This window comes from Schistocerca americana, chromosome X (genome assembly GCF_021461395.2).
Source record: "Schistocerca americana isolate TAMUIC-IGC-003095 chromosome X, iqSchAmer2.1, whole genome shotgun sequence".
NCBI classification, from domain to species: domain Eukaryota; kingdom Metazoa; phylum Arthropoda; class Insecta; order Orthoptera; family Acrididae; genus Schistocerca; species Schistocerca americana.
The window spans coordinates 70,912,356-71,056,534 of NC_060130.1; positions in this window are offsets into that span (position 1 = coordinate 70,912,356).

A 144,179-nucleotide genomic window follows, 5' to 3' on the forward strand; every position below is an offset into this window, starting at 1 on the left:
CGATTTAAGTACAAGAGGAATGACACTCATACTTTCTATGTTTGAACCTGTCCTGTGAGTCCAGTTTTAGATTCCGGTGGTTTACTTCAGGTTTACTGTATGCCTTGGAAATTCTTATTTACGTAGAAACACATAAATTACATCGGAATTAAATTCAACAGGCACAATGCCGACTTAGGTACAAGAGGACTGACACTCTAACTTTCAATGTTTTGAAACTCTCCTATGAGTTCAGTTTTAGATTCCGATGCTTCACTTCAGGTTTACTGTATCCCTTGGACCTCCTTATTGACGATGAAACACAGAAATTGCATCCGAATTTAATTTAAAAGGCACAATGCGGACTTAAGTACAAGAGGAGTGACACTCTAAATTTCTATGATTTGAACCTCTCCTGTGAGTCCAGTTTTAGATTCCGATGCCTCTATTCAGGTTTACTGTATCCCTTGGACCTTCTTATTGACGATGAAGCACAGAAATTGCATCCGAATTTAATACAAGAGGCACAATGCCGACTTAAGTACGAGAGGACAGACACTCTAACTTTCTATGATTTGAACCTCTCCTGTGAGTCCAGTTTTAGATTCCGATGCTTCACTTCAGGTTTACTGTATCCCTTGGACCTTCTTATTGACGATGAAACACTGATATTGCATCCGAATTTAATACAAAAAGCACAATGCCGACTTAAGTCCAAGAGGACTGACACTCTAACTTTCAATGTTTTGAAACTCTCCTATGAGTCCAGTTTTAGATTCCGATGCTTCACTTCAGGTTTACTGTATCCCTTGGACCTCCTTATTGACGATGAAACACAGAAATTGCATCCGAATTTAATTCAAAAGGCACAATGCGGACTTAAGTACAAGAGGAGTGACACTCTAAATTTCTATGATTTGAACCTCTCCTGTGAGTCCAATTTTAGATTCCGATGCCTCTATTCAGGTTTACTGTATCCCTTGGACCTCCTTATTGACGATGAAACACAGAAATTGCATCCGAATTTAATTCAAAAGGCACAATGCCGACTTAAGTACAAGAGAACTGACACCCTAACTCTGTATGATATGAACCTCTCCTGTGAGTCCAGTTTTAGATTCCGATGCTTCACTTCAATATTAGTGTATACCTTGGAACTTCTTATTGACGATGAAACACAGAAATTGCATCGGAATTAAATTCGGTAGGCACAATGCAGACTTAAGTACAAGAGGACTGACACTCTAAATTTTCCATGATTTGAACCACTCCTGTGAGTCCAGTTTTAGATTCCGATGCTCCACTTCAGGTTTACTGTATCCCTTGGACCTACGTATTGACGATGAAAGACAGAAATTGCATCCGAATTTAATACAAAAGGCACAATGCCGACATAAGTACAAGAGGACTTGCGCTCTAACTTTCTATGATTTGAAACTCTCCTGTGGTTCCAGTTTTAGATGACGATGCTACACTTAAAATTTACAGTATACCATGGACCTTCTTATTGATGATGAAGCACAGAAATTGCATCGCAATTAAATTCAAAAGGCACAATGCCGACATATGTACATGAGGACAGGCACTCTAACTTTCTATGATTTGAATCTCTCCTGTGAGTCCAGTTTTAGATTCCGATGCTTCACTTCATGTATACTGTACACCTTGGACCCTCTTATTCATCATGAAACATAGAAATTGCATCGGAATTAAATTCAAAAGGCACAATGCCGACTTAAGTACAAGAGGACTGACACTCTAACTTTCTATGATTTGAGCCTCTCCTGTGAGTCCACCTTTGGATTCCGAAGCTTCACTTCTGGTTTACTGTATCCCTCGGACCTTCTTTTTGACGATGAAGCACAGATATTGCATCGGAATTAAATGCAAACGGCACAATGCCGGTTTAAGTACAAGTGGACTGACACTCTAACTTTCTATGATTTGAACCTCTCCTGTGAGTCCAGTTTTAGATTCCGATGCTTCACTTAGGGTTTACTGTATCCCTTGAACCTTCTTATTGACGATGAAGCACAGAAATTGCATCCGAATTTAATACAAAAAACACAATGTCGATTTAAGTACAAGAAGACTGACACTCTAACTTTCTATGATTTGAACCTGTCCTGTGAGTTAAGTTTTCGATTCCGGTGCTTCACATCAGGTTTACTGTATACCTTGGAACTTCTAATTGACGATGAAACACAGAAATTGCATCGGAAGTAAATTCAAAATGCACAATGCCGACTTATGTACAAGAGGACTGACACTCTAACTTTCTATGATTTGAAACTCTCCTATGAGTCCAGTTATAGATTCCAATGCTTCACTTCAGGTGTACTGTATCCCTAGGACCTTCTTATTGACGATGAAACACAGAAATTGCATCCGAATTTAATACAAAAGGCACAATGCCGACTTAAGTAGAAGAGGACTGACACTCTAACTTTCTATGATTTGAACCTGTCCTGTGAGTCCAGTTTTAGTTTCCGTGCTTCACTTCAGGTTTACTGTATACCTTGTAACTTCTTATTGACGATGAAACACAGAAATTGCATTTTAATTAAATTCAAAAGGCACAATGCCGACTTAGGTACAAGAGGACTGACACTCCTTCTATGATTTGAACCTCTCCTGTGAGTCCAGTTTTAGATTCCGATGCTTCACTTCAGGTTTACTGTATACCTTGGAACTTCTTATTGACGATGAGACACAGAAATTGCATCGGAATTAAATTCAAAAGGCACAATGCCGATTTAAGTACAAGAGGAATGACACACTTACTTTCTATGTTTGAACCTGTCCTGTGAGTCCAGTTTTAGATTCCGGTGGTTCACTTCAGGTTTACTGTATGCCTTGGAATTTCATATTGACGTAGAAACACATAAATTACGTCGGAATTAAATTCAAAAGGCACAATGTCGACTTTAGTACAAGAGGACTGACACTCTAACTTTCTATGATTTGAACCTCTCCTGTGAGTCCAGTTTTGAATTCCGATGTTTCACTTCTATTTTACTGTATCCATTGGACCATCTTATTGACGATGAAATACAGAAATTGCATCCGAATTTAATACAAAAGGCACAATGCCGATTTAAGTACAAGAGGAATGACACTCTAACTTTCAATGTTTTGAAACTCTCCTATGAGTTCAGTTTTAGATTCCGATGCTTCACTTCAGGTTTACTGTATCCCTTGGACCTCCTTATTGACGATGAAACACAGAAATTGCATCCGAATTTAATTTAAAAGGCACAATGCGGACTTAAGTACAAGAGGAGTGACACTCTAAATTTCTATGATTTGAACCTCTCCTGTGAGTCCAGTTTTAGATTCCGATGCCTCTATTCAGGTTTACTGTATCCCTTGGACCTTCTTATTGACGATGAAACACAGAAATTGCATCCGAATTTAATACAAGAGGCACAATGCCGACTTAAGTACGAGAGGACAGACACTCTAACTTTCTATGATTTGAACCTCTCCTGTGAGTCCAGTTTTAGATTCCGATGCTTCACTTCAGGTTTACTGTATCCCTTGGACCTTCTTATTGACGATGAAACACTGAAATTGCATCCGAATTTAATACAAAAAGCACAATGCCGACTTAAGTCCAAGAGGACTGACACTCTAACTTTCAATGTTTTGAAACTCTCCTATGAGTCCAGTTTTAGATTCCGATGCTTCACTTCAGGTTTACTGTATCCCTTGGACCTCCTTATTGACGATGAAACACAGAAATTGCATCCGAATTTAATTCAAAAGGCACAATGCGGACTTAAGTACAAGAGGAGTGACACTCTAAATTTCTATGATTTGAACCTCTCCTGTGAGTCCAATTTTAGATTCCGATGCCTCTATTCAGGTTTACTGTATCCCTTGGACCTTCTTATTGACGATGAAACACAGAAATTGCATCCGAATTTAATACAAAAGGCAAAATGCCGACTTAAGTACAAGAGAACTGACACCCAAATTCTGTATGATATGAACCTCTCCTGTGAGTCCAGTTTTAGATTCCGATGCTTCACTTCAGGATTAGTGTATAACTTGGAACTTCTTATTGACGATGAAACACAGAAATTGCATCGGAATTAAATTCGGTAGGCACAATGCAGACTTAAGTACAAGAGGACTGACACTCTAAATTTTCCATGATTTGAACCACTCCTGTGAGTCCAGTTTTAGATTCCGATGCTCCACTTCAGGTTTACTGTATCCCTTGGACCTACGTATTGACGATGAAACACAGAAATTGCATCCGAATTTAATACAAAAGGCACAATGCCGACATAAGTACAAGAGGACTGGCGCTCTAACTTTCTATGATTTGAAACTCTCCTGTGGTTCCAGTTTTAGATGACGATGCTACTCTTAAAATTTACAGTATACCATGGACCTTCTTATTGATGATGAAGCACAGAAATTGCATCGCAAATAAATTCAAAAGGCACAATGCCGACATATGTACATGAGGACAGGCACTCTAACTTTCTATGATTTGAATCTCTCCTGTGAGTCCAGTTTTAGATTCCGATGCTTCACTTCATGTATACTGTACACCTTGGACCCTCTTATTCACGATGAAACATAGAAATTGCATCGGAATTAAATTCAAAAGGCACAATGCCGACTTAAGTACAAGAGGACTGACACTCTAACTTTCTATGATTTTAGCCTCTCCTGTGAGTCCACCTTTGGATTCCGAAGCTTCACTTCTGGTTTACTGTATCCCTCGGACCTTCTTTTTGACGATGAAGCACAGATATTGCATCGGAATTAAATGCAAACGGCACAATGCCGGTTTAAGTACAAGTGGACTGACACTCTAACTTTCTATGATTTGAACCTCTCCTGTGAGTCCAGTTTTAGATTCCGATGCTTCACTTAGCGTTTACTGTATCCCTTGAACCTTCTTATTGACGATGAAACACAGAAATTGCATCCGAATTTAATACGAAAAACACAATGTCGATTTAAGTACAAGAAGACTGACACTCTAACTTTCTATGATTTGAACCTGTCCTGTGAGGTAAGTTTTCGATTCCGGTGCTTCACATCAGGTTTACTGTATACCTTGGAACTTCTAATTGACGATGAAACACAGAAATTGCATCGGAAGTAAATTCAAAATGCACAATGCCGACTTATGTACAAGAGGACTGACACTCTAACTTGCTATGATTTGAAACTCTCCTATGAGTCCAGTTATAGATTCCGATGCTTCACTTCAGGTGTACTGTATCCCTAGGACCTTCTTATTGACGATGAAACACAGAAATTGCATCCGAATTTAATACAAAAGGCACAATGCCGACTTAAGTAGAAGAGGACTGACACTCTAACTTTCTATGATTTGAACCTGTCCTGTGAGTCCAGTTTTAGTTTCCGTGCTTCACTTCAGGTTTACTGTATACCTTGTAACTTCTTATTGACGATGAAACACAGAAATTGCATTTTAATTAAATTCAAAAGGCACAATGCCGACTTAGGTACAAGAGGACTGACTCTCCTTCTCTGATTTGAACCTCTCCTGTGAGTCCAGTTTTAGATTCCGATGCTTCACTTCAGGTTTACTGTATACCTTGGAACTTCTTATTGACGATGAGACACAGAAATTGCATCGGAATTAAATTCAAAAGGCACCATGCCGATTTAAGTACAAGAGGAATGACACACTTACTTTCTATGTTTGAACCTGTCCTGTGAGTCCAGTCTTAGATTCCGGTGGTTCACTTCAGGTTTACTGTATGCCTTGGAATCTCATATTGACGTAGAAACACATAAATTACGTCGGAATTAAATTCAAAAGGCACAATGTCGACTTTAGTACAAGAGGACTGACACTCTAACTTTCTATGATTTGAACCTCTCCTGTGAGTCCAGTTTTGGATTCCGATGTTTCACTTCTATTTTACTGTATCCATTGGACCATCTTATTGACGATGAAATACAGAAATTACATCCGAATTTAATACAAAAGGCACAATGTCGTCTTAAGTACAAAGGAGTGACACTCTAAATTTCTATTATTTGAACCTCTCCTGTGAGTCCAGTTTTAGATTCCCATGCCTCACGTCAGGTTTACTGTATCCCTTGGACCTTCTTATTGACGATGAAACACAGAAATTGCATCCGAATTTAATACAAAAGGCACAATGCCGACTTAAGTAGAAGGGGACTGACACTCTTTCTATGATTTGAACCTCTCCTGTGAGTCCAGTTTTAGATTCCGATGCTTCACTTCGGGTTTACTGTACACCTTGGACCGACAGAATGACGAAGAAACACAGAATTTGCATCGGAATTAAATTCAAAAGGCACAATGCCGACTTAAGTACAAGAGAACTGGCATTCTAACTTTCTATGATTTGAACCTCTCCTGTGGGTCCAGTTTTAGATGCCGATGCTACACTTCAGGTTTACTGAATGCCATGGACTTTCTTATTGACGATGAAGCACAGATATTGCATCGGAATTAAATTCAAAAGGCACAATGCGACTCAAGTACAAGATGACTGACTCTCTAACTTTCTATGATTTTAACCTCTCCTGTGAGTCCAGATTTAGATTCCGATGCTTCACTTCAATTTTACTGTATCCCTTGGACCTTCTTATTGTCGATGAAACACAGAAATTGCATCCGAATTCAATACAAAAGGCACATTGCCGACTTAAGTACAAGAGGACTGACACTCTAACTTTATATGATTTGAACCTCTACTGTTAGTCCAGTTTCCGATTCCGATGCTTCACTCCAGGTTTACTGTATCCCTTGGACCTTCTTATTGATGATGAAACAAAGAAATTGCATCCGGATTTAGTACAAAAGGCACAATACCGACTTAAGTACAAGAGGACTGACTTTCTAAATTTCTATGATATGAACCTCTCCTGTGATTCCAGTTTTAGAATCCGATGCTTCACTTCAGGTTTACTGTATACCTTGGACCTTCTTATTGATGATGAAACACAGAAATTGCATCGGAATGAATTCAAAAGGCACAATGCCGACTTAAGTACAAGGGGACTGGCACTGTAACTTTCTATGATTTATACCTCTCCGGCGGGTCCAGTTTAAAAATGCCAATGCTACACTTCAGGTTTACTGTATACCGTGGACCTTCTTAATGACGATGAAGCACAGAAATTGCGTCGGCATTAAATTGAAAATGCACAATGCCGGCTTAAGTACAAGAGGACTGGCACTCTAACTTTCTATGATTTGAATCCCTCCTGTGAGTCTAGTTTTAGATTCCGATGCTTCACTTCAGGTTAATTGTATACCTTGGACCTTCTTATTGACGATGAGACACAGAAATCGCATTCGAATTTAGTACAAAAGGCACAATGCCGACTTAAGTACAAGAGGACAGACACTCTAACATTCTATGATTTGAACCTCTCCTGTGAGTCCAGGTTTAGATTTCGATGCCACACTTCAGGTTTACTGTATCCCTTCGACCTCCTTATTGACGATGACACACAGAAATTGCTACCGAATTTAATACAAGAGGCACAATGCCGACGTAGGTACGTGAGGACTGACACTCTAACTTTCTATGATTTGAACCTCTCCTGTGTGTCCAGTTTTAGATTCCGATGCTGCACTTGAGGTTTACTGTATCCCTTGGACCTTCTTGTTGACGATGAAACACAGAAATTGCATCTGACTTTAATACAAAAGGCACAAAGCCGACTTAAGAACAAGAGGACTGACACCCTAACTATCTATGATTTGAACCTCTCCTGTGAGTCCAGTTTTAGATTACGATGCTTCACTTCAGGCTTACTGTATACCTTGGAACACCTAATTCACGATGGAACACAGAAATTGCATCGGAATTAAATTCAAAAGGCACAATGCCGACTTAAGTACAAGAGGACTGACACTCTAACTTTCTATGATTTGAACCTCTCTGGGAGTCCAGGTTTTGATTCTGATGCTTTACTTCAGGTTTACTGTATCCCCTGTACCTTCTTATTGACGATGAAACACAGAAATTGCATTTGAATTTAATACAAAATGCACAATGCCGACTTAAGTACAAGAGTACTGACACTCTAACTTTGTATGATTTGAACCTCTCCTGTGAGTCCAGTCTTAGATTCCGATGCTTCACTTCAGGTTTACTGTATCCCTTGGACCTTCTTATTGACGATGAAACACAGAAATTGCATCCGAATTTAATACAAAAAGCACAATGCCGACTTAAGTACAAGAGGACTGACACTCTCACTTTCTATGATTTGAACCTCTCCTGTGAGTCCAGTTTTAGACTCCGATGCTTCACTTCAGGTTTACTGTATATCTTGGACCTTCTTTTTGACGATGAAGCACAGAAATTGCATCGGAATTAAATTCAAACGGCACAATGCCGGTTTAAGTACAAGTGGACTGACACTCTAAATTTCTATGATTCGAACCTCTCCTGTGAATCCAGTTTTAGATTCCAATGCTTCACTTCAGGTTTACTGTATCCCTTGGACCTTCTTATTGACGATGGAACACAGATATTGCATTCGAATTTAATACAAGAGGCACAATGCCGACTTAAGTACGAGAGGACAGAAACTCTAACTTTCTATGATTTGAACCTCTCCTGTGAGTCCAGTTTTAGGTTCCGATGCTTCACTTCATATTTACTGTATAGCCTGGACCTTCTTATTGACGATGAAACACGGAAATTGCATCAAAATTTAATACAAAAGGCACAATGCCGACTTAGGTACAAGAGGACTGACACTCTAACTTTCTATGATTAGAACCTCTCCTGTGAGTCCAGTTTTAGATTACTATGCTTCACTTCAGGTTTACTGTATCCCTTGGACCTTCTTATTGACGATGAAACACAGAAACTGCATCCGAATCTAATACAAAAGGCACAATGCCGACTTAAGTACAAGAGGACTGACACTCTAACTTTCTATGATTTGAACCTCTCCTGTGAGTCCAGTTTTGGATTCCGATGCTTTACTTCAGGTTTACTGTATCCCTTGGACATTCTTATTGGCGAAGAAACACAGAAATTCCATCCGAATTTAATACAAAAGGCACAATGCCGACATAAGTACAAGAGGACTGCCACTCTAACTTTCTATAATTTGAACCTCTCCTGTGACTCCAGTTTTAGATTCCGATGCATCACTTCGGGTTTACTGTATACCTTGGACCGTCTGAATGACGATGAAACACAGAAATTGCATCGGAATTAAATTCAAAAGGCACAATGCCGACTTAAGTACAAGAGAACTGGCATTCTAACTTTCTATGATTTGAACCTCTCCTGTGGGTCCAGTTTTAGATGCCGATGCTACACTTCAGGTTTACTGAATGCCATGGACTATCCTATTGACGATGAAGCACAGAAATTGCATCGGAATTAAATTCAAAAGGCACAATGCCGACTCAATTACAAGAGGACTGACTCTCTAACTTTGTATGATTTTAACCTCTCTTGTGAGTCCAGATTTAGATTCCGATGCTTCACTTCAATTTTACTGTATAACTTGGACCTTCTTATTGACGATGAAACACAGAAATTCCATCCGAATTTAATACAAAAGGCACAATGCCGACATAAGTACAAGAGGACTGCCACTCTAACTTTCTATAATTTGAACCTCTCCTGTGACTCCAGTTTTAGATTCCGATGCTTCACTTCAGGTTTACAGTATCCCTTGGACCTTCTTTATGACGATGATGCACAGAAATTGCATCGGAATTAAATTGAAAAGGCACAATGCCGACTTTAGTACAAGAGGACTGGCACTCTAACTTTCTATGATTTGAACCTCTCCTGTGAGTCCAGTTTTGGATTCCGATGCTTCACTTCAGGTTTACTGTATCACATGGACCATCTTATTGACGATGAAATACAGATATTGCATCCGAATTTAATACAAAAGGCACAATGCCGACTTAAGTACAAGACGAGTGACACTCTAAATATATATGATTTGAACCTCTACTGTGAGTCCAGTTTTAGATTCCGATGCCTCACATCAGGTTTACTGCATCTCTTGGACCTTCTTATTGACGATGAAACACAGAAATTGCATCCGAAATTAATACAAGAGGCACAATGCCGACTTAGGTACAAGAGGACTGACACTCTAACTTTCTATGATTTGAACCACTCCTGTGAGTCCAGTTTTAGATTCCGATGCTTCATTTCAGGTTTACTGTATCCCTTTGACCGTCTTATTGAAGATGAAACACAGAAATTGCATCCGAATTTAATACAAAAAGCACAATGCCGACTTAAGTACAAGAGGACTGACACTCTCGCTTTCTATGATTTGAACCTGTCCTGCGAGTTCAGTTTTAGATTCCGGTGCTTCACTTCAGGTTTACTGTATACCTTGGAACTTCCTATTGACGATGAAGCACAGAAATTGAATCGGAATTAAATTCGGTAGGCACAATGCAGACTTAAGTACAAGAGGACTGACACTCTAACTTTGTATGATTTGAACCACTCCTGTGAGTCCAGTTTTAGATTCCGATGCTTTACTTCAGGTTTGCTGTATCCCTTGGCCCTTCTTATTGACGATGAAACACAGAAATTGCATCCGAATTTAATACAAAAGGCACAATGCCGACATAAGTACAAGAGGACTGACACTTTAACTTTCTATAATATGAACCTCTCCTGTGAGTCCACTTTTAGTTTTCGATGCTTCACTTCAGGTTTACTGAATACCTTGGACCTTATTATTGACGATGAAACACAGAAATTGCATCGGAATTAAATTCCAAAGGCACAATGCCGACTTAAGTACAAGAGGACTGGCGCTCTAACTTTCTATGATTTGAAACTCTCCTGTGGGTCCAGTTTTAGATGCCGATGCTACACTTAAGTTTTACTGTATACCATGGACCTTCTTATTGATGATGAAGCACAGAAATTGCATCGGAATTAAATTCAAAAGGCACAATGCCGACATAAGTACAAGAGGACGGACACTCTAACTTCCTATGCTTTGATACTCTCCCGTGAGTCCAGTTTTGGATTTTGATGCTTCACTTCAGGTTTACTGTATATCATGGTCCTTCTTATTGACGATGAAGCACAGAAATTGCATCGGAATGAAATTCAAACGGCACAATGCCGGTTTAAGTACAAGTAGACAGGCACTCTAACTTTCTATGATTTGAACCTCTCCTGTGAGCCCAGTTTTAGATTCCGATGCTTCACTTCAGGTTTACTGTATACCTTGGAACTTCCTATTGACGATGAAACACAGAAATTGCATCGGAATTAAATTCAAAATGCACAATGCATACTTAAGTACAAGAGGACTGACACTCTAACTTTCTATGATTTGAAACTCTCCTATGAGTCCAGATTTAAATTCCGATGCTTCACTTCAGGTGTACTGTATCTCTTGGATCTTCTTAGAATTGAACCTCTCCTATGAGTCCAGTTTTAGATTCCGATGCTTCACTTCAGGTTTACTGTATCCCTTGGACCATCTTATTGACGATCAAACACAGAAATTGCGTCCGAATTTAATACAAGAGGCACAATGCCGACTTAAGTGCAAGAGGACTGACACTCTAACTTTCTATGATTTGAACCTCTACTGTTAGTCCAGTTTTAGATTCCGATGCTTCACTCCAGGTTTACTGTATCCCTTGGACCTTCTTATTGACGATGAAACACAGAAATTGCATCCGACTTTAATACAGAAGGCACAATGCCGACTTAAGTACAAGAGGACTGACACCCTAACTATCTATGATTTGAACCTCTCCTGTGAGTCCAGTTTTAGATTACGATGCTTCACTTCAGGCTTACTGTATACCTTGGAACACCTAATTGACGATGAAACACAGAAATTGCATCGGAATTAAATTCAAAATGCGCAATGCAGACTTAAGTACAAGAGGTCTGACACTCTAACTTTCTATGATTTGAAACTCTCCTATGAGTCCAGTTTTAGATTCCGATGCTTCACTTCAGGTGTACTGTATCTCTTGGATCTTCTTATTGACGATGAAACACAGAAATTGCATCGGAATTAAATTCCAATGGCACAATGCCGACTTAAGTACAAGATTACTGACACTCTAACTTTCTATGATTTGAACCTGTCCTGTGAGTCCAGTTTTAGATTCCGATGCTTCACTTCAGGTTTACTGTATCCCTTGGACCTTCTTATTGACGTTGAGACACAGAATTTGCATCCGAATTTAATACAAAAGGCACAATGCCGACTTAAGTACAAGAGGACGGACACTCTAATTTTCTATGATTTGAACCTCTCCTGTTAGTCCAGTTTTAGATTCCGATGCTTCACCTCAGGTTTACTGTATCCCTTGGACCTTCCTATTGACAATGAAACACAGAAATTGCATCCGAATTTAATACAAGAGGCACAGTGCCGACGTAAGTACGAGAGGACTGACACTCTAACTTTCTATGATTTGAACCTCTCCTGAGAGTCCAGTTTTAGACTCCGATGCTTCACTTCAGGTTTACTGTACCCCTTGGACCCTCTTATTGAGGATGAAACACAGAAATTGCATCCAAATTTAATACAAAAGGCACAATGCCGACTTAAGTACAAGAGGACTGACACTCTAACTCTCTATGATATGAACCTTTCCTGTGAGTCCAGTTTTAGATTCCGATGCTTCACTTCAAGATTACTGTATACCTTGGAACTTCCTATTGACGATGAAACACAGAAATTGCATCGGAATTAAATTCGGTAGGCACAATGCAGACTTAAGTACAAGAGGACTGACACTCTAACTTTGTATGATTTGAACCCCTCCTGTGAGTCCAGTTTTAGATTCCGATGCTTTACTTCAGGTTTGCTGTATCCCTTGGACCTTCTTATTGACGATGAAACACAGAAATTGCATCCGAATTTGATACAAAAGGCACAATGCCGACATAAGTACCAGAGGACTGACACTCTAACTTTCTATAATTTGAACCTCTCCAGTGAGTCCACTTTTAGTTTCCGATGCTTCACTTCAGGTTTACTGAATACCTTGGACCTTATTATTGACGATGAAACACAGAAATTGCATCGGAATTAAATTCAAAAGGCACAATGCTGACTTAAGTACAAGAGGACAGACACTCTAACTTTCTATGATTTGAACCTCTCCTGTGAGTCCAGTTTTAGATTGCGATGCTTCACTTCAGGTTTACTGTATATCTTGGACCTTCTTCTTGACGATGAAGCAGAGAAATTGCATCTTAATTAAACTCAAACGGCACAATGCCGGTTTAAGTACAAGTGGACTGACACTCTAACTTTCTATGATTTGAACCTCTCCTGTGAGTTCAGTTTTAGATTCCGATGCTTCACTTCAGGTTTACTGTATCCCTTGAACCTTCTTATTGACGATGAAAGACAGAATTTGCATGCGAATTTAATACAAAAAACACAATGCCGATTTAAGTACAAGACGACTGTCACTCAAACTTTCTATGATTAGAACCCGTCCTGTGAGTTCAGTTTTAGATTCCGGTGCTTCACTTCAGGTTTACTGTATACCTTGGAACTTCCTATTGACGATGAAACACAGAAATTGCATCGGAATTAAATTCAAAATGCACAATGCAGACTTAAGTACAAGAGGACTGACACTCTAACTTTCTATGATTTGAAACTCTCCTTTGAGTCCAGTTTTAGATTCCGATGCTTCACTTCAGGTGTACTGTATATCTTGGAACTTCTTATTGACGATGAAATACAGAAATTGCATCCAAATTTAATACAAAAGGCACAATGCCGACATAAGTACAAGAGGACTGACACTCTAACTTTCTATGATTTGAACCTGTCCTGTGAGTCCAGTTTTAGTTTCCGGCGTTCACTTCAGGTTTACTGTATACCTTGTAACGTCTTATTGACGATGAAACACAGAAATTGCATTGGAATTTAATTCAAAAGGCACTATGCCGACTTAAGTACAAGAGGACTGACACTCTAACCTTCAATGATTTGAACCTCTCCTATGAGTCCAGCTTTAGATTCCGATGCTTCACTTCAGGTTTACTGTATCCCTTGGACCATCTTATTGACGATGAAACACAGAAATTGCGTCCGAATTTAATACAAGAGCCACAATGCCGACTTAAGTGCAAGAGGACTGACACTCTAACGTTCTATGATTTGAACCTCTACTGTTAGTCCAGTTTTAGATTCCGATCCATCACTCCAGGTTTACTGTATCCCTTGGACCTTCTTATTGACGATGAAACACTGAAATTGCATCCGACTTTAATACAAAAGGCACAATGCCGACTTAAGTACAAGAGGACTGACACCCTAACTATCTATGATTAGAACCTCTCCTGTGAGTCCAGTTTTAGATTACGATGCTTCACTTCAGGCTTACTGTATCCTTGGAACACCTAATTGACGATGAAAGACAGAAATTGCATCGCAAATAAATTCAAAAGGCACAATGGCGACTTAAGTACAAGGGACTGGCACTGTAACTTTCTATGATTTATACCTCTCCTGCCGGTCCAGTTTTAAATACCGATGCTACACCTCAGGTTTACTGTATACCATGGACCTTCTTATTGACGATGAAGCACAGAAATTGCATCGGCATTAAATTGAAAAAGCACAATGCCGGCTTAAGTACAAGAGGACTGGCACTCTAACTTTCTATGATTTGTATCCCTCCTGTGAGTCCAGTTTTAGATTCCGATGCTTCATTTCAGGTTAACTGTATACCTTGGATCTTCTTATTGACGATGAGACACAGAAATTGCATTCGATTTTAATACAAAAATCACAATGCCCACTTAAGTACGTGAGGACTGACACTCTAACTTTCTATGATTTGAACCTCTCCTGTGTGTCCAGTTTTAGATTCCGATGTTGCACTTCAGGATTACTGTATCCCTTGGACCTTCTTGTTGACGATGAAACACAGAAATTGCATCCGACTTTAATACAAAAGGCACAATGCCGACTTAAGTACAAGAGGACTGACACCCTAACTATCTATGATTTGAACCTCTCCTGTGAGTTCAGTTTTAGATTACGATGCTTCACTTCAGGCTTACTGTATAAATTGGAACACCTAATTCACGATGAAACACAGAAATTGCATCGGAATTAAATTCAAAAGGCACAATGCAGACTTAAGTACAAGAGGACTGACACTCTAACTTTCTATGATTTGAACCTGTCCTATAAGTCCAGTTTTAGATTCCGAAGCTTCACTTCATGTTTACTGTATCCCTTGGACCTTCTTTTTGACAATGAAGCACAGAAATTGCATCGGAGATAATTCAAAAGGCACAATGCTCAATTAAGTACAAGAGGACTGACACTCTAACTTTCTATGATTTGAACCTCTCCTGTGAGTCCAGTTTTAGATTCCGATGCTTCACTTCAGGTTTACTGTATCCCTTGGACCATCTTATTGACGATGAAACACAGAAATTGCATCCGAATTTAATACAAAAGGCACAATGCCGACTTAAGTACAAGAGGACTGACACTCTAACTTTCTGTGATTTGAACCTCTCCTATGAGTCCAGTTTTAGATTCCGTTGCTTCACTTTGGGTATTCTGTATACCTTCGACCTTCTTATTTACGATGAAACACAGAAATCGCATCCGAATTTAATACAAAAGGCTCAATGCCGACTTAATTACAGGAGGACAGACACTCTAACATTCTATGATTAGAACCTCTCCTGTGAGTCAAGTTTTAGATTCCGATGCATCACTTCAGGTTTACTGTATCCCTTCGACCTTCTTATTGACGATGACACACAGAAATTGCTTCCGAATTTAATACAAGAGGCACAGTGCCGACGTAAGTACGAGAGGACTGACACTCTAACTTTCTATGAATTGAACTTCTCCTGTGTCTCCAGTTTTAGATTCCGATGCTGCACTTCAGGTTTACTGTATCCCTTGGACCTTCTTAATGACGATGAAACACAGAAATTGCATCCGACTTTAATACAAAAGGCACCATGCCGACTTAAGTACAAGAGGACTGACACTCTAACTTTCTATGATTTGAACCTCTCTGGGAGTCCAGTTTTAGATTCCGATGCTTTACATCAGGTTTACTGTATCCCTTGGACCTTCTTATTGACGATGAAACACAGAAATTGCATCCGAATTGAATAGAAAAGGCACAATGCCGACCTAAGTACAAGAGGACTGACACTCTAACCTACTATGATTTGAACCTGACCTGTGAGTCCAGTTTTAGATTCCAATGCTTCACTTCAGGTTTACTGTATCCCTTGGACCTTCTTTTTGACGATGAAGCACAGAAATTGCATCGGAGATAATTCAAAAGGCGCAATGCTGAATTAAGTACAAGAGGACTGACACTCTAACTTTCTATAGTTTAAACCTCTCCTGTGAGTCCAGTTTTAGATTCCGATGCTTCACTTCAGGTTTACTGTATCCCCTGGACCTTCTTATTGACGATGAAACACAGAAATTGGATCCGCATTTAATACAAAAAGCACATTGCCGACTTAAGTTCAAGAGGACTGGCACTCTAACTTTCTATGATTTGAACCTCTCCTGTGTGTCCAATTTTAGATTCCGATGCTGCACTTCAGGTTTACTGTATCCCTTGGACCTTCGTATTGAGGATGAAAACACAGAAATTCCATCCGAATTTATTACAAAAGGCACGCTGCCGACTTAAGTACAAGAGGACTGGGACTCTAACTCTCTATGATTTGAACCTGTCCTGTGTGTCCAGTTTTAGATTCCGATGCTTCACTTCAAGTTTACTGTATCCCTTGGACCTTCTTATTGACGATGAAACACAGAAATTACATCGGAATTAAATTAAAAATGAACAATGCTGACTTAAGTACAAGAGGACTGACCCTCTAACTTTCTATGATTTGAAACTCTCCTGTGAGTCCAGTTTGAGATTCAGATGCTTCACTACAGGTTTACTGTATCACTGGACCTTCTTATTGACGATGGAACACAGAAATTGCATCCGAATTTAATACAAAAGGCACAATGTCGACTTAAGTACAAGAGGACTGACACTCTTACTTTCTATGATTTGAACGTCTCCGGTGAGTCCAGTTTTAGATTCCGATGCTTCACTTCAGGTTTACTGTATACCTTGGACCTTCTTATTGACGCTGAAACACAGAAATTGCATCCGAATTTAATACAAAAGGCACATTGCCGACTTAAGTACAAGAGGACTGGCACTCTAACTTACTATGATTTGAACCTCTCCTGTGTGTCAGTTTTAGATTCCGAAGCTGCACTTCAGGTTTACTGTATCCCTTGGACCTTCTTATTGACGATGAAAGACAGAAATTGCATCCGAATTTAATACAAAAGGCACAATGCCGACTTAAGTACAAGAGGACAGACACTCTAACACTCTATGATTTGAACGTCTCCTGTGAGTCCAGTTTTAGATTCTGATGCCTCATTTCAGGTTTACTGTATCCCTTCGACCTTCTTATTGACGATGACACACCGAAAATGCATCCGAATTTAATACAAGAGGCACAATGCCGACTTAAGTACGAGAGGACTGACACTCTAACTTTCTAAGATTTGAACCTCTCCTGTATGTCCAGTTTTAGATTCCGATGCTGCACTTCAGGTTTACTGTACCCCTTGGACCTTCTTATTGACGATGAAACACAGAAATTGCATCCGACTTTAATACAAAAGGCACCATGCCGACTTAAGTACAAGAGGACTGACACTCTAACTTTCTATGATTTGAACCTCTCTGGGAGTCCAGTTTTAGATTCCGATGCTTTACATCAGGTTTACTGTATCCCTTGGACCTTCTTATTGACGATGAAACACAGAAATTGCATCCGAATTGAATAGAAAAGGCACAATGCCGACCTAAGTACAAGAGGACTGACACTCTAACCTACTATGATTTGAACCTGACCTGTGAGTCCAGTTTTAGATTCCGATGCTTCACTTCAGGTTTACTGTATCCCTTGGACCTTCTTTTTGACGATAAAGCACAGAAATTGCATCGGAGATAATTCAAAAGGCACAATGCTGAATTAAGTACAAGAGGACTGACACTCTAACTTTCTATAGTTTAAACCTCTCCTGTGAGTCCAGTTTTAGATTCCGATGCTTCACTTCAGGTTTACTGTATCCCCTGGACCTTCTTATTGACGATGAAACACAGAAATTGGATCCGCATTTAATACAAAAAGCACATTGCCGACTTAAGTTCAAGAGGACTGGCACTCTAACTTTCTATGATTTGAACCTCTCCTGTGTGTCCAATTTTAGATTCCGATGCTGCACTTCAGGTTTACTGTATCCCTTGGACCTTCGTATTGACGATGAAACACAGAAATTCCATCCGAATTTATTACAAAAGGCACGCTGCCGACTTAAGTACAAGAGGACTGGGACTCTAACTCTCTATGATTTGAACCTGTCCTGTGTGTCCAGTTTTAGATTCCGATGCTTCACTTCAGGTTTACTGTATCCCTTGGACCTTCTTATTGACGATGAAACACAGAAATTACATCGGAATTAAATTAAAAATGAACAATGCTGACTTAAGTACAAGAGGACTGACCCTCTAACTTTCTATGATTTGAAACTCTCCTGTGAGTCCAGTTTGAGATTCCGATGCTTCACTACAGGTTTACTGTATCACTGGACCTTCTTATTGACGATGGAACACAGAAATTGCATCCGAATTTAATACAAAAGGCACAATGTCGACTTAAGTACAAGAGGACTGACACTCTCACTTTCTATGATTTGAACGTCTCCGGTGAGTCCAGTTTTAGATTCCGATGCTTCACTTCAGGTTTACTGTATACCTTGGACCTTCTTATTGACGCTGAAACACAGAAATTGCATCCGAATTTAATACAAAAGGCACATTGCCGACTTAAGTACAAGAGGACTGGCACTCTAACTTACTATGATTTGAACCTCTCCTGTGTGTCAGTTTTAGATTCCGAAGCTGCACTTCAGGTTTACTGTATCCCTTGGACCTTCTTATTGACGATGAAAGACAGAAATTGCATCCGAATTTAATACAAAAGGCACAATGCCGACTTAAGTACAAGAGGACAGACACTCTAACACTCTATGATTTGAACGTCTCCTGTGAGTCCAGTTTTAGATTCTGATGCCTCATTTCAGGTTTACTGTATCCCTTCGACCTTCTTATTGACGATGACACACCGAAAATGCATCCGAATTTAATACAAGAGGCACAATGCCGACTTAAGTACGAGAGGACTGACACTCTAACTTTCTAAGATTTGAACCTCTCCTGTATGTCCAGTTTTAGATTCCGATGCTGCACTTCAGGTTTACTGTACCCCTTGGACCTTCTTATTGACGATGAAACACAGAAATTGCATCCGAATTTAATACAAAAGGCACAATGCCGACTTAAGTACAAGAGGACTGACACTTTAAATTTCTATGATTTGAACCTCTCCGGTGAGTCCAGTTTTAGATTCCGATGCTTCACTTCAGGTTTACTGTATACCTTGAAACATCTTATTGACGATGAAACACAGAAATTGCATCGGAATTAAATTCAAAAGGCACAATGCCGTCTTAAGTACAAGAGGACTGACACTCTAACTTTCTATGATTTGAACCTCTCCGGGACTCCGGTTTTAGATTCCGATGCTTTACTTTAGGTTTACTGTATCCCTTGGACCTTCTTATTGACTAAGAAACACAGAAATTGCATCCGAATTCAATACAAAAGGCACAATGCCGACTTATGTACAAGAGGACCGGCACTATAGTTTTCTATGATGTGAACCTGTCCTGTGAGTCAAGTTTTAGAATCCGATGCTTCACTTCAGGTTTACTGTATACCTTGAACCTTCTTATTGACGATGAAACACAGAAATTGCATCGGAATTAAATTCATAAGGCACAATGCCGACTTAAGTACAAGAGGACTGACCCTCTAACTTTCTATGATTTGAGACTCTCCTGTGAGTCCAGTTTGAGATTCCGATGCTTCACTTCAGGTTTACTGTATCCCTTGGACCTTCCTATTGACGATGCAACACAGAAATTGCATTCGAATTTAATACAAAAGGCACAATGTCGACTTAAGTACATGAGGACTGACACTCTCACTTTCTGTGATTTGAACGTCTCCGGTGAGTCCAGATTTAGATTCCGATGCTTCACTTGAGGTTTACTGGATTCCTTGGAACTTCTCTTCGACGATGAAACACAGAAATTGCATCGGAATTAAATTCAAAAGCATTATGCCGACTTAGGTACAAGAGGACTGACACTCTGACTTTCTATGATTTAAACCTCTCCTGTGAGTCCAGATTTAGATTCCGATGCTTCACTTCAGGTTTACTGTATTCCTTGGACCTTCCTCTTGACGATGAAGCACAGAAATTGCATCGGAATGAAATTCAAAAGTCACAATGCCGACTTAAGTACAAGAGGACTGACAGTCTAACTTTCTATGATTTGGAACTCTCCTGTGGGTCCAGTTTTAGATTCCAATGCTACACTTCAGGTTTACTGTATCCCTTGGACCTTCTTATTGACGATGAAACACAGAAATTGCATCCGAATTTAATACAAAAGGCACAATGCCGACTTAAGTACAAGAGGACTGACAGTCTAACTTTCTATGATTTGAACCTCTCCTGTGAGTCGAGTTTTAGATTCCGATGCTCACACTTCAGGTTTAATGTATACCTTGCACTATCTAATTGACGATGAAACACAGGAATTGGATCCGCATTTAATACAAAAAGCACATTGCCGACTTAAGTACAAGAGGACTGGCACTCTAACTTTCTATGAATTGAACCTCTCCTGTGTGTCCAATTTTAGATTCCGATGCTGCACTTCAGGTTTACTGTATCCCTTGGACCTTCTTATTGACGATGAAACACAGAAATTCCATCCGAATTTAATACAAAAGGCACGATGCCGACTTAAGTACAAGAGGACTGGCACTCTAACTCTCTATGATTTGAACCTGTCCTGTGTGTCCAGTTTTAGATTCCGATGCTTCACTTCAGGTTTACTGTATCCCTTGGACCTTCTTATTGACGATGAAACACAGAAATTGCATCGGAATTAAATTAAAAAGGCGCAATGCCGACTTAAGTACAAGAGGACTGACCCTCTAACTTTCTATGATTTGAAACTCTCCTGTGAGTCCAGTTTGAGATTCCGATGCTTCACTACAGGTTTACTGTATCACTGGACCTTCTTATTGACGATGGAACACAGAAATTGCATCCGAATTTAGTACAAAAGGCAGAATGTCGACTTAAGTACAAGAGGACTGACACTCTCACTTTCTATGATTTGAACGTCTCCGGTGAGTCCAGTTTTAGATTCCGATGCTTCAATTCAGGTTAACTGTATACCTTGGACCTTCTTATTGACGCTGAAACACAGAAATTGCATCCGAATTTAATACAAGAGGCACATTGCCGACTTAAGTACAAGAGGACTGGCACTCTAACTTTCTATGATTTGAACCTCTCCTGTGTGTCAGTTTTAGATTCCGAAGCTGCAATTCAGGTTTACTGTATCCCTTGGACCTTCTTATTGACGATGAAACACAGAAATTGCATCCGATTTTAATACAAAAGGCACAATGCCGACTTAAGTATAAGAGGACAGACACTCTAACACTCTATGATTTGAACGTCTCCTGTGAGTCCAGTTTTAGATTCTGATGCCTCATTTCAGGTTTACTGTATCCCTTCGACCTTCTTATTGACGATGACACACCGAAAATGCATCCAAATTTAATACAAGAGGCACAATGCCGACTTAAGTACGAGAGGACTGAGACTCTAACTTTCTAAGATTTGAACCTCTCCTGTGTGTCCAGTTTTAGATTCCGATGCTGCACTTCAGGTTTACTGTACCCCTTGGACCTTCTTATTGACGATGAAACACAGAAATTGCATCCGAATTTAATACAAAAGGCACAATGCCGACTTAAGTTCAAAAGGACTGACACTCTAAATTTCTATGATTTGAACCTCTCCTGTGAGTCCAGTTTTAGATTCCGATGCTTCACTTCAGGTTTACTGTATACCTTGAAACATCTTATTGACGATGAAACACAGAAATTGCATCGGAATTAAATTCAAAAGGCACAATGCCGTCTTAAGTACAAGAGGACTGGCACTATAGTTTTCTATGATTTGAACCTGTCCTGTGAGCCCAGTTTTAGATTCCGATGCTTCACTTCAGGTTTATTGTATCCCTTGGACCTTCTTATTGACGATGAAACACAGAAATTGCATCGGAATTAAATTCATAAGGCACAATGCCGACTTAAGTACAAGAGGACTGACCCTCTAACTTTCTATGATTTGAAACTCTCCTGTGAGTCCAGTTTGAGATTCGGATGCTTCACTTCAGGTTTACTGTATTCCTTCGACCTTCTTATTGACGATGAAACACAGATATTGCATCCGAATTTAATACAAAAGGCACAATGCCGACTTAACTACAAGAGGACTGACCCTCTAACTTTCTATGATTTGAAACTCTCCTGTGAGTCCAGTTTGAGATTCCGATGCTTCACTTCAGGTTTACTGTATTCCTTCGACCTTCTTATTGACGATGAAACACAGAAATTGCATCCGAATTTAATACAAAAGGCACAATGCCGACTTAACTACAAGAGGTCTGACACACTAACTTTCTATGATTTGAACCTCTCCTGTGAGTCCAGATTTAGATTCCGATGCTTCACTTGAGGTTTACTGTATTCCTTGGTACTTCTTATCGACGATGAAACACAGAAATTGCATCGGAATTAAATTCAAAACGCATAATGCCGACTTAGGTACAAGAGGACTGACACACTAACTTTCTATGATTTGAACCTCTCCTGTGAGTCCAGATTTAGATTCCGATGCTTCACTTGAGGTTTACTGTATTCCTTGGTACTTCTTATCGACGATGAAACACAGAAATTGCATCGGAATTAAATTCAAAAGGCATAATGCCGTTTTAGTTACAAGAGGACTGACACTCCAACTTTCTATGATTTGAACCTCTCCTGTGAGTCCAGATTTAGATTCCAATGCTTCACTTCAGGTTTACTGTATCCCTTGGACCTTCCTCTTGACGATGAAGCACAGAAATTGCATCGGAATGAAATTCAAAAGTCACAATGCCGACCTAAGTACAAGAGGACTGACAGTCTAACTTTCTATGATTTGGAACTCTCCTGTGGGTCCAGTTTTAGATTCCGATGCTACACTTCAGGTTTACTGTATCCCTTGGACCTTCTTATTGACGATGAAACACAGAAATTGCATCCGAATTTAATACAAACGGCACAATGCCGACTTAAGTACAAGAGGACTGACAGTCTAACTTTTTTAGATTTGAACCTCTCCTGTGAGTCGAGTTTTACATTCCGATGCTCACACTTCAGGTTTAATGTATACCTTGCACTATCTAATTGACGATGAAACACAGGAATTGGAACGGAATTAAATTCAAAATGCACAATGACGACTTAAGTACAAGAGGACTGACTATCTTTCTATGTTATGATCCTCTCCGGTGAGTCCAGTTTTAGATTCGGATGCTTCACTTCGGTTTACTGTATCCCTTGGACCTTCCTATTGACGATGAAACACAGAAACTGCATCCGAATTTAATACAAAAGGCACAATACCGACTTAAGTACAAGAGGACTGACACTCTCACTTTCAATGATTTGAACCTCTCCTGTGAGTTCAGTTTTAGAATCCGATGCTTCACTTCAGGTTTACTGTATTCCTTCGACCTTCTTATTGACGATGAAACACAGAAATTGCATCCGAATTTATTACAAAAGGCACAATGCCGACTTAACTACAAGAGGTCTGACACACTAACTTTCTATGATTTGAACCTCTCCTGTGAGGCCAGATTTAGATTCCGATGCTTCACTTGAGGTTTACTCTATTCCTTGGAACTTCTTATCGACGATGAAACACAGAAATTGCATCGGAATTAAATTTAAAAGGCATAATGCCGACTTAGGTACAAGAGGACTGACACTCTAACTTTCTATGATTTGAACCTGTCCTGTGAGTCCAGTTTTAGATTCCGGTGCTTCACTTCTGGTTTACTGTATACCTTGGAACTTATTATTGAGGATGAAGTACAGAAATTGCATTGAAATTAAATTCAAAAGGCACAATGCCTTCTTAAGTACAAGAGGACTGACACTCTAACTTTCTATAATTTGAAACTTTCCTGTGAGTCCAGTTTTAGTTTCCGATGCTTCAATTCAGGTTTAGTGTATACCTTGGACCTTCTTATTAACGATGAGAAACCGAAATTGCATCCGAATTTAATACAGGAAGCACAATGCCGACTTAAGTACATGAGGACTGACACTCTAACTTTCTAAGATTTGATCCTCTCCTGTGTCCAGTTTTAGATTCCGATGCTGCACTTGAGGTTTACTGTATACCTTGGACCTTTTTATTGACGATGATACATAGAAATTGCATCCGAATTTAATACAAAAGGGACAATGCCGACTTAGGTACAAGAGGACTGACACTCTAACTTTCTATTATTTGAACCTCTCCTGTGAGTCCAGTTTTAGATTCCGATGCTTCACTTCAGGTTATTGTATCCCTTGGACCTTCTTATTGACGATGAAACACAGAAATTGCATCCGAATTTAATACGAAAGGCACAATGCCGACTTAAGTACAAGAGGACTACCACTCTAACGTCTCTATGTTTTGAACCTCTCCTATGAGTCCAGTTCTAGATTCCGATGTTTCACTTCACGTTTACTGTATACCTTGGATCATCTTATAGACGATGAAACACAGAAATTGCATCGGAATTAAATTCAAAAGGCACAATTCCGACTTAAGTACAAGAGGACTGACACTCTTACTTTCTATGATTTGAACCTCTCGTGTGAGTCCAGTTTCAGATTCCGATGCTTCACTTCATGTTAACTGTATACCTTGGACCTTCTTATTGACGATGAAACACAGAAATTGCATCCGAATTTAATACAAAAGGCACAATGCCGACATAAGTACAAGAGGACAGACACGCTAACTTCCTATGATTTGAACCTGTGCTGTGAGTCCAGTTTTAGATTCCGATGCATCACTTCAGGTTTACTGTATCCCTTGGACCTTCTTTTTGACGATGACGCACAGAAATTGCATCAGAGTTAATTCAAAAGGCACAATGCCGACTTAAGTACAAGAGGACTGAAACTCTAACTTTCTATGATTTGAAACTCTCCTGTGAGTCCAGTTTTAGATTCCGATGCTTCACTTCAGGGTTGCTGTATCCCTTGGACCTTCTTATTGACGATGAAAAACAGAAATTGCATCCGAATGTAATACAAAAGGCACAATGCCGACTTAAGTACAAGAGGACTGACACTCTCACTATCTATGATTTGAACCTCTCCTGTGAGTCCATTTTACGATTCCGATGCTTCACTTCACGTTTACTGTATCCCCTTGACCTTCTCATTGACGATGAAACACAGAAATTGCATCCGAATGTAATACAAAATTCAAAATGCCGACTTAAGTAGAAGAGGACTGACACTCTAACTTTCTATGATTTGAACCTCTCCTGTGATTCCAGTTTTAGATTCCGATGCTTCACTTCAGGTTTACTGTATCTCTTGGACCCTCTTATTGACGATGAAACACAGAAATTGCATCCGAATTTATTACAAAAGGCACAATACCGACTTAAGTACAAGAGGACTGACACTCTAACTTTCTATGATTTGAACCTCTCCTGTGATTCCAGTTTTAGATTCCGATGCTTCACATCAGGTTTACTGTATCCCTTGGACCATCTTTTTGACGATGAAGCACAGAAATTGCTTCGGAGATAATTCAAAAGGCACAATGCCGACTTAAGTACAAGAGGACGGACAATCTAACTTTCTATGATTTGAACCTCTCCTGTGAGTCCAGTTTTAGATTCCGATGCTTCACTTCAGGTTTACTGTATCCCTTGGACCTTCTTATTGACGATGAAACACAGAAATTGCATCCGAATTTAATACAAAAGGCACAATGATGACTCAAGTATAAGAGGACTGAAACTCTACCTTTCTATGATTTGAAACTCTCCTGTGAGTCCAGCTTTAGATTCCGATTCTTCACTTCACGTTTACTGTATCCCCTTGACCTTCTCATTGACGATGAAACACAGAAATTGCATCCGAATTCAATACAAAAGTCACAATGCCGACTTAAGTACAAGAGGACTGACACTCTAACTTTCTATGATTAGAACCTCTCCTTTGAGTCCAGTTTTAGATTCCGACTCTTCACTTCAGGTTTACTGTATCCCTTGGACCTTCTTATTGACGATGAAACACAGAAATTGCATCCGAATTTAATACAAAAGGCACAATGCCGACTTAAGTACAAGAGGTCGGACACTCTAAGTTTCTATGACTAGAACCTCTCCTGTGTGTCCAGTTTTAGATTCCGATGCTTCACTTCAGGTTAACTGTATACGTTGGAACTTCTTATCGACGATGAAACACAGAATTGCATCGGAATTAAATTCAAAAGGCACAATGCCGACTTAAGTACAAGAGGACTGACTCTCTAACTTTCTATGAATTGATACTCTCCTGTTACTCCAGTTTTGGAATCCGATGCTTCACTACAGGTTTACTGTATTCCTTGGACCTCCTTATTGACGATGAAACACAGAAATTGCATCCGAATTTAATACAAAAGGCACAATGCCGACTTAACTACAAGAGGTCTGACACTCTAACTTTCAATGATTTGAACCTCTCCTGTGAGTCCAGTTATAGATTCCGATGCTTCACTTCAGGTTTACTGTATACCTTGGAACTTCTTTTCGACGATGAAACACAGAAATTGCATCGGAATTAAATTCAAAAGGCACAATGCCGACTTAAGTACAAGAGGACTGGCACTCTAACTTTCTATGATTTGAACCTCTCGTGTGAGTCCAGTTTAAGTTTCCGATGCTTCACTTCAGGTTTACTGTATCCCTCGGACCTTCTTATTGTCGATGAAACACAGAAATTGCATCCAAATTTAATACTAAAGGCATAATGCCGACTTAAGTACAAGGGGACTGACACTCTAACTTTCTATGATTTGAACATCTCCTGTGAGTCCAGATTTAGATTCCGATGCCTCACTTCACGTTTACTGTATCCCTTGGACCTTCTTCTTGACGATGAAGCACAGAAATTGCATCGGAATGAAATTCAAATGTCAGAATGCCGACTTAAGTACAAGAGGACTGACACTCTAACTTTCTATGATTTGAAACTCTCCTGTGGGTCCAGTTATAGATTCCGATGCTTCACTTCAGGTTTACTGTATCCCTTGGACCTTCTTATTGACGATGAAACACAGAAATTGCATCCGAATTTAATACAAAAGGCACAATGCCGACTTAAGTACAAGAGGACTGACACTCTAACTTTCTATGATTTAAACCTCTCCTGTGAGTCGAGTTTTAGATTCCGATGCTTCACTTCAGGTTTAATGTATACCTTGGACCTTCTAATTGATGATGAAACACAAAAATTGAATCGGAATTAAATTCAAAAGCGCAATGACGACTTAAGTACAAGAGGACTGACTAACTTTCTATGATTTGATCCTCTCCTGTGAGTCCAGTTTTAGATTACGATGCTTCACTTCAGGTGTACTGTATCCCTCGGACCCTCTTATTGACGAGGAAACACAGAAATTGAATCCGAATTTAATACAAAAGGCACAATGCCGTTTTAAGTACAAGAGGACTGACACTCTAACCTTCTATGATTTGAACCTGTCCTGTGAGTCCAGTTTTAGATTCCGATGCTTCACTTCAGGTTTACTGTAACTCTTGGACCTTCTTATTGACGATGACACACAGAAATTGCATCCGCATTTAATACAAGAAACACAATGCCGACTTAAGTACGAGAGGACTGACACTCTAACTTTCTACGATTTGAACCTCTCCTGTGTGTCCAGTTTTAGATTCCGATGCTGCACTTCAGGTTTACTGTATACGTTGGACCTTTTTATTGACGGTGATACACAGAAATTGTATCCGGATTTAATACAAAAGGCACAATGCCGACTTAAGTACAAGAGGACTGACACTCTCACTATCTATGACTTGAACCTCTCCTGTGAGTCCATTTTTCGATTCCGAAGCTTCACTTCACGTTTACTGTATCCCCTTGACCTTCTCATTGACGATGAAACACAGAAATTGCATCCGAATTTAAGACAGAAGTCACAATGCCGACTTAAGTACAAGAGGACTGACACTCTAACTTTCTATGATTAGAACCTCTCCTGTGAGTCCAGTTTTAGATTCCGACTCTTCACTTCAGATTGACTGTATCCCTTTAACCTTCTCATTGACGATGAAACACAGAAATTGCATCCGAATTTAATACAAAAGGCACAATGCCGACTTAAGTACAAGAGGTCGGACACTCTAAGTTTCTAAGATTAGAACCTCTCCTGTGTGTCCAGTTTTAGATTCCGATGCTACACTTGTGGTTAACTGTATACCTTGGAACTTCTTATCGGCGATGAAACACAGAATTTGCATCGGAATTAAATTCAAAAGGCACAATGCCGACCTAAGTACAAGAGGACTGACTCTCTAACTTTCTATGATTTGATCCTCTCCTGTGAGTCCAGTTTTAGAATCCAATGCTTCACTTCAGGTTTACTGTATTCCTTGGACCTCCTTATTGACGATGAAACACAGAAATTGCATCCAAATTTAATACTAAAGGCATAATGCCGACTTAAGCACAAGAGGACTGACACTCTAACTTTCTATGCTTTGAACCTCTCCTGTGAGTCCAGATTTAGATTCCGATGCTTCACTTCAGGTTTACTGTATCCCTTGGACCTTCTTCCTGACGATGAAGCACAGAAATTGCATCGGAATGAAATTCAAAAGTCAGAATGCCGACTTAAGTACAAGAGGACTAACAGTCTAACTTCCTATGATATGAAACTCTCCTGTGGGTCTAGTTTTAGATCCCGAGGCTTCACTTCAGGTTTACTTTATCCCTTGGACCTTCTTATTGACGATGAAACACAGAAATTGCATTCGAATTTAATACAAAAGGCACAATGCCGACTTAAGTACAAGAGGACTGACACTCTAACTTTCTGTGATTTAAACCTCTCCTGTGAGTCGAGTTTTAGATTCCGATGCTTCACTTCAGCTTTAATGTATACCTTGGACCTTCTAATTGACGATGAAACACAGGAATTGGATCGGAATTAAATTCAAAAGCACAATGACGAATTAAGTACAAGAGGACTGACTAACTTTCTATGATTTGATCCTCTCCTGTGAGTCCAGTTTTAGATTCCGACGCTTCACTTCAGGTGTACTGTATCCCTCGGACCTTCTTATTGACGATGAAACACAGAAATTGAATCCGAATTTAATACAAAAGGCACAATGCCGTTTTAAGTACAAGAGGACTGACACTCTAACCTTCTATGATTCGAACCTCTCCTGTGAGTCCAGTTTTAGATTCCGATGCTTCACTTCACGTTTACTGTATACCTTGGATCATCTTATAGTCGATGAAACACAGAAATTTCATCGGAATTAAATTCAAAATGCACAATTCCGACTTAAGTACAAGAGGACTGACACTCTTACTTTCTATGATTTGAACCTCTCCTGTGAGTCCAGTTTTAGATTCCGATGCTTCACTTCAGGTGAACTGTGTACCTTGGACCTATTTATTGACGATGAAACACAGAAATTGCATCCAAATATAATACAAAAGGCACAATGCCGACTTAAGTACAAGAGGACAGTCACTCTAACTTTCAATTATTTGAAACTCTCCTGTGAGTCCAGTTTTAGATTCCGATGCCTCACGTCAGGTTTACTGTATCCTTTGGACCTTCTTATTGACGATGACACACAGAAATTGCATCCGAATTTAATACAAGAGGCACATTGCCGACTTAAGTACGAGAGGACTGACACTTTAACTTTCTATGATTCGAAACCACTCCTGTGAGTCCAGTTTTAGATTCCGATGCTTCATTTCAGGTTTTTTGTACCCCTTGGACCTTCTTATTGACTATAAAACACAGAAATTGCATCCGAATTTAATACAAAAGGCACAATGCCGACTTAAGTACAAGAGGACTACCACCCTAACTATCTATGATTTGAACCTGTCCTGTGAGTTCAGTTTTACTTTCCGATGCTTTACTTCACGTTTACTGTATACCTTGGAACATCTTATAGACGATGAAACACAGATATTTAATCGGAATTAAATTCAAAAGGCACAATTCCGACTTAAGTACAAGAGGACTGACACTCTAACTATCTAGGATTTGAACCTCTCTGGGAGTCCAGTTTTATATTCCGATGCTTTACTTCAGGTTTACTGTATCCCTTGGACCTTCTTATTGACGATGTAACACAGAAATTGCATCCGAATTTAATACAAAAGGAAGAATGCCGACTTAACTACAAGAGGACTGACACTCTAACTTTCTATGATTTGAACCTGTCCTGTGAGTCCAGTTTTAGATTCCGGTGCTTCACTTCAGGTTTACTGTATCCGTTGGACCTTCTTTTGACGATGACGCACACAAATTGCATCGGAGATAATTCAAAAGGCACAATGTTGACTTAAGTAGAAGAGGACTGACACTCTAACTTTCTATGATTTGAACCTCTCCTGTGAGTCCAGTTTTAGATTCCGATGCTTCACTTCAGGTTTACTGTATCCCTTGGACCTTCTTATTGACGATGAAACACAGAAATAGCATCCGAATTTAATACAAAAGGCACAATGCCGACTTAAGTACAAGAGGACTGAAACTCTAACTTTCTATGATTTGAAACTCTCCTGTGAGTCCAGTTTTAAATTCCGATGCTTCACTTCAGGTTTGCTGTATCCCTTGGACCTTCTTATTGACGATGAAACACAGAAATTGCATCCGAATGTAATACAAAAGGCACAATGCCGACTTAAGTACAAGAGGACTGACACTCTCACTATCTATGATTTGAACCTCTCCTGTGAGTCCATTTTTCGATTCCGATGCTTCACTTCACGTTTACAGTATCCCCTTGACCTTCTTATTGACGATGAAACACAGAAATTGCATCCGAATGTAATACAAAAGTCACAATGCCGACTTAAGTAGAAGAGGACTGACACTCTAAATTTCTATGATTTCAACCTCTCCTGTGATCCCAGTTTTAGATTCCGATGATTCACTTCAGGTTTACTGTATCTCCTGGTCCTTCTTATTGACGATGAAACACAGAAATTGCATCCGAATTTAATACAAAAGGCACAATGCCGACTTAAGTACAAGAGGACAGACAGTCTAACATTCTATGATTTGAACCTCTCCTGTGAGTCCAGTTTTAGATTCCGATGCCTCACTTCAGGTTTACTGTATCCCTTAGACCCTCTTATTGTTGATGACACACAGAAATTGCATCCGAATTTAATACAAAAGGCACAATGCCGACTTAGGTACAAGAGGACTGACACTCTAACTTTCTATGATTTGAACCTCTCCTGTGAGTCCAGTTTTAGATTCCGATGCTTCACTTCAGGTTTACTGTATCCCTTGAACCTTCTTATTGACGATGAAACACAGAAATTGCATCCGAATTTAATACAAAAGGCACAATGCCGACTTAAGTACAAGAGGACTGACACTCTCACTTTCTATGATTTGAACCTCTCCTGTGAGTCCAGTTTTAGATTCCGATGCTTCACTTCACGTTTACTGTATACCTTGGAACATCTTATTGACGATGAAACACAGAAATTGCATCGGAATTAAATTTAAAAGGCACAATTCCCACTTAATTACAAGAGGACTGACACCCTAACTTTCTATGATTTGAACCTCTCCGGGAGTCCAGTTATAGATTCCGATGCTTTACTGCAGGTGTACTGTATCCCTTAGACCTTCTTATTGACGATGAAAAACAGAAATTGCATCCGAATTTAATACAAAATGCACAATGCCGACTTAAGTACAAGAGGACTGACACTCTCACTTTCAACGATTTGAACCTGTCCTGTGAGTCCAGTTTCAGATTCCGATGCTTCACTTCAGGTTTACTGTATCCCTTGGACCTTCTTTTTGACGATGAAGCACAGAAATTGCATCGGAGATAATTCAAAAGGCACAATGCCGACGTAAGTACAAGAGGACTGACACTCTAATTTTCTATGATTTGAACCTCTCCTGTGAGTCCAGTTTTAGATTCCGATGCTTCACTTCAGGTTTACTGTATCCCTTGGACCTTCTTATTGACGATGAAACACAGATATTGCATCCGAATTTAATACAAAAGGCACAATGATGACTTAAGTACAAGAGGACTGAAACTCTAACTTTCTATGATTTGAAACTCTCCTGTGAGTCCAGTTTTAGATTCCGATTCTTCACTTCGGGTTTACTGTATCCCTTGGACCTTCTTATTGACGATCAAACACAGAAATTGCATCCGAATGTAATACAAAAGGCACAATGCCGACTTAAGTACAAGAGGACTGACACTCTCACTTTCTATGATTTGAACTTCTCCAGTGAGTAAATTTTTCGACTACGATGCTTCACTTCACGTTTACTGTATCCCCTTGACCTTCTTATTGACGATGAAACACAGATATTGCATCCGAATTTAATACAAAAGTCACAATGCCGACTTAAGTACAAGAGGACTGACAATCTAACTTTCTATGATTTGAACCTCTCCTGTGAGTAAAGTTTTAGATTCCGATGCTTCACTTCAGGTTTACTGTAGCCCTTGGACCTTCTTATTGACGATGAAACACAGAAATTGCATCCGAATTTAATACAAAAGTCACAATGCTGACTTAAGTACAAGAGGTCGGACACTCTAAGTTTCTATGATTAGAACCTCTCCTGTGAGTCCAGTTTTAGATTCCGATGCTTCACTTAAGGTTTACTGTATAACTTGGAACTTCTTATTAACGATGGAACACAGGATTTGGATCGGAATTAAATTCAAAAAGCACAATGCCGACTTAAGTACAAGAGGTCTGACTCTCTAACTTTCTATGATTTGAACCTCTCCTGTGAGTCCAGTTTTAGATTCCGATGCTTCACTTCAGGCTTACTGTATTCCTTGGACCTTCTTATTGACGATGAAACACAGAAATTGTATCCGAATGTAATTCAAAAGGCACAATGCCGACTTAAGTACAAGTGGACTGCCACTCTCACTTTCTATGACTTGAACCTCTGCTGTGAGTCCATTTTTCGATTCCGATGCTTCACTTCACGTTTACTGTATCCCCTTGACTTTTCGTATTGACGATGAAACACAGAAATTGCATCCGAATTTAATACAAAAGGCACAATGCCGACATAAGTACAAGAGGACTGACACTCTAACTTTCTGTGATTTGAACCTCTCCTGTGAGTCCAGTTTTAGATTCCGATGCTTCACTTCAGGTTTACTGTATCCCTTGGACCTTCTTATTGACGATCAAACTCAGAAATTGCATCCGAATGTAATACAAAAGGCACAATGCCGACTTAAGTACAAGAGGACTGACACTCTCACTTTCTATGATTTGAACCTCTCCAGTGAGTAAATTTTTCGACTACGATGGTTCACTTCACGTTTACTGTATCCCCTTGACCTTCTTATTGACGATGAAACACAGATATTGCATCCGAATTTAATACAAAAGTCACAATGCAGACTTAAGTACAAGACGACTGACAATCTAACTTTCTATGATTTGAACCCTCTCCTGTGAGTAAAGTTTTAGATTCCGATGCTTCACTTCAGGTTTACTGTATCCCTTGGACCTTCTTATTGACGATGAAACACAGAAATTGCATCCGAATTTAATACGAAAGTCACAATGCCGACTTAAGTACAAGAGGTCGGACACTCTAAGTATCTATGATTAGAACCTCTCCTGTGAGTCCAGTTTTAGATTCCGATGCTTCACTTCAGGTTTACTGTATACCTTGGAACTTCTTATCGACGATGAAACACAGAATTTCAATCGGAATTAAATTCAAAAAGCACAATGCCGACTTAATTACAAGAGGACTGACACTCTAAGTTTCTACGATTTGAACCTCTCCTGTGAGTCCAGTTTTAGATTCCGATGCTTTAATTCAGGATTACTGTATCCCTTGGACCTTCTTATTGACGATGAAACACAGAAATTGTATCCGAATCTAATACAAAAGGCACAATGAAGTCTTAAGTACAAGAGGACTGGCACTCTCACTCTCTATGATTTGAACCTCTCCAGTGAGTCCAGTTTTAGATTCCGATGCTTCACTTCTGGTTTACTGTATCCCTTGGACGTTCCTATTGACGATGAAACACAGAAGATGCATCCGAATTTAATACAAAAGGCACAATGCCGACTTAAGTACAAGAGGACTGACACTCTAACATTCTATGATTTGAACCTCTCCTGTGAGTCCAGTTTTAGATCCCGATGTTTCACTTCAGGTTTACTGTATCCCTTGGACCTTCTTATTGACGATGATACACAGAAATTGCATCGGAATAAAACTCAAAATGCACAATGCCGACTTATATACAAGAGGACTGACACTCTAACTTTCTATGAATTGAACCTCTCCTGTGAGTCCAGTTTTAGATTCCAATGCTTCACTTCACGTTTACTGTATCCCTTGGACATTGCTATTGACGATGAAACACAGAAATTGCATCCGAATTTAATACAAAAGGCATAATGCCGACTTAAGTACAAGAGGACTGACACTCAACTTTCTATGATTTGAACCACTCCTGTGAGTCCAGTTTTAGATTCCGATGCTTCACTTCACGTTTACTGTACACCTTGGAACTTCTTATTGACGATGAAACACAGGAATTGGATCGGAACTAAATTCAAAAGGCACAATGCCGACTTAAGTACAAGAGGACTGACTCTCTAACTTTCTATGATTTGATCCTCTCCTGTGGGGCCAGTTTTAGATTCCGATGCTTCACTTCAGGTTTACTGTATCCCTTGTGCCTTCTTATTGACGATGAAACACAGAAATTGCATCCGAATTTAATACAAAAGGCACAATGCCGATATAAGTACAAGAGGACTGACACTCTAACTTTCTATGATTTGAACCTGTCCTGTGAGTTCAGTTTTAGTTTCCGGTGCTTCACTTCAGGTTTACTGTATACCTTGGAACTTCGTATTGACGATGAAACACAGAAATAGCATTGGAATTAAATTCAAAAGGCAAATTGCCGACTTAAGTACAAGGGGACTGACACACTAACTTTCTATGATTTGAAACTCTCCTGTGAGTCCCGTTTTAGATTACGATGCTTCACTTCAGGTTTACTGTATCCCTTGTATCTTCTTATTGACGATGAAACACAGATATTGCATCCGAATTTAATACAAAAGGCACAATGCCGACTTAAGTACAAGAGCACCGACACTCAAACTTTCTATGATTTGAACCTCTCCTGTGAGTCCAGTTTTAGATTCCGATGCTTCACTTCAGGTTTACTGTATCCCTTGGACCTTCTGTCTGACGATGAGGCACAGAAATTGCATCGGAATTAATTTCAAAAGGCAGAATGCCGACTTAAGTACAAGAGGACTGACACTCTAACTCTCTATGATTTGAAACTCTCCTGTGGGTCCAGTTTTAGATTCCGATGCTTCACTTCAGGTTTACTGTATCCCTTGTGCCTTCTTATTGACGATGAAACACAGAAATTGCATCCGAATTTAATACAAAAGGCACAACGCCGACTTAAGTACAATAGGACTGACACTCTAACCTTCTATGATTTGAACCTCTCCTGTGAGTCGAGTATTAGAATTCGAAGCTTCACTTCAGGTTTACTGTATACCTTGGACCTTCTAATTGACGATGAAGCACAGAAATTCCATCGGTATTAAATTCAAAAGGCACAATGCCGACTTAATTACAAGAGGACTGGCACTCTAACTTTCTATGATTTGAATCTCTCCTGTGAGTCCAGTTTTAGATTCCGATGCTACACTTCAGGTTTACTGTATACCATGGACCTTCTTATTGACGATGAAACACAGAAATTGCTTCCGAATTTAATACAAATGGCACAATGCCGACTTAACTACAAGAGGTGTGACACGCTAACTTTCTATGATTTGAACCGCTCCTGTGAGTCCAATTTTAGATTCCGATGCTTCACTTGAGGTTTACTGTATACCTTGGAACTTCTTATCGACGATGAAACACAGAAATTGCATTGCAATTAAATTCAAAAGGCACAATGCCGAAATAAGTACAAGAGGATTGGCACTCTAACTTACTATGATTTGAACCTCTGCTGTGAGTCCAGTTTTAGATTCCGATGCTTCACTTGAGGTTTACTGTATACCTTGGACTTCTTATCGACGATGAAACACAGAAATTGCATCGGAATTAAATTCAAAAGGCACAATGCCGACTTAAGTACAAGAGGACTGACACTCTAACTTTCTATGATTTGAATCTCTCCTGTGAGTCCAGTTTTAGATTCCGATGCTTCACTTCAGGTTTACTGTATCCCTTTTACCTTCATCTTGACGAAGAAACACAGATATTGCATCCGAATTAAATCAAAAGGCATAAGGCCGACTTAAGTACAAGAGCACTGACACTCAATCATTCTATGATTTGAACCTCTTCTGTGAGTCCAGTTTTAGATTCCGATGCTTCACTTCAGGTTTACTGTATGCCTTGGACCTTCTTTTTGACGATGAAGCACAGTAATTACATGGGAATTAAATTCAAAAGGCAGAATGCCGACTTAAGTACAAGAGGACTGACACTCTAACTTTCTATGATTTGAAACTCTCCTGTGGGTCCAGTTTTAGATTCCGATGCTTCACTTCAGGTTTACTGTATTCCTTGGACCTTCTTATTGACGATGAAACACAGAAATTGCATCCGAATTCAATACAAAAGGCACAATGCCGACTTAAGTACAATAGGTCTGACACTCTAACCTTCTATGATTTGAGCCTCTCCTGTGAGTCGAGTTTTAGATTTCGAAGCTTCACTTGAGGTTTACTGTATACCTTGGACCTTCTAATAGACGATGAAACACAGGAATGAGATCGGATTCAAATTCAAAAGGCACAATGACGACTTAAGTACAAGAGGACTGAAACTCTAACTTTCTATGATTTTAAACTTTCCTGTGAGTCCTGTTTTAGATTCCGATGCTTCACTTCGGAATTACTGTATACCTTGGACCTTCTTATTGACGATGAAACACAGAAATTGAATCCGAATTTATTACAAAAGGCACAATGCCGACTTAAGTACAAGAGGACTGACACTCTAACTTTCTATGATTTGAACCTCCACTGTGAGTCCAGTTTTAGATTCCGATGCTTCACTTCAGGTTTACTGTATCTCTTGGACCTTTTTATTGACGATGAAACACAGAAATTGCATCCGATATTAACACAAAACGCACAATGCCGACTGAAGTACAAGAGGTCTGACACTCTAACTTTCTCTGATTTTAACCTCTCCTGTGAGTTCGGTTTTAGATTCCGATGCTACACTTCAGGTTTACTGTATCCCATGGACCTTCTTATTGGCGATGAAGCACAGAAATTGCATCGGAATGAAATTCAAAAGGCACAATGCCGAATTAAGTACAAGAGGACTAACTCTCTAACTTTCTATGATTTGAACCTCTCCTGTGAGTCCAGTTTTAGACACCGATGCTTGACTTCAGGTTTACTGTATCCCTTTTACCTTCTTTTTGACGATGACGCTCAGAAATTGCATCGGAATTAAATTCAAAAGGCACAATGCCGACTTAAGTACAAGAGGAATGACACTCCAACTTTCTATGATTCGAACCTCTCCTGTGAGTCCAGTTTTAGATTCTGATGCTTCACTTCAGGTTTACTGAATCCCTTGGACCTTCTTATTGACGATGAAACACAGATATTGCATCCGAATTAATACAAAATGCACAATGCCGACTTAGGTACAAGAGGACTGACACTCTCACTTTCTATGATTTTAACCTCTCCTGTGATTCCAGTTTTAGATTCCGGTGCTTCACTTCAGGTTTACTGTATCCCTTGGACCTTCTTATTGACGATGAAACACAGAAATTGCATCCGAATTTAATACAAAAGGCACAATGCCGACTCAAGTACAAGAGGACTGACACTCTCACTTTGTATGATTTGAACCTCTCCTGTGAGTCCAGTGTCAGATTCCGATGCTTCACTTCAGGTTTATTGTATCCCTTGGACCTTCTTATTGACGATGTAACACAGAAATTGCATCCGAATTTAATACAAAAGGCACAATGCCGACTTAAGTACAAGAGGACTGGCACTCTAACTTTCTATGATTTGAACCTCTCCTGTGAGTTCAGTTTTAGATTCCGATGCTTCACTTCAGGTTCGCTGTATACCTTGGACATTCTTATTGACGATGAAACTCAGAAATTGCATCGGAATCGAATTCAAAAGGCACAATGTCAGCTTAAGTACAAGAGGACTTGCACTCTAACTTTCAATTATTTGAGATTCTCCTGTAGGTCCAGTTTTAGATGCCGATGCTACACTTCAGGTTTAGTGTATACCATGGACCTTCTTATTGACGATGAAGCACAGAAATTGCATCGGAATTAAATTCAAAGGGCACAATGCCGATGTAAGTTAAAGAGGACTGACTCTCTAACTGGCTACGGTTTGAACCTCTCCTGTGAGTCCAGTTTTAGATTCCGATGCTTCACTTCAGGTTTACTGTATACCTTGGACCTTCTTATTGACGATGAAGCACAGAAAGTGCTTCGGAATTAAATTCAAAAGGCACAATGCCGACTTAAGTACAAGAGGACTGACACTCTAACTTTCTATGATTTGAATATCTCCTGTGAGTCCAGTTTTAGATTCCGATTCTTCATTTCATGTTTTCTGTATACCTTGGACCTTCTTATTGACGATGAAACACCGAAACTGCATCGGAATTAAATTCAGAAGACACAATGCCGAGTTAAGTACACGAGGACGGACACTCTAACTTTCTTTGATTTGAACCTCTCCTGTGAGTCCAGTTTTAGAATCCGATTCGACACTTCAGGTTTACTGTATACCATGGACCTTCTTATTGACGATGAAGCAAAGAAATTGCATCGGAAGGAAATTCAAAAGGCACAATGCCGACTTAATTACAAGATGACTGACGCTCTAACATTCTATGATTTGAAGTTCTCCTGTGAGTCCAGTTTTAGAATCCGATGCTTCACTTCGGGTTTACTGTATGACTTGGACCTGCTTGTTGACGATGAAAGACAGAAATTGCATCCTAATTTAATACAAATGGCTCAATGCCGACTTAAGTACAAGAGGACTGACACTCTATCTTTCTATGTTTCGAACCTCTCCTGTGAGTCCAGTTTAAGATTACGATGCTTCACTTCAGGTTTACTGTTTCCCTTGATCCTTCTTATTGACGATGAAACAGAGAAATTGCATCATAATTAAATTCAAAAGGCACAATGCCGGCTTAAGTACAAGAGGACTGGCACTCTAACTTTCTATGACTTGAACCTTTCCTGTGGGTCCAGTTTTAGATTCCGATGCTGCACTTCAGGTTTACAGTATCCCTTGGACCTTCATTTTGACGATGAAGCACTGAAATTGCATCGGAATTGAATTCAAAAGGCACAATGCAGACTTAAGTACGAGAGGACTGACCCTCTAACTTTCTATGATTTGAACCTCTCCTGTGAGTCCAGTTTTTGATTCCAATTCTTCACTTCAGGTTTACCGTTTCCTTTAAACCTTCTTATTGACGATGAAACACAGAAATTTCATCCGAATGTAATACAAAAGGCTCAAAGCCGACGTAAGTACACAAGGACTGACACTCTAACGTTCTACGATTTGAACCACTCCTTTGAGTCCAGTTTTAGATTCCGATGCTTCACTTCATTTTTACTGTGTATCTTGGACCTTCTTATTGACGATGAAACACAGAAATTGCGTCGGAATTAAATTCAAAAGGCACAATGCCGGCTTAAGTACAAGAGGACTTGCACTCTACTTTTCTATTATTTGAGCCTCTCCTGTAGGTCCAGTTTTAGATGCCGATGCTACACTTCAGGTTTACTGTACACCATGGACCTTCTTACAGACGATGAAGCACAGAAATGGCATCGGAATTAAATTCAAAGGGCACAATGCCGACTTAAGGACAAGAGGTCTGACACCCTAACTTTCTATGATTTGAATCTCTCCTGTGAGTCCAGTTTTAGATTCCGATGCTTCACTTCAAGTTTACTGTATACCTTGGACCTTCGTATTGACGATGGAACACAGAAATTGCATCGGAATTAAATTCAAAAGGCACAGTGCCGACTTAAGTACAAGAGGACGGTCACTCTAACTTTCTATGATTTGAACCTCTCCTGTGAGTCCAGTTTTAGATTCCGATGCTACACTTCAGGTTTAGTGTATACCATGGACCTTCGTATTGACGATGAAGCACAGAAATTGCATCGGAATGAAATTCAAAAGGCACAATGCCGACGTAAGTTAAAGAGGACTGACTCTCTAACTGTCTACGATTTGAACCTCTCCTGTAGGACCAGTTTTAGATTCCGATGCTTCACTTCAGGTTTACTGTATACCTTGGACCTTCTTATTGACGATAAAGCACAGACAGTGCTTCGTAATTAAATTCAAAAGGCACAATGCCGACTTAAGTACAAGCGGACTGACACTCTATCTTTCTATGATTTGAATATCTCCTGTGAGTCCAGTTTTAGATTCCGATGCTTCATTTCAAGTCTACTGTATACCTCGGACCTACTTATTGACGATGAAACACAGAAACTGCATCGGAATTAATTTCAAAAGGCACAATGCCGACTTAAGTGCAAGAGGACGGACACTCTAGCTTTCTTTGATTTGAACCTCTCCTGTGAGTCCAGTTTTAGATTCCGATTCTACATTTCAGGTTTACTGTTTACCATGGACCTTCTTATTGACGATGAAGCAAAGAAATTGCATCGGAATGAATTTCCAAATGCACAATGCGGACTTAATTACAAGATGACTGGCGCTCTAACATTCTATGATTTGAACTGCTCCTGTGAGTCCAGTTTTAGAATCCGATGCTTCGCTTCAGGTTTACTGTATGCCTTGGACCTTCTTATTGACGATGAAACACAGAAATTGCATCCGAATTTAATACAAATGGCTCAATGCCGACTTAAGTACAAGAGGACTGACACTCTAACTTTCTATGTTTCGAACCTCTCCTGTGAGTCCAGTTTTAGATTCCGATGCTTCACTTCAGGTTTACTGTATCCCTTGGACCTACTTATTGACGATGAAAGAGAGAAATTGCATCATAATTAAATTCAAAAGGTACAATGCGGACTTAAGTACAAGGGAACGGACACTCTAACTTTCTATGATTTGAACCTCTCCTGTGAGTCCAGTTTTAGATTCCGATGCTTCACTTCAGGTTTACTGTATACCTTGGAACTTCTTACCGACGATGAGACACAGAAATTGAATCGGAATTAAAATCAAAAGGCACAATGCCCACTTAAGTATAAGAGGACTGACACTCTAACTTTCTTTGATTTGAACCTCTCCTGTGAGTCCAGTTTTAGATTCCGATGCTTCAATTCAGGTTTACTGTATACCTTGGACCTTCTAATTGACGATGAAACACAGAAATTGCATTGGAATTAAATTGAAAAGGCACAATGCCGAAATAAGTACAAGAGGATTGGCACTCTAACTTTCTATGATTTGAACCTCTCCTGTGAGTTCAGTTTTAGATTCCGATGCTTCACTTGAGGATTACTGTATACCTTGGAACATCTTATCGACGATGAAACACAGAAATTGCATCGGAATTAAATTCAAAAGGCACAATGCCGACTTAAGTACAAGAGGACTGACACTCTAACTTTCTATGATTTGAACCTCTCCTGTGAGTCCAGTTTTAGATTACGATGCTTCACTACAGGTTTACTGTATCCCTTTTACCTTCATATTGACGATGAAACACAGAAATTGCATCCGAATTTAATACAAAAGCATAATGCCGACTTAAGTACAAGAGCACTGACACTCAATCATTCTATGATTTGAACCTCTCCTGTGAGTCCAGTTTTAGATTCCGAAGCTTCACTTCAGGTTTACTGTATCCCTTGGACCTTCTTTTTGACGATGAAGCACAGAAATTACATGGGAACTGAATTCAAAAGGCAGAATGCCGACTTAAGTACAAGAGGACTGACACTCTATCTTTCTATGATTTGAAACTCTCCTGTGGGTCCAGTTTTAGATTCCGATGCTTCACTTCAGGTTTACTGTATTCCTTGGACCTTCTTATTGACGATGAAACACAGAAATTGCATCCGAATTCAATACAAAAGGCACAATGCCGACTTAAGTACAATAGGACTAACACTCTAACCTTCTATGTTTTGAGCCTCTCCTGTGAGTCGAGTTTTAGATTTCGAAGCTTCACTTGAGGTTTACTGTATACCTTGGACCTTCTAATTGACAATGAAAAACAGGAATTGGATCGGATTCAAATTCAAAAGGCACAATGACGACTTAAGTACAGGAGGACTGACACTCTAACTTTCTATGATTTGAACCTCTCCTGTGAGTCCAGTTTAAGATTCCGATGCTTCACTTTAGGATTACTGTATCCCTTGGACCTTCTTATTGACGATGAAACACAGAAATTGCATCCGAATTTAATACAAAAGGCACAATGCCGACTTCACTACAAGACGACTGACACTCTCACTTTCTATGATTTGAACCTCCACTGTGAGTCCAGTTTTAGATCCCGATGCTTCACTTCAGTTTTACTGTATCTCTTGGACCTTTTTATTGACGATGAAACACAGAAATAGCATCCGATATTAATACAAAACGCACAATGCCGACTTAAGTACAAGAGGTCTGACACTCTAACTTTCTCTGATTTTAACCTCTCCTGTGAGTACGGTTTTAGATTCCGATGCTACACTTCAGGTTTACTGTATCCCATGGACCTTCTTATTGGCGATGAAGAACAGAAATATCATCGGAATGAAATTCAAAAGGCACAATGCCGAATTAAGTACAAGAGGACTAACTCTCTAACTTTCTATGATTTGAACCTCTCCAGTGAGTCCAGTTTTAGACACCGATGCTTCACTTCAGGTTTACTGTATCCCTTGGACCTTCTTTTTGACGATGACGCTCAGAAATTGCATCGGAATTAAATTCAAAAGGCACAATGCCGACCTCTGTACAAGAGAACTGACACTCTAACTTTCTATGATTTGAACCTCTCCTGTGAGTCCAGTTTTAGATTCCGACGCTTCACTTCAGGTTTACTGTATCGCTTGTACCTTCTTTTTGACGATGAAACACAGAAATTGCATCGGAATTAAACTCAAAAGCCACAATGCCGAATTAAGTACAAGAGGACTGGCAATCTAAGTTCCTATGATTTAAACCTCTCCTGTGGGTGCAGTTTTAGATGCTGATGCAACACTTCAGGTTTACTTTATACCATGGCCCTTCGTATTGACGATGAAGCACAGAAATTCCATCGGAATTAAATTCAAAAGGCACAATGCCGACTTAATTTCAAGAGGACTGGCACTCTAACTTTCTATGATTTGAATCACTCCTGTGAGTCCAGTTTTAGACTTCGATGCTTCACTTCAAGTTTACTGTATACCTTGGACCTTCTTGTTGTCGATGACATACAGAAATTGCATCGGAACTACATTCAAAAGGCACAAGGCCAACTTAAGTACAATAGGACGGACACTCTAACTTTCTCTGCTTTGAACCTCTCCTGTGAGTCCAGTTTTTAAATCCGATGCTACACTTCAGGTTTACTGTATACCATGGACCTTCTTATTGGCGATGAAGCACAGAAATTGCATTGGAATGAAATTCAAAAAGCACAATGCCGATTTAAGTACAAGAGGACTAACTCTCTAACTTTCTATGATTTGAACCTCTCCTGTGAGTCCAGTTTTAGATGCCGATGCTACACTTCAGGTTTACTTTATACCATGGACCTTCTTATTGACGATGAAGCACAGATATTCCATCGGAATTAGATTCAAAAGGCACAATGCCGACTTAAGTACAAGAGGACTGACACTCTAACTTTCTATGATTTGAACCTCTCCTGTGAGTCCAGTTTTAGATTCCGATGCTTCACGTCAGGTTTACTGTATCCCTTTTACCTTCATATTGACGATGAAACACAGAAATTGCATCCGAATTTAATACAAAAGCATAATGCCGACTTAAGTACAAGAGCAATGACACTCAATCATTCTATGATTTGAACATCTCCTGTGAGTCCAGTTTTAGATTCCGATGCTTCACTTCAGGTTTACTGTATCCCTTGGACCTTCTTTTTGACGATGAAGCACAGAAATTACCTGGGAACTAAATTCAAAAGGCAGAATGCCAACTTAAGTACAAGAGGACTGACACTCTAACTTTCTATGATTTGAAACTCTCCTGTGGGTCCAGTTTTAGATTCCGATGCTTCACTTCCGGTTTACTGTATTCCTTGGACCTTCTTATTGACGATGAAACACAGAAATTGCATCCGAATTCAATACAAAAGGCACAATGCCGACTTAAGTACAATAGGACTGACACTCTAACCTTCTGTGTTTTGAGCCTCTCCTGTGAGTCGAGTTTTAGATTTCGAAGCTTCACTTGAGGTTTACTGTATACCTTGGACCTTCTAATTGACAATGAAACACAGGAATTGGATCGGATTCAAATTCAAAAGGCACAATGACGACTAAAGGACAAGAGGACTGACACTCTAACTTTCTATGATTTTAAACTTTCCTGTGAGTCCTGTTTTAGATTTCGATGCTTCACTTCGGATTTACTGTATACCTTGGACCTTCTTATTGACGATGAAACAGATATTGAATCCGAATTTATTACAAAAGGCACAACGCCAACTTAAGTACAAGAGGACTGACACTTTATTTTCTATGATTTGAACCTCTCCTGTGAGTCCAGTTTAAGATTCCGATGCTTCACTTTAGGATTACTGTATCCCATGGACCTTCTTATTGACGATGAAACACAGAAATTGCATCCGAATTTAATACAAAAGGCACAATGCCGACTTAACTACAAGAGGACTGACACTCTCACTTCCTATGATTTGAACCTCCACTGTGAGTCCAGTTTTAGATTCCGATGATTCACTTCAGGTTTACTGTATCTCTTGGACCTTTTTATTGACGATGAAACACAGAAATTGCATCCGATATTAATACAAAACGCACAATGCCGACTTAAGTACAAGAGGTCTGACACTCTAACTTTCTCTGATTTTAACCTCTCCTGTGAGTACGGTTTTAGATTCCGATGCTACAATTCAGGTTTACTGTATCCCATGGACCTTCTTATTGGCGATGAAGCACAGAAATTGCATCGGAATGAAATTCAAAAGGCACAATGCCGAATTAAGTACAAGAGGACTAACTCTATAACTTTCTATGATTTGAACCATTCCAGTGAGTCCAGTTTTAGACACCGATGCTTCACTTCAGGTTTACTGTATCCATTGGACCTTCGTTTTGACGATGACGCTCAGAAATAGCATCGGAATTAAATTCAAAAGGCACAATGCCGACCTCTGTACAAGAGGACTGACACTCTAACTTTCTATGATTTGAACCTCTCTTGTGAGTCCAGTTTTAGATTCCGACGCTTCACTTCAGGTTTACTGTATCGGTTGTACCACCTTTTTGACGATGAAACACAGAAATTGCATCGGAATTAAATTCAAAAGCCACAATGATGAATTAAGTACAAGAGGACTGGCAATCTAAGTTTCTATGATTTAAACCTCTCCTGTGTGTCCAGTTTTAGATGCCGATGCTACACTTCAGGTTTACTTTATACCATGGCCCTTCGTATTGACGATGAAGCACAGAAATTCCATCGGAATTAAATTCAAAAGGCACAATGCCGACTTAATTTCAAGAGGACTGGCACTCTAACTTTCTATGATTTGATTCACTCCTGTGAGTCCAGTTTTAGATTTCGATGCTTCACTTCAAGTTTACTGTATACCTTGGACCTTCTCATTGTCGATGACATACAGAAATTGCATCGGAACTACATTCAAAAGGCACAAGGCCAACTTAAGTACAACAGGACGGACACTCTAACTTTCTCTGCTTTGAACCTCTCCTGTGAGTCCAGTTTTTGAATCCGATGCTACACTTCAGGTTTACTGTATACCATGAACCTTCTTATTGGCGATGAAGCACAGAAATTGCATTGGAATGAAATTCAAAAGGCACAATGCCGATTTAAGTACAAGAGGACTAACTCTCTAACTTTCTATGATTTGAACCTCTCCTGTGAGTCCACTTTTAGATTCCGATGCTTCACTTCAGGTTTACTGTATTCCTTGGACCTTCTTATTGACGATGAAACACAGAAATTGCATTGGAATTCAATACAGAAGGCACAATTCCGACTTAAGTACAATAGGACTGACACTCTAACCTTCTATGTTTTGAGCCTCTCCTGTGAGTCGAGTTTTAGATTTCGAAGCTTCACTTGAGTTTTACTGTATACCTTGGACCTTCTGATTGACAATGAAACACAGGAATTGGATCGGATTCAAATTCAAAAGGCACAATGACGACTTAAGTACAAGAGGACTGACACTCTAACTTTCTCTGATTTTAACCTCTCCTGTGAGTACGGTTTTAGATTCCGATGCTACAATTCAGGTTTACTGTATCCCATGGACCTTCTTATTGGCGATGAAGCACAGAAATTGCATCGGAATGAAATTCAAAAGGCACAATGCCGAATTAAGTACAAGAGGACTAACTCTCTAACTTTCTATGATTTGAACCTCTCCAGTGAGTCCAGTTTTAGACACCGATGCTTCACTTCTGGTTTACTGTATCCCTTGGACCTTCGTTTTGACGATGACGCTCAGAAATTGCATCGGAATTAAATTCAAAAGGCACAATGCCGACCTCTGTACAAGAGGACTGACACTCTAACTTTCTCTGATTTGAACCTCTCCTGTGAGTCCAGTTTTTGATTCCGATGCTACACTTCAGGTTTACTGTATACCATGGACCTTCTTATTTCCGATGAATCACAGAAATTGCATCGGAATGAAATTCAAAAGGCACAATCCCGATTTAAGTACAAGAGGACTAACTCTCTAACTTTCAATGATTTGAACCTCTCCTGTGAGTCCAGTTTTAGACACCGATGCTTCACTGCAGGTTTACTGTATCCTTGGACCTTCTTATTGACGATGAAACACAGAAATTGCATCCGAATGTAATAGAAAAGGCAAAATGCCGACTTAACTACAAGAGGACTCACACTCTCACTTTCTATGATTCGAACCTCCCCTGTGAGTCGAGTTTTAGATTCCGTAGCTTCACTTCATGTGTACTGTATCCCTTGGACCTTCTTATTGACGACGAGACACAGAAATTGGATCGGAATTAAATTCACAAGGCACAATGCCGACTTAAGTATAATAGGACTGACACTCTAACTTTCTATGATTTGAACATCTCCTGTGAGTCCAGTTTTAAAGTCCGATGCTTCACTTCAGGTTTACTGTATTCCTTGGACCTTCGTATTGCCGATGAAACACAGAAATTGCATCCGAATTTAATACAAAAGGCACAATGCCGACTTAAGTACAAGAGGTCTGACACTCTAACATTCTATGATTTGAACCGCTCCTGTGAGTCCAATTTTAGATTTTGATGCTTTACCTCAGGTTTACTGTATACCTTGGAACTTCTTATCGACGATGAGACACAGAAATTGCATCGGAATTAAATTCAAAAGGCACAATGCCGACTTAAGTATAAGAGGACTGACACTCTAACTTTCTATGATTTGTACCTCGTATACCTTGGAACTTCTTATTGTCGATGACACACAGAAATTGCATCGGAACTACTTTCAAGAGGCACAAGGCCAACTTAAGTACAAGAGTACTGACACTCTAATATTCAATGATTTGAACCTCTCCGGTGAGTCCAGTTTTAGATTCCGATGCTTCACTTCAGGTTTACTGTATCCCTTGGACCTTCTAATTGACGATCAGACACAGAAATTGCATCGGAATTAAATTCAAAAGGCACAACGCCGACTTAAGTATAAGAGGACTGACACTCTAACTTTCTATGATTTGAACCTCTCCTGTGAGTCCAGTTTTAGATTCCGATGCTTCACTTCAGGTTTACTGCATACCTTGGACCTTTCTTATTGCCGATTAAACACAGAAATTGCATCCGAATTTAATACAAAAGGCATAATGCCGACTTAAGTATAATAGGAATGAAACTCTAACTTTCTATGATTTGAACCTCTCCTGTGAGTCCAGTTTTAGATTCCGATGCTTCACTACAGATTTACTGTATCACTTGGACCTTCTTTTTGACGATGAAGCACAGAAATTACATCGGAAATAAATTCAAAAGGCAGAATGCCGACTTACGTACAAGAGGACTGACACTCTAACTTTCTATGATTTGAAACTCTCCTGTGGGTCCAGTTTTAGATTCCGATGCTTCACTTCAGGTTTACTGTATCTCTTGGACCTTCTTATTGACGATGAAACACAGAAATTGCATCCGAATTTAATGCAAAAGGCAGAATGCCGACTTACGTACAGGAGGACTGACACTCTAACTTTCTCTGATTTGAACCTCTCCAGTGAGTCCAGTTTTTGATTCCGATGCTACACTTCAGTTTTACCGTATACCATGGACCTTCTAAATGGCGATGAAGCACAGAAATTGCATCGGAATGAAATTTAGAAGGCACAATGCCGATTTAAGTACGAGGGTTATTCCAAAAGTAAGGTCCGGTTATAAAAAAAAAATCAAAACTAAAATGTTTTTTCAAAACAATTGTTTTATTTACATTCCTTACATCTTAATCTATTTTTCTACATAACTTCCATACTTATTTAAACATTTGTCACATCGTTCAACAAGCTTTTGAATGCCCATGTTATAGAAATCGGCCGCCAGTGACGATAACCAGTCCTTAACTGCTTCTTTCACTTCATCATCTGTGTCGAAGCGCTTGCCGCCGAGAAACTCCTTTAAGTAACGGAACAGGTGGAAATCACTTGGCGCCAGGTCCGGACTGTAAGGAGGTTGGTCCATCTGTTCCCATCCAAATTTCTTGATCAGAGTTTGCGTTTCATTTGCAGTGTGGGGTCTGGCATTGTCATGCAACAACAAGATTCCAGACGACAAAAGACCACGTCGCTTATTCTGGATTGCACGTCGAAGTTTAGTCAGGGTAGCGCAGTAGGCGGGTTTATTAATCGTTGTTCCTCTCTCCATAAAGTCGACTAACAATACTCCACGTCTATCCCAGAACACAGTCGCCATAACCTTACGTGTTGAGATTGTCTGCTTTGCCTTGACCTTGACTGGCGATGACGTGTGACGCCATTGCATTGACTGACGTTTAGACTCTGGAGTGATGTGAGAAACCCATGTCTCATCCCCTGTGACAACATTGTCTAAAAGACTGTCACCTTCCTTATGATATCGCTCCAAAAAATCAAAAGCAAAAGCCATTCTTTTCATTCGTTGGGGCTCAGTAAGCAGCCTGGGAACCCAACGGGCACACAATTTGTGAAACTTCAAATGTTCAGACACAATTCTGTACAAAGTTGTTCTACTCACATTCGGAAAATGCATGTCTACGTCTGTAATAGTGAATCGGCGATCTTCACGAATTTTTTTGTCAACCGCATTGACCAAATCGTCTGAAATCACTGATAGTCGGCCACACCGTGGTTCATCGTGCACATTATCCCGTCCTTCATTAAAAGCTCGCACCCACTTGCGCACTTTACTGTCGCTCATTATGTTAGGACCGTACACTTCAGTAATCTGCCGATGGATTTCCGCCGCTGAATTGTTTCTTGCAGACAAAAACCGTATCACTGCCCTTACTTCACAATCGGCGGGCTGATCAATTGTCTTAAACATTGTAAAGTGACACTGTGAACTACACTCAGCAACAGTAACAAAGCGAATGGCGGCGTTTGACGCGCAAGGCTTGCCGGGAGTCGGCGCGCATGCGTGTTTTGTCATTGGCGCCAAATTTCAAGAGTTACGGCAAATCGGACCTTACTTTTAGAATAACCCTCGTACAACAGGACTAACTCTCTAACTCTCTATGATTTGAACGTCTCCTGTGAGTCGAGTTTTAGATTCCGATGCTTCACTTCAAGGTTACTGTATCCCTTGGACCTTCTAATTGACGATGAGACACAGAAATTGCATCGGAATTAAATTCAAAAGGCACAATGCCGACTTAAGTATAAGAGGACTGACACTCTAACTTTCTATGATTTGAACCTCTCCTGTGAGTCCAGTTTTAGATTCCGATGCTTCAATTCAGGTTTACTGTATCCCTTGGACCTTCTTATTGCCGATGAAACAAAGAAATTGCATCCGAATTTAATACAAAAGGCATAATGCCGACTTAAGTACAAGAGGAATGGAACTCTAACTTTCTATGATTTGAACCTCTCCTTTGAGTCCAGTTTTAGATTCCGATGCTTCACTTAAGGTTTACTGTATCCCTTGGACCTTCTTTATGACGATGAAGCACAGAAATTGCATCGGAATTAACTTCAAAAGGCTGAATGCCGACTTACGTACAAGAGGACTGACACTCTAACTTTCTATGATTTGAAACTCTCCTGTGGGTCCAGTTTTAGATTCCGATGCTTCACTTCAGGTTTACTGTATCCCTTGGACCTTCTTATTGACGATGAAACACAGAAATTGCATCCGAATTTAATACAAAAGGCACAATGCCGACTTAAGTACAAGAGGACTGACACTCTAACTTTCTATGATTTGAACCTCTCCTGTGAGTCCAGTTTTAGATTCCGATGCTTCACTTCAGGTTTACTGTATACCTTGGACCTTCTAATTGACGATGAAACACAGATATTGCATCGGAATTAAATTCAAAAGGCACAATGCCGAATTAAGTACAAGAGGACTGGCAATCTAAGTTTCTATGATTTAAACCTCTCCTGTGGGTCCAGTTTTAGATGCCGATGCTACACTTCGGGTTTACTTTATACAGTGGACCTTCTTATTGGCGAAGAAGTACAGAAATTCCATTGGAATTAAATTCAAAAGGCACAATGCCGACTTAATTACAAGAGGACTGGCACTCTACCTTTCTATGATTTGAATCACTCCTGTGAGTCCAGTTTTAAATTTCGATGCTTCACTTCAAGTTTACTGTATACCTTGGACCTTCTTATTGTCGATGACACTCAGAAATCGCATCGGAACTACATTCAAAAGGCACAAGGCCAACTTAAGTACAATAGGACGGACACTCTAACTTTCTTTGATTTGAACCTCTCCTGTGAGTCCAGTTTTTGATTCCGATGCTACACTTCAGTTTTACTGTATACCATGGAACTTCTAATTGGCGATGAAGCACAGAAATTGCATCGGAATGAAATTCAAAATGCACAATGCCGATTTAAGTACGTACAAGAGGACTAACTCTCTATGATTTGAACGTCTCCTGTGAGTCGAGTTTTAGATTCCGATGCTTCACTTCAAGGTTACTGTATCCCTTGGACCTTCTAATTGACGATGAGACACAGAAATTGCATCGGAATTAAATTCAAAAGGCACAATGCCGACTTAAGTATAAGAGGACTGACACTCTAACTTTCTATGATTTGAACCTCTCCTGTGAGTCCAGTTTTAGATTCCGATGCTTCAATTCAGGTTTACTGTATCCCTTGGACCTTCTTATTGCCGATGAAACACAGAAATTGCATCCGAATTTAATACAAAAGGCATAATGCCGACTTAAGTACAAGAGGAATGGAACTCTAACTTTCTATGATTTGAACCTCTCCTGTGAGTCCAGTTTTAGATTCCGATGCTTCACTTAAGGTTTACTGTATCCCTTGGACCTTCTTTATGACGATGAAGCACAGAAATTGCATCGGAATTAACTTGAAAAGGCTGAATGCCGACTTACGTACAAGAGGACTGACACTCTAACTTTCTATGATTTAAAACTCTCCTGTGGGTCCAGTTTTAGATTCCGATGCTTCACTTCAGGTTTACTGTATCCCTTGGACCTTCTTATTGACGATGAAACACACAAATTGCATCAGAATTTAATACAAAAGGCACAATGCCGATTTAAGTACAAGAGGACTGACACTCTAACATTCTATGATTTGAACCTCTCCTGTGAGTCCAGTTTTAGATTCCGATGCTTCACTTAAGGTTTACTGTATCCCTTGGACTTTCTTTATGACGATGAAGCACAGAAATTGCATCGGAATTAAATTCAAAAGGCTGAATGCCGACTTACGTACAAGAGGACTGACACTCTAACTTTCTATGATTTGAAACTCTCCTGTGGGTCCAGTTTTAGATTCCGATGCTTCACTTCAGGTTTACTGTATCCCTTGGACCTTCTTATTGACGATGAAACACACAAATTGCATCAGAATTTAATACAAAAGGCACAATGCCGATTTAAGTACAAGAGGACTGACACTCTAACATTCTATGATTTGAACCCCTCCTGTGAGTCCCGTTTTAGATTCCGATGCTTCACTTCAGGTTTACTGTATACCTTGGACCTTCTAATTGACTATGAAACACAGAAATTGCGTCGGAATTAATTTCAAAAGGCACAATGCCGAATTAAGTACAAGAGGACTGGCACTCTAACCTTCTATGATTTGAACCCCTCCTGTGGGTCCAGTTTTAGATGCCGATGCTACACTTCAGGTTTACTGTATACCATGGACCTTCTTATTGACGATGATGCACAGAAATTGCATCGGAATGAAATTCAAAATGCACAGTGCCAAATTAAGTACAAGAGGCCTAACTCTATAACTATCTTTCATTTGAACTTCTCCTGTGAGTCCAGTTTTAGACACCGATGCTTCACTTCAGGCTTACTGTATCCCTTGGACCTTCTTATTCACGATGAAACACAGAAATTGCATCCGATTTTCATACAAAAGGCATAATGCCGACTTAGGTACAAGAGGACTGACACTCTAACTTTCTATGATATGAAACTCTCCTGTGGGTCCAGTTTTAGATTCCGATGCTTCACTTCAGGTTTGCTGTATCCCTTGGACCATCTTTTTGACGATGAAGCACAGAAATTGCATCGGAATTAAATTCAAAAGGCAGAATGCCGACATAAGTACAAGAGGACTGACACTCAAACATTTTACGATTTGTAACTCTCCTGTGGGTCCAGTTTTAGATTCCGGTGCTTCACTTCAGGTTTACTGTATCCCTTGGACCTTCTTGTTGACGATGAAACACAGAAATTGCATCCGAATTTTATACAAAAGGCACAATGCCGACTTAAGTACAAGAGGAATGACACTCCAACTTTCTATGATTCGAACCTCACCTGTGAGGCCAGTTTTAGATTCTGATGCTTCACTTCAGGTTTACTGTATCCCTTGGAACTTCTTATTGACGATGAAACACAGAAATTGCATCCAAATTTAATACAAAAGGCACAATGCCGACTCAAGTACAAGAGGACTGACACTCTCACTTTGTATGATTTGAACCTCTCCTGTGAGTCCAGTGTTAGATTCCGATGCTTCACTTCAGGTTTACTGTATCCCTTGGACCCTCTTATTGACGATGAAACACAGATATTGCATCCGAATTTAATACAAAAGGCACAATGCCGACTCAAGTACAAGAGGACTGACACTCTCACTTTGTATGATTTGAAACTCTCCTGTGGGTCCAGTTTTAGATTCCGATGCTTCACTTCAGGTTTGCTGTATCCCTTGGACCATCTTTTTGACGATGAATCACAGAAATTCTATCATAATTAAATTCAAAAGTCACAATGCCGACTTAAGTACAAGAGGACTGACACTCTAACTTTCTATGATTTGAACCTCTCCTGTGAGTTCAGTTATAGATTCCGACGCTTCAGTTGAGGTTCGCTATATACCTTGGACGTTCTTATTAACGATGAAACTCAGAAATTGCATCGGAATTAAATTCAAACGGCACAATGCCGACGTAAGTTGAAGAGGACTGACTCTCTAACTGTCTACGATTTGAACCTCTCCTGTGAGTCCAGTTTTAGATTCCGATGCTTCACTTCAGGTTTACTGTATACCTTGGACCTTCGTATTGACGATGAAGCACAGAAAGTGCTTCGGAATTAAATTCAAAAGGCACAATGCCGACTTAAGTACAAGAGGACTGACACTCTAACTTTCAATGATTTGAATATCTCCTGTGAGTCCAGTTTTAGATTCTGATGCTTCACTTCAGGTTTACTGTATCCCTTGGAACTTCTTATTGACGATGAAACACAGAAATTGCATCCGAATTTAATACAAAAGGCACAATGCCGACTCAAGTACAAGAGGACTGACACTCTCACTTTGTATGATTTGAACCTCTCCTGTGAGTCCAGTGTTAGATTCCGATGCTTCACTTCAGGTTTACTGTATCCCTTGGACCTTCTTATTGACGATGAAACACAGATATTGCATCCGAATTTAATACAAAAGGCACAATGCCGACTCAAGTACAAGAGGACTGACACTCTCACTTTGTATGATTTGAAACTCTCCTGTGGGTCCAGTTTTAGATTCCGATGCTTCACTTCAGGTTTGCTGTATCCCTTGGACCATCTTTTTGACGATGAATCACAGAAATTGCATCATAATTAAATTCAAAAGTCACAATGCCGACATAAGTACAAGAGGACTGACACCCTAACTTTCTATGATTTGAACCTCTCCTGTGAGTTCAGTTTTAGATTCCGACGCTTCAGTTGAGGTTCGCTATATACCTTGGACGTTCTTATTGACGATGAAACTCAGAAATTGCATCGGAATTAAATTCAAACGGCACAATGCCGACGTAAGTTGAAGAGGACTGACTCTCTAACTGTCTACGATTTGAACCTCTCCTGTGAGTCCAGTTTTAGATTCCGATGCTTCACTTCAGGTTTACTGTATACCTTGGACCTTCGTATTGACGATGAAGCACAGAAAGTGCTTCGGAATTAAATTCAAAAGGCACAATGCCGACTTAAGTACAAGAGGACTGACACTCTAACTTTCAATGATTTCAATATCTCCTGTGAGTCCAGTTTTAGATTCCGATGCATCATTTCATGTTAACTGTATACCTTGGACCTTCTTATTGACGATGAAACGCAGAAACTGCATTGGAATAAAATTCAAAAGACACAATGCCGACTTAAGTACACGAGGACGGACACTCTAACTATCTTTGATTTGAACCTCTCCTATGAGCCATGTTTTAGATTCCGAGTCTACACTTCAGGTTTACTGTATACCATGGACCTTCTTATTGACGATGAAGCAAAGAAATTGCATCGGAATGAAATTCAAAAGGCACAATGCCGACTTAATTACAAGATGACTGACGCTCTAACATTCTATGATTTGAAGTTCTCCTGTGAGTCCAGTTTTAGAATCCGATGCTTCACTTTGGGTTTACTGTATGCCTTGGACCTTCTTATTGACGATGAAACACAGAAATTGCATCCGAAATTAATACAAATGGCTCAATGCCGACTTAAGTACAAGAGGACTGACACTCTAACTTTCTATGTTTCGAACCTCTCCTGTGAGTCCAGTTTAAGATTACGATGCTTCACTTCAGGTTTACTGTATCCCTTGGACCTTCTTATTGACGATGAAACACAGAAATTGCATCGGAATTAAATTCAAAAGGCACAATGCCGGCTTAAGTACAAGAGGACTTGCACTCTAACTTTCTATTATTTGAGCCTCTCCTGTAGGTCCAGTTTTAGATGCCGATGCTACACTTCAGGTTTAGTGTACACCATGGACCTTCGTATTGACGATGAAGCACAGAAATTGCATCGGAATGAAATTCATAAGGCACAATGCCGACTTAAGTACAACATGACAGACGCTCTAACTTTGTATGATTTGAACCTCTCCTGCGAGTCCACTTTTAGAATCCGATGCTTCACTTCAAGTTTACTGTATGAATTGGAACTTCTTATTGACGATGAAACAGAAATAGCATCCGAATTTAATACAAAAGGCACAATGCCGACTTAAGTACAAGAGGACTGACACTCTAAATTTATATGATTTGAACCTCTCCTGTGAGTCCAGTTTTAGATTCCGATGCTTCACTTCAGGTTTACTGTATACCTTGGACCTTCTTATTGACGATGAAACACAGAAATTGCATCGGAATTAAATTCAAAAGGTACAATGCCGACTTAAATACAAGGGGACCGACACTCTAAATTTCTATGATTTGAACCTCTCCTGTGAGTCCAGTTTAAGATTCCGATGCTTCACTTCAGGTGTACTGTATACCTTGGACCTTCTTACTGACGATGAATCACAGAAATTGCATCATAATTAAATTCAAAAGGCACAATGCCGACTTAAGTACAAGAGGACTGACACTCTAACTTTCTATGATTTGAGCCTCTCCTGTGAGTCCAGTTTTAGCTTCCGATGCTTTACATCAGGTTCGCTGTGTACCTTGGACATTCTTATTGACGATGAAACACAGAAATTGCATCGGAATGAATTTCAAAAGGCACAATGCCGACCTAAGTTAAAGAGGACTGACTCTCTAACTGTCTACGATCTGAACCTCTCCTGTGAGTCCAGTTTTAGATTCCGATGCTTCACTTCAGGTTTACTGTATACCTTGGACCTTCTTATTGACGATGAAGCACAGAAAGTGCTTCGGAATTAAATTCAAAAGGCACAATGCCGACTTAAGTACAAGAGGACTGACACTCTATCTTTCCATGATTTGAATATATCCTGTGAGTCCAGTTTTAGATTCCGATGCTTCATTTCAAGTCTACTGTATACCTTGGACCTTCTTATTGACGATGAAACACAGAAACTGCATCGGAATTAATTTCAAAAGGCACAATGCCGACTTAAGTACAAGAGGACGGACACTCTAACTTTCTTTGATTTGAACCTCTCCTGTGAGTCCAGTTTTAGAATCCGATGCTTCACTTCAGGTTTACTGTATGCCTTGGACCTTCTTATTGACGTTGAAACACAGAAATTGCATCCGAATTTAATACAAATGGCTCAATGCCGACTTAAGTACAAGAGGACTAACACTCTAACTTTCTATGTTTCGAACCTCTCCTGTGAGTCCAGTTTTAGATTCCGATGCTTCACTTCAGGTTTACTGTATCCCTCGGACCTTCTTATTGACGATGAAACAGAGAAATTGCATCATAATTAAATTCAAAAGGTACAATGCCGACTTAAGTACAAGGGAACGGACACCCTAACTTTCTATGATTTGAACCTTTCCTGTGAGTCCAGTTTTAGATTCCGCTGCTACACTTCAGGTTTAGGGTATACCATGGACATTCTTATTGACGATGAAGCACAGAAATTGCATCGGAATGATTTTCAAATGGCACAATGATGACTTAAGTACAAGATGACAGACACTCTAACTTTTGTATGATTTGAACATCTCCTGCGAGTCCAGTTTTAGAATCCGAAGCTTCACTTCAGGTTTACTGTATGAAGTGGACCTTCTTATTGACGATGAAACAGAAATAGCATCCGAATTTAATACAAAAGGCACAATGCCGACTTAACTACAAGAGGACTGACCCTCTAACTTTCAATGATTTGAACCTCTCCTGTGAGTCCAGTTTTTGATTCCGATGCTTCACTTTAGGTTTACTGTATCCTTTAAACCTTCTTATTGACGATGAAACACAGAAATCTCATCCGAATTTAATACAAAAGGCACAATGCTGACATAAGTAGAGGAGGACCGACACTATAACTTTCTATGATTTGAAACTCTCCTGTTAGTCCAGTTTTGGATTTCGATGCTTCACTTCAGGTTTACTGTATCTCTTGGACCTTCTTATTGGCGATGAAACACAGAAATTGCATCCGAATGTAATACAAAAGGCACAATGACGACTTAAGTACAAAAGGACTGACACTCTAACTTTCTATGATTTGAACCTCTCCTGTGAGTCCAGTTTTAGATTCCGATGCTTCTCTTCATTTTTACTGTGTATCTTGGACCTTCTTATAGACGATGAAACACAGAAATTGCATCGGAATTAAATTCAAAAGGCACAATGCCGTCTTAAGTACAAGAGGACTGACACTCTAACATTCTATGATTTGAACCTCTCCTGTGAGTCCACTTTTAGATTCCGGTGCTTCACCTCAGGTTTACTGTATCCCTTGGACCTTCTTATTGACGATGAGACACAGAAATTGCATCGGAATTTAATTCAAAAGGCACAATGCCGCCTTGAATACAAGAGGACTGACACTGTAAATTTCTATGATTTGAACCTCTCCTGTGAGTCCGGTTTTAGATTCCGATGCCTTACCTTAGGTTTACTGTATACTTTGGACCTTCTTATTGACGATGAAACACAGAAATTGCATTGGAATTACATTCAAAAGGCACAATGCCGACTTAAGTACAAGAGGACTGACACTCTAACTTTCTATGATTTGTACCTCTCCTGTGAGTCCAGTTTTAGATTCCGATGCTTCACTTCAGGTTCACTGTATACCTTGGACATTGTTATTGACGATGAAACACACAAATTGCATCGGAATTATATTCAAAAGGTACAATGCCGACTTAATTTAAAGAAGACTGCCACTCTAACTGTCTATGATTTGAACCTCTCCTGTGAGTCCAGTTTTAGATTCCGATGCTTCACTTCAGAATTACTGTATCCCTTGGACCTTCCTATTGACGATGAGACACGGTAATTTCATCTGAATTAAATTCAAAAGGCACAATGCCGCCTTAAATACAAGAGGACTGACACTCTAAATTTCTATGATTTGAACCTCTCCTGTGAGTCCAGTTTAAGATTACGATGCTTCACTTCAGGTTTACTGTATCCCTTGGACCTTCTTATTGACGATGAAACAGAGAAATTGCATCATAATGAAATTCAAAAGGCACAATGCCGGCTTAAGTACAAGAGGACTGGCACTCTAACTTTCTATGATTTGAACCTTTCCTGTGGGTCCAGTTTTAGATTCCGATGCTTCACTTCAGGTTTACTGTATCCCTTGGACCTTCATTTTGTCGATGAAGCACTGAAATTGCATCGGAATTGAATTCAAAAGGCACAATGCCGACTTAAGTACAAGAGGACTGACCCTCTAACTTTCTATGATTTGAACCTCTCCTGTGAGTCCAGTTTTTGATTCCGATTCTTCACTTCAGGTTTACTGTATCCTTTAAACCTTCTTATTGACGATGAAACACAGAAATTTCATCCGAATTTAATACAAAAGGCACAATGCCGACGTAAGTACAAGAGGACTGACGCTCTAACTTTCTATGATTTCAAACTCTCCTGTGAGTCCAGTTTTGGATTTCGATGCTTCACTTCAGGTTTACTGTATCCCTTGGCCTTCTTATTGGCGATGAAACACAGATATTGCATCCGAATGTGATACAAAAGGCACAATGACGACTTAAGTACAAAATAACTGACACTCTAACGTTCTTCGATTTGAACCTCTCCTGTGAGTCCAGTTTTAGATTCCGATGCTTGACTTCATTTTTACTGTGTATCTTGGACCTTCTTATTGACGATGAAACACAGAAATTGCATCGGAATTAAATTCAAAAGGCACGATGCCGGCTTAAGTACAAGAGGACTTGCACTCTAACTTTCTATTATTTGAGCCTCTCCTGTAGGTCCAGTTTTAGATGCCGATGCTACACTTCAGGTTTAGTGTACACCATGGACCTTCGTATTGACGATGAAGCACAGAAATTGCATCGGAATGAAATTCATAAGGCACAATGCCGACTTAAGTACAAGAGGACAGACACTCTAAATTTATATGATTTTAACCTCTCCTGTGAGTCCAGTTCTAGATTCCGATGCATCACTTCAGGTTTACTGTATACCTTGGACCTTCTTATTGACGATGAAACACAGAAATTGCATCGGAATTAAATTCAAAAGGTACAATGCCGACTTAAATACAAGGGGACTGACACTCTAAATTTCTATGATTTGAACCTCTCCTGTGAGTCCAGTTTAAGATTCCGATGCTTCACTTCAGGTGTACTGTATACCTTGGACCTTCTTACTGACGATGAATCACAGAAATTGCATCATAATTAAATTCAAAAGGCACAATGCCGACTTAAGTACAAGAGGACTGACACTCTAACTTTCTATGATTTGAGCCTCTCCTGTGAGTCCAGTTTTAGATTCCGATGCTTTACATCAGGTTCGCTGTATACCTTGGACATTCTTAATGACGATGAAACACAGAAATTGCATCGGAATTAATTTCAAAAGGCACAATGCCGACGTAAGTTAAAGAGGACTGACTCTCTAACTGTCTACGATTTGAACCTCTCCTGTGAGTCCAGTTTTAGATTCCGATGCTTCACTTCAGGTTTACTGTATACCTTGGACCTTCTTATTGACGATGAAACACAGAAATTGCATCGGAATTAAATTCAAAAGGCACAATGCCGACTTAAGTACAAGAGAACGGACACTCTAACTTTCTATGATTTGAACCTCTCCTGTGATTCCAGTTTTAGATTCCGATGCTACACTTCAGGTTTAGTGTATACCATCGACCCTCTTATTGACGATGAAGCACAGAAATTGCATCGGAATGTAATTCAAAAGGCACAATGCCGACTTAAGTACAAGATGTCAGACACTCAAACTTTCTATGATTTGAACCTCTCCTGTGAGTCCAGTTTTAGAATCCGATGCTTCACTTCAGGTTTTTTGTATGCCTTGGACCTTCTTATTGACGATGAGACACAGAAATTGCATCCAAATTTAATACAAAAGGTATTATGCCGACTTAAAACACAAGAGGACTGACACTCTAACTTTCTATGATTTGAACCTCTCCTGTGGGTCCAGTTTTTGATTCCGATGCTTCTCTTCAGGTTTACTGTATCCCTTGGACCTTCTTATTGACGATGAAACACAGAAATTGCATCGGAATTAAATTCAAAAGGCACAATGCCGACTTAAATACAAGAGGACTGACACTCTAAATTTCTATGATTTGAACCTCTTCTGTGAGTCCAGTTTTAGATTCCGATGTTTCACTTCAGAGTTACTGTATACCTTGGACCTTATTATTGACGATGAAACACAGAAATTGCATCGGAATAAAATTCAAAAGGCACAATGCCGACTTAAGTTAAAGAGGTCTGAAACTCTAACTTTCTATGATTTGAACCTCTCCTGTGAGTCCAGTTTTAGATTCCGATGCTTCACTTCAGGTTTACTGTATACCTTGGACGATCTTATTGACGATGAAGCACAGAAAGTGCTTCGGAATTAAATTCAAGAGGCACAATGACGACTTATGTACAAGAGGACAGACACTCTAACTTTCTATGATTTAAATCTCTCCTGTGAGTCCAGTATTAGATTCCGATGCTTCACTTCAAGTCTACTGTATACCTTGGACCTTCTTGTTGACGATGAAACACAGAATTTGCATCGGAATTAAATTCAAAATCCATAATGCCGACTTAAGTACAAGAGGACTGACACTGTAACTTGCTATGATTTGAACCTCTCCTGCGAGTCCAGTCTTAGATTCCGATGCTTCACTTCAGGTTTAGTGTATCCCATGGACCTTCTTATTGACGATGAAGCACAGAAATTGCATCGCAATTAAATTCAAAAAGGCACATTGCCGACTTAAGTACAAGAGGACTGACACTCTAACTTTCTATGATTTGAACCTCTCCTGTGAGTCCAGTTTTAGATTGCGATGCTTCACTTCAGGTTTACTCTATCCCTTTTACCTTCTTATTGATGATGAAGCACAGAAATTGCATCGGAATTAAATTCTAAAGGCACAATGCCGACATAAGTAGAAGTGGACTGACACTCTAATTTTCTATGATTTGGACCTCTCCTGTGTGTCCAGTTTTAGATTCCGATGCTTCACTTCAGGTTTACTGTATACCATGGACCTTCTTATGGACGATGAAGCACAGAAATTGCATCGGAATGAAATTCATAAGGCACAATGCCGACTTAAGTACAAGATGACAGTCGCTCTAACTTTGTATGATTTGAACCTTTCCTGCGAGTCCAGTTTTAGAATCCGATGCTTCACTTCAGGTTTACTGTATGAATTGGACCTTCTTATTGACGATGAAACACAGAAATTGCATCATAATCAAATTCAAAAGGCACAATGCCGACTTAAGTACAAGAGGACTGACACAATAACATTCTATGATTTGAACCTCTCCTGTGAGTCCACTTTTAGATTCCGATGCTTCACTTCAGGTTTACTGTATCGATTGGACCTTCTTATTGACGATGAGACACAGAAATTGCATCGGAATCAAATTCAAAAGGCACAATGCCGCCTTAAATACAAGAGGACTGACACTCTAAATTTCTATGATTTGAACCTGTCCTGTGAGTCCAATTTTAGATTACGATGCTTCACGTTAGGTTTACTGTATACCTTTGACCTTCTTATTGACGATGAAACACAGAAATTGCATCGGAATTACATTCAAAAGGCACAATGCCGACTTAAGTACAACAGGACTGACACTCTAACTTTCTATGATTTGAACCTCTCCTGTGAGTCCAGTTTTAGAATCCGATGCTTCAGTTCAGGTTTACTGTATGCCGTGGACCTTCTTAAAGACGATGAAACACAGAAATTGCATCTGGATTTAATACAAAAGGCACAATGCTGACATAAGTACAAGAGGACTGACACTCAAACTTTCTATGATTTGAATCTCTCCTGTGAGTCCAGTTTTAGATTCCAATGCTTCACTTCAAGTTTACTGTATACCTTGGACCTTCTTATTGACGATGAAACACAGAAATTGCATCGGAATTAAATTCAAAAGGCACAATGCCGACTTAAGTACAAGAGAACGGACACTCTAACTCTCTGTGATTTGAACCTCTCCTGTGATTCCAGTTTTAGATTCCGATGCTACACTTCAGGTTTAGTGTATACCATCGACCCTCTTATTGACGATGAAGCACAGAAATTGCATCGGAATGAAATTTAAAAGGCACAATGCCGACTTAAGTACAAGATGTCAGACGCTCAAACTTTCTATGATTTGAACCTCTCCTGTGAGTCCAGTTTTAGAATCCGATGCTTCACTTCAGGTTTTTTGTATGCCTTGAACCTTCTTATTGACGATGAGACACAGAAATTGCATCCGAATTTAATACAAAAGGTACTATGCCGACTTAAAGCACAAGAGGACTGACACTCTAACTTTCTATGATTTGAACCTTTCCTGTGGGTCCAGTTTTTGATTCCGATGCTTCTCTTCAGGTTTACTGTATCCCTTGGACCATCTTATTGACGATGAAACGCAGAAATTGCATCGGAATTAAATTCAAAAGGCACAATGCCGGCTTAAATACAAGAGGACTGACACTCTAAATTTCTATGATTTGAACCTCTTCTGTGAGTCCAGTTTTAGATTCCGATGCTTCACTTCAGAGTTACTGTATACCTTGGACCTTATTATTGACGATGAAACACAGAAATTGCATCGGAATTAAATTCAAAAGGCACAATGCCGACTTAAGTTAAAGAGGTCTGAAACTCTAACTTTCTATGATTTGACCCTCTCCTGCGAGTCCAGTTTTAGATTCCGATGCTTCACTTCAGGTTTACTGTATACCTTGGACGTTCTTATTGACGATGAAGCACAGAAAGTTCTTCGGAATTAAATTCAAGAGGCACAATGCCGACTTATGTACAAGAGGACTGACACTCTAACTTTCTATGATTTAAATCTCTCCTGTGAGTCCAGTTTTAGATTCCGATGCTTCACTTCAAGTCTACTGTATACCTTGGACCTTCTTATTGACGATGAAACACAGAAATTGCATCGGAATTAAATTCAAAATCCATAATGCCGACTTAAGTACAAGAGGACTGACACTGTAACTTGCTATGATTTGAACCTCTCCTGCGAGGCCAGTCTTAGATTCCGATGCTTCACTTCAGGTGTAGTGTATCCCATGGACCTTCTTATTGACGATGAAGCACAGAAATTGCATCGCAATTAAATTCAAAAAGGCACATTGCCGACTTAAGTACAAGAGGACTGACACTCTAACTTTCTATGATTTGAACCTCTCCTGTGAGTCCAGTTTTAGATTGCGATGCTTCACTTCAGGTTTACTCTATCCCTTTTACCTTCTTATTGATGATGAAGCACAGAAATTGCATCGGAATTAAATTCTAAAGGCACAATGCCGACATAAGTAGAAGTGGACTGACACTCTAATTTTCTATGATTTGGACCTCTCCTGTGAGTCCAGTTTTAGATTCCGATGCTTCACTTCAGGTTTACTGTATCCCTTGGACCTTCTTATTGACGATGAAACACAGAAATTGCACCGGAATTAAATTCAAAAGGCACAATGCCGACTTAAGTACAGGAGGACTGACACTCTAACTATCTATGATTTGAACCACTCCTGTGAGTCCAGTTTTAGATTCCGATGCTTTACTTCAGATTTACTGTATCCCTTGGACCTTCCTATTGACGATGAAACACAGAAAGTGCATCGGAATTAAATTCAAACGGCACAATGCCGACTTAAGTACGAGAGGACTGACACTCTAACTTTCTATGATTTGGACCTCTCCTGTGAGTCCAGTTTTACATTGCGATGCTTCATTTCAGGTTTACTGTATCCCTTGGACCTTCTTATTGACGATGAAGCACAGAAATTGCATCCGAATTTAATACAAAAGGCACAATGCCGACTTAAGTACAAGAGGACTGACACTCTAACTTTCTATGATTTGAACCTCTCCAGTGAGTCCAGTGTTAGATTCCGATGCTTCACTTCAGGTTTACCGTATCCCTTGGACCATCTTATTGACGATGAAACACAGATATTGCATCCGAATTTAATACAAAAGGCACAATGCCGACTTAAGTACAAGAGGACTGACACTCTAACTTTCTATGATTTGAACCTCTCCTGTGACTCCAGTTTTAGATTCCGTTGCTTCACTTCAGGTATACTGTATACCTTGGACATTCTTATTGACGATGAAACACAGAAATTGCATCCGAATTTAATACGAAAGGCACAATGCCGACTTAAGTACAAGAGGACTGACATTCTAACTTTCTATGATTAGAACCTCTCCTGTGAGTCCAGTGTTAGGATCCGATGCTTCACTTCAGGTTTACTGTATCCCTTGGACCTTCTTATTGACGATGAAACACAGAAATTGCATCGGAATTAAATTCAAAAGGCACAATGCCGACTTAAGTACAAGAGGACTGACACTCTAACTTTCTATGATTTGAACCTCTCCTGTGAGTCCAGTTTAAATTCTGATGCTTCACTTCAGGTTTACTGTATAACTATGACCTTGTTATTGACGATGAAGCACAGAAATTGCATCGGAATAAAATTCAAAAAGCACAATGCCGACTTAAGTACAAGAGGACTGACACTCAAGTTTTCTATGATTTGAACCTATCCTGTGAGTCCAGTTTTACATTCCGATACTTCACTTCAGGTTTACTGTATACCTTGTACATTCTTATTGACGATGAAACCCAGAAATTGCATCCGAATTTAATAAAAAGGCACAATGCCGATTTAAGTACAAGACGACTGACACTCTAACTTTCTATGATTTGATCCTCTCCTGTGAGTCAAGTGTTAGATTCCGATGCTTCACTTCTGGTTTACTGTATCCCTTGGACCTTATTATTAACCATGAAGCACAGAAATTGCATCGGAATTAAATTCAAAAGGCAAAATGCCGACATAAGTACAAGAGGACTGACACTCTAAGTTTCTATGATTTGAACCTCTCCTGTGAGTCCAGTTTTAGATTCCGATGCTTCATTTCAGGTTTACTGTATCCCTTGGACCTTCTTAATGACGAGGAAACACAGAAATTGCATCCGAATTGAATACAAAATGAACAATGCCGACTTAAGTACAAGAGGACTGACACTCAAACATTCTATGATTTGAACCTCTCCTGTGAGTGCATTTTTAGATTCCGATGCTTCACTTCAGGCTTACTGTATCCCTTGGACCTTCTTATTGACGATTATGCACAGAAATTGCATCGGAATTATATTCAAAAGGCACAATGCCGACTTAAGTACAAGGGGACTGACACTCTAACTTTCTATGATTTGACCCTCTCCTGTGACTCCAGTTTTAGATTCCGATGCTTCACTTCAGGTTTACTGTATCCCTTGGACCATCTTATTGACGATGAAACACAGAAATTGCATCCGAATTTAATACAAAAGGCACAATGCCGACTTAAGTACAAGAGGACTGACACTCTAACTTTCTGTGATTTGAACCTCTCCTATTAGTCCAGTTTTAGATTCCGTTGCTTCACTTTGGGTATTCTGTATACCTTGGACCTTCTTATTGACGGTGAAACGCAGAAATTGCATCCGAATTTAATACGAAAGGCATAATGCCGACTTAAGTACAAGAGGTCTGAAACTCTAACTTTTTATGATATCAACCTCTCCTGTGAGTCCAGTTTTAGATTCCGATGCTTCACTTCAGGTTTACTGTATACCTTGGACGTTCTTTGTGACGATGAAGCACAGAAAGTGCTTCGGAATTAAATTCAAGAGGCACAATGCCGACTTATGTACAAGAGGACTGACACTCTAACTTTCTATGATTTAAATCTCTCCTGTGAGTCCAGTTTTAGATTCCGATGCTTCACTTCAAGTTTACTGTATACCTTGGACCTTCTTATTGACGATGAAACACAGAAATTGCAACGGAATTAAATTCAAAATCCATAATGCCGACTTAAGTACAAGAGGACTGACACTGTAACTTGCTATGATTTGAACCTCTCCTGTGAGTCCAGTCTTAGATTCCGATGCTTCACTTCAGGTTTAGTGTATCCCATGAACCTTCTTATTGACGAAGAAGCACAGAAATTGCATCGCAATTAAATTCAAAAAGGCACATTGCCGACTTAAGTACACGAGGACTGACACTCTAACTTTCTATGATTTGAACCTCTCCTGTGAGTCCAGTTTTAGATTGCGATGCTTCACTTCAGGTTTACTCTATCCCTTTTACCTTCTTATTGATGATGAAGCACAGAAATTGCATCGGAATTAAATTCTAAAGGCACAATGCCGACATAAGTAGAAGTGGACTGACACTCTAATTTTCTATGATTTGGACCTCTCCTGTGAGTCCAGTTTTAGATTCCGATGCTTCACTTCAGGTTTACTGTATCCCTTGGACCTTCTTATTGACGATGAAACACAGAAATTGCACCGGAATTAAATTCAAAAGGCACAATGCCGACTTAAGTACAGGAGGACTGACACTCCAACTATCTATGATTTGACCCTCTCCTGTGAGTCCAGTGTTAGATTCCGATGCTTCACTTCAGATTTAGTGTATCCCTGGGACCTTCCTATTGACGATGAAACACAGAAAGTGCATCGGAATTAAAGTCAAATGGCACAATGCCGACTTAAGTACGAGAGGACTGACACTCTAACTTTCTATGATTTGAACCTCTCCAGTGAGTCCAGTTTTACATTGCGATGCTTCAATTCAGGTTTACTGTATCCCTTGGACCTTCTTAATGACGATGAAGCACAAAATTGCATCCGAATTTAATACAAAAGGCACAATGCCGACTTAAGTACAAGAGGACTGACACTCTAACTTTCTATGATTTAAATCTCTAATGTGAGTCCAGTTTTAGATTCCGATGCTTCACTTCAAGTTTACTGTATACCTTGGACCTTCTTATTGACGATGAAACACAGAAATTGCAACGGAATTAAATTCAAAATCCATAATGCCGACTTAAGTACAAGACGACTGACACTGTAACTTGCTAAGATTTGAACCTCTCCTGTGAGGCCAGTTTTAGATTCCGATGCTTCACTTCAGGTTTACTGTATTCCTGGGACCTTCTTATTGAAGATGAAGAACAGAAATTGCATCGGAATGTAATTCTAAAGGCACAATGCCGACTTAAGTGCAAGAGGAATTTAACTCTAACTTTATATGATTTGAACCTCTCCTGTGAGTCCAGTTTTACATTGTGATCCTTCAATTCAGGTTTACTGTATCCCTTGGACCTTATTATTGACGATGAAGCACAGAAATTGCATCCGAATTTAATACAAAAGGCACAATGCCGACTTAAGTACAAGAGGACTGACACTCTAACTTTCTATGATTTGAACCTCTCCAGTGAGTCCAGTTTTAGATTCCGATGCTTCACTTCAGGTTTACTGTATCCCTTGGACCATCTTATTGACGATGAAACACAGATATTGCATCCGAATTTAATACAAAAGGCACAATGCCGACTTAAGTACAAGAGGACTGACACTCTAACTTTCTATGATTTGAACCTCTCCTGTGACTCCAGTTTTAGATTCCGTTGCTTCACTTCAGGTATACTGTATACCTTGGACCTTCTTATTGACGATGAAACACAGAAATTGCATCCGAATTCAATACGAAAGGCACAATGCCAACTTAAGTACAAGAGGACTGACATTCTAACTTTCTATGATTTGAACCTCTCCTGTGAGTCCAGTGTTAGATTCCGATGCTTCACTTCAGGTTTACTGTATCCCTTGGACCTTCTTATTGACGATGAAATACAGAAATTGCATCGGAATTAAATTCAAAAGGCAAAATGCCGACATAAGTACAAGAGGACTGACATTCTAAGTTTCTATGATTTGAACCTCTCCTGTGAGTCCAGTTTTAGATTCCGATGCTTCACTTCAGGTTTACTGTATACCTTGGACCTTCTTATTGACGATGAAACACAGAAATTGCATCCGAACTTAATACAAAAGGCACAATGCCGACTTAAGTACAAGAGGACTGACACTCTAACATTCTATGATTTGAACCTCTCCTGTGAGTGCAGTTTTACATTCCGATACTTCTCATCAGGTTTACTGTATACCTTGGACATTCGTATTGACGATGAAACCCAGAAATTGCATCCGAATTTAATAAAAAGGCACAATGCCGATTTAAGTACAAGAGGACTGACAGTCTAACTTTCTATGATTTGATCCTCTCCTGTGAGTCAAGTGTTAGATTCCGATGCTTCACTTCAGGTTTACTGTATCCCTTGGACATTCTCATTGACGATGAAGCACAGAAATTGCATCGGAATTAAATTCAAAAGGCAAAATGCCGACATAAGTACAAGAGGACTGACACTCTAAGTTTCTATGATTTGAACCTCTCCTGTGAGTCCAGTTTTAGATTCCGATGCTTCACTTCAGGTTTACTGTATACCTTGGACCTTCTTATTGACGATGAAACACAGAAATTGCATCCGAACTTAATACAAAAGGCACAATGCCGACTTAAGTACAAGAGGACTGACACACAAACTTTCTATGATTTGAACCTCCCCTGTGAGTCCAGTTTAAATTCCGATGCTTCACTTCAGGTTTACTGTATCCCGATGACCTTTTGATTGACGATGAGGCAAAGAAATTGCATCGGAATTAAATTCAAAAGGCACAATGCCGACTTAAGTACAAGAGGACTGAGGCTACACCTTTCTATGATTTGAACCTATCCTGTGAGTCCAGTTTTAGATTCCGATGCTTCATTTCAGGTTTACTGTATCCCTTGGACCTTCTTGTTGACGAGGAAACACAGAAATTGCATCCGAATTTAATACAAAATGAACAATGCCGACTTAAGTACAAGAGGACTGACACTCTAACATTCTATGATTTGAACCTCTCCTGTGAGTGCAGTTTCAGATTCCGATGCTTCACTTCAGGCTTACTGTATCCCTTGGACCTTATTATTGACGATGAAGCACAGAAAACGCAACCGAATTTAATACAAAAGGCACAATGCCAACTTAAGTACAAGAGGACTGACAATCTAACTTTCTATGATTTGAACCTCTCCTGTGAGTTCAGTTTTAGATTCCGATACCTTACTTCAGGTTTACTGTATCCCTTGCACCTTCTTATTGATGATGAAACACAGAAATCGCATCCAAATTTAATACAAAAGGCACAATGCCGACTTAAGTACAGGAAGACTGCCAATCTAACTTTCTATGATTTAAACCTTTCCTGTGGGTCCAGTTTTAGATTCCGATGCTTCACTTCAGGTTTACTGTATCCCTTGGACCTTCTTATTGACGATGAAACGCAGAAATAGCATCCGAGTTTAATACAAAAGGCACAATGCCGACTTAAGTACACGATGACTGACACTCTAACTTTCTATGATTTGAACCTCTCCTCTGAGTCTAGTTTTAGATTCCGATGCTTCACTTCAGGTTTGCTGTATACCTTGGACCCTCGTATTGACGATGAAACACAAAAATTGCATCCGAATTTAACACAAAAGGCACAATGCCTACTTAAGTACAAGAGGACTGACACTCTAACTTCTATGATTTGAACCTCTCCTGTGAGTCCAGTTTTAGATTCCAATGCTTCACTTCAGGTTTACTGTATACCTTGGACCTTCTTAATGACGATGAAACACAGATATTGCATCCGAATTTAATACAAAAGGCTTAATGCCAACTTAAGTACAAGAGGACTGACACTCTAAATTTCTATGATTTGAACCTCTCCTGTGAGTCCAGTTTTAGTTTCCGATGCTTCACTTCAGGTTTACTGTATCCCTTGGACCGTTTTAGTGACGACGAAACACAGAAATTTCTCCGGAATTAAATTCAAAAAGCACAATGCCGACTTAAGTACAGGAGGACTGACACTCTAACCATCTATGATTTGAACCTCTCCTGTGAGTCCAGTTTTAGATTGCGATGCTTCACTTCAGATTTACTGTATCCCTTGGTCCCTCCTATTGACGATGAAACACAGAAATGGCATCGTAATTAAATTCAAATGGCACAATGCCGACTTAAGTACGAGAGGACTGACACTCTAACTTTCTATGATTTGAACCCCTCCTGTGAGGCCAGTTTTAGATTCCGATGCTTCACTTCAGGTTTAATGTATCCCTGATACCTTCTAATTGACGATGAAGCACAGAAATTGCATCGGAATGTAATTCAAAAGGCACAATGCCGTCTTAAGTACAAGAGGACTTTTACTCTAACTTATATGATTTGAACCTCTCCTGTGAGTCCAGTTTTACATTGCGATCCTTCAATTCAGGTTTACTGTATACCTTGGACCTTCTTATTGACGATGAAGCACAGAAATTGCATCCGAATTTAATACAAATGGCACAATGCCGACTTAAGTACAAGTGGACTGACACTCTAACTTTCTATGATTTGAACCTCTCCAGTGAGTCCAGTTTTAGATTCCGATGCTTCACTTCAGGTTTACTGTATCCCTTGGACCTTCTTATTGACGATGAATCACCGAAATTGCATCGGAATTAAATTGAAAATGCACAATGCCGACTTAAGTACAAGAGGACTGACACTCTAATTTTCTATGATTTGAACCTCTCCTGTGAGTCCAATTTAAATTTTGATGCTTCACTTCAGGTTTACTGTATAACTATGACCTTCTTATTGACGATGAAGCAAAGAAATTGCATCGGAATTAAAATCAAAAAGCACAATGCCGACTTAAGTGCAAGGGGACTGACACTCTAACTCTCTATGATTTGAACATATCCTGTGAGTCCAGTTTGAGATATCGATACTTCACTTCAGGTTTACTGTATCCCTTGGACCTTCTTATTGACGATGAAACGCAGAAATTGCATCCGAATTTAATACAAAAGGCACAATGCCGACTTAAGTACAAGAGGACTGACACTCTAACTTTCTATTATTTGAACCTCTCCTGTGAGCCTAGTTTTAGATTCCGATGCTTCACTTCAGGTTTACAGTATACCTTGGACCCTCTTATTGACGATGAAACACAGAAATTGCATCCGAATTTAACACAAAAGGCACAATGCCGACTTAAGTACAAGAGGACTGACACTCTAACTCTCTATGATTTGAATCTCTCCTGTGAGTCCAGTGTTAGATTCCGTAGCTTCACTTCAGGTTTACAGTATCCCTTGGACTTTCTTATTGACGATGAAGCACAGAAATTGCATTGAAATTAAATTGAAAAGGCACAATGCCGACGTAAGTACAAGAGGACTGACACTCTAACTTTCTATGATTTGAACCTCTCCTGTGAGTCCAGTTTAATTTCTGATGCTTCACTTCAGGATTACTGTATCCCTATGACAATCTTATTGACGATGAAGCAAAGAAATTGCATCGGAATTAAATTCAAAAGACACAATGCCGACTGAAGTACAAGATGACTGACGCTCTATTTTTCTATGACTTGAACCTATCCTGACATTCCAGTTTTAGATTGCGATGCTTCACTTCAGGTTTACTGTATCCCTTGGACCTTCTTATTGACGATGAAACACAGAAATTGCATCCGAATTTAATACAAACGGCACAATGCCGACTTAAGCACAAGAGGACTTACACTCTAACTTTCTGTGAGTTGAACCTCTCCTGTGAGTTCAGTGTTAGATTCCGATGCTTCATTTCAGGTTTACTGTATCCCTTGGACATTCTTATTGACGATGAAGCACAGAAATTGCATTGGAATTAAATTCAAAAGGCACAATGCAGACTTAAGTACAAGAGGACTTACGCTCTAACTTTCTCTGATTTGAACCTCTCCTGTGAGTCCAGTTTTAGATTCCGATGCTTCACTTTAGGTTTACTGGATACCTTGGACCTTCTTATTGACGATCAAACACAGAAATTGCATCCGAATTTAATACAAAAGGCACAATGCCGACCTAAGTGCAACAGGACTGACACTCTAACTTTCTATGATTTGAACCTCTCCTGAGAGTCCAGATTCAATTCCGATGATTCACTTCAGGTTTACTGTATTCCTATGACCTTCTTATTGACGATGAAGCAAAGAAATTGCATCAGAATTAAATTGAAAAGGCACAATGCCGACTGAAGTACAGGAGGACTGACGCTCTAACTTTCTATGATTTGAACCTATCCTGACAGTCCAGTTTTAGATTCCGATGCTACACTTCAGGTTTACTGTATCCCTTGGACCTTCTTATCGACGATGAAGCACAGAAATTGCATCCGAATTTAATACAAAAGGCAAAATGCCGACTTAAGTACAAGAGGACTGACACACTAACTTTCTATGATTTGGACCCCTCCTGTGAGTCCAGTGTTAGATTCCGATGCTTCACTTCAGGTTTACTGTATCCCTTGGACCTTCTTATTGACGATGAAGCACAGAAATTGCATCCGAATTTAATAAAAAAGGACAATGACGGTTTAAGTACAAGAGGACTGACACTCTAACTTTCTATGATTTGAAACTCTCCTGTGAGTCCAGTTTTAGATTCCAAAGCTTCACTTAAGGTTTACTGTATACCTTGGACCTTCTTATTGACGATGAAACACAGAAATTGCATCCGAATTTAATACACAAGGCACAATGCCGACTTAAGTACAAGAGGACTGACACTCTAACTTTCTATGTTTTGAACCTCTCCAGTGAGTCCAGTTTTAGGTTCCGATGCTTCACTTCAGGCTTACTGTATCCCTTGGACCTTCTTATTGACGATGAAACACAGAAATTGCATCCGAATTTAATACAAAAGGCACAATGCCGACTTAGGTACAAGAGGACTGACACTCTAACGTTCTGTGATTTGAACCCCTCCTGTGAGTCCAGTTTTAGATTCCGATGCTTCACTTCAGGTTTACTGTATCCCTTGGACCTCCATATGGACGATGAAGCACAGAAATTGCATCTGAATTAAATTCAAAAGGCACAATGCCGACTTAATTACAAGAGGACTGACACTCTAACTTTCTATGATTTGAACCTCTCCTGTGAGTCCAGTTTAAATTCTGATGCTTCACTTCAGGTTTACTGTATAACTATGACCTTCTTATTGACGATGAGGCAAAGAAATTGCATCGGAATTAAAATCAAAAAGCACAATGCCGACTGAAGTACAAGAGGACTGACACTCTAACTTTCTATGATTTGAACATATCCTGTGAGTCCAGTTTTAGATATCGATACTTCACTTCAGGTTTACTGTGTCCCTATGACATTCTTATTGACGATGAGGCAAAGGAATTGCATCGGAATTTAATAAAAAAGGACAATGCCGACTTAAGTACAAGAGGACTGACACTCTAACTTTCTATGATTTGGACCCCTCCTGTAAGTCCAGAGTTAGATTCCGATGCTTCACTTCAGGTTTACTGTATCCCTTGAACCTTCTTATTGACGATGAAGCACAGAAATTGCATCCGAATATAATAAAAAAGGACAATGACAGCTTAAGTACAAGAGGACTGACACTCTAACTTTCTTTGATTTGAACCTCTCCTGTGAGTCCAGATTAAAGTCCGATGCTTCACTTCAGGTTTACTGTATCCCTTGGACCTTCTTTTTGACGATGAAACACAGAAATAGCATCCGAATTCAATACAAAAGGCACAATGCCGACTTAAATACAAGAGGACTGACACTCTAACTTTCAATGATTTGAACCTCTCCAGTGAGTCCAGTTTTAGATTCCGATGCTTCACTTCAGGCTTACTGTATCCCTTGGACCTCCTTATTGGCGATGAAACACAGAAATTGCATCCGAATTTAATACAAAAAGCACAATGCCGACTTAGGTACAAGAGGACTGACACTCTAACTTTCTATGATTTGAATCTCTCCTGTGAGTCCTGTTTTAGATTCCGATGCTTCACTTCAGGTTTACTGTATACCTTGGACCTTCTTATTGACGATGAAACACAGATATTGCATCCGAATTCAATACAAAAGGCACAATGCCGACTTAAATACAAGAGGACTGACACACTAACTTTCTATTATTTGAACCTCTCCAGTGAGTCCAGTTTAAGGTTTCGATGCTTCACTTCAGGTTTACAGTATCCCTTGGCCCTTCTGATTGACGATGAAACACAGAAATTGCATCCGAATTTAATACAAAATGCACAATGGCGACTTATGTACAAGAGGACTGACACTCTCACTTTCTATGTTTTGAACCTCTCAAGTGAGTCCAGTTTTAGGTTCCGATGCTTCACTTCAGGCTTACTGTATCCCTTGGACCTTCTTATTGACGATGAAACACAGATATTGCATCCGAATTTAATACAAAAGGCACAATGCCGACTTAGGTACAAGAGGACTGACACTCTAGCGTTCTGTGATTTGAACCTCTCCTGTGAGTCAAGTGTTAGATTCTGATGCTTCACTTCAGGTTTACGGTAGCCCTTGGACTTTCTTATTGACGATGAAGCACAGAAATTGCAACGGAATTATATTCAAAAGGCACAATGCCGACTTAAGTACAAGAGGACTGACGCTCTAAGTTTCTATGATTTGAACCTTTCCCGTGAGTCCTGTTTTAGATTCCGATGCCTCACTTCAGGTTTACTGTATACCTTGGACCTTCTTATTGACGATGAAACACAAAAATTGCATCCGAATATAATACAAAAGGCACAATGCCGACTTAAGATCAAGAGGACTGACACACTAACTTTCTATGATTTGAACCTCTCCTGTGAGTCCAGTTTAAATTCCGATGCCTCACTTCAGGTTTACTGTGTCCCTATGACATTCTTATTGACGATGAGGCAAAGGAATTGCATCGGAATTTAATAAAAAAGGACAATGCCGACTTAAGTACAAGAGGACTGACACTCTAACTTTCTATGATTTGGACCCCTCCTGTGAGTCCAGTGTTAGATTCCGATGCTTCACTTCAGGTTTACTGTATCCCTTGGACCTTCTTATTGACGATGAAGCACAGAAATTGCATCCGAATTTAATAAAAAAGGACAATGACATCTTAAGTACAAGAGGACTGACACTCTAACTTTCTATGATTTGAAACTCTCCTGTGAGTCCAGTTTTTGATTCCGATGCTTCACTTAAGGTTTTCTGTATACCTTGGACCTTATTATTGACGATGAAACACAGAAATTGCATCCGAATTTAATACAAAAGGCACAATGCCGACTTAAGTACAAGAGGACTGACACTCTAACTTTCTATGATTTGGACCTCTCCAGTGAGTCCAGTTTTAGATTCCGATGCTTCACTTCAGGCTTACTGTATCCCATGGACCTTCTTATTGACGATGAAACACAGAAATTGCATCCGAATTTAATACAAAAGGCACAATGCCGACTTAAGTACAAGAGGACTGACACTCTAACTTTCTATGATTTGAACATCTCCTGTGCGTCCAGTTTTAGATTTCGATGCTTCACTTCAGGTTTACAGTATCCCTTGGCCCTTCTGATTGACGATGAAACACAGAAATTGCATCCGAATTTAATACAAAATGCACAATGCCGACTTAAGTACAAGAGGACTGACAGTCTAACTTTCTATGTTTTGAACCTCTCCAGTGAGACCAGTTTTAGGTTCCGATGCTTCACTTCAGGCTTACTGTATCCCTTGGACCTTCTTATTGACGATGAAACACAGAAATTGCATCCGAATTTAATACAAAAGGCACAATGCCGACTTAGGTACAAGAGGACTGACACTCTAACGTTCTGTGATTTGAACCTCTCCTGTGAGTCCAGTTTTAGATTCCGATGCTTCACTTCAGGTTTACTGAATCCCTTGGCCCTCCTTATTGACGATGAAGCACAGAAATCGCATCTGAATTAAATTCAAAAGGCACAATGCCGACTTAAGTACAAGAGGACTGACACTCTAACTTTCTATGATTTGAACCTCTCCTGTGAGTCCAGTTTAAATTCTGATGCTTCACTTCAGGTATACTGTATAACTATGACCTTCTTATTGACGATGAGGCAAAGAAATTGCATCGGAATTAAAATCAAAAGACACAAAGCCGACTGAAGTACAAGATGACTGACGCTCTAACTTTCTATGACTTGAACCTATCCTGACAGTCCAGTTTTAGATTCCGATGCTTCACTTCAGGTTTACTATATCCGTTGGACCTTCTTATTGACGATGAAACACAGAAATTGCATCCGATTTTAATACAAAAGGCACAATGCCGATTTAAGCACAAGAGGAGTTACACTATAACTCTCTATGATTTGAATCTCTCCTGTGTGTCCAGTGTTAGAGAACGATGCTTCACTTCAGGTTTACTGTATCCCTTGGACTTTCTTATTGACGATGAAGCACAGAAATTGCTTTGAAATTAAATTGAAAAGGCACAATGCCGACTTAAGTACAAGAGGACTGGCACTCTAACTTTCTATGATTTGAACCACTCCTGTGAGTCCAGTTTTAGATTCCGATGCTTCACTTCAGGTTTACTGTATACCTAGGACCTTCTTATTGACGATGAAACAGAGAAATTGCATCCGAATTTAATACAAAAGGCACAATGCCGACTTCAGTACAAGAGGACTGACACTTTAACATTCTATGATTTGAACCTCTCCTGTGAGTCCAGTTTAAATTCTGATGCTTCACTTCAGGATTACTGTATCCCTATGACATTCTTAATGACGATGAAGCAAAGAAATTGCATCGGAATCAAATTCAAAAGACACAAAGCCGACTGAAGTACAAGATGACTGACGCTCTAACTTTCTATGACTTGAACCTATCCTGACAGTCCAGTTTTAGATTCCGATGCTTCACTTCAGGTTTACTATATCCGTTGGACCTTCTTATTGACGATGAAACACAGAAATTGCATCCGATTTTAATACAAAAGGCACAATGCCGATTTAAGCACAAGAGGAGTTACACTCTAACTTTCTGTGAGTTGAACCTCTCCTGTGAGTTCAGTGTTAGATTCCGATACTTCACTTCAGGTTTACTGTATCCCTTGGACTTTCTTATTGACGATGAAGCAAAGAAATTGCATTGGAATTAAATTCAAAAGGCACAAAGAAGACTTAAGTACAAGAGGACTGGCACTCTAACTTTCTATGATTTGAACCTATCCTGACAGTCCAGTTTTAGATTCCGATGCTACACTTCAGGTTTACTGTATCCCTTGGACCTTCTTTTTGACGATGAAACACAGAAATTGCATCTGAATTCAATACAAAATGCACAATGCCGACTTAAGTACAAGAGGACTGACACTTTAACTTTCTATGATTTGAACCTCTCCAGTGAGTCCAGTTTTAGATTCCGATGCTTCACTTCAGGTTTACTGTATCCCTTGGACCTTCTTATTGACGATGAAACACAGAAATTGCATCCGAATTTAATACAAAAGGCACATGGCCGACTTAAGTACAAGAGGACTGACACTCTAACTTTCTATGATTTGGACCCCTCCTGTGAGTCCAGTGTTAGATTCCGATGCTTCACTTCAGGTTTACTGTATCCCTTGAACCTTCTTATTGACGATGAAGCACAGAAATTGCACCCGAATTATATTCAAAAGGCACAATGGCGGCTTAAGTACAAGAGGACTGACACACTAACACTCTATGATTTGAAACTCTGCTGTGAGTCCAGTTTAAATTCCGATGCTTCACTTCAGGTTTACTGTGTCCCTATGACAATCTTATTGACGATGAGGCAAAGGAATTGCATCGGAATTTAATAAAAAAGGACAATGCCGACTTAAGTACAAGAGGACTGACACTCTAAGTTTCTATGATTTGGACCCCTCCTGTGAGTCCAGTGTTAGATTCCGATGCTTCACTTCAGGTTTACTGTATCCCTTGGACCTTCTTATTGACGATGAAGCACAGAAATTGCATCTGAATTTAATAAAAAAGGACAATGCCGGCATAAGTACAAGAGGACTGACACTCTAACTTTCTGTGTTTTGAAACTCTCCTGTGAGTCCAGTTTTAGATTCCGATGCTTCACTTAAGGTTTACTGTATACCTTGGACCATCTTATTGACGATGAAACACAGAAATTGCATCCGAATTTAATACAAAAGGCACAATGCCGACCTAAGTACAAGAGGACTGACAGTCTAACTTTCTATGATTTGAACCTCTCCTGAGAGTCCAGTTTCAATTCCGATGCTTCACTTCAGGTTTACTGTATTCCTATGACCTTCTTATTGACGATGAAGCAAAGAAATTGCATCAGAATTAAATTGAAAAGGCACAATGCCAACTGATGTACAAGATGACTGACGCTCTAACTTTCTATGATTTCAACCTATCCTGACAGTCCAGTATTAGATTCCGATGCTACACTTCAGGTTTACTGTATCCCTTGGACCTTCTTTTTGACGATGAAACACAGAAATTGCATCCGAATTCAATACAAAAGGCACAATGCCGACTTAAGTACAAGAGGACTGACACTCTGACTTTCTATGATTTAACCTATCCTGTGAGTCCAGTTTTAGATTGCGATGCTTCACTTCAGGTTTACTGTATCCCTTGGACCTTCTTATTGACGATGAAGCACAGAAATTGCATCCGAATTTAATACAAAAGGCACAACGCCGACTTAAGTACAAGAGGACTGACACTCTAACATTCTATGATTTGTACCTCTCCTGTGCGTCCAGTTTTAGATTTCGATGCTTCACTTCATGTTTACTGTATCCCTTGGACCTTCTTTTTGACGATGAAATACAGAAATTGCATCTGAATTCTATACAAAATGCACAATGCCGACTTAAGTACAAGAGGACTGACACTCTAAATTTCTATGATTTGAACCTCTCCAGTGAGTCCAGTTTTAGATTCCGATGCTTCACTTCAGGGCTACTGTATCCCTTGGACCTTCTTATTGACGATGAAACACAGAAATTGCATCCGAATTTAATACAAAAGGCACATGGCCGACTTAAGTACAAGAGGACTGACACTCTAACTTTCTATGATTTGAGCCTCTCCGGTGAGTCCAGTTTTAGAATCCGATGCTTCACTTCAGGTATACTGTGTACCTTGGACCTTCATATTGACGATGAAACCCAGAAATTACATCCGAATTTAATAAAAAAGGACAATGCCGACTTAAGTACAAGAGGACTGACACTCTAACTTTCTGTGATTTGGACCCCTCCTGTGAGTCCAGTGTTAGATTCCGATGCTTCACTTCAGGTTTACTGTATCCCTTGGACCTTCTTATTGACGATGAAGCACAGAAATTGCATCCGAATTATATTCAAAAGGCACAATGCCGGCTTAAGTACAAGAGGACTGACACTCTAACTTTGTACGATTTGAAACTCTCCTGTGAGTCCAGTTTAAATTCCGATGCTTCACTTCAGGTTTACTGTGTCCCTATGACATTCTTATTGACGATGAGGCAAAGGAATTGCATCGGAATTTAATTAAAAAGTACAATGCCGACTTAAGTACAAGAGGACTGACACTCTAACATTCTATGATTTGAACCTCTCCTGTGCGTCCAGTTTTAGATTTCGATGCTTCACTTCATGTTTACTGTATCCCTTGGACCTTCTTTTTGACGATGAAATACAGAAATTGCATCTGAATTCAATACAAAATGCACAATGCCGACTTAAGTACAAGAGGACTGACACTCTAACTTTCTATGATTTGAACCTCTCCAGTGAGTCCAGTTTTAGATTCCGATGCTTCACTTCAGGGCTACTGTATCCCTTGGACCTTCTTATTGACGATGAAACACAGAAATTGCATCCGAATTTAATACAAAAGGCACATGGCCGACTTAAGTACAAGAAGACTGACACTCTAACTTTCTATGATTTGAGCCTCTCCGGTGAGTCCAGTTTTAGAATCCGATGCTTCACTTCAGGTATACTGTGTACCTTGGACCTTCATATTGACGATGAAACCCAGAAATTACATCCGAATTTAATAAAAAAGCACATTTCCGACTTAAGTACAAGAGGACTGACACTCTAACTTTCTATGATTTGAACCTCTCCTGTGAGTCCAGTTTCAGATTCCGATGCTTCACTTCAGGTACACTGTATACCTTGGACCTTCTTATTGACGATGAAACACAGAAATTAAATCCGAATTTAATAAAAAAGGACAATGCCGACTTAAGTACAAGAGGACTGACACTCTAACTTTCTGTGATTTGGACCCCTCCTGTGAGTCCAGTGTTAGATTCCGATGCTTCACTTCAGGTTTACTGTATCCCTTGGACCTTCTTATTGACGATGAAGCACAGAAATTGCATCCAAATTATATTCAAAAGGCACAATGCCGGCTTAAGTACAAGAGGACTGACACTCTAACTTTCTATGATTTGAAACTCTCCTGTGAGTCCAGTTTAAATTCCGATGCTTCACTTCAGGTTTACTGTGTCCCTATGACATTCTTATTGACGATGAGGCAAAGGAATTGCATCGGAATTTAATAAAAAAGGACAATGCCGACTTAAGTACAAGAGGATTGACACTCTAACTTTCTATGATTTGAACCTCTCCTGTGAGTCCAGTTTTAGATTCCGATGCTTCACTTCAGGTTTACTGTATACCTTGGACCTTCTTATTGACGATGAAACACAGAAATTGCATCCGAATTTAATACAAAAGGCACAATGCCGACTTAAGATCAAGAGGACTGACACTCTAACTTTCTATGATTTAAACCTCTCCTGTGAGTCCAGTTTAAATTCCGATGCTTCACTTCAGGTTTACTGTGTCCCTATGACCTTCTTATTGACGATGAGGCAAAGAAATTGCATCGGAATTTAATTCAAAAGGCACAATGCCGACTTAAGTACAGCAGGACTGACGCTATAACTATCTATGATTTGAACCTCTCCTCTGAGTCCAGTTTTAGATTCCGATGCTTCACTTCAGGTTTACTGTATACCTTGGAGCTTCTTATTGACGATGAAAGACAGAAATTGCAACCGAATTTAATACAAAAGACACAATGCCGACTTAAGTACAAGAGGAATGACACTCTAACTTTCTATGATTTGAACCTCTCCTGTGAGTCCAGTTTTAGATTCCTATGCTTCACTTCAGGTTTACTGTATCCCTTGGACCTTCTTTTTGACGATGAAACACAGAAATTGCATCCGAATTCAATACAAAAGGCACAATGCCGACTTAAGCACAAGAGGACTGACACTTTAACTTTCTATGATTTGAACCTCTCCAGTGAGTCCAGTTTTAGATTCCGATGCTTCACTTCAGGGTTACCGAATCCCTTGGACCTTCTTATTAAGGATGAAACACAGAAATTGCATCCGAATTTAATACAAAAGGCACAATGCCGACTTAAGTACAAGAGGACTGACACTCTAACTTTCTATGATTTGAACCTCTCCGGTGAGTCCAGTTTTAGATTCCGATGCTTCACTTCAGGTATACTGTATACCATGGACCTTCTTATTGACGATGAAACCCAGAAATTACATCCGAATTTAATGAAAAAGGACAATGCCGACTTAAGTACAAGAGGACTGACACTCTAACTTTCTATGATTTGGACCCCTCCTGTGAGTCCAGTGTTAGATTCCGATGCTTCACTTCAGGTTTACTGTATCCCTTGGACCTTTTTATTGACGATGAAGCACAGAAATTGCATCGGATTTACATTCAAAAAGCACAATGCCGGCTTAAGTACAAGAGGACTGACACTCTTACTTTCTATGATTTGAAACTCTCCTGTGAGTCCAGTTTTAGATTCCGATGCTTCACTTCATGTTTACTGTATACCTTGTACCTTCTTATTGACGATGAAACACAGAAATTGCATCCGAATTTAATACAAAAGGCACAATGCCGACTTAAGGTCAAGAGGACTGACACTCTAACTTCCTATGATTTGAACCTCTCCTGTGAGTCCAGTTTAAATTCCGATGCTTCACTTCAGGTTTACTGTGTCCCTATGACCTTCTTATTGACGATGAGGCAAAGAAATTGCATCGGAATTAAATTCAAAAGGCACAATGCCGACTTAAGTACAGGAGGACTGACGCTATAACTTTCTATGATTTGAACCTCTCCTGTGAGTCCAGTTTTAGATTCCGATGCTTCACTTCAGGTTTACTGTATACCTTGGACCTTCTTATTGACGATGAAACACAGAAATTGCATCCGAATTTAATACAAAAGACACAATGCCGACTTAAGTACAAGAGGAATGACACTCTAACTTTCTATGATTTGAAACTCTCCTGTGAGTCCACTTTTAGAGTCCTATGCTTCACTTCAGGGCTACTGTATCCCTTGGACCTTCCTATTGACGATGAAACACAGAAATTGCATCCGAATTTAATACAAAAGGCACATGGCCGACTTAAGTACAAGAGGACTGACACTCTAACTTTCTATGATTTGAAACTCTCCTGTGAGTCCAGTTTAAATTCCGATGCTTCACTTCAGGTTTACTGTGTCCCTATGACATTCTTATTGACGATGAGGCAAAGGAATTGCATCGGAATTTAATAAAAAATGACAATGCCGACTTAAGTACAAGAGGACTGACACTCTAACTTTCTATGATTTGGACCCCTCCTGTGAGTCCAGTGTTAGATTCCGATGCTTCACTTCAGGTTTACTGTATCCCTTTTACCTTCTTATTGACGATGAAGCACAGAAATTGCATCTGAATTTAATAAATAAGGACAATGCCGGCTTAAGTACAAGAGGACTGACACTATAAATTTCTGTGATTTGAAACTCTCCTGTGAGTCCAGTTTTAGATTCCGATGCTTCACTTAAGGTTTACTGTATACCTTGGACCTTCTTATTGACGATGAAACACAGAAATTGCATCCGAATTTAATACAAAAGGCACAATGCCGACTTAAGATCAAGAGGACTGACACTCTAGCTTCCTATGATTTGAACCTCTCCTGTGAGTCCAGTTTAAATTCCGATGCTTCACTTCAGGTTTACTGTGTCCCTATGACCTTCTTATTGACGATGAGGCAAAGAAATTGCATCGGAATTTAATTCAAAAGGCACAATGCCGACTTAAGTACAGGAGGACTGACGCTATAACTTTCTATGATTTGAACCTCTCCTGTGAGTCCAGTTTTAGATTCCGATGCTTCACTTCAGGTTTACTGTATACCTTGGACCTTCTTTTTGACGATGAATCACAGAAATTGCATCTGAATTCAATACAAAATGCACAATGCCGACTTAAGTACAAGAGGACTGACACTCTAACTTTCTATGATTTGAACCTCGCCAGTGAGTCCAGTTTTAGATTCCGATGCTTCACTTCAGGGCTACTGTATCCCTTGGACCTTCTTATTGACGATGAAACACAGAAATTGCATCCGAATTTAATACAAAAGGCACATGGCCGACTTAAGTACAAGAGGACTGACACTCTAACTTTCTATGATCTGAACCTCTCCGGTGAGTCCAGTATTAGATTCCGATGCTTCACTTCAGGTATACTGTGTACCTTGGACCTTCATATTGACGATGAAACCCAGAAATTACATCCGAATTTAATAAAAAAGCACAATTCCGACTTAAGTACAAGAGGACTGACTCTCTAACTTTCTATGATTTGAACCTCTCCTGTGAGTCCAGTTTCAGATTCCGATGCTTCACTTCAGGTATACTGTATACCTTGGACCTTCTTATTGACGATGAAACACAGAAATTGCATCCGAATTTAATAAAAAAGGACAATGCCGACTTAAGTACAAGAGGACTGACACTCTAACTTTCTATGATTTGGACCACTCCTGTGAGTCCAGTGTTAGATTCCGATGCTTCACTTCAGGTTTACTGTATACCTTGGACCTTCTTATTGACGATGAAACACAGAAATTGCATCCGAATTTAATACAAAAGACACAATGCCGACTTAAGTACAAGAGGAATGACACTCTAACTTTCTATGATTTGAAACTCTCCTGTGAGTCCACTTTTAGAGTCCTATGCTTCACTTCAGGGCTACTGTATCCCTTGGACCTTCTTATTGACGATGAAACACAGAAATTGCATCCGAATTTAATACAAAAGGCACATGGCCGACTTAAGTACAAGAGGACTGACACTCTAACTTTCTATGATTTGAACCTCTCCTGTGAGTCCAGTTTTAGATTCCGATGCTTCACTTCAGGTATACTGTGTACCTTGGACCTTCATATTGACGATGAAACCCAGAAATTACATCCGAATTTAATAAAAAAGCACAATTCCGACTTAAGTACAAGAGGACTGACACTCTAACTTTCTATGATTTGAACCTCTCCTGTGAGTCCAGTTTCAGATTCCGATGCTTCACTTCAGGTATACAGTATACCTTGGACCTTCTTATTGACGATGAAACACAGAAATTGCATCCGAATTTAATAAAAAAGGACAATGACGACTTAAGTACAAGAGGACTGACATTCTAACTTTCTATGATTTGGACCCCTCCTGTGAGTCCAGTGTTAGATTCCGATGCTTCACTTCAGGTTTACTGTATACCTTGGACCTTCTTATTGACGATGAAACACAGAAATTGCATCCGAATTTAATACAAAAGACACAATGCCGACTTAAGTACAAGAGGAATGACACTCTAACTTTCTATGATTTGAAACTCTCCTGTGAGTCCACTTTTAGAGTCCTATGCTTCACTTCAGGTTTACTGTATCCCTTGGACCTTCTTTTTGACGATGAAACACAGAATTTGCATCCGAATTCAATACAAAAGGCACAATGCCGACTTAAGTACAAGAGGTCTGACACTCTAACTTTCTATGATTTGAACCTCTCCAGTGAGTCCAGTTTTAGATTCCGATGCTTCACTTCAGGGTTACTGTATCCCTTGGACCTTCTTATTGACGATGAAACACAGATACTGCATCCGAATTTAATACAAAAGGCACAATGCCGACTTAAGTACAAGAGGACTGACACTCTAACTTTCTATGATATGAACCTCGCCGGTGAGTCCAGTTTTAGATTCCGATGCTTCACTTCAGGTATACTGTAAACCTTGGACCTTCTTATTGACGATGAAACACAGAAATTGCATCCGAATTTAATACAAAAGGCACAATGCCGACTTAAGTACAAGAGGACTGACACTCTAACTTTCTATGATTTGAACCTCTCCTGTGAGTCCAGTTTAAATTCTGATGCTTCACTTCAGGATTACTGTATCCGTATGACATTCTTATTGACGATGAAGCAAAGAAATTGCATCGGAATTAAATTCAAAAGACACAATGCCGACTGAAGTACAAGATGACTGACGCTCTAACTTCCTATGACTTGAACCTATCCTGACAGTCCAGTTTTAGATTCCGATGCTTCACTTCAGGTTTACTGTATCCCTTGGACCTTCTTATTGACGATGAAACACAGAATTTGCATCCGAATTTAATACAAAAGGAACAATGCCGACTTAAGCACAAGAGGACTTACTTTCTAACTTTCTGTGAGTTGAACCTCTCCTGTGAGTTCAGTGTTAGATTCCGATGCTTCACTTAAGGTTTACTGTATCCCTTGGACTTTCTTATTGACGATGAAGCACAGAAATAGCATTGGAATTAAATTCAAAAGGCACAATGCCGACTTAAGTACAAGAGGACTGACACTCTAACTTTCTCTTATTTGAACCTCTCCTGTGAGTCCAGTTTTAGATTCCGATGCTTCACTTCAGGTTCACTGTATACCTTGGACCTTCTTATTGACGATGAAACACAGAAATTGCATCCGAATTTAATACAAAAGGCACAATGCCGACTTAAGATCAAGAGGACTGACACTCTAGCTTTCTATGATTTGAACCTCTCCTGTGAGTCCAGTTTAAATTCCGATGCTTCACTTCAGGTTTACTGTGTCCCGATGACCTTCTTATTGACGATGAGGCGAAGAAATTGCATCGGAATTTAATTCAAAAGGCACAATGCGGACTTAAGTACAGGAGGACTGACGCTATAACTATCTATGATTTGAACCTCTCCTGTGAGTCCAGTTTTAGATTCCGATGCTTCACTTCATGTTTACTGTATACCTTGGACCTTCTTATTGACGATGAAACACAGAAATTGCAACCGAATTTAATACAAAAGACACAATGCCGGCTTAAGTACAAGAGGAAAAACACTCTAATTTTCTATGATTTGAACCTCTCCTGTGAGTCCAGTTTTAGATTCCTATGCTTCACTTCAGGTTTACTGTATCCCTTGGACCTTCTTTTTGACGATGAAACACAGAAATTGCATCCGAATTCAATACAAAAGGCACAATGCCGACTTAAGTACAAGAGGATTGACACTCTAACTTTCTATGATTTGAACCTCTCCAGTGAGTCCAGTTTTAGATTCCGATGCTTCACTTCAGGGTTACCGAATCCCTTGGACCTTCTTATTAACGATGAAACACAGAAATTGCATCCGAATTTAATACAAAAGGCACATTGCCGACTTAAGTACAAGAGGACTGACACTCTAACTTTCTATGATTTGAACCTCCCCGGTGAGTCCAGTTTTAGATTCCGATGCTTCACTTCAGGTATACTGTATACCTTGGACCTTCTTATTGACGATGAAACCCAGAAATTACATCCGAATTTAATGAAAAAGGACAATGCCGACTTAAGTACAAGAGGACTGACACTCTAACTTTCTATGATTTGGACCCCTCCTGTGAGTCCAGTGTTAGATTCCGATGCTTCACTTCAGGTTTACTGTATCCCTTGGACCTTTTTATTGACGATGAAGCACAGAAATGGCATCGGATTTATATTCAAAAGGCACAATGCCGGCTTAAGTACAAGAGGACTGACACTCTTACTTTCTATGATTTGAAACTCTCCTGTGAGTCCAGTTTTAGATTCCGATGCTTCACTTCAGGTTTACTGTATACCTTGGACCTTCTTATTGACGATGAAACACAGAAATTGCATCTGAATTTAATACAAAAGGCACAATGCCGACTTAAGATCAAGAGGACTGACACTCTACCTTCCTATGATTTGAACCTCTCCTGTGAGTCCAGTTTAAATTTCGATGCTTCACTTCAGGTTTACTGTCTCCCTATGACCTTCTTATTGACGATGAGGCAAAGAAATTACATCGGAATTTAATTCAAAAGGCACAATGCCGACTTAAGTACAGGTGGACTGACGCTATAACTTTCTATGATTTGAACCTCTCCTGTGAGTCCAGTTTTAGATACCGATGCTTCACTTCAGGTTTACTGTATACCTTGGTCCTTCTTATTGACGATGAAACACAGAAACTGCATCCGAATTTAATACAAAAGACACAATGCCGACTTAAGTACAAGAGGAATGACACTCTAACTTTCTATGATTTGAAACTCTCCTGTGAGTCCACTTTTAGATTCCTATGCTTCACTTCAGGTTTACTGTATCCCTTGGACCTTTTTTTTGACGATGAAACACAGAAATTGCATCCGAATTCAATACAAAAGGCACAATGCCGACTTAAGTACAAGAGGTCTGACACTCTAACTTTCTATGATTTGAACCTCTCCAGTGAGTACAGTTTTAGATTCCGATGCTTCACTTCAGGGTTACTGTATCCCTTGGACCTTCTTATTGACGATGAAACACAGATATTGCATCCGAATTGAATACAAAAGGCACAATGCCGACTTAAGTACAAGAGGACTGACACTCTAACTTTCTATGATTTGAACCTCTCCGGTGAGTCCAGTTTTAGATTCCGATGCTTCACTTCAGGTATACTGTATACCTTGGACCTTCATATTGACGATGAAACACAGAAATTGCATCCGAATTTAGTACAAAAGGCACAATGCCGACTTAAGTACAAGAGGACTGACACTCTAACTTTCTATGATTTGAACCTCTCCTGTGAGTCCAGTTTAAATTCTGATGCTTCACTTCAGGATTACTGTATCCCTATGACATTCTTATTGACGATGAAGCAAAGAAATTGCATCGGAATTAAATTCAAAAGACACAATGCCGACTGAAGTACAAGATGACTGACGCTCTAACTTCCTATGACTTGAACCTATCCTGACAGTCCAGTTTTAGATTCCGATGCTTCACTTCAGGTTTACTGAATCCCTTGGACCTTCTTATTGACGATGAAACACAGAAATTGCATCCGAATTTAATACAAAAGGAACAATGCCGACTTAAGCACAAGAGGACTTACACTCTAACTTTCTGTGAGTTGAACCTCTCCTGTGAGTTCAGTGTTAGATTCCGATGCTTCACTTAAGGTTTACTGTATCCCTTGGACTTTCTTATTGACGATGAAGCACAGAAATAGCATTGGAATTAAATTCAAAAGGCACAATGCGGACTTAAGTACAAGAGGACTGACACTCTAACTTTCTCTGATTTGAACCTCTCCTGTGAGTCCAGTTTTAGATTCCGATGCTTCACTTCAGGTTTACTGTATACCTTGGACCTTCTTATTGACGATGAAACACAGAAATTGCATCCGAATTTAATACAAAAGGCACAATGCCGACTTAAGTGCAAGAGGACTGACACTCTAACTTTCTATCATTTAACCTCTCCTGAGAGTCCAGTTTCAATTCCGATGCTTCACTTCAGGTTTACTGTATTCCTGTGACCTTCTTATTGACGATGAAGCAAAGAAATTGCATCAGAATTAAATTGAAAAGGCATAATGCCGACTGAAGTACAAGAGGACTGACGCTCTAACTTTCTATGATTTGAACCTATCCTGACGGTCCAGTTTTAGATTCCGATGCTACACTTTAGGTTTACTGTATCCCTTGGACCTTCTTTTTGACGATGAAGCACAGAAATTGCATCCGAATTTAATACAAAAGGCACAATGCCGACTTAAGTACAAGAGGACTGACACTCTAATTATCTATGATTTGAACCTCTCCTGTGCGTCCAGTTTTAGATTTCGATGCTTCACTTCAGGTTTACTGTATCCCTTGGACCTTCTTTTTGACAATGAAACACAGAAATTTCATCCGAATTCAATACAAAAGGCACAATGCCGATTTAAGTACATGATGACTGACACTCTAACTTTCTATGATTTGAACCTCTCCAGTGAGTCCAGTTTTAGATTCCGATGCTTCACTTCAGGGTTACTGTATCCCTTGGACCTTCTTATTGACGATGAAACACAGAAATTGCATCCGAATTTAATACAAAAGGCACATGGCCGACTTAAGTACAAGAGGACTGACACTCTAACTTTCTACGATTTGAACCTCTCCGGTGAGTCCAGTTTAAGATTCCGATGCTTCACTTCAGGTATACTGTATACCTTGGACCTTCTTATTGACGATGAAACCCAGAATTTACATCCGAATTTAATAAAAAAGCACACTTGCGACTTAAGTACAAGAGGACTGACACTCTAACTTTCTATGATTTGAACCTCTCCTGTGAGTCCAGTTTCAGATTCCGATGCTTCACTTCAGGTATACTGTATACCTTGGACCTTCTTATTGACGATGAAACACAGAAATTGCATCCGAATTTAATAAAGAAGGACAATGCCGACTTAAGTACAAGAGGGCTGACACTCTAACTTTCTTTGATTTGGACCCCTCCTGTGAGTCCAGTGTTAGATTCCGATGCTTCACTTCACGTTTACTGTATCCCTTGGACATTCTTATTGACGATGAAACACAGAAATTGCATCCGAATTTAATACAAAATGCACAATGCCGACTTAAGTACAAGAGGACTGACACTCTAACTTTCTATGTTTTGAACCTCTCCAGTGAGTCCAGTTTTAGGTTCCGATGCTTCAATTCAGGCTTACTGTATCCCTTGGACCTTCTTATTGACGATGAGGCAAAGGAATTGCATCGGAATTTAATAAAAAAGGACAATGCCGACTTAAGTACAAGAGGACTGACACTCTAACTTTCTATGATTTGAACCTCTCCTGTGCGTCCAGTTTTAAATTCCGATGCTTCACTTCAGGTTTACTGTATCCCTTGGCCCTTCTGATTGACGATGAAACACAGAAATTGCATCCGAATTTAATACAAAATGCACAATGCCGACTTAAGTACAAGAGGACTGACACTCTAACTTTCTATGTTTTGAACCCCTCCAGTGAGTCCAGTTTTAGGTTCCGATGCTTCACTTCAGGCCTACTGTATCTCTTAGACCTTCTTATTGACGATGAAACACAGAAATTGCATCCGAATTTAATACAAAAAGCACAAAGCCGACATAGGTACAAGAGGACTGACACTCTAACGTTCTGTGACTTGAACCTCTCCTGTGAGTCCAGTTTTAGATTCCAATGCTTCACTTCAGGTATACTGTATACCTTGGACATTCTTATTGACGATGAAACCCAGATATTGCATCCGAATTTAATAAAAAGGCACAATGCCGACTTAAGTACAAGAGGACTGACACTCTAACTTTCTATGATATGAACCTGTCCTGTGAGTCAAGTGTTAGATTCTGATGCTTCACTTCAGGTTTACTGTATCCCTTGGACCTTCTTATTGACGATGAAGCACAGAAATTGAGTCGGAATTATATTCAAAAGGCACACTGCCGGCTTAAGTACAAGAGGAGTGACACTCTAACTTTCTATGTTTTGAAACTCTCCTGTGAGTCCAGTTTTAGATTCCGATGCTTCACTTCAGGTTTACTGTGTCCCTATGACCTTCTTATTGACGATGAGGCAAAGAAATTGCATCGGAATTAAATTCAAAAGGCACAATGCCGACTTAAGTACAGGAGGACTGACGCTATAACTTTCTATGATTTGAACCTCTCCTGTGAGTCCAGTTTTAGATTCCGATGTTTCACTTCAGGTTTACTGTATACCTTGGACCTTCTTATTGACGATGAAACACAGAAATTGCATCCGAATTTAATACAAAAGACACAATGAGGACTTAAGTACAAGAGGAATCACACTCTAACTTTCTATGATTTGAACCTCTCCTGTGAGTCCAGTTTTAGATTCCTATGCTTCACTTCAGGTTTACTGTATCCCTTGGACCTTCTTTTTGACGATGAAACACAGAAATTGCATCCGAATTTAATACAAAAGGCACAATGCCGACTTAAGATCAAGAGGACTGACTTTCTAACTTTCTATGATTTGAACCTCTCCTGTGAGTCCAGTTTAAATTCCGATGCTTCACTTCAGGTTTACTGTGTCCCTATGACCTTCTTATTGACGATGAGGCAAAGAAATTGCATCGGAATTAAATTCAAAAGGCACAATGTCGACTTAAGTACAGGAGGACTGACACTATAACTTTCTATGATTTGAACCTCTCCTGTGAGTCCAGTTTTAGATTCCGATGTTTCACTTCAGGTTTACTGTATACCTTGGACCTTCTTATTGACGATGAAACACAGAAATTGCATCCGAATTTAATACAAAAGACACATTGCCGACTTAAGTACAAGAGGAATCACACTCTAACTTTCTATGATTTGAACCTCTCCTGTGAGTCCAGTTTTAGATTCCTATGCTTCACTTCAGGTTTACTGTATCCCTTGGACCTTCTTTTTGACGATGAAACACAGAAATTGCATCCGAATTCAATACAAAAGGCACAATGCCGACTTAAGTACAAGAGGACTGACACTCTAACTTTCTATGATTTGAACCTCTCCAGTGAGTCCAGTTTTAGATTCCGATGCTTCACTTCAGGGTTACTGTATCCCTTGGACCTTCTTATTGACGATGAAACACAGAAGTTGCATCCGAATTTAATACAAAAGGCACAATGCCGACTTAAGTACAAGAGGACTGACACTCTAACTTTCTTTTATTTGAACCTCTCCGGTGAGTCCAGTTTTAGATTCCGATGCTTCACTTCAGGTAAACTGTATACCTTGGCCCTTCTTATTGACGATGAAACCCAGAAATTACATCCGAATTTAATAAAAAAGGACAATGCCGACTTAAGTGCTAGAGGACTGACACTCTAACTTTCTATGATTTGCACCCCTCCTGTGAGTCCAGTGTTAGATTCCGATGCTTCACTTCAGGTTTACTGTATCCCTTGGACCTTCTTATTGACGATGAAGCACAGAAATTGCATCGGAATTATATTCAAAAGGCACAATGCCGGCTTAAGTACAAGAGGACTGACACTCTTACTTTCTATGATTTGAAACTCTCCTGTGAGTCCAGTTTTAGATTCCGATGCTTCACTTCAGGTTTACTGTATACCTTGGACCTTCTTATTGACGACGAAACACAGAAATTGCATCCGAATTTAATACAAAAGGCACAATGCCGACTTAAGGTCAAGAGGACTGACACTCTAACTTTCTATGATTTGAACCTCTCCTGTGAGTCCAGTTTGGATTCCGATGCTTCACTTCAGGTTTACTGTGTCCCTATGACCTACTTATTGACAATGAGGCAAAGAAATTGCATCGGAATTAAATTGAAAAGGCACAATGCCGACTTAAGTACAGGAGGACTGACGCTATAACTTTCTATGATTTGAACCTCTCCTGTGAGTCCAGTTTTAGATTCCGATGCTTCACTTCAGGTTTACTGTATACCTTGGACCTTCTTATTGGCGATGAAACACAGAAATTACATCCGAATTCAATACAAAAGACACAATGCCGACTTAAGTACAAGTGGAATGACACTCTAAATTTCTATGATTTGAACCTCTCCTGTGAGTCCAGTTTTAGATTCCTATGCTTCACTTCAGGTTTACTGTATCCCTTGAACCTTCTTTTTGACGATGAAACACAGAAATTGAATCCGAATTCAATACAAAAGGCACAATGCCGACTTAAGTACAAGAGGACTGACACTCTAACTTTCTATGATTTGAACCTCTCCAGTGAGTCCAGTTTTAGATTCCGATGCTTCACGTCAGGGTTACCGTATCCCTTGGACCTTCTTATTGACGATGAAACACAGAAATTGCATCCGAATTTAATACAAAAGGCACAATGCCAACTTAAGTACAAGAGGACTGACACTCTAACTTTCTTTGATTTGAACCTCTCCGGTGAGTCCAGTTTTAGATTCAGATGCTTCACTTCAGGTATACTGTATACCCTGGCCCTTCTTATTGACGATGAAGCCCAGAAATTACATCCGAATTTAATAAATAAGGACAATGCCGACTTAAGTACAAGAGGACTGACACTCTAACTTTCTATGATTTGAACCTCTCCAGTGAGGCCAGTTTTAGATTGCGATGCTTCACTTCAGGCTTACTGTATCCCTTGGACCTTCTTATTGACGATGAAACACAGAAATTGCATCCGTATTTAATACAAAAGGCACAATGCGGACATAAGTACAAGAGGACTGACACTCTAACTTTCTATGAATTGAACCCCTCCTGTGCGTCCAGTTTTAGATTTCGATGCTTCACTTCAGGTTTACAGTATCCCTTGGCCCTTCTGATTGACGATGAAACACAGAAATTGCATCCGAATTTCATACAAAATGCACAATGCCGACTTAAGTACAAGACTGACACTCTAACTTTCCATGTTTTGAACCTCTCCAGTGAGACCAGTTTTAGGTTCCGATGCTTCACTTCAGGCTTACTGTATCCCTTGGACCTTCTTATTGACGATGAAACACAGAAATTGCATTCGAATTTAATACAAAAGGCACAATGCCGACTTAGGTACAAGAGGACTGACACTCTAACGTTCTGTGATTTGATCCTCTCCTGTGAGTCCAGTTTTAGATTCCGATGCTTCACTTCAGGTATACTGTATACCTTGGACATTCTTTTTGACGATGAAGCACAGAAATTGCATCGGAATTAAAATCAAAAGGCACAATGCCGACTTAAGTACAAGAGGACTGACACTCTAAGTTTCTATGATTTGAACCTCTCCTGTGAGTCCAGTTTTAGATTCCGATGCTTCACTTCAGGTTTACTGTATACCTTGGACCTTCTAATTGACGATGAAACACAGAAATTGCATCCGAATTTAATACAAAAGGCACAATGCCGACTTAAATACAAGAGGACTAACACTCTAACTTTCTATGATTTGAACCTCTCCTGTGAGTCCAGTTTAAATTCCGATGCTTCACTTCAGGTTTACTGCATCCCTTGGAAATTCTTATTGACGAGGAAACACAGAAATTGCATCCGAATTTAATACAAAAGGTACAATGCCGACATAAGTACAAGAGGACTGACACTCCAACTTTCTATGTTTTGAACCTCTCCTGTGAGTCCGGTTTGAGATTCCGATGCTTCACTTCAGGTATACTGTATACCTTGGACCTTCTTATTGACGATGAAACCTAGAAATTGCATCCGCATTTAATAAAAAGGCACAATGCCGACTTAAGTACAAGAGGACTGACACTCTAACTTTCTATGATTTGAACCTCTCCTGTGCGTCCAGTTTTAGATTTAGATGCTTGACTTCAGGTTTACAGTATCCCTTGGCCCTTCTGATTGACGATGAAACACAGAAATTGCATCCGAATTTAATACAAAATGCACAATGCCGACTTAAGTACAAGAGGACTGACACTCTAACTTTCTATGATTTGAACCTCTCCGGTGAGTCCAGTTTTAGATTCCGATGCTTCACTTCAGGTATACTGTATACCTTGGACATTCTTATTGACGATGAAACCCAGAAATTGCATCCGAATTTAATAAAAAGGCACAATGCCGACTTAAGTACAAGAGGACTGACACTCTAACTTTCTATGACATGAACCTCTTCTGTGAGTCAAGTGTTAGATTCTGATGCTTCACTTCAGGTTTACGGTATCCCTTGGACTTTCGTATTGACGATAAAGCACAGAAATTAAATCAGAATTAAGTTCAAAAGGCACAATGCCGACTTAAGTACAAGAGGACTGACACACTAAGTTTCTATGATTTGAACCTCTCCTGTGAGTCCTGCTTTAGATTCCGATGCTTCACTTCAGGTTTACTGTACACCGTGGACCTTCTTATTGACGATGAAACACAGAAATTGCATCCGAATTTGATACAAAAGGCACAATGCCGACTTAAGATCAAGAGGACTGACACTCTAACTTTCTATGATTTGAACCTCTCCTGTGAGTCCAGTTTAAATTCCGATGCTTCACTTCAGGTTTACTGTGTCCCTATGACCATCTTATTGACGATGAAACACAGAAATTGCATCCGAATTTAATACAAAAGGCACAATGCCGACATAAGTACAAGAGGACTGACACTCTAACTTTCTATGATTTGAACCTCTGCTGTGCGTACAGTTTTAGATTTCGATGCTTCACTTCAGTTTTACTGTATCCCTTGGCCCTTCTGATTGACGATGAAACACAGAAAATTCATCCGAATTTAATACAAAATGCACAATGCCGGCTTAAGTACAAGAGGACTGACACTCTAACTTTCTATGCATTGAACCTCTCCAGTGAGTCCAGTTTTAGGTTCCGATGCTTCACTTCAGGCTTACTGTATCCCTTGGACCTTCTTATTGACGACGAAACACAGAAATTGCATCCGTATTTAGTACAAAAGGCACAATGCCAACTTAGGTACAAGAGGACTGACACTCTAACTTTCTATGATTTGAACCTGTCCTGTGATACCAGTTTTAGATTCCGATGCTTCACTTCAGGTATACTATATACCTTGTGCATTCTTATTGACGATGAAACCCAGAAATTGCATCCGAATTTTATAAAAAGGCACAATGTTGACTTAAGTACAAGAGGACTGACACTCTAACTTTCTATTATTTGAACCTCTCCTGTGAGTCAAGTGTTAGATTCTGATGCTTCACTTCAGGTTTACTTTATCCCTTGGACCTTCTTATTGACGATGAAGCACAGAAATTGCATCGGAATTAAAATCAAAAGGCACAATGCCGACTTAAGTACAAGAGGACTGACACTCTAAGTTTCTATGATTTGAACCTCTCCTGTGAGTCCAGTTTTAGATTCCGATGCTTCACTTCAGGTTTACTGTATACCTTGGACCTTCTTATAGACGATGAAACACCTTAATTGCATCCGAATTTAATACAAAAGGCACAATGCCGACTTAAATACAAGAGGACTGACACTCTAACTTTCTATGATTTGAACCTCTCCTGTGAGTCCAGTTTAAATTCCGATGCTTCACTTCAGGTTTACTGCATCCCTTGGAAATTCTTATTGACGAGGAAACACAGAAATTGCATCCGAATTTAATACAAAAGGTACAATGCCGACTTAAGTACAAGAGGACTGACACTCCAACTTTCTATGATTTGAACCTCTCCTGTGAGTCCAGTTTGAGATTCCGATGCTTCACTTCAGGTATACTGTATACCTTGGACCTTCTTATTGACGATGAAACCCAGAAATTGCATCCGCATTTAATAAAAAAGCACAATGCCGACCTAAGTACAAGAGGACTGACACTCTAACTTTCTATGATTTGAACCTCTCCGGTGAGTCCAGTTTTAGATTCAGATGCTTCACGTCAGGTATACTGTATACCTTGGACCTTCTTATTGACGATGAAGCCCAGAAATTGCATCCGAATTTAATACAAAAGGCACAATGCCGACTTAAATACAAGAGGACTGACACTCTAACTTTCTATGATTTGGACCCCTCCTGTGAGTCCAGTGTTAGATTCCGATGCTTCACTTCAGGTTTTCTGTATCCCTTGGACGTTCTTATTGACGATAAAGCACAGAAATTGCATCGGAATTATATTCAAAAGGCACAATGCCGGCTTAAGTACAAGAGGACTGACACTCTAACTTTCTATGATTTGAAACTCTCCTGTGAGTCCAGTTTTAGATTCCGATGCTTCACTTCAGGCTTACTGTATCCCTTGGACCTTCTTATTGACGATGAAACACAGAAATTGCATCCGAATTTAATACAAAAGGCACAATGCCGACTTAAGTACAAGAGGACTGACACTCTAACTTTCTATGATCTGAACCTCTCCTGTGCGTCCAGTTTTAGATTTCGATGCTTCACTTCAGGTTTACAGTATCCCTTGGCCCTTCTGATTGACGATGAAACACAGAAATTGCATCCGAATTTAATACAAAATGCACAATGCCGACTTAAGTACAAGAGGACTGACACTCTAACTTCCTTTGTTTTGAACCTCTCCATTGAGTCCAGTTTTAGGTTCCGATGCTTCACTTCAGGTATACTGTATACCTTGGAAATTCTTATTGACGATGAAACCCAGAAATTGCATCCGCATTTAATAAAAAGGCACAATGCCGACTTAAGTACAAGAGGACTGACACTCTAACTTTCTATGATTTGAACCTCTCCTGTGAGTCCAGTTTTAGATTCAGATGCTTCACGTCAGGTATACTGTATACCTTGGACCTTCTTATTGACGATGAAGCCCAGAAATTGCATCCGAATTTAATAAAAAAGCACAATGCCGACTTAAGTACAAGAGGACTGACACTCTAACTTTCTATGATTTGGACCCCTCCTGTGAGTCCAGTGTTAGATTCCGATGCTTCACTTCAGGTTTACTGCATCCCCTGGACGTTCTTATTGACGATAAAGCACAGAAATTGCATCGGAATTATATTCAAAAGGCACAATGCCGGCTTAAGTACAAGAGGACTGACACTCTAACTTTCTATGATTTGAAACTCTCCTGTGAGTCCAGTTTTAGATTCCGATGCTTCACTTCAGGCTTACTGTATCCCTTGGACCTTCTTATTGACAATGAAACACAGAGATTGCATCCGAATTTAATACAAAAGGCACAATGCCGACTTAAGTACAAGAGGACTGACACTCTAACTTTCTATGATTTGAACCTCTCCTGTGCGTCCAGTTTTAGATTTCGATGCTTCACTTCAGGTTTACAGTATCCCTTGGCCCTTCTGATTGACGATGAAACACAGAAATTGCATCCGAATTTAATACAAAATGCACAATGCCGACTTAAGTACAAGAGGACTGACACTCTAACTTTCTTTGTTTTGAACCTCTCCATTGAGTCCAGTTTTAGGTTCCGATGCTTCACTTCAGGTATACTGTATACCTTGGACATTCTTATTGACGATGAAACCCAGAAATTGAATCCGCATTTAATAAAAAGGCACAATGCCGACTTAAGTACAAGAGGACTGACACTCTAACTTTCTATGATTTGGACCCCTCCTGTGAGTCCAGTTTAAATTCCGATGCTTCACTTCAGGTTTGCTGTATCCCTTGGACCTTCTTTTTGACGATGAAACACAGAAATTGCATCCGAATTCAATACAAAAGGCACAATGCCGACTTAAGTACAAGAGGACTGACACTCTAACTTTCTATGATTTGAACCTCTCCAGTGAGTCCAGTTTTAGATTCCGATGCTTCTCTTCAGGCTTACTGTATCCCTTGGACCTTCTTAATGACGATGAAACACAGAAATTGCATCTGTATTTAATACAAAAGGCACAATGCCGACTTAAGTACAAGAGGAGTGACACTCTAACGTTCTGTGATTTGAACCTCTCCTGTGAGTCCAGTTTTAGATTCCGATGCTTCACTTCAGGTATACTGTATACCTTGGACATTCTTATTGACGATGAAACCCAGAAATTGCATCCGCATTTAATAAAAAGGCACAATGCCGACTTAAGTACAAGAGGACTGACACTCTAACTTTCTATGATTTGAACCTCTCCGGTGAGTCCAGTTTTAGATTCAGATGCTTCACGTCAGGTATACTGTATACCTTGGACCTTCTTATTGACGATGAAGCCCAGAAATTACATCCGAATTTAATAAAAAAGGACAATGCCGACTTAAGTACAAGAGGACTGACACTCTAACTTTCTATGATTTGGACCCCTCCTGTGAGTCCAGTTTAAATTCCGATGCTTCACTTCAGGTTTACTGTATCCCTTGGACCTTCTTTTTGACGATGAAACACAGAAATTGCATCCGAATTCAATACAAAAGGCACAATGCCGACTTAAGTACAAGAGGACTGACACTCTAACTTTCTATGATTTGAACCTCTCCAGTGAGTCCAGTTTTAGATTCCGATGCTTCACTTCAGGCTTACTGTATCCCTTGGACCTTCTTATTGACGATGAAACACAGACATTGCATCTGTATTTAATACAAAAGGCACAATGCCGACTTAAGTACAAGAGGACTGACACTCTAACGTTCTGTGATTTGAACCTCTCCTGTGAGTCCAGTTTTAGATTCCGATACTTCACTTCAGGTATACTGTATACCTTGGACATTCTTATTGACGATGAAACCCAGAAATTGCATCCGAATTTAATAAAAAGGCACAATGCCGACTTAAGTACAAGAGGACTGACACTCTAACTTTCTATGACATGAACCTCTCCTGTGAGTGAAGTGTTAGATTCTGATGCTTCACTTCAGGTTTACGGTATCCCTTGGACTTTCGTACTGACGATGAAGCACAGAAATTGCATCAGAATTAAATTCAAAAGGCACAATGCCGACTTAAGTACAAGAGGACTGACACTCTAAGTTTCTATGATTTGAACCTCTCCTGCGAGTCCTGTTTTAGAATCCGATGCTTCACTTCAGGTATACTGTACACCGTGGTCCTTCTTTATGACGATGAAACACAGAAATTGCATCCGAATTCAATACAAAAGGCACAATGCCGACTTAAGTACAAGAGGACTGACACTCTAACTTTCCATGATTTGAACCTCTCCTGTGAGTCCAGTTTAAATTCCGATGCTTCACTTCAGGTTTACTGTGTACCTATGACCTTCTTATTGACGATGAGGCAAAGAAATTGCATCGGAATTAAATTCAAAAGGCACAATGCCGACTTAGGTACAGGAGGACTGACGCTATAACTTTCTATGATTTGATCCTCTCCTGTGAGTCCCGTTTTAGATTCCGATGCTTCACTTCAGGTTTACTGTATACCTTGGACTTTCTTATTGACGATGAAACACAGATATTGCATCCGAATACAATACAAAAGGCACAACGCCGACTTAAGTACAAGAGGACTGACACTCTAACTTTCTATGATTTGAACCTCTCCAGTGAGTCCAGTTTTAGATTCCGATGCTTCACTTCAGGCTTACTGTATCCCTTGGACCTTCTTATTGACGATGAAACACAGAAATTGCATCCGAATTTAATACAAAAGGCACAATGCCGACTTAAGTACAAGAGGACTGACACTCAAACTTTCTATGAGATGAACCTCTCCTGTGCGTACAGTTTTAGATTTCGATGCTTCACTTCAGGTTTACTGTATCCCTTGGCCCTTCTGATTGACGATGAAACACAGAAAATTTATCCGAATTTAATACAAAATGCACAATGCCGGCTTAAGTACAAGAGGTCTGACACTCTAACTTTCTATTATTTGAACCTCTCCTGTGAGTCAAGTGTTAGATTCTGATGCTTCACTTCAGGTTTACTTTATCCCTTCGACCTTCTTATTGACGATGAAGCACAGAAATTGCATCGGAATTAAAATGAAAAGGCGCAATGCCGACTTAAGTACAAGAGGACTGACACTCTAAGTTTCTATGATTTGAACCTCTCCTGTGAGTCCAGTTTAAATTCCGATGCTTCACTTCAGGTTTACTGTATCCCTTGGAAATTCTTATTGACGAGGAAACACAGCAATTGCATCCGAATTTAATACAAAAGGTACAATGCCGACTTAAGTACAAGAGGACTGACACTCCAACTTTCTATGATTAGAACCTCTCCTGTGAGTCCAGTTTCAGATTCCGATGCTTCACTTCAGGTATACTGTATACCTTGGACCTTCTTATTGACGATGAAACACAGAAATTGCATCCGAATTTAATAAAAAAGCACAATGCCGACTTAAGTACAAGAGGACTGACACTCTAACTTTCTATGATTTGGACCCCTCCTGTGAGTCCAGTGTTAGATTCCGATGCTTCACATCAGGTTTACTGTATACCTTGGACCTTCTTATTGACGATGAAACACAGAAATTGCATCCGAATTTAATACAAAAGGCACAATGCCGACTTAAGTACAAGAGGACTGACATTCTAACTTTCTTTGATTTGAACCTCTCCTGTGACTCCAGTTTAAATTCCGTTGCTTCACTTCTCGTTTACTGTATACCATGGTCCTTCTTGTTGACGATGAAACACAGATATTGCATCCGAATTTAATACAAAAGGCACAATGCCGACTTAAGTACAAGAGGACTGACACTCTAACTTTCTATGATTTGAACCTCTCCTGTGCGTCCAGTTTTAGATTTCGATGATTCACTTCAGGTTTACAGTAACCCTTGGCCCTTCTGATTGTCGATGAAACACAGAAATTGCATCCGAATTTAATACAAAATGCACAATGCCGACTTAAGTACAAGAGGACTGACACTCTAACTTTCTATGTTTTGAACCTCTCCATTGAGTCCAGTTTTCGGTTCCGATGCTTCACTTCAGGCTTACTGTATCCCTTGGACCATCTTATTGACGATGAAACACAGAAATTGCATCCGAATTTAATACAAAAGGCACAATGCCGACTTAGGCACAAGAGGACTGACACTCTAACTTTCTATGATTTGAACCTCTCCTGTGCGTACAGTTTTAGATTTCGATGCTTCACTTCAGGTTTACTGTATCCCTTGGCCCTTCTGATTGACGATCAAACACAGAAAATTCATCCGAATTTAATACAAAATGCACAATGCCAGCTTAAGTACAAGAGGACTGACACTCTAACTTTCTATGCATTGAACCTCTCCAGTGAGTCCAGTTTTAGGTTCTGATGCTTCACTTCAGGCTTACTGTTTCCCTTGGAACTTCTTATTGACGATGAAACACAGAAATTGCATCCGAATTTAGTACAAAATGCACAATGCCAACTTAGGTACAAGAGGACTGACACTCTAACTTTCTATGATTTGAACCTCTCCTGTGAGACCAGTTTTAGATTCCGATGCTTCACTTCAGGTATACTGTATACCTTGTACATTCTTATTGACGATGAAACCCAGAAATTGCATCCGAATTTAATAAAAAGGCACAATGCCGACTTAAGTACAAGAGGACTGACACTCTAACATTCTATGATTTGAACCTCTCCTGTGAGTCAAGTGTTAGATTCTGATGCTTCACTTCAGGTTTACGTTATCCATTGGACCTTCTTATTGAGGATGAAGCACAGAAATTGCATCGGAAATAAAATCAAAAGGCACAATGCCGACTTAGGTACAAGAGGACTGACACTCTAAGTTTCAATGATTTGAACCTCTCCTGTGAGTCCAGTTTTAGATTCCGATGCTTCACTTCAGGTTTACTGTATACCTTGGACCTTCTTATTGACGATGAAACACAGAAATTGCATCCGAATTTAATAAAAAAGCACATTGCCGACTTAAGTACAAGAGGACTGACACTCTAAATTTCTATGATTTGAAACTCTCCTGTTAGTCCAGTTTTAGATTCCGATGCTTCACATCAGGTTTACTGTGTACCTTGGACCTTCTTATTGACGATGAAACACAGAAATTGCATCCGAATTTAATACAAAAGGCACAATGCCGACTTAAGTACAAGAGGACTGACACTCTAACTTTCTTTGATTTGAACCTCTCCTGTGACTCCAGTTTAAATTCCGTTGCTTCACTTCAGGTTTACTGTATCCCTTGGACCTTCTTTTTGACGATGAAACACAGAAATTGCATCCGAATTCAATACAAAAGGCACAATGCCGACTTAAGTACAAGAGGACTGACACTCTAACTATCTATGAATTGAACCTCTCCAGTGAGTCCAGTTTTAGATTCCGATGCTTCACTTCAGGCTTACTGTATCCCTTGGACCTTCCTATTGACGATGAAACACAGAAATTGCATCCGAATGTAATACAAAAGGCACAATGCCGACTTAAGTACAAGAGGACTGACACTCTAACTTTCTATGATTTGAACCTCTCCTGTGCGTCCAGTTTTAGATTTCGATGCTTCACTTGAGGTTTACAGTAACCCTTGGCCCTTCTGATTGACGATGAAACACAGAAATTGCATCCGAATTTAATACAAAATGCACAATGCCGACTTAAGTACAAGAGGACTGACACTCTAACTTTCTATGTTTAGAACCTCTCCATTGAGTCACGTTTTCGGTTCCGTTGCTTCACTTCAGGCTTACTGTATCCCTTGGACCTTCTTATTGACGATGAAACACAGAAATTGCATCCGAATTTAGTACAAAAGGCACAATGCCGACTTAGGTACAAGAGGACTGACACTCTAACTTTCTATGATTTGAACCTCTCCTGTGCGTACAGTTTTAGATTTCGATGCTTCACTTCAGGTTTACTGTATCCCTTGGCCCTTCTGATTGACGATGAAACACAGAAAATTCATCCGAATTTAATACAAAATGCACAATGCCGGCTTAAGTACAAGAGGACTGACACTCTAACTTTCTATGCATTGAACCTCTCCAGTGAGACCAGTTTTAGATTCCGATGCTTCACTTCAGGTATACTGTATACCTTGTACATTCTTATTGACGATGAAACCCAGAAATTGCATCCGAATTTAATAAAAAGGCACAATGCCGACTTAAGTACAAGAGGACTGACACTCTAACATTCTATTATTTGAACCTCTCCTGTGAGTCAAGTGTTAGATTCTGATGCTTCACTTCCGGTTCACTTTATCCCTTGGACCTTCTTATTGACGATGAAGCACAGAAATTGCATCGGAATTACAATCAAAAGGCACAATGCCGACTTAAGTACAAGAGGACTGATACTCTAAGTTTATATGATTTGAACCTCTCCTGTGAGTCCAGTTTAAATTCCGATGCTTCTCTTCAGGTTTACTGTATCCCTTGGAAATTCTTATTGACGAGGAAACACAGAAATTGCATACGAATTTAATACAAAAGGTACAATGCCGACTTAAGTACAAGAGGACTGACACTCCAACTTTCTATGATTTGAACCTCTCCTGTGAGTCCAGTTTCAGATTCCGATGCTTCACTTCAGGTATACTGTATACCTTGGACCTTCTTATTGACGATGAATCACAGAAATTGCATCCGAATTTAATAAAAAAGCACATTGCCGACTTAAGTACAAGACACTCTAACTTTCTATGATTTGGACCCCTCCTGTGAGTCCAGTGTTAGATTCCGATGCTTCACTTCAGGTTTACTGTATCCCTTGGACGTTCTTATTGACGATAAAACACAGAAATTGCATCGGAATTATATTCAAAAGGCACAATGCCGACTTAAGTACAAGAGGACTGCCACTGTAACTTTCTATGATTTGAAACTCTCCTGTGAGTCCAGTTTTAGATTCCGATGCTTCACTTCAGGTTTACTGTATACCTTGGACCTTCTTATTGACGATGAAACACAGAAATTGCATCCGAATTTAATACAAAACGCACAATGCCGACTTAAGTACAAGAGGACTGACACTCTAATTTTCTTTGATTTGAACCTCACCTGTGACTCCAGTTTAAATTCCGTTGCTTCACTTCAGGTTTACTGTATCCCTTGGACCTTCTTTTTGACGATGAAACACAGAAATTGCATCGGAATTCAATACAAAAGGCACAATGCCGTCTTAAGTACAAGAGGACTGTCACTCTAACTTTCTATGAATTGAACCTCTCCAGTGAGTCCAGTTTTAGATTCCGATGCATCACTTCAGGTGTACAGTATCCCTTGGCCCTTCTGATTGACGATGAAACACAGAAATTGCATCCGAATTTAATACAAAATGCACAATGAAGACTTAAGTACAAGAGGACTGACACTCTAACTTTCTATGTTTTGAACCTCTCCATTGAGTCCAGTTTTCGATTCCGATGCTTCACTTCAGGCTTACTGTATCCCTTGGACCTTCTTATTGACGATGAAACACAGAAATTGCATCCGAATTTAATACAAAAGGCACAATGCCGACTTAGGTACAAGAGGACTGACACTCTAACGTTCTGTGATTTGAACCTCTCCTGTGAGTCCAGTTTTAGATTCCGATGCTTCACTTCAGGTATACTGTATACCTTGGACATTCTTGTTGACGATGAAACCCAGAAATTGCATCCGCATTTAATAAAAAGGCACAATGCCGACTTAAGTACAAGAGGACTGACACTCTAACTTTCTATGATATGAACCTCTCCTGTGAGTCAAGTCTTAGATTCTGATGCTTCACTTCAGGTTTACGGTATCCCTTGGACTTTCTTATTGACGATGAAGCACAGAAATTGCATCGGAATTAAATTCAAAAGGCACAATGCCGACTTAAGTACAATAGGACTGACACTCTAAGTTTCTATGATTTGAACCTCTCCTGTGAGTCCTGTTTTAGATTCCGATGCTTCACTTCTGGTTTACTGAATACCTTGGACCTTCTTATTGACGATGAAACACAGAAATTGCATCGGAATTGAATACAAAAGGCACAATGCCGACTTAAGATCAAGAGGACTGACACTCTAACTTTCTATGATTTGAACCTCTCCTGTGAGTCCAGTTTAAATTCCGATGCTTCACTTCAGGTTTACTGTGGCCCTATGACCTTCTTATTGACGATGAGGCAAAGAAATTGCATCGGAATGAAATTCAAAAGGCACAATGCCGACTTAAGTACAGGAGGACTGACGCTATAACTTTCTATGATTTGAACCTCTCCTGTGAGTCCAGTTTTAGATTCCGATGCTTCACTTCAGGTTTACTGTATACCTTGGACCTTCTTATTGACGATGAAACACAGAAATTGCATCCGAATTTAATACAAAAGACACAATGACGACTTAAGTACAAGAGGAATGACACTCTAACTTTCTATGATTCGAACCTCTCCTGTGAGTCCAGTTTTAGATTCCGATGCTTCACTTCAGGCTCACTGTATCCCTTGGACCTTCTTATTGACGATGAAACACAGAAATTGCATCCGAATTTTATACAAAAGGCACAATGCCGGCTTAGGTACAAGAGGACTGACACTCTAACTTTCTATGCATTGAACCTCACCTGCGGGTCCAGTTTTAGGTTACGATGCTTCACTTCAGGCTTACTGTATCCCTTGGACCTTCTTATTGACGATGAAACACAGGAATTGCCTCCGAATTTAGTACAAAAGGCACAATGTCGACTTAGGTACAAGAGGACTGACACTCTAACTTTCTATGATTTGAACATCTCTTGTGAGACCAGTTTTAGATTCCGATGCTTCACTTCAGGTATACTGTATACCTTGTACATTCTTATTGACGATGAAACCCAGGAATTGCATCCGAATTTAATAAAAAGGCACAAGGCCGACTTAATTACAAGAGGACTGACACTTAACTTTCTGTGATTTGAACCTCTCCTGTGAGTCAAGTGTTAGATTCTGATGCCGCACTTCAGGTTTACTTGATCCCTTGGACCGTCTTATTGACGATGAAGCACAGAAATTGCATCGGAATTAAAATCAAAAGGCACACAGCCGACTTAAGTACAAGAGGACTGACACTCTAAGTTTCTATGATTTGAACATCTCCTGTGAGTCCAGTTTTAGATTCCGATGCTTCACTTCAGGTTTACTGTATACCTTGGACCTTCTTATTGACGATGAAACACAGAAATTGCTTCCGAATTTAATACAAAAGGCACAATGCCGACTTAAATACAAGAGGACTGACACTCTACTTTCTATGATTTGAACCTCTCCTGTGAGTCCAGTTTAAATTCCGATGCTTTACTTCAGGTTTACTGTATCCCTTGGAAATTCTTATTGACGAGGAAACACAGATATTGCATCCGAATTTAATACAAAAGGTACAATGCCGACTTAAGTACAAGAGGACTGACACTCCAACTTTCTATTTTTTGAACCTCTCCTGTGAGTCCAGTTTCAGATTCCGATGCTTCACTTCAGGTATACTGTATACCTTGGACCTTCTTATTGACGATGAAACACAGAAATTGCATCCAAATTTAATAAAAAAGCACATTGCCGACTTAAGTACAAGAGGACTGACACTCTAACTTTCTATGATTTGGACCCCTCCTGTGAGTCCAGTGTTAGATTCCGATGCTTCACTTCAGGTTTACTGTATCCCTTGGACGTTCTTATTGACGATAAAGCACAGAAATTGCATCGGAATTATATTCAAAAGGCACAATGCCGGCTTAAGTACAAGAGGACTGACACTCTAACTTTCTATGATTTGAAACTCTCCTGTTAGTCCAGTTTTAGATTCCGATGCTTCACATCAGGTTTACTGTGTACCTTGGACCTTCCTATTGACGATGAAACACAGAAATTGCATCCGAATTTAATACAAAAGGCACAATGCCGACTTAAGTACAAGAGGACTGACACTCTAACTTTGTTTGATTTGAACCTCTCCTGTGACTCCAGTTTAAATTCCGTTGCTTCACTTCAGGTTTACTGTATCCCTTGGACCTTCGTTTTGACGATGAAACACAGAAATTGCATCCGAATTCAATACAAAAGGCACAATGCCGACTTAAGTACAAGAGCACTGACACTCTAACTATCTATGAATTCAACCTCTCCAGTGAGTCCAGTTTTAGTTTCCGATGCTTCACTTCAGGCTTACTGTATCCCTTGGACCTTCTTATTGACGATGAAACACAGAAATTGCATCCGAATGTAATACAAAAGGCACAATGCCGACATAAGTACAAGAGGACTGACACTCTAACTTTCTATGATTTGAACCTCTCCTGTGCGTCCAGTTTTAGATTTCGATGCTTCACTTCAGGTTTACAGTATCTCTTGGCCCTTCTGATTGACGATGAAACACAGATATTGCATCCGAATTTAATACAAAATGCACAATGCCGACTTAAGTACAAGAGGACTGACACTCTAACTTTCTATGTTTTGAACCTCTCCATTGAGTCCAGTTTTGGGTTCCGTTGCTTCACTTCAGGCTTACTGTATCCCTTGGACCTTCTTGTTGTAGATGAAACACAGAAATTGCATCCGAATTTAATACAAAAGGCACAATGCCGACTTAGGTACAAGAGGACTGACACTCTAACTTTCTATGCATTGAACCTCTCCAGTGAGTTCGGTTTTAGATTCCGATGCTTCACTTCAGGTTTACTGTATACCTTGGACCTTCTTATTGACGATGAAACACAGAAATTGCATCCGAATTTAATACAAAAGGCACAATGCCGACTTAAGTACAAGAGGACTGACACTCTAACTTTCTATGATTTGAACCTCTCCTGTGAGTCCAGTTTAAATTCCGATGCTTCACTTCGGGTTTACTGTATCCCTTGGAAATTCTAATTGACGATGAAACACAGAAATTGCATCCGAACTTAATACAAAAGGCACAATGCCGACTTAAGTAGAAGAGGACTGACACTCTAACTTTCTATGATTTGGACCCCTCCTGTGAGTCCAGTGTTAGATTCCGATGCTTCACTTCAGGTTTACTGTATCCCTTGGACCTTCTTATTGACGATGAAGCACAGAAATTGCATCGGAATTACATTCAAAAGGCACAATGCCGGCTTAAGTACAAGAGGACTGACACTCTAACTTTCTATGATTTGAAACTCTCCTGTGAGTCCAGTTTTAGATTCCGATGCTTCACTTCAGGTTTACGGTATACCTTGGACCTTCTTATTGACGATGAAACACAGAAATTGCAACCGAATTTAATACAAAAGGCACAATGCCGACTTAAGTACAAGAGGACTGACACTCTAAATGTCTTTGATTTGAACCTCTCCTGTGACTCCAGTTTAAATTCCGTTGCTTCACTTCAGGTTTACTGTATCCCTTGGACCTTCTTTTTGACGATGAAACACAGAAATTGCATCCGAATTTAATACAAAAGGCACAATGCCGACTTAAGTAGAAGAGGACTGACACTCTAACTTTCTATGATTTGAACCTGTCCTGTGCGTCCAGTTTTAGATTTCGATGCTTCACTTCAGGTTTACAGTATCCCTTGGACCTTCTTATTGACGATGAAACAAAGAAATTGCATCCGAATTTAATACAAAATGCACAATGCCGGCTTAAGTACAAGAGGACTGACACTCTAACTTTCTATGCATTGAACCTCTCCAGTGAGTCCAGTTTTAGGTTCCGATGCTTCACTTCAGGCTTACTGTATCCATTGGACCTTCTTATTGACGATGAAACAAAGAAATTGCATCCGAATTTAGTACAAAAGGCACAATGCCAACTTAGGTACAAGAGGACTGACACTCTAACTTTCTATGATTTGAACCTCTCCTGTGAGACCAGTTTTAGATTCCGATGCTTCACTTCAGGTATACTGTATACCTTGTACATTCTTATTGACGATGAAACCCAGAAATTGCATCCGAATTTAATAAAAAGGCACAATGCCGACTTAAGTACAAGAGGACTGACACTCTAAGTTTCTATGATTTGAACCTCTCCTGTGAGTCCAGTTTAAATTCCGATGCTTCTCTTCAGGTTTACTGTATCCCTTGGAAATTCTTATTGACGAGGAAACACAGACATTGCATCCGAATTTAATACAAAAGGTACAAAGCCGACTTAAGTACAAGAGGACTGACACTCCAACTTTCTATGATTTGAACCTCTCCTGTGAGTCCAGTTTCAGATTCCGATGCTTCACTTCAGGTATACTGTATACCTTGGACCTTCTTATTGACGATGAAACACAGAAATTGCATCCGAATTTAATAAAAAAGCACATTGCCGACTTAAGTACAAGACACTCTAACTTTCTATGATTGGGACCCCTCCTGTGAGTCCAGTGTTAGATTCCGATGCTTCACTTCAGGTTTACTGTATCTCTTGGACGTTCTTATTGACGATAAAACACAGAAATTGCATCGGAATTATATTCAAAAGGCACAATGCCGGCTTAAGTACAAGAGGACTGCCACTCTAACTTTCTATGATTTGAAACTCTCCTGTGAGTCCAGTTTTAGATTCCGATGCTTCACTTCAGGTTTACTGTATACCTTGGACCTTCTTATTGACGATGAAACACAGAAATTGCATCCGAATTTAATACAAAAGGCACAATGCCGACTTAAGTACAAGAGGACTGACACTCTAACTCTCTTTGATTTGAACCTCTCCTGTGACTCCAGTTTAAATTCCGTTGCTTCACTTCAGGTTTACTGTATCCCTTGGACCTTCTTTTTGACGATGAAACACAGAAATTGCATCGGAATTCAATACAAAAGGCACAATGCCGACTTAAGTACAAGAGGACTGTCACTCCAATTTTCTGTGAATTGAACCTCTCCAGTGAGTCCAGTTTTAGATTCCGATGCATCACTTCAGGCTTACTGCATCCCTTGGACCTTCTTATTGACGATGAAACACAGAAATTGCATCCGAATTTAATACAAAAGGTACAATGCCGACTTAAGTACAAGAGGACTGACACTCTAACTTTCTATGATTTGAACCTGTCCTGTGCGTCCAGTTTTAGATTTCGATGCTTCACTTCAGGTTTACAGTATCCCTTGGCCCTTCTGATTGACGATGAAACACAGAAATTGCATCCGAATTTAATACAAAATGCACAATGCCGACTTAAGTACAAGAGGACTGACACTCTAAGTTTCTATGTTTTGAACCTCTCCATTGAGTCCAGTTTTCGATTCCGATGCTTCACTTCAGGCTTACTGTATCCCTTGGACCTTCTTATTGACGATGAAACACAGAAATTGCATCCGAATTTAATACAAAAGGCACAATGCCGACTTAGGTACAAGAGGACTGACACTCTAACGTTCTGTGATTTGAACCTCTCCTGTGAGTCCAGTTTTAGATTCCGATGCTTCACTTCAGGTATACTGTATACCTTGGACATTCTTGTTGACGATGAAACCCAGAAATTGCATCCGCATTTAATAAAAAGGCACAATGCCGACTTAAGTACAAGAGGACTGACACTCTAACTTTCTATGATATGAACCTCTCCTGTGAGTCAAGTCTTAGATTCTGATGCTTCACTTCAGGTTTACGGTATCCCTTGGACTTTGTTATTGACGATGAAGCACAGAAATTGCATCGGAATTAAATTCAGAAGGCACAATGCCGACTTAAGTACATTAGGACTGACACTCTAAGTTTCTATGATTTGAACCTCTCCTGTGAGTCCTGTTTAAGATTCCGATGCTTCACTTCAGGTTTACTGTATACCTTGGACCTTCTTATTGACGATGAAACACAGAAATTGCATCCGAATTGAATACAAAAGGCACAATGCCGACTTAAGATCAAGAGGACTGACACTCTAACTTTCTATGATTTGAACCTCTCCTGTGAGTCCAGTTTAAATTCCGATGCTTCACTTCAGGTTTACTGTGTCCCTATGACCTTCTTATTGACGATGAGCCAAAGAAATTGCATCGAAATTAAATTCAAAAGGCACAATGCCGACTTAAGTACAGGAGGACTGTCGCTATAAATTTCTATGATTTGAACCTCTCCTGTGAGTCCAGTTTTAGATTCCGATGCTTCACTTCAGGTTTACTGTATACCTTGGACCTTTTTATTGACGATGAAACACAGAAATTGCATCCGAATTTAATACAAAAGACACAATGACGACTTAAGTACAAGAGGAATGACACTCTAACTTTCTATGATTCGAACCTCTCCTGTGAGTCCAGTTTTAGATTCCTATGATTCACTTCAGGTTTACTGTGTCCCTTGGACCTTCTTTTTGACGATGAAACACAGATATTGCATCCGAATTCAATACGTAAGGCACAACGCCGACTTAAGTACAAGAGGACTGACACTCTAACTTTCTATGAATTTAACCTCTCCAGTGAGTCCAGTTTTAGATTCCGATGCTTCACTTCAGGCTTACTGTATCCCTTGGACCTTCTTATTGACGATGAAACACAGAAATTGCATCGGAATTTTATACAAAAGGCAAAATGCCGGCTTAAGTACAAGAGGACTGACACTCTAACTTTCTATGCATTGAACCTCTCCTGTGAGTCCAGTTTTAGGTTACGATGCTTCACTTCAGGCTTACTGTATCCCTTGGACCTTCTTATTGACGATGAAACATAGAAATTGCCTCCGAATTTAGTACAAAAGGCACAATGTCGACTTAGGTACAAGAGGACTGACACTCTAACTTTCTATGATTTGAACATCTCTTGTGAGACCAGTTTTAGATTCCGATGCTTCACTTCAGGTATACTGTATACCTTGTACATTCTTATTGACGATGAAACCCAGAAATTGCATCCGAATTTAATAAAAAGGCACAATGCCGACTTAATTACAAGAGGACTGACACTCTAACTTTCTGTGATTTGAACCTCTCCTGTGAGTCCAGTTTAAATTCCGATGCTTCACCTGAGGTTTACTGTATCCCTTGGAAATTCTAATTGACGAGCAAACACAGAAATTGCATCCGAATTTAATACAAAAGGTACAATGCCGACTTAAGTACAAGAGGACTGACACTCCAACTTTCTATGATTGGAACCTCTCCTGTGAGTCCAGTTTCAGATTCCGATGCTTCACTTCAGGTATACTGTATACCTTGGACCTTCTTATTGACGATGAAACACAGAAATTGCATCCGAATTTAATAAAAAAGCACAATGCCGACTTAAGTAGAAGAGGACTGACATTCTAACTTTCTATGATTTGGACCCCTGCAGTGAGTCGAGTGTTAGATTCCGATGCATCACTTCAGGTTTACTGTATCCCTTGGACCTTCTTATTGACGATGAAGCACAGAAATTGCATCGGAATTATATTCAAAAGGCACAATGCCGGCTTAAGTACAAGAGGACTGACACTCTAACTTTCTTTGATTTGAACCTCTCCTGTGACTCCAGTTTAAATTCCGTTGCTTCACTTCAGGTTTACTGTATCCCTTGGACCTTCTTTTTGACGATGAAACACAGATATTGCATCCGAATTCAATACAGAAGGCACAACGCCGACTTAAGTACAAGAGGACTGACACTCGAACTTTCTAAGATTTGACCCTCTCCAGTGAGTCCAGTTTTAGATTCCGATGCTTGACTTCAGGCTTACTGTATCCCTTGGACCATCTTATTGACGATGAAACACAGAAATTGCATCCGAATTTAATACAAAAGGCACAATGCCGACTTAAGTACAAGAGGACTGACACTCTAACTCTCTATGATTTGAACCTCTCGTGTGCGTACAGTTTTAGATTTCGATGCTTCACTTCAGGTTTACTGTATCCCTTGGCCCTTCTGATTGACGATGAAACACAGAAATTTCATCCGCATTTGATACAAAATGCACAATGCCGGCTTAAGTACAAGAGGACTGACACTCTAACTTTCTATGCATTGAACCTCTCCAGTGAGTCCGGTTTTAGATTCCGATGCTTCACTTCAGGTTTACTGTATACCTTGGACCTTCTTATTGACGATGAAACACAGAAATTGCATCCGAATTTAATACAAAAGGCACAATGCCGACTTAAGTACAAGAGGACTGACACTCTAACTTTCTATGATTTGAACCTCTCCTGTGAGTCCAGTTTAAATTTCGATGCTTCACTTCAGGTTTACTGTATCCCTTGGAAATTCTAATTGGCGATGAAACACAGAAATTGCATCCGAATTTAATACAAAAGGCACAATGCCGACTTAAGTAGAAGAGGACTGACACTCTAACTTTCTATGATTTGGACCCCTCCTGTGAGTCCAGTGTTAGATTCCGATGCTTCACTTCAGGTTTACTGTATCCCTTGGACCTTCTTATTGACGATGAAGCACAGAAATTGCATCGGAATTACATTCAAAAGGCACAATGCCGGCTTAAGTACAAGAGGACTGACACTCTAACTTTCTATGATTTGAAACTCTCCAGTGAGTCCAGTTTTAGATTCCGATGCTTCACTTCAGGTTTACTGTATACCTTGGACCTTCTTATTGACGATGAAACACAGAAATTGCAACCGAATTTAATACAAAAGGCACAATGCCGACTTAAGTACAAGAGGACTGACACTCTAACTGTCTTTGATTTGAACCTCTCCTGTGACTCCAGTTTAAATTCCGTTGCTTCACTTCAGGTTTACTGTATCCCTTGGACCTTCTTTTTGACGATGAAACACAGAAATTGCATCCGAATTCAATACAAAAGGCACAATCCCGACTTAAGTACACGAGGACTGACACTCTAACTTTCTATGAATTGATCCTCTCCAGTGATACCAATTTTAGATTCCGATGCTTCACTTCAGGCTTACTGTATCCCTTGGACCTTCTTATTGACGATGAAACACAGAAATTGCATCCGAATTCAATACAAAAGGCACAATGCCGACTTAGGTACAAGAGGACTGACATTCTAACGTTCTGTGATTTGAACCTCTCCTGTGAGTCCAGTTTTAGATTCCGATGCTTCACTTCAGGTTTACTGTATACCTTGGACATTCTTATTGACGATGAAACCCAGATATTGCATCCGAATTTAATAAAAAGGCACAATGCCGACTTAAGTACAAGAGGACTGACACTCTAACTTTCTGTGATTTGAACCTCTCCTGTGAGTCAAGTGTTAGATTCTGATGCTTCACTTCAGGTTTGCTTGATCCCTTGGACCGTCTTATTGACGATGAAGCACAGAAATTGCATCGGAATTAAAATAAAAAGGCACAATGCCGACTTAAGTACAAGATGACTGACACTCTAACTTTCTATGATTTGAACTTCTCCTGTGCGTCCAGTTTTAGATTTCGATGCTTCACTTCAGGTTTACAGTATCCCTTGGCCCTTCTGATTGACGATGAAACACAGAAAATGCATCCGAATTTAATGCAAAATGCACAATGCCGACTTAAGTACAAGAGGACTGACACTCTAACTTTCTATGTTTTGAACCTCTCCAGTGAGTCCACTTTTAGGTTCCGATGCTTCATTTCAGGCTTACTGTATCCCTTGGACCTTCTTATTGACGATGAAACACAGAAATTGCATCCGAATTCAATACAAAAGGCACAATGCCGACTTAGGTACAAGAGGACTGACATTCTAACGTTCTGTGATTTGAACCTCTCCTGTGAGTCCAGTTTTAGATTCCGATGCTTCTCTTCAGGTTTACTGTATACCTTGGACATTCTTATTGACGATGAAACCCAGATATTGCATCCGAATTTAATAAAAAGGCACAATGCCGACTTAAGTACAAGAGGACTGACACTCTAACTTTCTTTGATTTGAACCTCTCCTGTGACTCCAGTTTAAATTCCGTTGCTTCACTTCAGGTTTACTGTATCCCTTGGACCTTCTTTGTGACGATGAAACACAGATATTGCATCCGAATTCAATACAAAAGGCACAACGCCGACTTAAGTACAAGAGGACTGACACTCGAACTTTCTAAGATTTGAACCTCTCCAGTGAGTCCAGTTTTAGATTCCGATGCTTCACTTCAGGCTTACTGTATCCCTTGGACCATCTTATTGACGATGAAACACAGAAATTGCATCCGAATTTAATACAAAAGGCACAATGCCGACTTAAGTACAAGAGGACTGACACTCTAACTTTCTATGATTTGGACCCCTCCTGTGAGTCCAGTGTTAGATTCCGATGCTTCACTTCAGGTTTACTGTATCCCTTGGACCTTCTTATTGACGATGAAGCACAGAAATTGCTTTAGAATTTAATACAAAAGGCACAATGCCGACTTAAGTAGAAGAGGACTGACACTCTAACTTTCTATGATTTGAACCTCTCCTGTGAGTCCAGTTTAAATTCCAATGCTTCACTTCAGGTTTACTGTATCCCTTGGACCTTCTTTTTGACGATGAAACACAGAAATTGCATCCGAATTCAATACAAAAGGCACAATGCCGACTTAAGTACAAGAGGACTGACACTCTAACTTTCTATGAATTGAACCTCTCCAGTGATTCCAGTTTTAGATTCCGATGCTTCACTTCAGGCTTACTGTATCCCTTGGACCTTCTTATTGACGATGAAACACAGAAATTGCATCCGAATTTTATACTAAAGGCACAATGCCGACTTAGGAACAAGATGACTGACACTCTAACTTTCTATGATTTGAACCTCTCCTGTGCGTCCAGTTTTAGATTTCGATGCTTCACTTCATGTTTACAGTATCCCTTGGCCCTTCTGATTGACGATGAAACACAGAAATTGCATCCGAATTTAATACAAAATGCACAATGCCGACTTAAGTACAAGAGGACTGACACTCTAACTTTCTATGTTTTGAACCTCTCCAGTGAGTCCAGTTTTAGGTTCTGATGCTTCATTTCAGGCTTACTGTATCCCTTGGACCTTCTTATTGACGATGAAACACAGAAATTGCATCCGAATTTAATACAAAAGGCACAATGCCGACTTAGGTACAAGAGGACTGACACTCTAACGTTCTGTGATTTGAACCTCTCCTGTGAGTCCAGTTTTAGATTCCGATGCTTCACTTCAGATTTACTGTATACCTTGTACATTCTTATTGACGATGAAACCCAGATATTGCATCCGAATTTAATAAAAAGGCACAATGCCGACTTAAGTACAAGAGGACTGACACTCTAACTTTCTATGATATGAACCTCTCCTGTGAGTCAAGTCTTAGATTCTGATGCTTCACTTCAGGTTTACGGTATCCCTTGGACTTTCTTATTGACGATGAAACACAGAAATTGCAATCCGAATTTAATACAAAAGGCACAATGCCGACTTAAGTACAAGAGGAATGACACTCTAACTTTCTATGATTTGAACCTCTCCTGTGAGTCCAGTTTTAGATTCCGATGCTTCACTTCAGGTTTACTGTATCCCTTGGACCTTTTTTTTGACGATGAAACACAGATATTGCATCCGTATTCAATACAAAAGGCACAATGCCGACTTAAGTACAAGAGGACTGACACTCTAACTTTCTATGATTTGAACCTCTCCAGTGAGTCCAGTTTTAGATTCCGATGCTTCACTTCAGGCTTACTGTATCCCTGGGACCTTCTTATTGACGATGAAACACAGAAATTGCATCCGAATTTAATACAAAAGGCACAATGCCGACTTAAGTACAAGAGGACTGACACTCTAACTTTCTATGATATGAACCTCTCCTGTGAGTCAAGTGTTAGATTCCGATGCTTCACTTCAGGCTTACTGTATCCCTTGGACCTTCTTATTGACGATGAAGCACAGAAAATGCATCCGAATTTAATACAAAAGGCACAATGCTGACTTAAGTACAAGAGGACTGACACTCTAAGTTTCTATGATTTGAACCTCTCCTGTGAGTCCAGTTTTAGATTCCGATGCTTCACTTCAGGTTTACTGTATCCCCTGGGCCTTCTTATTGACGATGAAGCACAGAAATTGCATCGGAGTTATATTCAAAAGGCACAATGCCGGCTTAAGTACAAGAGGACTGACACACTAACTTTCTATGATTTGAAACTCTCCTGTGAGTCCAGTTTTAGATTCCGATGCTTCACTTCAGGTTTACTGTATCCCTTGGAACTTCTTATTGACGATGAAACACAGAAATTGCAACCGAATTCACCACAAAAGGCACTATGCCGACTTAAGTACAAGAGGACTGACACTCTAACTTTCTATGATTATAACCTCTCCAGTGAGTACAGTTTTAGATTCCGATGCTTCACTTCAGGCTTACTGTATCCCTTGGACCTTCTTATTGACGATGAAACACAGAAATTGCATCCGAATTTAATACAAAAGGCACAATGAAGACTTAAGTACAAGAGGACTGACACCCTAACTTTCCATGATTTGAACCTCTCCTGTGCGTCCAGTTTTAGATTTCGATGCTTCACTTCAGGTTTACAGTATCCCTTGGCCCTTCTGATTGACGATGAAATACAGAAATAGCATCCGAATTTAATACAAAATGCACAATGCCGACTTAAGTACAAGAGGACTGACACTCTAACTTTCTATGATTTGAACCTCTCCTGTGAGTCCAGTTTCAAATTCCGATGCTTCACTTCAGGTATACTGTATACCTTGGACCTTCTTATTGACGATGAAACACAGAAATTGCATCCGAATTTAATAAAAAAGCACAATGCCGACTTAAGTACAAGAGGACTGACACTCTAACTTTCTATGATTTGGACCCCTCCTGTGAGTCCAGTGTTAGATTCCGATGCTTCACTTCAGGTTTACTGTATCCCTTGGGCCTTCGTATTGACGATGAAGCACAGAAATTGCATCGGAATTATATTCAAAAGGCACAATGCCGACATAAGTACAAGAAGACTGACAATCTAACTTTCTATGATTTAAGCCTCTCCTGTGAGTCCAGTTTTAGATACCGATGCTTCACTACAGGTATACTGTATACCTTGGACCTTCTTATTGACGATGAAACCCAGAAATTACAACCGAATTTAATAAAAAAGCACAATTCCGACTTAAGTACAAGAGGACTGACACTCTAACTTTCTATGATTTGAACCTCTCCTGTGAGTCCAGTTTCAGATTCCGATGCTTCACTTCAGGTATACTGTATACCTTGGACCTTCTTATTGACGATGAAACACAGAAATTGCATCCGAATTTAATAAAAAAGCACAATGCCGACTTAAGTACAAGAGGACTGACACTCTAACTTTCTATGATTTGGACCCCTCCTGTGAGTCCAGTGTTAGATTCCGATGCTTCACTTCAGGTTTACGGTATCCCTTGGACTTTCTTATTGACGATGAAGCACAGAAATTGCATCGGAATTAAATGCAAAAGGCACAATGCCGACTTAAGATCAAGGGGACTGACACTCTAACTATCTATGATTTGAACCTCTCCTGTGAGTCCAGTTTAAATTCCGATGCTTCACTTCAGGTGTACTGTGTCCCTATGACCTTCTTTTTGACGATGAGGCAAAGAAATTGCATCCAAAATAAATTCAAAAGGCACAATGCCGACTTAAGTACAGGAGGACTGACGCTATAACTTTCTATGATTTGAACCTCTCCTGTGAGTCCAGTTTTAGATTTCGATGCTTCACTTCAGGTTTACTGTGTACCTTGGACCTTCTTATTGACGATGAAACACAGAAATTGCATCCGAATTTAATACAAAAGGCACAAGGCCGACTTAAGTGCAAGAGGAATGACACTCTAACTTTCTATGATTTGAACCTCTCCTGTGAGTCCAGTTTTAGATTCCGATGCTTCACTTCAGGTTTACTGTATCCCTTGGAATTTCGTATTGACGATGAAGCACAGAAATTGCATTGAAATTAAATTCAAAAGGCACAATGCCGACTTAAGTACAAGAGGACTGACACTCGAACATTCTATGACTTGAACCTATCCTGACAGTCCAGTTTTAGATTCCGATGCTTCACTTCAGGTTTACTGTATCCCTTGGACATTCTTATTGACGATGAAACACAGAAACTGCATCCGAATTTAATACAAAAGGCACAATGCCGACTTAAGTGCAAGAGGACTGACACTCTAACTTTCTATGATTTGACCCTCACCTGTGTGTCCAGTTTAAATTCCGATGCTTCACTTCAGGTTTACTGTATCCCTATGACCTTCTTATTGACGATGAAGCAAAGAAATTGCATCGGAATTAAATTCAAAAGGCACAATTCCGACTTAAGTAAAAGAAGACTGACAATCTAACTGTCTATGATTTAAGCCTCTCCTGGGAGTCCAGTTTTAGATTCCGATGCTTCACTACAGGTATACTGTATACCTTGGACCTTCTTATTGACGATGAAACCCAGAAATTATATCCGAATTTAATAAAATAGCACAATTCCGACTTACGTACAAGAGGTCTGACACTCTAACTTTCTATGATTTGAACCTCTCCTGTGAGTCCAGTTTGAGATTCCGATGCTTCACTTCAGGTGTACTGTATACCTTGGACCTTCTTATTGACGATGAAACACAGAAATTGCATCCGAATTTAATAAAAAAGCACAATGCCGACTTAAGTACAAGAGGACTGACACTCTAACTTTCTATGATTTGGACCCCTCCTGTGAGTCCAGTGTTAGATTCCGATGCTTCACTTCAGGTTTACTGTATCCCTTGGACCTTCTTATTGACGATGAAGCACAGAAATTGCAACGGAATTATATTCAAAAGGCACAATGCCGGCTTAAGTACAAGAGGACTGACACACTAACTTTCTATGATTTGAAACTCTCCTGTGAGTCCAGTTTTAGATTCCGATGCTTCACTTCAGGTTTACTGTATTACTTGTACCTTCTTTTTGACGATGAAACACAGAAATTGCAACCGAATTCAACACAAAAGGCACAATGCCGACTTAAGTACAAGAGGACTGACACTCTAACTTTCTATGATTATAACCTCTCCAGTGAGTACAGTTTTAGATTCGGATGCTTCACTTCAGGCTTACTGTATCCCTTGGACCTTCTTATTGATGATGGAACACAGAAATTGCATCCGAATTTAATACAAAAGGCACAATGAAGACTTAAGCACAAGAGGACTGACACTCTAACTTTCCATGATTTGAACCTCTCCTGTGCGTCCAGTTTAAATTTCGATGCTTCACTTCAGGTTTACAGTATCCCTTGGCCCTTCTGATTGACGATGAAACACAGAATTTGCATCCGAATTTAATACAAAATGCACAATGCCGACTTAAGTACAAGAGGACTGACACTCCAACTTTCTATGTTTTGAACCTCTCCAGTGAGTCCAGTTTTAGGTTCCGATGCTTCACTTCAGGTTTACTGTATCCCTTGGACCTTCTTATTGACGATGAAACACAGATACTGCATCCGAATTTAATACAAAAGGCACAATGCCGACTTAGGTACAAGAGGACTGACACTCTAACGTTCTGTGATTTGAACCTCACCTGTGAGTCCAGTTTTAGATTCCGATGCTTCACTTCAGGTATACTGTATACCTTGGACATTCTTATTGACCATGAAACCCAGAAATTGCATCCGAATTAAAAAAAATTCACAATGCTGACTTAAGTACAAGAGGACTGACACTCTAACTTTCTATGATATGAACCTCTCCTGTGAGTCAAGTGTTAGATTCTGATGCTTCACTTCAGGTTTACGGTATCCCTTGGACTTTCTTATTGACGATGAAGCACAGAAATTGCATCGGAATTAAATGCAAAAGGCACAATGCCGACTTAAGTACAAGAGGACTGACGCTATAACTTTCTATGATTTGAACCTCTCCTGTGAGTCCAGTTTTAGATTTCGATGCTTCACTTCAGGTTTACTGTGTACCTTGGACCTTCTTATTGACGATGAAACACAGAAATTGCATCCGAATTTAATACAAAAGGCACAAGGCCGACTTAAGTGCAAGAGGAATGACACTCTAACTTTCTATGATTTGAACCTCTCCTGTGAGTCCAGTTTTAGATTCCGATGCTTCACTTCAGGTTTACTGTATCCCTTGGAATTTCGTATTGACGATGAAGCACAGAAATTGCATTGAAATTAAATTCAAAAGGCACAATGCCGACTTAAGTACAAGAGGACTGACACTCGAACATTCTATGACTTGAACCTATCCTGACAGTCCAGTTTTAGATTCCGATGCTTCACTTCAGGTTTACTGTATCCCTTGGACATTCTTATTGACGATGAAACACAGAAACTGCATCCGAATTTAATACAAAAGGCACAATGCCGACTTAAGTGCAAGAGGACTGACACTCTAACTTTCTATGATTTGACCCTCACCTGTGTGTCCAGTTTAAATTCCGATGCTTCACTTCAGGTTTACTGTATCCCTATGACCTTCTTATTGACGATGAAGCAAAGAAATTGCATCGGAATTAAATTCAAAAGGCACAATTCCGACTTAAGTAAAAGAAGACTGACAATCTAACTGTCTATGATTTAAGCCTCTCCTGGGAGTCCAGTTTTAGATTCCGATGCTTCACTACAGGTATACTGTATACCTTGGACCTTCTTATTGACGATGAAACCCAGAAATTACATCCGAATTTAATAAAAAAGCACAATTCCGACTTACGTACAAGAGGTCTGACACTCTAACTTTCTATGATTTGAACCTCTCCTGTGAGTCCAGTTTGAGATTCCGATGCTTCACTTCAGGTGTACTGTATACCTTGGACCTTCTTATTGACGATGAAACACAGAAATTGCATCCGAATTTAATAAAAAAGCACAATGCCGACTTAAGTACAAGAGGACTGACACTCTAACTTTCTATGATTTGGACCCCTCCTGTGAGTCCAGTGTTAGATTCCGATGCTTCACTTCAGGTTTACTGTATCCCTTGGACCTTCTTATTGACGATGAAGCACAGAAATTGCAACGGAATTATATTCAAAAGGCACAATGCCGGCTTAAGTACAAGAGGACTGACACACTAACTTTCTATGATTTGAAACTCTCCTGTGAGTCCAGTTTTAGATTCCGATGCTTCACTTCAGGTTTACTGTATTACTTGTACCTTCTTTTTGACGATGAAACACAGAAATTGCAACCGAATTCAACACAAAAGGCACAATGCCGACTTAAGTACAAGAGGACTGACACTCTAACTTCCTATGATTATAACCTCTCCAGTGAGTACAGTTTTAGATTCGGATGCTTCACTTCAGGCTTACTGTATCCCTTGGACCTTCTTATTGATGATGGAACACAGAAATTGCATCCGAATTTAATACAAAAGGCACAATGAAGACTTAAGCACAAGAGGACTGACACTCTAACTTTCCATGATTTGAACCTCTCCTGTGCGTCCAGTTTAAATTTCGATGCTTCACTTCAGGTTTACAGTATCCCTTGGCCCTTCTGATTGACGATGAAACACAGAAATTGCATCCGAATTTAATACAAAATGCACAATGCCGACTTAAGTACAAGAGGACTGACACTCTAACTTTCTATGTTTTGAACCTCTCCAGTGAGTCCAGTTTTAGGTTCCGATGCTTCACTTCAGGTTTACTGTATCCCTTGGACCTTCTTATTGACGATGAAACACAGATACTGCATCCGAATTTAAAACAAAAGGCACAATGCCGACTTAGGTACAAGAGGACTGACACTCTAACGTTCTGTGATTTGAACCTCACCTGTGAGTCCAGTTTTAGATTCCGATGCTTCACTTCAGGTATACTGTATACCTTGGACATTCTTATTGACCATGAAACCCGGAAATTGCATCCGAATTAAAAAAAAGGCACAATGCTGACTTAAGTACAAGAGGACTGACACTCTAACTTTCTATGATATGAACCTCTCCTGTGAGTCAAGTGTTAGATTCTGATGCTTCACTTCAGGTTTACGGTATCCCTTGGACTTTCTTATTGATGATGAAGCACAGAAATTGCATCGGAATTAAATGCAAAAGGCACAATGCCGACTTAAGTACAAGAGGACTGACGCTATAACTTTCTATGATTTGAACCTCTCCTGTGAGTCCAGTTTTAGATTCCGATGCTTCACTTCAGGTTTACTGTGTACCTTGGACCTTCTTATTGACGATGAAACACAGAAATTGCATCCGAATTTAATACAAAAGGCACAAGGCCGACTTAAGTACAAGAGGAATGACACTCTAACTTTCTATGATTTGAACCTCTCCTGTGAGTCCAGTTTTAGATTCCGATGCTTCACTTCAGGTTTACTGTATCCCTTGGACTTTCTTATTGACGATGAAGCACAGAAATTGCATTGAAATTAAATTCAAAAGGCACAATGCCGACTTAAGTACAAGAGGACTGACATTCTAACTTTCTATGACTTGAACCTATCCTGACAGTCCAGTTTTAGATTCCGATGCTTCACTTCAGGTTTACTGTATCCCTTGGACCGTCTTATTGACGATGAAACACATAAATTGCATCCGAATTTAATACAAAAGGCACAATGCCGACTTAAGTGCAAGAGGACTGACACTCTAACTTTCTATGATTTGAACCTCTCCTGTGTGTCCAGTTTAAATTCCGATGCTTCACTTCAGGTTTACTGTATCCCTATGACTTTCTTATTGACGATGAAGCAAAGAAATTGCATCGGAATTAAATTCAAGAGGCACAATGTCGACTGAAGTACAAGAGGACTGTCGCTCTAACTTTCTATGATTTGAATCTATCCTGACAGTCCAGTTATAGATTCCGATGCTACACTTCAGGTTTACTGTATCCCTTGGACCTTCTTATTGACGATGAAACACAGAAATTACATGCGAATTAAATACACAAGGCACAATGCCGACTTAAGTACAAAAGGACTGACACTCTAACTTTCTATGATTTGAACCTATCCTGTAAGTCCAGTTTTAGATTGCGATGCTTCACTTCAGGTTTACTGTAACCCTAGGTCATTCTTATTGACGACGAAGCACAGAAATTGCATCCGAATTTAATACAAAAGGCACAATGCCGACTTAAGTACAAGAGGACTGACACTCTAATTTTCTATGATTTGAACCTCTCCTGTGCGTCCAGTTTTAGATTTCGATGCTTCACTTCAGGTTTACTGTATCCCTTTTACCTTCTTTTGGACGATGGAACACAGAAATTGCATCCGAATTCAAAACAAAAGGCACAATGCTGACTTAAGTACAAGAGGATTGACACTCTAACTTTCTATAATTTGAACCTCTCCAGTGAGTCCAGTTTTAGATTCCGATGCTTCACTTCAGGCTAACTGTATCCCTTGGACCTTCTTATTGACGATGAAACACAGAAATTGCATCCGAATTTAATACAAATGTCACAATGCCGACTTAAGTACAAGAGGACTGACACTCTAACTTTCTATGATTTGAACCTCTCCTGTGAGTCCAGTTTTAGATTCCGATGCATCACTTCAGGTATACTGTTTACCTTGGACATTCTTATTGACGATGAAACACAGAAATTACGTCCGAATTTAATAAAAAAGCACAATTCCGAATTAAGTACAAGAGGACTGACACTCTAACTTTCTATGATTTGAGCCTCTCCAGTAAGTCCAGCTTTAGAATCCGATGCTTCACTTCAGGCATACTGTATCCCTTGGACCTTCTTATTGACGATGAAACACAGATATTGCATCCGAATTTAATACAAAAGGCACAATGCCGACTTAAGTACAAGAGGACTGACACTCTAACTTTCTATGATTTGAACCTCTCCTGTGCGTCCAGTTTTAGATTTCGATGCTTCACTTCAGGTTTACCGTATCCCTTGGCCCTTTTGATAGACGATGAAACACAGAAATTGCATCCGAATTTAATACAAAATGCACAATGCCGACTTAAGTACAAGAGGACAGACACTCTAACTTTTTTATGTTTTGAACCTCTCCAGTGAGTCCAGTTTTAGGTTCCGATGCTTCACTTCAGGCTTACTGTATCCCTTGGACCTTTTTATTGACGATGAAACACAGAAATTGCATCCGAATTTAATACAAAAGGCACAATGCGGACTTAGGAACAAGAGGACTGACACTCTAACGTTCTGTGATTTGAACCTCTCCTGTGACTCCAGTTTTAGATTCCGATGCTTCACTTCAGCTATACTGTATACCTTGGACATTCTTATTGACGATGAAACCAAGAAATTGCATCCGAATTTAATAAAAGGGCACAATGCCCACTTAAGTACAAGAGGACTGACACTCTAACTCTCTATGATTTGAACCTCTCCTGTGAGTCAAGTGTTAGATTCTGATGCTTCACTTCAGGTTTACTGTATCCCTTGGACCTTCTTGCTGACGATGAAGCACAGAAATTGCATCGGAATTAAATTCAAAAGGCACAATGCCGACTTAAGTACAAGAGCACTGACACTCTAACTATCTATGAATTGAACCTCTCCAGTGAGTCCAGTTTTAGTTTCCGATGCTGTACTTCAGGCTTAGTTTATCCCTTGGACCTTCTTATTGACGATGAAACACAGAAATTGCATCCGAATGTAATACAAAAGGCACAATGCCGACATAAGTACAAGAGGACTGACACTCTAACTTTCTATGATTTGAACCTCTCCTGTGCGTCCAGTTTTAGATTTCGATGCTTCACTTCAGGTTTACAGTATCCCTTGGCCCTTCTGATTGACGATGAAACACAGATATTGCATCTGAATTTAATACAAAATGCACAATGCCGACTTAAGTACAAGAGGACTGACACTCTAACTTTCTATGTTTTGAACCTCTCCATTGAGTCCAGTTTTCGGTTCCGTTGCTTCGATTCAGGCTTACTGTATCCCTTGGACCTTCTTGTTGACGATGAAACACAGAAATTGCATCCGAATTTAATACAAACGGCACAATACCGACTTAGGTACAAGAGGACTGACACTCTAACTTTCTATGCATTGAACCTCTCCAGTGAGTCCGGTTTTAGATTCCGATGCTTCACTTCAGGTTTACTGTATACCTTGGACCTTCTTATTGACGATGAAACACAGAAATTGCATCCGAATTTAATACAAAAGGCACAATGCCGACTTAAGTAGAAGAGGACTGACACTCTAACTTTCTATGATTTGGACCCCTCCTGTGAGTCCAGTGTTAGATTCCGATGCTTCACTTCAGGTTTACTGTATCCCTTGGACCTTCTTATTGACGATGAAGCACAGAAATTGCATCGGAATTACATTCAAAAGGCACAATGCCGGCTTAAGTACAAGAGGACTGACACTCTAACTTTCTATGATTTGAAACACTCCTGTGAGTCCAGTTTTAGATTCCGATGCTTCACTTCAGGTTTACTGTATACCTTGGACCTTCTTATTGACGATGAAACACAGAAATTGCAACCGAATTTAATACAAAAGGCACAATGCCGACTTAAGTACAAGAGGACTGACACTCTAACTGTCTTTGATTTGAACCTCTCCTGTGACACCAGTTTAAATTCCGTTGCTTCACTTCAGTTTTACTGTATCCCTTGGACCTTCTTTTTGACGATGAAACACAGAAATTACATCCGAATTTAATACAAAAGGCACAATGCCGACTTAAGTACAAGAGGACTGACACTCTAACTTTCTATGATTTGAACCTGTCCTGTGCGTCCAGTTTTAGATTTCGATGCTTCACTTCAGGTTTACAGTATCCCTTGGACCTTCTTATTGACGATGAAACAAAGAAATTGCATCCGAATTTAATACAAAATGCACAATGCCGGCTTAAGTACAAGAGGACTGACACTCTAACTTTCTATGCATTGAACCTCTCCAGTGAGTCCAGTTTTAGGTTCCGATGCTTCACTTCAGGCTTACTGTATCCCTTGGACCTTCTTATTGACGATGAAACAAAGAAATTGCATCCGAATTTAGTACAAAAGGCACAATGCCAACTTAGGTACAAGAGGACTGACACTCTAACTTTCTATGATTTGAACCTCTCCTGTGAGACCAGTTTTAGATTCCGATGCTTCACTTCAGGTATACTGTATACCTTGTACATTCTTATTGACGATGAAACCCAGAAATTGCATCCGAATTTAATAAAAAGGCACAATGCCGACTTAAGTACAAGAGGACTGACACTCTAAGTTTCTATGATTTGAACCTCTCCTGTGAGTCCAGTTTAAATTCCGATGCTTCTCTTCAGGTTTACTGTATCCCTTGGAAATTCTTATTGACGAGGAAACACAGAAATTGCATCCGAATTTAATACAAAAGGTACAAAGCCGACTTAAGTACAAGAGGACTGACACTCCAACTTTCTATGATTTGAACCTCTCCTGTGAGTCCAGTTTCAGATTCCGATGCTTCACTTCAGGTATACTGTATACCTTGGACCTTCTTATTGACGATGAAACACAGAAATTGCATCCGAATTTAATAAAAAAGCACATTGCCGACTTAAGTACAAGACACTCTAACTTTCTATGATTGGGACCCCTCCTGTGAGTCCAGTGTTAGATTCCGATGCTTCACTTCAGGTTTACTGTATCCCTTGGACGTTCTTATTGACGATAAAACACAGAAATTGCATCGGAATTATATTCAAAAGGCACAATGCCGGCTTAAGTACAAGAGGACTGCCACTCTAACTTTCTATGATTTGAAACTCTCCTGTGAGTCCAGTTTTAGATTCCGATGCTTCACTTCAGGTTTACTGTATACCTTGGACCTTCTTATTGATGATGAAACACAGAAATTGCATCCGAATTTAATACAAAAGGCACAATGCCGACTTAAGTACAAGAGGATTGACACTCTAACTCTCTTTGATTTGAACCTCTCCTGTGACTCCAGTTTAAATTCCGTTGCTTCACTTCAGGTTTACTGTATCCCTTGGACCTTCTTTTTGACGATGAAACACAGAAATTGCATCGGAATTCAATACAAAAGGCACAATGCCGACTTAAGTACAAGAGGACTGTCACTCTAATTTTCTATGAATTGAACCTCTCCAGTGAGTCCAGTTTTAGATTCCGATGCATCACTTCAGGCTTACTGCATCCCTTGGACCTTCTTATTGACGATGAAACACAGAAATTGCATCCGAATTTAATACAAAAGGCACAATGCCGACTTAAGTACAAGAGGACTGACACTCTAACTTTCTATGATTTGAACCTGTCCTGTGCGTCCAGTTTTAGATTTCGATGCTTCACTTCAGGTTTACAGTATCCCTTGGCCCCTCTGATTGACGATGAAACACAGAAATTGCATCCGAATTTAATACAAAATGCACAATGCCGACTTAAGTACAAGAGGACTGACACTCTAAGTTTCTATGTTTTGAACCTCTCCATTGAGTCCTGTTTTCGATTCCGATGCTTCACTTCAGGCTTACTGTATCCCTTGGACCTTCTTATTGACGATGAAACACAGAAATTGCATCCGAATTTAATACAAAAGGCACAATGCCGACTTAGGTACAAGAGGACTGACACTCTAACGTTCTGTGATTTGAACCTCTCCTGTGAGTCCAGTTTTAGATTCCGATGCTTCACTTCAGGTATAATGTATACCTTGGACATTCTTGTTGACGATGAAACCCAGAAATTGCATCCGCATTTAATAAAAAGGCACAATGCCGACTTAAGTACAAGAGGACTGACACTCTAACTTTCTATGATATGAACCTCTCCTGTGAGTCAAGTCTTAGATTCTGATGCTTCACTTCAGGTTTACGGTATCCCTTGGACTTTCTTATTGACGATGAAGCACAGAAATTGCATCGGAATTAAATTCAGAAGGCACAATGCCGACTTAAGTACATTAGGACTGACACTCTAAGTTTCTATGATTTGAACCTCTCCTGTGAGTCCTGTTTTAGATTCCGATGCTTCACTTCAGGTTTTCTGTATACCTTGGACCTTCTTATTGACGATGAAACACAGAAATTGCATCCGAATTGAATACAAAAGGCACAATGCCGACTTAAGATCAAGAGGACTGACACTCTAACTTTCTATGATTTGAACCTCTCCTGTGAGTCCAGTTTAAATTCCGATGCTTCACTTCAGGTTTACTGTGTCCCTATGACCTTCTTATTGACGATGAGCCAAAGAAATTGCATCGGAATTAAATTCAAAAGGCACAATGCCGACTTAAGTACAGGAGGACTGTCGCTATAACTTTCTATGATTTGAACCTCTCCTGTGAGTCCAGTTTTAGATTCCGATGCTTCACTTCAGGTTTACTGTATACCTTGGACCTTCTTATTGACGATGAAACACAGAAATTGCATCCGAATTTAATACAAAAGACACAATGACGACTTAAGTACAAGAGGAATGACACTCTAACTTTCTATGATTCGAACCTCTCCTGTGAGTCCAGTTTTAGATTCCTATGATTCACTTCAGGTTTACTGTGTCCCTTGGACCTTCTTTTTGACGATGAAACACAGATATTGCATCCGAATTCAATACAAAAGGCACAACGCCGACTTAAGTACAAGAGGACTGACACTCTAACTTTCTATGATTTTAACCTCTCCAGTGAGTCCAGTTTTAGATTCCGATGCTTCACTTCAGGCTTACTGTATCCCTTGGACCTTCTTATTGACGATGAAACACAGAAATTGCATCCGAATTTTATACAAAAGGCACAATGCCGGCTTAAGTACAAGAGGACTGACACTCTAACTTTCTATGCATTGAACCTCTCCTGTGAGTCCAGTTTTAGGTTACGATGCTTCACTTCAGGCTTACTGTATCCCTTGGACCTTCTTATTGACGATGAAACATAGAAATTGCCTCCGAATTTAGTACAAAAGGCACAATGCCGACTTAGGTACAAGAGGACTGACACTCTAACTTTCTATGATTTGAACATCCCTTGTGAGACCAGTTTTAGATTCCGATGCTTCACTTCAGGTATACTGTATACCTTGTACATTCTTATTGACGATGAAACCCAGAAATTGCATCCGAATTTAATAAAAAGGCACAATGCCGACTTAATTACAAGAGGACTGACACTCTAACTTTCTGTGATTTGAACCTCTCCTGTGAGTCAAGTGTTAGATTCTGATGCTTCACTTCAGGTTTACTTGATACCTTGGACCGTCTTATTGACGATGAAGCACAGAAATTGCTTCGGAATTAAAATCAAAAGGCACACAGCCGACTTAAGTACAAGAGGACTGACACTCTAAGTTTCTATGATTTGAACATCTCCTGTGAGTCCAGTTTTAGATTCCGATGCTTCACTTCAGGTTTACTGTATACCTTGGACCTTCTTACTGACGATGAAACACAGAAATTGCATCCGAATTTAATACAAAAGGCACAATGCCGACTGAAGTACAAGAGGAGTGACACTCTAACTTTCTATGATTTGAACCTCTCCTGTGAGTCCAGTTTAAATTCCGATGCTTCACCTCAGGCTTACTGTATCCCTTGGAAATTCTAATTGACGAGCAAACACAGAAATTGCATCCGAATTTAATACAAAAGGTACAATGCCGACTTAAGTACAAGAGGACTGACACTCCAACTTTCTATGATTGGAACCTCTCCTGTGAGTCCACTTTTAGATTCCGATGCTTGACCTCAGGCTTACTGTATCCCTTGGACCATCTTATTGACGATGAAACACAGAAATTGCATCCGAATTTAATACAAAAGGCACAATGCCGACTTAAGTACAAGAGGACTGACACTCTAACTCTCTATGATTTGAACCTCTCGTGTGCGTACAGTTTTAGATTTCGATGCTTCACTTCATATTTACTGTATCCCTTGGCCCTTCTGATTGACGATGAAACACAGAAATTTCATCCGCATTTGATACAAAATGCACAATGCCGGCTTAAGTACAAGAGGACTGACACTCTAACTTTCTATGCATTGAGCCTCTCCAGTGAGTCCGGTTTTAGATTCCGATGCTTCACTTCAGGTTTACTGTATACCTTGGACCTTCTTATTGACGATAAAACACAGAAATTGCATCCGAATTTAATACAAAAGGCACAATGCCGACTTAAGTACAAGAGGACTGACACTCTAACTTTCTATGATTTGAACCTCTCCTGTGAGTCCAGTTTAAATTCCGATGCTTCACTTCAGGTTTACTGTATCCCTTGGAAATTCTAATTGGCGATGAAACACAGAAATTGCATCCGAATTTAATACAAAAGGCACAATGCCGACTTAAGTAGAAGAGGACTGACACTCTAACTTTCTATGATTTGGACCCCTCCTGTGAGTCCAGTGTTAGATTCCGATGCTTCACTTCAGGTTTACTGTATCCCTTGGACCTTCTTATTGACGATGAAGCACAGAAATTGCATCGGAATTACATTCAAAAGGCACAATGCCGGCTTAAGTACAAGAGGACTGACACTCTAACTTTCTATGATTTGAAACTCTCCTGTGAGTCCAGTTTTAGATTCCGATGCTTCACTTCAGGTTTACTGTATACCTTGGACCTTCTTATTGACGATGAAACACAGAAATTGCAACCGAATTTAATACAAAAGGCACAATGCCGACTTAGGTACAAGAGGACTGACACTCTAACTGTCTTTGATTTGAAACTCTCCTGTGACTCCAGTTTAAATTCCGTTGCTTCACTTCAGGTTTACTGTATCCCTTGGACCTTCTTTATGACGATGAAACACAGAAATTGCATCCGAATTCAATACAAAAGGCACAATGCCGACTTAAGTACACGAGGACTGACACTCTAACTTTCTATGAATTGATCCTCTCCAGTGATTCCAGTTTTAGATTCCGATGCTTCACTTCAGGCTTACTGTATCCCTTGGACCTTCTTATTGACGATGAAACACAGAACTTGCATCCGAATGTAATACAAAAGGCACAATGCCGACTTAAGAACAAGATGACTGAAACTCTAACTTTCTATGATTTGAACTTCTCCTGTGCGTCCAGTTTTAGATTTCGATGCTTCACTTCAGGTTTACAGTATCCCTTGGCCCTTCTGATTGACGATGAAACACAGAAATTGCATCCGAATTCAATACAAAAGGCACAATGCCGACTTAGGTACAAGAGGACTGACATTCTAGCGTTCTGTGATTTAAACCTCTCCTGTGAGTCCAGTTTTAAATTCCGATGCTTCACTTCAGGTTTACTGTATACCTTAGACATTCGTATTGACGATGAAACCCAGATATTGCATCCGAATTTAATAAAAAGGCACAATGCCGACTTAAGTACAAGAGGACTGACACTCTAACTTTCTGTGATTTGAACCTCTCCTGTGAGTCAAGTGTTAGATTCTGATGCTTCACTTCAGGTTTGCTTGATCCCTTGGACCGTCTTATTGACGATGAAGCACAGAAATTGCATCGGAGTTAAAATCAAAAGACACACTGCCGACTTAAGTACAAGAGGACTGACACTCTAAGTTTCTATGATGTGAACATCTCCTGTGAGTCCAGTTTCAGATTCCGATGCTTCACTTCTGGTATACTGTATACCTTGGACCTTCTTATTGACGATGAAACACAGAAATTGCATCCGAATTTAATAAAAAAGCACAATGCCGACTTAAGTAGAAGAGGACTGACATTCTAACTTTCTATGATTTGGACCCCTCCTGTGAGTCCAGTGTTAGATTCCGATGCTTCACTTCAGGTTTACTGTATCCCTTGGACCTTCTTATTGACGATGAAGCACAGAAATTGCATCGGAATTATATTCAAAAGGCACAATGCCGGCTTAAGTACAAGAGGACTGACACTCTAACTTTCCATGATTTGACACTCTCCTGTGAGTCCAGTTTTAGATTCCGATGCTTCACTTCAGGTTTACTGTATACCTTGGACCTTCTTATTGACGATGAAACACAGAAATTGCATCCGAATTTAATAAAAAAGCACAATGCCGACTTTAGTACAAGAGGACTGACACTCTAACTTTCTTTGATTTGAACCTCTCCTGTGACTCCAGTTTAAATTCCGTTGCTTCACTTCAGGTTTACTGTATCCCTTGGACCTTCTTATTGACGATGAAACATAGAAATTGCCTCCGAATTTAGTACAAAAGGCACAATGCCGACTTAGGTACAAGAGGACTGACACTCTAACTTTCTATGATTTGAACATCCCTTGTGAGACCAGTTTTAGATTCCGATGCTTCACTTCAGGTATACTGTATACCTTGTACATTCTTATTGACGATGAAACCCAGAAATTGCATCCGAATTTAATAAAAAGGCACAATGCCGACTTAATTACAAGAGGACTGACACTCTAACTTTCTGTGATTTGAACCTCTCCTGTGAGTCAAGTGTTAGATTCTGATGCTTCACTTCAGGTTTACTTGATACCTTGGACCGTCTTATTGACGATGAAGCACAGAAATTGCTTCGGAATTAAAATCAAAAGGCACACAGCCGACTTAAGTACAAGAGGACTGACACTCTAAGTTTCTATGATTTGAACATCTCCTGTGAGTCCAGTTTTAGATTCCGATGCTTCACTTCAGGTTTACTGTATACCTTGGACCTTCTTACTGACGATGAAACACAGAAATTGCATCCGAATTTAATACAAAAGGCACAATGCCGACTGAAGTACAAGAGGAGTGACACTCTAACTTTCTATGATTTGAACCTCTCCTGTGAGTCCAGTTTAAATTCCGATGCTTCACCTCAGGCTTACTGTATCCCTTGGAAATTCTAATTGACGAGCAAACACAGAAATTGCATCCGAATTTAATACAAAAGGTACAATGCCGACTTAAGTACAAGAGGACTGACACTCCAACTTTCTATGATTGGAACCTCTCCTGTGAGTCCACTTTTAGATTCCGATGCTTGACCTCAGGCTTACTGTATCCCTTGGACCATCTTATTGACGATGAAACACAGAAATTGCATCCGAATTTAATACAAAAGGCACAATGCCGACTTAAGTACAAGAGGACTGACACTCTAACTCTCTATGATTTGAACCTCTCGTGTGCGTACAGTTTTAGATTTCGATGCTTCACTTCATATTTACTGTATCCCTTGGCCCTTCTGATTGACGATGAAACACAGAAATTTCATCCGCATTTGATACAAAATGCACAATGCCGGCTTAAGTACAAGAGGACTGACACTCTAACTTTCTATGCATTGAGCCTCTCCAGTGAGTCCGGTTTTAGATTCCGATGCTTCACTTCAGGTTTACTGTATACCTTGGACCTTCTTATTGACGATAAAACACAGAAATTGCATCCGAATTTAATACAAAAGGCACAATGCCGACTTAAGTACAAGAGGACTGACACTCTAACTTTCTATGATTTGAACCTCTCCTGTGAGTCCAGTTTAAATTCCGATGCTTCACTTCAGGTTTACTGTATCCCTTGGAAATTCTAATTGGCGATGAAACACAGAAATTGCATCCGAATTTAATACAAAAGGCACAATGCCGACTTAAGTAGAAGAGGACTGACACTCTAACTTTCTATGATTTGGACCCCTCCTGTGAGTCCAGTGTTAGATTCCGATGCTTCACTTCAGGTTTACTGTATCCCTTGGACCTTCTTATTGACGATGAAGCACAGAAATTGCATCGGAATTACATTCAAAAGGCACAATGCCGGCTTAAGTACAAGAGTACTGACACTCTAACTTTCTATGATTTGAAACTCTCCTGTGAGTCCAGTTTTAGATTCCGATGCTTCACTTCAGGTTTACTGTATACCTTGGACCTTCTTATTGACGATGAAACACAGAAATTGCAACCGAATTTAATACAAAAGGCACAATGCCGACTTAGGTACAAGAGGACTGACACTCTAACTGTCTTTGATTTGAACCTCTCCTGTGACTCCAGTTTAAATTCCGTTGCTTCACTTCAGGTTTACTGTATCCCTTGGACCTTCTTTATGACGATGAAACACAGAAATTGCATCCGAATTCAATACAAAAGGCACAATGCCGACTTAAGTACACGAGGACTGACACTCTAACTTTCTATGAATTGATCCTCTCCAGTGATTCCAGTTTTAGATTCCGATGCTTCACTTCAGGCTTACTGTATCCCTTGGACCTTCTTATTGACGATGAAACACAGAACTTGCATCCGAATGTAATACAAAAGGCACAATGCCGACTTAAGAACAAGATGACTGAAACTCTAACTTTCTATGATTTGAACTTCTCCTGTGCGTCCAGTTTTAGATTTCGATGCTTCACTTCAGGTTTACAGTATCCCTTGGCCCTTCTGATTGACGATGAAACACAGAAATTGCATCCGAATTCAATACAAAAGGCACAATGCCGACTTAGGTACAAGAGGACTGACATTCTAGCGTTCTGTGATTTAAACCTCTCCTGTGAGTCCAGTTTTAAATTCCGATGCTTCACTTCAGGTTTACTGTATACCTTAGACATTCGTATTGACGATGAAACCCAGATATTGCATCCGAATTTAATAAAAAGGCACAATGCCGACTTAAGTACAAGAGGACTGACACTCTAACTTTCTGTGATTTGAACCTCTCCTGTGAGTCAAGTGTTAGATTCTGATGCTTCACTTCAGGTTTGCTTGATCCCTTGGACCGTCTTATTGACGATGAAGCACAGAAATTGCATCGGAGTTAAAATCAAAAGACACACTGCCGACTTAAGTACAAGAGGACTGACACTCTAAGTTTCTATGATGTGAACATCTCCTGTGAGTCCAGTTTCAGATTCCGATGCTTCACTTCTGGTATACTGTATACCTTGGACCTTCTTATTGACGATGAAACACAGAAATTGCATCCGAATTCAATAAAAAAGCACAATGCCGACTTAAGTAGAAGAGGACTGACATTCTAACTTCCTATGATTTGGACCCCTCCTGTGAGTCCAGTGTTAGATTCCGATGCTTCACTTCAGGTTTACTGTATCCCTTGGACCTTCTTATTGACGATGAAGCACAGAAATTGCATCGGAATTATATTCAAAAGGCACAATGCCGGCTTAAGTACAAGAGGACTGACACTCTAACTTTCCATGATTTGACACTCTCCTGTGAGTCCAGTTTTAGATTCCGATGCTTCACTTCAGGTTTACTGTATACCTTGGACCTTCTTATTGACGATGAAACACAGAAATTGCATCCGAATTTAATAAAAAAGCACAATGCCGACTTTAGTACAAGAGGACTGACACTCTAACTTTCTTTGATTTGAACCTCTCCTGTGACTCCAGTTTAAATTCCGTTGCTTCACTTCAGGTTTACTGTATCCCTTGGACCTTCTTTGTGACGATGAAACACAGATATTGGATCCGAATTCAATACAAAAGGCACAACGCCGACTTAAGTACAAGAGGACTGACACTCGAACTTTCTAAGATTTGAACCTCTCCAGTGAGTCCAGTTTTAGATTCCGATGCTTCACTTCAGGCTTACTGTATCCCTTGGACCATCTTATTGACGATGAAACACAGAAATTGCATCCGAATTTAATACAAAAGGCACAATGCCGACTTAAGTACAAGAGGACTGACACTCTAACTTTCTATGATTTGGACCCCTGCTGTGAGTCCAGTGTTAGATTCCGATGCTTCACTTCAGGTTTACTGTATCCCTTGGACCTTCTTATTGACGATGAAGCACAGAAATTGCATTAGAATTTAATACAAAAGGCACAATGCCGACTTAAGTAGAAGAGGACTGACACTCTAACTTTCTATGATTTGAACCTCTCCTGTGAGTCCAGTTTAAATTCCAATGCTTCACTTCAGGTTTACTGTATCCCTTGGACCTTCTTATTGACGATGAAGCACAGATATTGCATCGGAATTACATTCAAAAGGCACAATGCCGGCTTAAGTAGAAGAGGACTGACACTCTAACTTTCTATGATTTGAAACTCTCCTGTGAGTCCAGTTTTAGATTCCGATGCTTCACTTCAGGTTTACTGTATACCTTGGACCTTCTTATTGACGATGAAACACAGAAATTGCAACCGAATTTAATACAAAAGGCACAATGCCGACTTAAGTACAAGTGGACTGACACTCTAACTGTCTTTGATTTGAACCTCTCCTGTGACTCCAGTTTAAATTCCGTTGCTTCACTTCATGTTTACTGTATCCCTTGGACCTTCTTTTTGACGATGAAACACAGAAATTGCATCCGAATTCAATACAAAAGGCACAACGCCGACTTAAGTACAAGAGGACTGACACTCTAACTTTCTGTGAATTGAACCTCTCCAGTGATTCCAGTTTTAGATTCCGATGCTTCACTTCAGGCTTACTGTATCCCTTGGACCTTCTTATTGACGATGAAACACAGAAATTGCATCCGAATTTAATACAAAAGGCACAATGCCGACTTAGGAACAAGATGTCTGACACTCAAACTTTCTATGATTTGAACCTCTCCTGTGCGTCCAGTTTTAGATTTCGATGCTTCACTTCATGTTTACAGTATCCCTTGGCCCTTCTGATTGACGATGAAACACAGAAATTGCATCCGAATTTAATACAAAATGCACAATGCCGACTTAAGTACAAGAGGACTGACACTCTAACTTTCTATGTTTTGAACCTCTCCAGTGAGTCCAGTTTTAGGTTCTGATGCTTCATTTCAGGCTTACTGTATCCCTTGGACCTTCTTATTGACGATGAAACACAGAAATTGCACCCGAATTTAATACAAAAGGCACAATGCCGACTTAGGTACAAGAGGACTGACACTCTAACGTTCTGTGATTTGAACCTCTCCTGTGAGTCCAGTTTTAGATTCCGATGCTTCACTTCAGGTTTACTGTATACCTTGTACATTCTTATTGACGATGAAACCCAGATATTGCATCCGAATTTAATAAAAAGGCACAATGCCGACTTAAGTACAAGAGGACTGACACTCTAACATTCTATGATATGAACCTCTCCTGTGAGTCAAGTCTTAGATTCTGATGCTTCACTTCAGGTTTACGGTATCCCTTGGACTTTCTTATTGACGATGAAACACAGAAATTGCAATCCGAATTTAATACAAAAGGCACAATGCCGACTTAAGTACAAGAGGAATGACACTCTAACTTTCTATGATTTGAACCTCTCCTGTGAGTCCAGTTTTAGATTCCGATGCTTCACTTCAGGCTTACTGTATCCCTGGGACCTTCTTATTGACGATGAAACACAGAAATTGCATCCGAATTTAATACAAAAGGCACAATGCCGACTTAAGTACAAGAGGACTGACACTCTAACTTTCTATGATTTGAACCTCTCCTGTGCGTCCAGTTTTAGATTTCGATGCTTCACTTCAGGTTTACTGTATCCCTTGGCCCTTCTGATTGACGATGAAAGACAGAAATTTCATCCGAATTTAATACAAAATGCACAATGCCGACTTAGGTACAAGAAGACTGACACTCAAACTTTTTATGCATTGAACCTCTCCAGTAAGTCCAGTTTTAGTTTCCATGCTTCACTTCAGGCTTACTGTATCCCTTGGACCATCTTATTGGCGATGAAACACAGAAATTGCATCCGAATTTAGTACAAAGGGCACAATGCCGACTTAGGTACAAGAGGACTGACAATCTAACTTTCTATGATTTGAACCTCTCCTGTGAGTCCAGTTTTAGATTCCGATGCTTCACTTCAGGTATACAGTATACCTTGTACATTCTTATTGACGATGATTCCCAGAAATTGCATCCGAATTTAATAAAAAGGCACAATGCCGACTTAAGTACAAGAGGACTGACACTCTAACTTTCTATGATATGAACCTCTCCTGTGAGTCAAGTGTTAGATTCCGATGCTTCACTTCAGGCTTACTGTATCCCTTGGACCTTCTTATTGACGATGAAGCACAGAAAGTGCATCCGAATTTAATACAAAAGGCACAATGCTGACTTAAGTACAAGAGGACTGACACTCTAAGTTTCTATGATTTGAACCTCTCCTGTGAGTCCAGTTTTAGATTCCGAAGCTTCACTTCAGGTTTACTGTATCCCTTGGGCCTTCTTATTGACGATGAAGCACAGAAATTGCATCGGAGTTATATTCAAAAGGCACAATGCCGGCTAAAGTACAAGAGGACTGACACACTAACTTTCTATGATTTGAAACTCTCCTGTGAGTCCAGTTTTAGATTCCGATGCTTCACTTCAGGTTTACTGTATCCCTTGGAACTTCTTATTGACGATGAAACACAGAAATTGCAACCGAATTCAACACAAAAGGCACAACGCCGACTTAAGTACAAGAGGACTGACACTCTAACTTTCTATGATTTGAACCTCTCCTGTGAGTCCAGTTTCAGATTCCGATGCTTCACTTCAGGTATACTGTATACCTTGGCCCTTCTTATTGACGATGAAACACAGAAATTGCATCCGAATTTAATAAAAAAGCACAATGCCGACTTAAGTACAAGAGGACTGACACTCTAACTTTCTATGATTTGGACCCCTCCTGTGAGTCCAGTGTTAGATTCCGATGCTTCACTTCAGGTTTACTGTATCCCTTGGGCCTTCTTATTGACGATGAAGCACAGAAATTGCATCGGAATTATATTCAAAAGGCACAATGCCGTCATAAGTACAAGAAGACTGACAATCTAACTTTCTATGATTTAAGCCTCTCCTGTGAGTCCAGTTTTAGATACCGATGCTTCACTACAGGTCTACTGTATACCTTGGACCTTCTTATTGACGATGAAACCCAGAAATTACATCCGAATTTAATAAAAAAGCACAATTCCGACTTAAGTACAAGAGGACTGACACTCTAACTTTCTATGATTTGAACCTCTCCTGTGATTCCAGTTTCAGATTCCGATGCTTCACTTCAGGTATACTGTATACCTTGGACCTTCTTATTGACGATGAAACACAGAAATTGCATCCGAATTTAATAAAAAAGCACAATGCCGACTTAAGTACAAGAGGACTGACACTCTAACTTTCTATGATTTGGACCCCTCCTGTGAGTCCAGTGTTAGATTCCGATGCTTCACTTCAGGTTTACGGTATCCCTTGGACTTTCTTATTGACGATGAAGCACAGAAATTGCATCGGAATTAAATGCAAAAGGCACAATGCCGACTTAAGATCAAGGGGACTGACACTCTAACTATCTATGATTTGAACCTCTCCTGTGAGTCCAGTTTACATTCCGATGCTTCACTTCAGGTGTACTGTGTCCCTATGACCTTCTTTTTGACGATGAGGCAAAGAAATTGCATCGGAATTAAATTCAAAAGGCACAATGCCGACTTAAGTACAGGAGGACTGACGCTATAACTTTCTATGATTTGAACCTCTCCTGTGAGTCCAGTTTTAGATTTCGATGCTCCACTTCAGGTTTACTGTGTACCTTGGACCTTCTTATTGACGATGAAACACAGAAATTGCATCCGAATTTAATACAAAAGGCACAAGGCCGACTTAAGTGCAAGAGGAATGACACTCTAACTTTCAATGATTTGAACCTCTCCTGTGAGTCCAGTTTTAGATTCCGATGCTTCACTTCAGGTTTACTGTATCCCTTGGACCTTCTTATTGACGATGAAGCACAGAAATTGCATCGGAATTATATTCAAAAGGCACAATGCCGGCTTAAGTACAAGAGGACTGACACACTAACTTTCTATGATTTGAAACTCTCCTGTGAGTCCAGTTTTAGATTCCGATGCTTCACTTCAGGTTTACTGTATTACTTGTACCTTCTTTTTGACGATGAAACACAGAAATTGCAACCGAATTCAACACAAAAGGCACAATGCCGACTTAAGTACAAGAGGACTGACACTCTAACTTTCTATGATCATAACCTCTCCAGTGAGTACAGTTTTAGATTCGGATGCTTCACTTCAGGCTTACTGTATCCCTTGGACCTTCTTATTGATGATGGAACACAGAAATTGCATCCGAATTTAATACAAAAGGCACAATGAAGACTTAAGTACAAGAGGACTGACACACTAACTTTCCATGATTTGAACCTCTCCTGTGCGTCCAGTTTAAATTTCGATGCTTCACTTCAGGTTTACAGTATCCCTTGGCCCTTCTGATTGACGATGAAACACAGAAATTGCATCCGAATTTAATACAAAATGCACAATGCCGACTTAAGTACAAGAGGACTGACACTCTACCTTTCTATGTTTTGAACCTCTCCAGTGAGTCCAGTTTTAGGTTCCGATGCTTCACTTCAGGTTTACTGTATCTCTTGGACCTTCTTATTGACGATGAAACACAGATACAGCATCCGAATATAATACAAAAGGCACAATGCCGACTTAGGTACAAGAGGACTGACACTCTAACGTTCTGTGATTTGAACCTCACCTGTGAGTCCAGTTTTAGATTCCGATGCTTCACTTCAGGTATACTGTATACCTTGGACATTCTTATTGACGATGAAACCCAGAAATTGCATCCGAATTTAATAAAATATCACAATGCTGACTTAAGTACAAGAGGACTGACACTCTAACTTTCTATGATATGAACCTCTCCTGTGAGTCAAGTGTTAGATTCTGATGCTTCACTTCAGGTTTACGGTATCCCTTGGACTTTCTTATTGACGATGAAGCACAGAAATTGCATCGGAATTAAATGCAAAAGGCACAATGCCGACTTAAGTACAAGAGGACTGACGCTATAACTTTCTATGATTTGAACCTCTCCTGTGAGTCCAGTTTTAGATTCCGATGCTTCACTTCAGGTTTACTGTGTACCTTGGACCTTCTTATTGACGATGAAACACGGAAATTGCATCCGATATTAATACAAAAGGCACAAGGCCGACTTAAGTACAAGAGGAATGACACTCTAACTTTCTATGATTTGAACCTCTCCTGTGAGTCCAGTTTTAGATTCCGATGCTTCACTTCAGGTTTACTGTATCCCTTGGACTTTCTTATTGACGATGAAGCACAGAAATTGCATTGAAATTAAATTCAAAAGGCACAATGCAGACTTAAGTACAAGAGGACTGACATTCTAACTTCCTATGACTTGAACCTATCCTGACAGTCCAGTTTTAGATTCCGATGCTTCACTTCAGGTTTACTGTATCCCTTGGACCTTCTTATTGACGATGAAACACATAAATTGCATCCGAATTTAATACAAAAGGCACAATGCCGACTTAAGTGCAAGAGGACTGACACTCTAACTTTCTATGATTTGAACCTCTCCTGTGTGTCCAGTTTAAATTCCGATGCTTCACTTCAGGTTTACTGTATCCCTATGACCTTCTTATTGACGATGAAGCAAAGAATTTGCATCGGAATTAAATTCAAGAGGCACAATGTCGACTGAAGTACAAGAGGACTGTCGCTCTAACTTTCTATGACTTGAATCTATCCTGACAGTCCAGTTATAGATTCCGATGCTACACTTCGGGTTTACTGTATCCCTTGGACCTTCTTATTGACGATGAAACACATAAATTGCATCCGAATTTAATACAAAAGGCACAATGCCGACTTAAGTACAAGAGGACTGACACTCTAATTTTCTATGATTTGAACCTCTCCTGTGCGTCCAGTTTTAGATTTCGATGCTTCACTTCAGGTTTACTGTATCCCTTTTACCTTCTTTTGGACGATGGAACACAGAAATTGCATCCGAATTCAAAACAAAAGGCACAATGCTGACTTAAGTACAAGAGGATTGACACTCTAACTTTCTATAATTTGAACCTCTCCACTGAGTCCAGTTTTAGATTCCGATGCTTCACTTCAGGCTAACTGTATCCCTTGGACCTTCTTATTGACGATGAAACACAGAAATTGCATCCGAATTTAATACAAATGGCACAATGCCGACTTAAGTACAAGAGGACTGACACTCTAACTTTCTATGATTTGAACCTCTCCTGTGAGTCCAGTTTTAGATTCCGATGCTTCACTTCAGGTATACTGTTTACCTT